This window comes from Buteo buteo, chromosome 4 (genome assembly GCF_964188355.1).
Source record: "Buteo buteo chromosome 4, bButBut1.hap1.1, whole genome shotgun sequence".
Taxonomy (NCBI): domain Eukaryota; kingdom Metazoa; phylum Chordata; class Aves; order Accipitriformes; family Accipitridae; genus Buteo; species Buteo buteo.
Window position 1 is genome coordinate 62,005,234 of NC_134174.1, and position 144,179 is coordinate 62,149,412.

At 40.5% G+C, this 144,179-nt stretch overlaps 2 protein-coding genes across 6 annotated transcripts; one reads left to right on the forward strand and one right to left on the reverse strand.

Moving 5' to 3' along the window:
- The first annotated feature begins 5,376 nt into the window (after positions 1–5,376).
- Positions 5,377–27,417, forward strand: ENO4 (enolase 4). Its single transcript, XM_075026990.1, has 14 exons — positions 5,377–5,550; positions 7,995–8,123; positions 9,344–9,534; positions 11,654–11,793; positions 13,882–14,051; positions 14,280–14,411; positions 15,881–15,946; positions 16,660–16,722; positions 18,813–18,980; positions 20,779–20,904; positions 23,200–23,395; positions 24,378–24,445; positions 25,009–25,126; positions 27,230–27,417. Exons 1-14 carry the CDS (start codon positions 5,392–5,394, stop codon positions 27,400–27,402), a joined length of 1,899 nt encoding a protein of 632 aa, XP_074883091.1. The 5' UTR covers positions 5,377–5,391; the 3' UTR covers positions 27,403–27,417.
- A 951-nt stretch (positions 27,418–28,368) lies between these two features.
- Positions 28,369–95,185, reverse strand: SHTN1 (shootin 1). 5 transcript variants are annotated; one of them, XR_012650173.1, is made up of 18 exons: positions 95,020–95,185; positions 85,127–85,179; positions 77,717–77,777; positions 73,097–73,191; positions 70,766–70,934; positions 67,377–67,474; positions 66,332–66,413; positions 64,406–64,500; positions 52,633–52,779; positions 51,152–51,305; positions 48,857–48,962; positions 47,039–47,121; positions 43,160–43,269; positions 42,464–42,517; positions 39,423–39,543; positions 39,151–39,344; positions 38,319–38,451; positions 29,855–29,939 (listed from the first exon to the last, which is right to left on the reverse strand). XR_012650173.1 is itself a non-coding variant. In XM_075026476.1 (17 exons), the coding sequence occupies exons 1-17, from the start codon at positions 95,075–95,077 to the stop codon at positions 29,729–29,731; spliced, it is 1,830 nt and encodes a 609-aa protein (XP_074882577.1). In that variant the 5' UTR covers positions 95,078–95,185; the 3' UTR covers positions 28,369–29,728. The 5 variants fall into 5 exon arrangements, 3 of the variants coding, with proteins under 3 accessions (XP_074882577.1, XP_074882576.1, XP_074882578.1); XM_075026476.1 differs by lacking the exon at positions 39,151–39,344 and having other exon boundaries at positions 28,369–29,939; XM_075026475.1 differs by lacking the exon at positions 39,151–39,344 and having other exon boundaries at positions 28,369–29,939; positions 38,319–38,502.
- Between the last annotated feature and the right edge of the window lie 48,994 nt (positions 95,186–144,179).

Below are 144,179 nucleotides of genomic sequence, written 5' to 3' on the forward strand. Positions count from 1 at the left end.
ACTTATAAAACCAGGATTTTGTGGATGAATACACCCCCAAGCAGTAATGCCAGTCAATAAATTCTTTTCCTTCAAAATAAGGTATGTTTCATTGCATCAGCTGCATGTTATTCAACAAATGTATGAATATCTTATATGGAACTGTGAATATTATGTATTCTTCAGAAGTCATACAATGGAAAGCTTTTCATCTTACAATCACATCTAGCTTCAAAAATATGTATTTTTTTTAAGAATATGTAGGGCCAATATTTCTTTTTTTTTTTTTAACTAAATGAGTCTTGAACTGAAGAAAACTATTAAAGATAACAATGGAAATAGGAGAAAATAGAGAATTTTATATCCACAATTCACACAGCATTTCCCTAGCCTCACGGGAACTATTTAAATCTTGTTTATAGCAAAAAGTAGGATCAAAATGGTTATAAATGTAATATAACTTTCATACAAGATCTGAAAATTCTGGGGGGTTCTGCAAAAAATACCAGCAACAGCAGGCAAGTCTTTTGAAAAATTACATATTTGTGATTTAAAGAAACCTAAATTAGCACAATGAAAAAAATGAAGTCAGTTATAAATTCATATGATCTTATGGGCTTATCCCAAAATGATAGTCAAGCTTTTGCTCCAGATGGTGCAATAGTGTTTGTGACATCCACTTTGAACTGCAATCTAGTTATGTGTCAAGCAGGAGAGTCCATTATTCACAGCATCAGTGCTGGGGAAAGAAGGTTAAAAGTTCAAGACATGCCCCAAGTGATTAAGGTTGTAAAAATCAGGAGATATACCATGGGGAAAAAAAATGCCATTCTTCCTTTTCTTCCATATTCAGTTTGTCCCCAAAAATGTGTTTAATCAAATCACAGGATGCAGAAAAGCCCAATTCTCAATAGTAATGTAAACCCTACCTTTTTATTTGAACTCCTTAAACACCTTTGCTACCAGCTTCACTTTTCCTGGAAAGAAACAGAAAAGCTTATCTTAAAATCTGTCAGCAAGTTACAGGACTTGAGAACTCAGTTAACGCTATTTCTCACTCATTGTAATATTCACTTCAACTATTACATACTTCTAAGTAACTCTGATTTCAAACTTCAGTTTTCATGTATCCCACAGATCACCAGTTCATCTGCACTAGGCAGGTTTCACTTCTTAGTCATGTAAGCCTTTGATCTGCTAACCAGTAACAGTTAACCTACAGATTGCTTCCAACCACCCCAAAAGTTGCTGTATTTGGAACTGCAATTACTGCTTCTTATATAGTTGAGCAAATTTAAGGGGTTTCTAATACAATATAAAAGGAAAGAAGAAAATGCTAAGCCTGAAGGATGCAGCTAAAAAAAATCAAATTAAAAAATTCTTCTGCAAAATTCTTTGTAGTGAGAGTAATGAATGGAAAGATTTACCAAAAAAAAAAAAGGTGCTTTAGTGCTCAGAACCTTTAAAAAGGTATCAAATAATTCTTTTCAGAAAGGTATCTCATTTCAAGAGGTCAGAAAAGTAGAAGAGTAATCCCTTCTAACAAATACATTACTTTTTCTGTTTGCTATTTGAACTGCAGATTCAAACTAGAACATCAAGAAAACCATTCTGACCATAAAAAAAAAAGAGATGATGAACAAGAATAAATTCTGCTGATGTAGGTAAAAATAAGTTTTTTTTTAGCAGTAATTACACAGCCTCAGAACTAGAAAACTTAAGTACATGGTCCCGCTTTTCAAACTCTGTTCATCTCTGAGTTTGATTGCTGGTTTGTATAAGTTGCAAATGTATTATGGCCACATTGCCACATCAACTTTGAAATTTTATCAATATCTTTTATGCAGTAACTGATGTATGAGCACACATTTTTATTTTCATACCATAGAAAATATTTAACATGAATTGCACAAAGCCTGACAATATTCAGACTCTGTATATATTTGTAAGTGTATTAACATTTCAGAGTATGATATTGACAATATACTGACAAAAATCCCTATAAGCCATCATGTCAGGGTCCCTGAACTAGATAGGCTTCAATAATGCCTTAAAGCTCATAAAGTTACTTCAAAATGCCCACACAAAGAAATCATGTAGTAAACTCCTGATATCCAGAATAAACCTAGCATTCATCAATAACCTGTGCATTACATTAAAAAAATCTACACACTACAAAAACCAGTTATATCACAGAAATTTGAGGACAATCTGCAAGCTCAAAAATCAGCTCAAAAACTTGTCTTTAAATACTGTGAGTTCCAAATCACCTTTAGAGTTAGAATGATAAATCAAAGCCTATCAGCTCTCACATTTTAGTTCAGCAGGCTCCTTTGGAGAAGGCTAGGCTCACCCTCGCACAGCAGGAGCTGAACAGACCCACAGGAAGAATCCTCAAACTTTAGAAAGAAATTAGTACTAAAACCCACTCAACTTGAAGTAACCATTGGAGCGAAGAATGATTACTCAAGGCAAATGAACTCTTATATGAGTACTCTGGAAATTAAAATAATAATGCTAGAGGCGGGGGGGGGGGGGGGGGGGGAGGACCTAAAAAATTATTAGAAATTTCCAACTATCCAGTACATATTACTCAAGTTCTTGGAAGTTTTTTATCTAGACTCAAAGCCCAGTCTAAACGTTATGTTCAGCCACATCCTAGGACCAAAGCTTTTGTTTACTCTTGTACATAAAGTTATATTTAGCTTTGTTACTGGAGTTTATCCTTTATAGAATACAGAATATTAAGAATTAAAAGAAACACTACAGAAGCATTTTAGGTGTAAAAGAAAACAATTGGAAAGCCTTTTTTATTTAAGAAATTAAAATGTCTCAAAAACAGTAACGTACTTGTACAAGAGTATTTGTATCGCCAAGCTAACTAAAAGGCAATCCTGATTTTATTGGAAATGTCATGCAGTTTTTATGTACTCAAGACTTGACTTCAAAGAAGACCCTGTCAGTGGAATGAGCGCACATTACTCTTCTGTGAAATCCTACAAGAACACAGATGGCAGTGAGACCATGATCTTAATTGATTTAAGGGTCTAGTTTATATCTTTAAAGCAACATTTTAGAACAGCAAAAAGCAAATTCTTTATGCAACACTTAAGCATGCCACATTATGCTTGGGTTTAGAGTGCCCCAGATTAGCACCACATATAAACAGTTAAGTGAGGTACAAAGTATCTTGCGAAAAAAGGAATGTACACAATACAATATCATAAATGAGGAATAGCTGGTCATAATTTATTTCCTGGCATAAGAGTTATAGTAAAGGCAAGAGGTGATAAAAAATTATGTATGGCTGCTCTCAAAAGAAATAAAAGACCCATTTCTCTATACACCCAAAATCCTATACAATCTAAAAGATTTTGGGAGAAAATCTGTTGAGAAGACATTAAAATACGGTGTTAGTGGACATCCTCAGGAAAGAAAAGGTTGCAAGCTTATACTGCTGGTTTTGTACATTTTAAATGCACATGTTGATATAAGTGAAGCATTTTCATTGTTTAAAAACAAAAAAGAACTACTACAGGGTATCATTTGTACCTGGTTATTTCTCAAAGGCTAGAGTCATGCCAATCATAGGCTTTTCTTCACTGGGTTTGTTTCTTGGGGCTTGCTACATATACTTTGATTAGAGAGTTTTTAATTACACTTTAGCCTGTTAGCACCATGGGGCCAATAAAACTAAGAGAAATAGAACTAAATTCTTTTCATTCAACACAACTGTTAACTAAACACCAATTAATTACACCCACACAAGCCTAATGAAGATAATGGGGTTGCAGAGAGTTCACCACCAGTATGAAGTGGCTTGCAGTATCCTAACCTTAATCAGTTAACTACTTCATAATAGGTAGGATCATAGGATAAGCCATCCTCTTTCTACACGCTTACAATTACTATTACTGTTAATGGAAATTACATGGCCATACAGATAATTCATGTAACATTCACTTGATCATGAACCAAAAATGATAAATACTTGAGGGGAATCCTTACTATTATTTCAAAGGGTTTATTTAAAAAAAAGAGTTCAAGGTTGTTAAATAAACTGAGTGTCAATCTGCTCCAGCTTATTGCTTTCCCAAAGGCAAAGCTGACAAGTTTCTTTTCCCAGATGGTTGATCAATATCCATACAGCAATACATGAAGCTGTTTCTCCACGATACATTTCATTTAGAGCCCTTTTAAAGGCAGAAGGTGGGAAACTGATATAGGAGCACTTGAAATGTATCAGAAGGTATAGCTCTCGTATTGGGTTCTATTATCTAGCATACGATGAAGCTCTTGGAGCACCACACCAGCACCGTTACCTCCAGAAGTCTGTTCTTCCAGGAATATTTAATTAAACCGGAGCTTTCTGGGCCAAGCACGCGCATGCGACGCAGATCTGGGACTACTCCTCTACTGCCACCCAGCCCACCAACCACACAAGCCCCTCCTGAGCAGTAACGTACCCAAGAAGCAGCTGCCCACCATGCTAACCTGCTCTGAACGAGGAAAATCTAATGAGGTATTCACTGCCCGCTCTCCTCAAGGAATGGGTAGTGTCAGTTTAGAAACTTCTTCTGAGGAAATGGCTTAAAAAAAGAGGGTTTAACTCTCTGGAGAGGTACCATACTATTTCTGAAGGACGTGAAAGGAAAAGAAAATGATTCAGTAGGGATTTTTCTTCATTATCACCCCACCTACAGAAGTGAACAGACAATGAGCAAAGGTCTACACTTATTGATTTTAGAGCTGAGGAAGTGTGCAGCTAACAGCTTTTTAAGTATCTCCATTTTCAGTTACTTCAACAAAATTACCAATGAACAGTGTAACAAAGTGAAAGTTTTTGTAGGAAATTGCAGACTAAAAACGATCATTTAGGTTGTGAAACGTTTCTTTTCATTGAAAGTAAAGGGCTTTTAAACGCAGAAGTGGAGTTACTGGGGCATTTTGCAGCGTTATCCTCACTAGACGTTTCACAAACCATAATCTGTCTCTCTTTCAGGACGATAATCTTACACAATTTTGTTGTTCAGAGACTCTTAAAACTAAAGAGTACCTGCTCGAGGCATTCTGACTCGGAAGACCATAACCAGCCTCCGAAGGAACCGCGAACACCGCACGGCGTTAAGAAAACCAAACCAACCCTAAACCACCACCCCCCGGGCTCTCCAACCACACCCGGCCCGGCCACGCAGCAGGAACAGGGTGTTCGTTAGCGGCTCCCTGGGAGCCGAGCGCCGTTTACCGAGGAGCCCGCGGGGACAGCGGGGCGCCCTGAGGGGACGGCGGCGCCCTGAGGGGACGGCTTTCCCGCCCAAGGGTGCCGCGGGGGGGGGGCAGGCGCGCGGCTCTCGCGAGAGCTCAGGCGGCCGCCGCCGTCGCCTAGCAGCCAGCCCGGCCCGCAGCCCCGCCATGGAGCCCGGCGGGCGGCGGCAGCAGTACCGGCGGAGGCTCCAGGGACTGCGGCGGGAGGCGGCGGAGTATTACCGAGGCCAGCGAGTGCCGCAGAGGATGGAGGAAGCGCTCAATTCCCTCTTCACCCTGCGCCCCGCGGATCTCTACGGGGAGCTGGTAGCGCGGGGAGGGGAAGCAGCAGGCGGGAAGCTGCCGCCGCCAGCCCCGGCTCCTCCTGAGGGGCCGCCGCCTCTCGGCGGGGTGAGCGGGGCCGGAGGGGGCTCTCCTCGGCGAGCAGGGGCCTTCCCGGCCCCGCTTCAGAGGGGGCGAGGAACGGCGTGGAGGGGGAGGCGGCCGTGTGGCGCTCCCCCAGGCACCCGTGGGTGCTCGCCGTACCGGGCCTTCCCGTAGCCCCCTCCCAGGTACCTGGCGTGGGCGCCGGGCTCCGTACTTGCCCTCGGGCAAGGGGGGGTGCTGGCTGCAGGCCTCAAGGGTTTGATAAACCAAGAGGTTGATGCGAGGAGCTCGACGCCTCTGTGATTGCAGTTAAGCTTAACTAATTCCCCGTCGTGGAAGGTCCGTGGCGGTTTTGTGTTTGTGGCCAGTGGCGCTTTGACGCTGGGCCGAATACGTTTCTGCAGCAGCGGGGCTTTTTGTCCTGGGCTGGCTGCTCATCTCGACACAAAACCGAAGTATGTTGCCTTAGGAGGGCACAGGTGGACGTCCCGAATAAAAGTGCTGCTCAGCACCGTGACGTCTTGGGCCAGTCACAACAAGAGTCTGGGTGCTATTCACACTGCAGCAGTTCCTGGAAAGCAAACGGGCCTTAGTGGAAGCATCAAGAATCGGACCAATTTTACCTGTTCCCAGCTGGCAAAGTGCGATAGATGGTAGTCCTACTGAAACATCTATTAGTGGTGATACAGGCATTGCCAACACTACAGTAGTGAGCAACTCTTGAAAAAAAATAAATTTCTAGCTTGTTCGTTGATGTGAAAGTGGCTGTGGAAATGAAACATTTCATTATGTCTTACACCGTTTCCCATCTCCCAGATGTTTTGCCATCACCAGTGGAAGGGACTAGAACTGGCAACACCTGTACTTGCTTTGCTTGGTGTTCGGTGTGTTCCTCTTCTATGTAGCTATAAGTGTTTCCTAGTTTTCCCATTTGGTAAGTCATGGTTTGGTGACCATCTCCAATACCAGACAAAAGAATGAAACCAGTAAGGAAGTATGCAATAAACCTCAGGTAGCAACTTAATCCCATTTTTTAAAGCAACATCAGTGTTCATTGAATATGGGCAGAGCCACAACCATATTCTCATAGTTGGATGATGACAGTCCAACAGGCCCATTAAAGACCATGTTGGAAGAAGTAAGAGAACTCTGCCTGCCAGAAGTCTAGGTTTTCACCTTTCTCGCAGGGCTCAAAGCTTGCTAGCCTAAAATCCCAGATTTCCTATGGGATAGTGATCCCTAGCTATGTCACTTGTCTTGTGTCCTGTTACTAGGTGTGGCATACCAACAACTCCTTAAAACTGTGCTAGCCTCGTTAGCTCAAGTTCTGTCCAACCAAAAAAACACTTCTAATTAGGAGAGTTTGGTCATTGTGTTAACCTTACACCAAGTATGTTCCGTAAGAGAGGAGTCTACAAAAGGAGTGGTTATTGTTATTGAGGAGCTTGCTGACAAGCCTCTCTTCCTTCCAGATTAAATGTTCTACTATGAAGATCTTTACTATTGCATCGATTGAGTGTTAAGACACATGAGCCACTGTACATATGTCTTTGATGAACCAACCTTGAAACATCATTAGGTTTCTAGGACATTAAGTACTTTATATAAGCAAGAAGTATATTCTGAAAATGCTCCCTGTCCGCAGCACATACAAAATTTTATGTGTAGCATTTCACATGAGAACTTTCCTGAGCAGGAGGATTTTGGTTAAAGATTGTTTCTAGTATTTTTGTTAGGAAAAAAAAAATTACAATATTATTTTAAAGCTTAATAACTCCTTGTTAATAGATCAATAAATGAAAGCATGCTACAGGAATTTTAGTATAACATTAGGATCTAGTAGAGTTTTTTATGGATTTCTAAGAGTTTCTCTTGTCTAGGATCTTTTTCTCTTATGAGAGAGGAGACATGTATTTTTTCAAGATCTTATCCACAGACAAAATTATTATTTTATAGCAGCTCACTGCACAGGGGAGGTGGAGGCTATGTGCATTCTAATGGAAATGAGTTTCATGAGTAGCACAATGACTATTTTTGGTTTTCGGTGTAAAGCCAAGTAAGCTTCGGACAAATGCCTGTTTTCTAGGAGGGTTAAGGAGATTCTGATACTTATCACTAACTTTCCCAAATAAAACACACTTTCATCTAACTTTGATGTGGCTTTGGACTTCCATGCTTAGATACGAGTTGGATCTGTTCCCTGGAATTTCATACTTAAGCAGATAATATAGAAGTAAATGCGTAGTGTAACAGGAGTATTTTGAATACTGGAATGTATAAATGGATTTGCTCAGTGGTGGATTTGGGTGAAATATATTTAATGGAATAAAAACCTCTTTGCATAGAAATTGACTTTTAATGAAGTTCTTTCTCTTTCATTTAAGGCTAACTACTTTTCTAAATTTTCGAGAGCTCCAGTAATATGCAAGGTAGTTGGAAGAAAAGTTCTTGATGGAGTTGGTCAGCCAACATTAGAAGTGGAAATATACTGTACAGTTAAAAACTATGAGAAGGTATGAGCTGCTGCTTCCTGTTTTATTTATTTTAATAAGACAGTATCAGGGAGAGGTACCATTCCACTCACATCCTAAGGAACATTTTATTTTCCATCTTTAATGAAAGGATATGAATCCCTGTGACTCAATAGTTGAGTGTTGTAACTTAGAAAAAAAACTGTCATGGAAAGTTAGACAGTTGCAGCAACTATAAAAAAATTATTTTCCATGAATTATACAATACTTATCTTTTATTTTATGAGTGGGATGTGACAGTGCATCTTTGTATTTTAAATTTTTGTCTGTCTTAATGATCATGTAGCTTTTCCTTACACCCCATTTCTAGCCCTGTAAGTTCATTTTCCTTTTACTTTTTTTTTTTTTTCCCCAGATCCTTATATTTGTATGACTGTTTCAGAAAAATATAGTACAGGTGAAAAACACAGTATAGGTAAACGTACTTTTTTAGACTGAGCTAATGGGTTGATGTGCATGATAGTTCAGTCAAACATATACATTTAGCACCTGCCATGCAAAATTGATGGTGCATTGTCATCTCTCCCCCAACCTGAAATGTTCAAGATACTGTCTTTGCAACTCTAGCTGTTGTGGAGTAATTATTTCTACTTTCCCTCAGTTAAACTATGGTTCACTTAATTCTTGAATTAAATATAATTTCATAGATATTCACAGTATGTAAAGTTAATACTATTAATGCAGGCAACTCTGTGATGTTTGTAAATGATGTCTTCATTAAGTGAATTTTCTTAAGTATTGTTTATTCTTCAGCAGCACAGAAAGGCAAGTTTAAATTACCTAAGTAAGACAAAATGTAACTGATCATGAGGGATGGCATTAAGCATGAATGCTGATGAGTCATGCTATGACAGGCTACCAACAGCTGCAATAAAAGATGTCCTAATGACTGTATGGTCCTTAAAATAGTTCCATTCTATTCTGATAACAAAATATATGTGTAAAGCAGATCTGTCAGGAGGTTTTTGCCTAAGTAGTTGTAATTTAGGTCAAGGAACTTGAATAACATCTGTGATTACCAAAGTATGAGAGACTAGGAAGAAGGTGCTGGATGAAAAAAGGTAAGTAAGTGGAGCAAACAGTAGATTTGGAGATAGGTACTTGTAGAGTTGGTAAGGACATAGACTTCTTAGTCTTTCAAATGACATTTCCAAGTTAGAAATTAAATAGTGTTTTAAGCCTTTTTACATTTTTTTTTCCAGAGGATTTGTTCCACTGTAATGTCTTCTCATGCTCAAATATCTGAAAATGCTTTACCTGACACCGCTAAAGCTGATGAGAGAGAAAGAAATGACTCTGTTAACACTGCTGTGGAATGGGTCAATGAATCACTGAACACAATGTTAAGAAACTTGAAGCCTACTGACCAGTGTAAAGTTGATAAGGTGCTTGGGTAGGTGTTGCATGTTATGCAAATCATTGCATTTGAAATATACACCATTAATTTATATTGTAAATTAAAAACATATAGAATATTCAGTGTTTTCTACTTTTTTATATATATTTTAAGAGGTGATTTCTATATCTGATACATTGCACTATATTATTTCCTGCTTTTTTCATAATTATGGTATGAAAACCATGCTCTTTTTTACAAGGTTTTATACATGGGATACAAAAATAAGGGTCTTTAAGAAAAAAAAGCCTAAATACATTCATGAGTCAAAGTCTTTAAGAAACTCATTCAGTGCCAGTTTAATTCAGTGAGGATGTTTTTTCAGACTGTGACTCCACTTCTTCTGTTCATTGCACTGCAGAGCGGAAATGGTATGAAAGGCCTGTGTGTGTGTCTTCTGCATTGAGCTAATCCACAGAAAACATGTATATACATACAGTTTTCAGGTTCTGGTGGAGTCTTCTTTCTGAGCAGGCTACTTCAAAAGGTTTCTTACTTGGGACAGTTAGTTTCTTTGGAAACATAGTTTCTTTAGTAAACATCCATGTTTATTTTTTCATACAAATATTTCTTCTTTGGAGCATCCCAAAGTAAAAAAGAATGGCTATATTTTTCCATTCAAAGTAATGTGTCTGCTTTTAATAAGAATAAAAGACGTAAGGTAAAAGTATAACAGATGTATCTGAATGCATTGTACCGTAACATTAGAGGAGCTACCTGGCTACATTATGGCTTTCTTTGCCCTGGAAGCAGCAGTATGGCCTGTCATCCTCTTGTGTAGTTGGAAGTATCTCTTTCAGCTGCGTCACTGAGGGGAATGACGCTTTGCTGTAGGGGTAGCGGTTGGGCTGCCGCACTTAACACAGGCTGTAGCAAACAGATCTAATTACCTTCCACGTGGATTAGCTTTTGGGGAAACCTTGATGAAGGGAATAAGGGCTCAATTGGAAAGAAATTCTTCCAAATGAGGTGAGTCTAAATAAGATTTTAATGTATTGTTTACACTACTTTATATATCTTACTAACTCAGGTTGCCTGAATTGGGTGACTGTGACCCATGTATGCAGTTTCCACTTCGTGCATGTAATTGAAATCCAGCCTGTCGTGGTTTAACCCCAGCCAGTGACTAAGCACCGTGCAGCCACTCGCTTCCCCCCCACCCAGTGGGATGGGGGAGAGAATCAGGAAAAAAAAAATTAAACTGGTAGGTTGAAATAAGAACAGTTTAATAGGACAGAAAGGAAGAAAATAATAAGGATAATAACAATAATAAAATTACAATAATAATAATAATAATAAAAGAATTGGAATATACAAAACAAATTATGCACAATGCAATTCCTTACCACTCACCAACTGATGCCCAGTTAGTTCCTGAGTGGCGATCCGCCCCCCAGGCCAACTCCCTGCAGTTTATGTACTTGGCATGACATCATATGGTATGGAATACTCCGTTGGCCAGTTTGGGTCAGCTGTCCTGGCTGTGTCCCCTCCCAACTTCTTGTGCCCCTCCAGCCTTCTTGCTGGCTGGGCATGAGAAGCTGAAAAATCCTTGACTTAGTATAAACACTACTTAGCAACAACTGAAAACATCCGGGTGTTACTAACATTCTTCTCATACTAAATCTGAAACATAACTCTATACCAGCTACTAGAAAGAAAATTAACTCTATCCCAGCCGAAACCAGGACAAGCCACTTATGATCCTGCAGCCACTTAGATAACCAGTGTGTGACTGACCTATTGGATTAGCAACTTAGGCCAAGCTGTTGTATGTCATGAAGTTATGACAGGATCCGTTACTACCCATGCAAAACAAATACAACCTTCACACTAAGATTGTCTGCCCAGAGCTGACTTTCAAACCAGTGTGATTTGAAAAGCACATGTTAAGGTTTATAATACCTGCTTGTGGTTCTTTTTGTTTAACCAACACTGCAGATGACTACCACAAAAATAATGTCATTTATTGACTTCTCCAGCTTCTATGGCAGAAGCTCAGATAGGTGCCCTTAATCTACCTCTTAGCATGTTCTTTAGTCTGTATACTCTGTCTACTTGTCACATGTCTAACAATAATTTGAGCCAGTAATCTTTATGCCTCTTCCCCTCTCAGTGAATACTTTAGAAAAAAGGTAGAAGAAAAAAAAGAAATTCAAAACCAAGAAGGAGAAGAAGCAGAAGCCACTCTTGCCCTTACTTCAAGCACTGCATCAGCAACAGCACTATCTGGCAAAAAAAAAGGAGCAAAACCAGGTTTTAGTTTATTTGATTTTAATATTTTCTGCAATACAGATATTGATAAAGGTTGCTAAAATACTTTCTGAAGCATTCTGTGGACACAGAATGCTTCAGAACACGACACAGTCATGTTCAAAGGGTTTGGCTACTCTCTCTCCTAAATCTTCTTTCTGATCACAGCAGTTTCTACTGCAGAAATAAGAGAGAGGAAAGTAGAGTTTTCTCATCATTCACATGCATTGGTTGAACAGAGTTTTTGCCTTTGTTTTACAGTTGGCTTAGACAGGAGGTTATTACTCTTCAGAGTGAGGAATAAGAATGGAGGAGGATGCAAATGAAGAACAAAAATGAAAATGATAAGGAAAGAAAAGGGAATCACAGAACTGATCAGGAAAATGGAAATAGAATTAAGATAGAAGTGGAAAAGAATGGAAAGAGGGAGGAAGGGAAGTTTCTTGCTAACACTGAGAGAAGGAGGAAATAAGGTGAAAAGCAAAAGAGAAAGAAGGGGATGAGGTGGGAATGATGGGCAGTATAGAGTAAAAAGAAGTAAGCAAACTATCCTACTAAAGGAAAAAATGGTGTGAGAGTAGAGAAATAGGGCAAGTATACAGGCCAAAAAAAAACCCAAAGGAAAAAAGCACCATATGTTGCCTCCATATATGTATTAGCCTCAGAAAAAAAAGGTTTATCATTTATTGGAAGGGCAGAAAATTTTGGCAAATTATTCTTGTCAGTTTAGTTTCAGCTGTCATATACTATCAGTAACCAGTTAATGTTAGATGTGTGCACAGTAAATTCACCTTTGACCTGAAATGTAACATCTGCAGTTGTCAGGTCTATCTAGATACCATCATGCTGTATATTATACTTTTAGTCAAGCTTCTGCTCATACATATATTACTTGTTTTCAATAATTGTGTTTTCTTTATACTTGTTTGTGACAGTGACTGTAATATTACTGTTAGAATCAATACCTGACTATTAGGAGCCAATGATTATAAAGCTACTGGTTGTTACAGGAGACCGCTAACAGATAGTGACTTCCAGTAGCAGGTGCTTTCAGAGGTAGTATCTATGTTCTAATTTATGCAGGTTACAAAGTAGTGTAGTGTAAAGGATCTGTGCAAAACACCGCAGTTTGTCACAGTTGCTGAGTACTTGATTACTAGTGTCTATGTGTGTAGCTCTTCATCCTCAATGTAAGAGGTGTGGGATCTGTGTATAGTATGTAACTTACGTATAATCTAATCTGCATATCCAATTAAGGTCCTATTAAGAACATTTTATCATAAAATAGCAGTTGTATCCTGTAGTATTTATATTTTATTGAAATCAAAACTTGTACGGCACTCCTATTAGGAACCGAAGTAGTTGGTCACCTTTATAAAGTCCCCAATGCATATGATTCTTGACAATCAGACTGCTTATTTCAGTTTCACTTAGGTGCTTACTGTACATGTTTATGTAAGCACTGTAGGCAATAAATATGATAGTGGGAACTGCTGGGTTTCAAGCATTTTGGCAAAAGTTACTCCACTGTATTTGAAAGGGAAATAAGTTATTTTGAAAATGTAACAAGACTAGGCATGTGGAACATTTAAAAGACCTGTTTTCTGATTGGAAAATCCAACTGTAATAGGCCTAAATTTTTTTCACAGTCATTATTAGAAGAAATTAGGTATGTGTACTCCCAGTCAGGTTATAATGTAATCTTCCAAGCTGTTTATGCAAAAGCTGAGCAGACAGGGAGGATGATAAAGAATACTGAAATCATGCTTATGAAAGGAACCTTAAAAAAGATGTAATGTTACTGGTTATAAACCGAGGTAAATAAAATACAGATTTCAGTTGCTGAAAGGTCTCCAAAAGAAATAGATTTGAAATACATTTGAAACCAGAGTGAAGACAGATATTTTGCTTACTTGTAAGGTCATTTCATATAAAACAACTGACAAGATTAAGTTTAAAATAAGAACTGATTGTTTTGTAATACATTGAGCACATACTGAAATGGCAATATACTATTTACTCATATAACTGTGATACATAAGCATATGTTTTAAACAAGAAAATACTTAGCTACTAGTCTCTGTCTTGTAGGAAAGAAGGTGGCAGTTGCAGAGAGAACGATCCCACCTGCAGAACCCGTTGAATCCGTGCTTTGTGGCAGCTTAGCCATTGGGGGAACATCACTTGCCATAGCTAAGGCTGGTGCCACCATTAGCCATATCCCCTTGTACTTACATATTGCACTGCTGAAACATGATCAGGTAGATACACATGACTTTTGTAATTTTAATTTATCCCAGTTATCACAATTATTCTAGAATTCTGAAGCCAGTAGTCCCTTGTGACAGTAGTATTTAATATACCTCATAGAATACACCCTTAAGACCGTTGCCTGTAGCAGTCTTTGAACCCTGTGCAATAATTAAAATATATAAGAAATTATTCTGATTTTTAACATTTTTATTTTCACACGGTACTCCCAATTACAGGATTCACCTAAAGAAATGACACTACCACTCCCAATGGTTACTCTGTTGAACTGTGAAAAAATTTCACCTGCAAAACTGAAATTAGTGAAAGAAGTTATGCTTATACCACCAGTTCAGTTATCACTCAAACAGGTACTGTTTCTTTTTCATTTTTATAAATGTATTCTATAGACTTAATATAAACTACATATGTATGTAAATATATAGATCTTTTTAATATAGTCCTTACAAACCGTGTTTTTCATTTCTTGTTTGCTTGCAAGGCCCAAGTTTTAACAAACGTTAGTGCAGAATTCTAACACAAGGAACATTAAAAGAAGTAAATAGATGAAGATTTAAAAGAAGATACATGAAGATTTCAAGTTAAAAATAATGTGTTAGTATAGAGGAAAAAATCAGTACATCGAAGAAGATGTAAGGGAATTGTGTTACACACCAGTAAGAGATTTTAGTTTTGTTTAGAATGTGATTTTACATTAGTAGATTAGAAATAGTAGCAGTTGATTTATAGAGCATACAAAACAATACTTGTAACATTCACAGGAAAGCATGAAATCTTTGGGAATAAACTGCTTTAAAAAATGAAACTGTGATGATAGAAGGGAATACAAAGCAGAAGAAAATCTATTCAAGGAGCAGGAAGGATGGATGAGACAGGCTGGATCAACCCTCTCTTTTTGTTTAGCCATGTGTTGCCTTAAAGAATATATCTGCACAAGATGCCTACAGTAGGGCTGCGATTTCTACTTTGTATGCTGGTGACCTGAACAAATAGCTAGGCTCGATTCTCTTTCTTTTTCCTTTTCCTTTAACTTTTTAGAATTGTCACCAAGAGCTCTTAATAAGGTTGCTAATTCCGTATCTTTCAAAGACATAATGCCTCCTAGTGCTCATGGGAGAGGAGCAAGCTGTTTGCTGCAGTGCAAAAAACCATTTGTCCTGTGTTGATGTGTTGTCAGCTGTGACTGACTTCTGCCCCCTTCAGTATTCCTTTACTGGCACAGTTTAAGAAAATCTGAGATGTAATTTACTAAGTTAGCGTTAAACTTTTACTAACTCAGCTGAAAAGGATAGAGTCTTGCGTTAAAAGCAATGGATTCATTTGATTGGAGTGTTCCTCCATTCCCCAATGTTTTAAAATGAAGACAGCAATTTTTTCCCTGCTTCCTCGAAATGTTCTGAAGGTAAATACATTCAATTTTGTCAGAGTATCCAGTTAGAAAGTTGTAGATAGAGTCACAATTGTGAACAGTGATTATCATCTTCCCACTTCTCAGATATTACACAGACCCAGATATTGCTTACTTGTTAGATTTGGGAAGGGTTCCTTTTGGGGAAGAAGAGACCACTTTCCTTGCCATCCCATTCAGCAGCATAATCAAATACTTCTGTTCATTCCACTGCTACTAACCCTTTATCACTGGACACTTGACTGCATTTGTGGGTGGGGGGACTGTGTTAAGGAAGTCTATTATAGTTATTTTTAAAATGACTTTATATTAAGATCTGCATTTAGAATAAGTGTTCTCTCTCTTCTGATTTAAGCTGCTAAAATGAAATAATTTATCTTTCTTTTGAAGATCACTGTTGTTTAATTTCAGGGCATAGAAAGAGTTCTGGTTATTCAGAAAGAAATTATGAGACTGTTGGACCCTCCAGGCAAAGTGGTACAGTAAAAATGTGTAATAATGTGATGTACTTCATTTGTTTTTTCTACTACTATTGTCTTTTTAACCTTAAATGTGGAACATTTAGCCTGTTATCAGGCTTAGTCTTATGGCATGGAATAGAAGATGCATTTCTCTGGCCATTTGGTGATGTTCAATTAACAAAGACAGAATAAAAAATTGTTCGAAGCATAGTAAGACTTTCTGTTTGCCTGAAGAAGTATGCTGGGAGTAAATGGTATCACAGTGAATATACAATATGTGGTTCTGATCTTGCCAAGTCTCACACACATGTGATGTATTACTCAAGGTACTAATACTGTAGTAGTATATCAATCTCAGTATGTGCACATGCTTTTTGCAAAGCAAGGTTGTTGGGTTTGTCCAAGGACAGAGTCTAGATTCTCATTTCTGAGATCCCCTGTATTTTTGATAGGCTAGGTGAGAGTCTTTTGAAAAACAAATGAATGATGGTTGGAGTGATGCCCACATAGAAATAAACATTTGAAATGAGTTACCACCACAAAATAAAATTGGATAGTTGCTGATAGTATTCAAGGTAAAACAGAAGCTATTTCCTAACTTAAATATTTGGAATCTCTTTAGAACAAAATTCAGTCAATTTTTTTTTTTTTTTTAATTATTCTAAGGTGTCTCTGTCATTTTTGGACTTTTCCATGAAATTGATTGATTTCTTCTTTCACTCCCAACAGCCCAGTCCTCAACCAGCAGACAGTAAGAAAGGCAAAGCACATAATATAGGGAAGAAAGCTCCGGTAAGAAAAGAGGTTTTCATTTTAAGCCTTCAGCAAGGTATTAACAACAGCAGGGAACCAAAATGTTTTTAAGACATGAAACATTAATCTACATTACCATTTTGGAAAGGTCAAGGGAAGACTTTTAAATATTCCAAATGCTTATATTTTACATAATAATTTGGATTCTTCTGACTATACCTTCCCTTCCTGTGGAACTATAACAGAAAGGGGAAATTCTTCTGGAATCTGGTCATTTTTCTCATATAGAAATCAGTCCTGGTAAATTATCCAAATAAGCATTTTGCAGGCCTGTAGCACCAGCAGAGAACATGCCCTTTTGATCATGCAGGCCATAAAACAATTACCTGTAATACTTGCATATTGTGCTGTTTCCTAACTCTGGGAGCATAACTCCCCTCTTAATCATGCTGCATTAAGCTCCCAGTTCCTGTTTGAGGTTATAGATAATGGCAGATACGATCCAGTAGGTAAAGGGCAGCAATCACAATAGTGCACAGGGCATTATTTTATATGACTCAAATGATCTTTTTTATCACTTCAAACCCTGTAGTTTATAGATGAGTTTTCCAAATAGTGGGAGGGAAATGCCATGCTGGTTTTGCTCTCCATTCTGAGATGACTAAAATATTATCAGGTGAGAATCTTTGCCGTTATGGAGTACACAAAAGAGAGGATGAATGAAAGTTTTCCTATGTTTTTTGTTGCTTTAACAAAACAAAATTCATCATCATTAAGCAGCTGGCCAACGTTTTCCTGGTGGGTAATTTCCATATTCTTATCAGAATATGTACTGCAGTTGCAAGTTAAAATAATTCTTAAGATATGCACAAGGAAACAATGCATTAGATTCTCTGAAAAAGTTCCATTTATTTCAATAGGAGAAAACTAAAGGAGATAGTAGTGAGACTGAATTTTAAACTGATAAAAGCACCATGTTAGTTTGAACTTTCTGGGGAAAAAAAAAAAAAGGAAAAATTACAAAGTAGGCAGTGAAGAAGAAGAACTTGTTTAGGTTATAGAAGTAAAGACTAGACAGAAAAAGATGTTTTTCTAAAGATAGACAATGCTTTTAATAAAATGTAACAAGGCACAACATGTGGATGCCTTGAAAATTACATGGAAATGCAGACTTAACCTCTATCTCACATTAAATGCAGGGAAACTGCAGCATTTCTTGCTGTCTATTGCTGCAGCTTAGTGCTCCAAAAGCAACAAGTCAAATAGATTGTCTCTCCTTGCAGATTGCTCAAAATAATCTCATAACAATTTGACCTGCATTTTATTCCTAACTTTTTATGTGAAGGAACATTCATGCATCCTCTGTAGCTAGGCCTCTGTTCTGTCTGCTGTAGTTAGTTCTCTAACTCTTGTCAATACCAATGCCTTCCAATTAACTTCTCCAGTCTAACTCAGGATTATATCCTGCTGCTTTCTGGGCAATTTAGGGTCATTCTTTATAATCCCAAATTCACAGACTTTAAAATTAAAAATCAGTGTTTGAAAAACCTACAAAAAACCTGATAACAGAAGGACACGTGAAATATTTGCTCAATGCACCTTTGCTTGTGGCTCATGTCCAGGAACATTGTTCCTGAGGCAGACAACCACATGCAGCTTTGCTGGAGGTATTTCCCCTGTATGAAATTTGTTCCTTCTAGACATCTTGGAAGATTCTAGTGTTTCTTAACACTCCATAGAGGCAACATCAAAGTTGTTGTTGAGGATGAATGAGTAAAAGCTGTTTAAAAGTGGAGAATATGTTTTTGTGGCAAAGGGATGGTCTTTTACATAGCATCCATGACAACTCGGTGGTTGTTAAAAGTGCTTTTAAAATCTTTTTGTAAAGCAATACTGGCCATATAAGAGAGAGAACTACATGACTAGACGTATTTGCAAGGACTATTCATTAGGACTTGATTACCCCTCATTCATAGAGAATTGTCCTTAAAGTTGCCAATGCAATTTCTGAGAACAGATTTATATTTTGATGACTGAATGCAGACTGAAATGATAGTGAAAAATATAAATATAAATATTATATATATACATGTGTGTAAATAAAGTGATTATTTTTCTTTTACTTTCAGCCACAAACCTTAAAAAGAATATCACACTTAGGTTGCCTAATAACAGGATGTGATAATCTAGAACAACCGCTACTCCTAATGCAAACAGCTTGCAACAATATGGGTCTGGAGCTAGGAACAGACATGCACTTAGCAATAAATTGTGCTGCTCATGAATCAATGGATTATGTAAGTTACTTTCTATAACTATTTTTTTTGTTTTTTTTTTAAAAGGAATGTAGCTATTTGTTAACTTCATTTATTATTACATTGCTTCTAACTCTGTTTTTTAAGGTAGCAATCAAGCAAACCAAAAGAATTGTCTCTGCATTTATAAATTATGGTTGAATCAGTCCTACAAATATAGCGGATATGTATTGGACTGTGAGTGCAAGGGGACAAGACATGCAGACACCATTCTGGTAGCTTGATGCAGTGGGACCAGAGAGAATGCATGTATTCCTCCTCCCCAGCTGTACCAGAATACTGGTGGTGCACCTTGTGTGGGATAAGGCTCACTGGACCAAGGCAGACCTCCATTACAGCTTGTGTCCTGCCTACAGCAACTCTGTTACTTTCATAATTTAACTATAATCATTCAAATGGTATAAGCCTGCCTGCATCAGCCAGGTTTATTCCTTTTCTCTATTTATTCAGTAAGGTTTTTCAGATCAGTCTGTGTCAAATACAGTGAACTGTTTTAATGGGCAAACATCTACTATATGTTCTATTTAACAAACCAGCTTCATTTCACATTACATCTCAGACAATTTTGAATTAAAGTATCAAGTGGCAAATCCTGTTTTGTTTTGGTTTTTTTGCTTTCACCACAAGGTATAAATGAAATAATTATCTTCTATCCACCTTGCTTTCAAGGATGAAGAACACGAAATTACTTACACAAGTATACTTCTGTAATTCCTTCACATTACTAGATGCTTATTTCTCCATTATATTATGGTACATGTGTTGTGTACTTCAAACTACCTTGACCTTTTTGTGTATTTTTACCATGGAATGTTTGTACATCCACTAACATTCATTTCATTGTGTATCAACATTAATTTTTTAATTCTTATTTTTCAATATTTTTATTTGACAAAGTTTATTTATCTCCAGCTGAAGTCTTAATGTTCTTGCCCCTTGTTCCAAGAGCAATCAGGTTTCTCTCTAAGCAGAAAGAGAAACTTCCTATTCCATTTAATATCTCATGAGATTTTGTGTATTTGGGTGTACTACAGTGACAAACCTTCCATTACTAATATCTTTTGTGAAAGCAGTTGCTTTCCTAACAGTCTATGATATCAGAATGAGGAAAACCTTAACCAATGAATTATCAGCAATTCTGTAACTTTCTGTTATCGAACTGCTAAAAGTCACTAAAGCAATGGGTATTCTGGCACAGTTTGACAGTGTGCCCTTAATAATCCTCATATGCTGCTGTTTGTGCTTCCCATAATGATGAGACTAGTTTTAAACTAGTCTTTTTTTTTTGAAAGGGGAAAGAAGCAAAGAAAGGCAGTGTCTTGTTTTTGAGCACAGAGGGTGCACTCTTTTCCTCTAGCAGTGTTTTCTTAATGAAAATGTGGACAAAAAATTAATTTTTTTTGAAAAGTGAGATTTTTCATGCAAGATTCAATAAAAATGACAAATATTGCTAACTTTGTGATAAAGTACTGTAAAACTGTCAGTGTTGCCTAGAAAATGCTGAAATAGATCTCCCTTGTTTTGGGAGTGGCATCTTTCAGAGACTTCGGCATGAGCCCACTGGAACCCACTGTTACTTTAGGCAGAGTTTTCTACAACAATGTGCTGACCACTTAGACATAGAGTAAAGTAGACAAGTGAATGTGTGCTTATTGAAGAACGCACAATTCACTGCCTTAATAGAGATACTAGTGTCACAAGATCTGTATACTTACGTTAGTACTCTGGGTTTTAAAGTATTACCTTCCTTATCTTTTATGCTTTTTACTTTACTTTCTAGGTTAAAGGAAAATATGAAGTACTCACTGGAACGTTCAAAAGTCCTGACGAAATGGTTGACATGTATGTGGAACTGATCAATAAATTTCCTTTTATTATTGCATTAATAGATCCCTTAAGAAAAGAGGTAAGATACCACAGCGCAGTCCTTGAAAAATTGATAATACTGTTAAGTGGCATATCACTGAACTTTTCATATTTTTACAAAACATATAAAATATGAAGCTTCTGTTTTCAGAGTCTTTAAGCACAAAAATATCACTATAAAAATGTATTTAACAATTCATTTGCATATCTGTAATTGACAGTAACTCTAATTTTTTCTATACTTTTGACATAATTCCTGACAGAAAATAATACTGGCATGAACAGAATATGGTCAGTACAAATATTTTAAAGAATTACAAGCATTGGGGTTTTTTTCTGACTCTACTTGCTAAACCACTGCCATTTTTATTACATTTTCCTTCATATGTAAACAAATAATTCAAATTATAAAACAAAACTATAAAATTCAAGTGATATATAAATTATATTATATTATATTATATGGGAGGAACTGAAAATTGGACATAATTGTATATGCCTTAGAATCACCTAAAAAATTATAGCTGCTATTCTTTATGATTGAGATTTATACTCAAAGCCAGAACAAACCTGTCACTGGCAGCAATGCTCGGCAGAATTTTTAACATGGTAGTAAGAGACTGTGTATTTACCACTGTGATCAAAGTTAGAGGAGTTAATTTAGTGTGGCCAATAGATTACAACAATAAAGGAGAATACTATTAAGCATGCTATCACGTTATAGATGGATGAAAGAAATAAATTGCATAACCTTAAATATTAGCATTTATACATAAAAGATTAAGTTTCCATCTATTACAAAAAAGATAAAAACTTAATTGTAGCAGAACCTACAATTGTAGACCTAGATTCTGCAGTTGCACAACTTAGTAAAAATTTGCTTTTGCTGTCAAATTGCACACTTTATCTTCTTTAAAATAAGTACATGGGGTTTGTTTTCATGAACAAAACATGAAGACTGTGATTGAAGGGGGATGCAAAATGATGTTGTCTTTGTGCATCTGCCCAGTGCCTGAATCAATAATTCGAAAATGGATGAACTGCAAAATCCATCTGATTTTGTTCTTAACTGGAACTTTAAAAGTTTATTTTTCTAATATCTGTGTTTACTGTTACCTCACTCTGGTTAGCCTTGCCTCCCTGCACTGTTTCAGTCTGACTCTCTCAATTACCCGTGTTCCAAAACATCAGACTATTCCCCACTCCTGCCAGGCCTGAGAATCCTTGAGAATTCTTATGAAGAAACATATTTGCAATATGAAAATCTGCAGGAGAATTACAACAGGTAGTGAAGTACAGTTTGAAATAGAATACTATTAAGGGAGATGCCTTTCCTCCTCCTCCCCCCTCGCAAATCTACAGTTTACCCATGCCACATCTTTGCCACAGGCAATTAGGTCCTTAAGGATTAGCCCTGGTACGAATTCAACAATTCATTGCCAGACAGCAGACCACTTTAGTGCTTAAGTTTTAACATTTGTTCAGGTGTCAAAAACTTCATTTTCACTTACACGTGGGCTTGAAATCCTTATAGGAATGGACCCTTAAACAGTTTGCAACTATATAGATACAAAAGTCTCTCTGATCTGCAGACCAAGAATTATTACTGGCAGAATTATTAACTAGAAAAGTGATTTTTTTTAATGTGAGAACTTTGCATTCTGTGGACACAAAGAAAGCAAATTAATTCATAAATTTCTTCTTTCAAATTATTTACATATCCTTGTCCTTTATTTATCCTTAAATCTCAGTACCATGTGGACAGTGCTTTAAAATCAAGAAACAAAGACCCTAAAAAAATGGAGCTTTGCTGGAAAGAGAGCATTGTAGTTTCCTGTTCCCTATGGGTCAGTCTTACAGCTCTGATCATCCTGTCTTGATAGGTGTCATTGAGTCTATGACTGCCTCCTGTTTCATTATTTTATATTCAAACAAATATTATGACACTTAAAATATTAACACAAGAATGACTACTCTGAATATTCCATTTAAATTAAATACATTTCAGGAAGGAAATCAAAATAGCAAACTCCTAGTTAATTTAATTTGAAATATTTTAAACTCTACTTGTATGCAACTAGCTTGGATTAATTCCAGATTAGAATTTATGTTTTCTAGCAAAATCTTAAAATCCAAGCAAAATTCCAGTGGTATGTTTTTCTTAGGTGGACAGATTTAAAATACAGTATAAAATATAATATATTTATATGAAGGGTACCTTTAGGATTAAATCCAAATATATATATTTTTTTATTATTTTTTTTTTACCTCCTCAGTTAGGCTTTTCATTCAGTTTAGTTTTTTAAACTCCAGTTATTATTGATTGTTTATGCAGGACAGACAGCAATGGAATAACATATGTTGTGCTCTTGGTTCCAAATGTTACCTGATTGCTGAAGATGCTGCCAAATATATTTCCCAACTTAAAATTGATGAAAACATAAACATACCAATGTGCAGTGGTGTTGTCCTAAAATATATTAACCAAACTAAGGTATCAGACCTCATAGAACTTACTGGACTTCTAGACGGTGAGTAGAGAGGGGAAAAGGCTGACTTTCAAACGCTGCAAGTCAATAAATAGTGTTGTTACACCTGTAAATATTACATCTTTTTATTTAATTATTGCTACTTCTAATTTAGAAAGCGCTTGCCAGAAGAAACTAGAATTCATGTTTTCATTCACAAATCTCTGTTCAGGAGCTTAAAACAGCATTCAAGGCTTCAACTATAGTAAATTAATACACTGTGGATGCTTTGAATGTGGGTGCCCTTTGACATTGCAGCTCAGTGTCATGCAGTTAGATATCAGAAGAAGACAAAATAAAAAAAGATGTAGTTGAGTAATCTGAATTTTGACTAACACTAGTATTAATAATTAAGAAATCCAACCAAGTCCAAAATGTTTAAAATTGCAGTTTATGTAGATTATTGACTACATATTATTGAGCCTTTGTGGTAACAGTACTAAGAACTTGTGCAGTTTCATATGTAAGATTTCTCTTTGTATCAATTTTTCTTTATTCATTTTTAAACCCAAGGAATAGATGGACAAATCTAATATATCCAAGTTCCTTCCTTATTCCTTCAAAAAGCCCAGAATCACTATATCAAAGCAAGTAAATAGCAATGTAAAGATTTAATTCAGTCAGGATGGTAAACTCTTTTTTGCAGTGAAGAAAAATCATTACTCTGGTAAGGAGGAGCACATTTAAAATAAACAGAACAGCTTCCCAGCCTGTAGAATACATTACCAGACAGATCAGTGAGAGACAGAAATTAGGATAGGTTGTTAGATATTCCCTTAGCCATGCTGAAAATAATATGTAATGTTAATGTAACAAACTAATAGAGTTTACATTGTTACGAGATGGGTTTTGTTGCTTTTACTCCTGTTCGTATTTAAGCTTAGATAGCCCAAGGGTAAAAAAAAAAATGAAAAGTCCAAACAATTTCTGTGCTGAATATATAAAATATACACTAATGAAGGTTTTACACTCCCGTTATATATAGGTCAAAGACATATTACCATATTAGGAAGTCCAGATGGAGAATCTTCTGATGATAGCCTTGTGGATCTGGTAAGTATTGAAAGCTGTTCAATTGCAGAATTGCCAAAACACTGCTTTTAACATGAACTATTTTTTAAGGAGAAAGCCTGTTTCTGCTTGAGAAAGAAATAATGCTTTACAAAATGGGCTTTTTCTAGAGAGTTGCCTTTTTTCCCCACAGAGAGTTAATCTTTGAGTTTAAAGAGAACACACAGGAAATTTGCCAAAGCTGGGAGTATATTCAAAAGTGTGTATGATCTATTTGGTTGCATTAGGTTATAAAAAAATCTGAGTTACTTAAAACATTTCTGAGTAGTAATAATATTTTAGGCAAAAATTCTGAACACTAATATATTTAGCCTTTTTGTATTAAAGCTACATTTGCAAATAAAATTTCACTTCATACGCCAGTGAAAATTACTGTTTGCATCCACAAATCTTTCATTAAGAGATTTTATTTCTACTTAGAGGAGGGTTTTTATCTGTAGAAACATAAGAGTGTTAAATTAGAAGTAGGATAGCATGCTTAATAATTAAGAATGACTTCACTTCCCAAACCGTGTAGTTTTAAAATATGCACTTTCTCGTTTAAGGCTGTTGGACTGGGTGCCAGGTTTATCAAGTTGGGAGGTCTTTCCCGCGGAGAAAGGGTGACCAAATACAACCGCCTTCTTGCTATAGAGGAAGAACTGGCCAAGAATAGAACGCTACGTATGAGCTTCTTTCTTACTTTGTTTTCAGCTTGCAATGAATACGAGAACAAAGATTGGAGGGAGAATGATTGAAACTGCACCACAGGAGGGAAGCGAAATCAAAAGACTATAAATAAGTGCTGACAAAAAAAACCTAGGATAGCACTTGCCACAATGTATATTGTTGTCCTAATGGATTATCTGTTTACTGAATGTTAAAATAGACCCCTTCTTGAGGAGTAGCCTACATTAAGCTTTTTTCCAGAATTAATTGGTTGGAGTCTTCAAGACCACAGTGCAAAAGGAACAAAACAAAAACCATGCATATAACATGCCGAAAAGCTGCCAAAACGGAATTTTAGGCCAAATACCCCACCTCCCTCGAGCCCCTAAACATATATTGCTAACAAAACTTCATTTCACAACCCTCCTTTGTGCGTTACCTTCCCAGCAAAATGTGTTTGGAAAGCTACAATTGCACGGGTAAGCACTAAATAAAACCGAAGTTGACGATGCACGTTCAGCCTTAGCCACTTGTATGCATCTGCCTGCATTTCAGGATCTGCATCTTCTTTTTACACTATATGCTACACTGTTAAATGCTTGACAGTTCATTAGAGCCACTTCTCACTTGCTCAGGTATCAATCAAGACAGAATAAAGGCATACAGTCTGAAGGGGAGGCAGAGAGACAAGGAGAGGAAGAAAGGAAGGAAAGGGTTTGCAAGAATTTATTATGCCTAAGAAAAAGAAACATGAAGGAGACCTAAGTCATTTTACCCTCTTGTTTCTAATAATTTTCAATCTTCTGTACATAGGATAGCAGCACTTGACATGCATACTGTAGAACAAATGTTTTATTTAAATTTTTTTTTTAGTGAAAATATTCTGAGTTTTCAGAATCTCCTTGCTCATATATAATCATTGTAAAAAACAGAAACATAGACAGAAATTCTTCTTTTGCTAAGAAAGTAGTTTCACAGAATGCACTTTTCAAAAACAAGACAGATAATTATAGAACTATGAATTTTAACTGCCTCAGCAGTATTAATATATTCCCTATTCAAATGGCATAGTCTAAACAAAAGAGCTCCAGTTTGACAAATATTTAGACCTGTATCTCATAAAGTGAAATAGCAACAATTCCCGAAGCCGTTAATCGTTTGGCAGAAGTAAAATCCAATAACTAAATCGACAGCAGGGAAATACTGAGATAGCATGTCTGAGCTGCATACCAAACTCTTCATTTGGCCGGGCCGCGAGCTACGGAATACACTGGAGAGCTGAGAAGTAGAGGGCTCTGTAAAGTGGCTCATCGACGGGAGGTGACACTGACCCATCAGGAGTGCCCCCCCAGGAGTGACTGAACGGGGCACGCAGCTGGGCCCAGCAGCACCGTAACAACAGGCGCCCTGGGCTCGCCTCCTGCCTTGCCCCCTCTCCCTACGAGTAATTTGGGTTGCGCAGGAGCCTCGGCCTAAGCGGCAGCCCCGATGCCGATGCTGTGTTTCAGCCACCGGATTCATCTGGAGGGTGCGTGTGAACTGCTGGCCAGCTGAAGCACAGACCCGCCACCCCTCTACTGAAAAGTAACGCGTATAGCTGAGACGTAGTCAGCGATGGGGTGGGCATTGTGTAGGTGGCAAAACGGGGAGTTAGGTGGTGAGCTTAGGGAGGAAAGAGTGTCACAGCATTGGGAAAAACAGCAGTGAGAAGAGAGCTGAAGTGGTAAGTTACAGGAGCAACATCCGAACGTGGGCTTACATAAAGTTGTTAAAGGCTGGGGTAGAGAGCACAGTCAGCTGATGGGAACTTTTGCAAGAGCACCAGTGCAGAGGAAGATGGGTGTTTGAAAAACGGGCAGCAAGGTGAGATGATTAGTGAAGAAGGGAATGCAATAAATATCCCAGCTCAGGCTGCTGTGCACCATGCCCTAATCATGTAATCAAAGTGCAGGACTGTCGCTCCTTTGTTTCTAAGGACCAGACTTTTAAATGTGTTTAGAGACTCTTGTAAGCATCACGTGGCATTTTAAAAAAATCCGAGTGTACCAGAGAAACATTACAAGAAACAGGATTACAAGCAAACATAAGAATGAGTTTCTTTTTTCTTTTCTATTTCAGGTGAGGCAAATCTTGAATTTATTGCTTTTGCTGAAGAACCACAGCCAGAAAAACAACTTTCCAATGTACTTCCTCCCCCAAAGCAGGACTCGTTGCCTTCACAGCGCTCTCAGCCAGCCCTGCAGGTTCACAGCCTGCCTGCTCAGCTCCCAGAGAACAGCACACTGACCTAGGTTGTCAACATTAACTTCTGGGTAAATTTCTAAAATAAAAATAAAAATAAATTCTAGTAAGAAACTCGTATGTTAACTATTCCTTAATCCATTTATTTTCAAGCACTTTAGCCAAACATTTTTAAAAGCGTTCAGATACAAGCTTCTCTTTTCCCAGGAGACCATTGCTTTCAGCTGAAACCAAGTTAACTGAGCAGTGGCTTTAGTTTGAAAACACCACAAAATTCTGTGCTGTATTTACAAATTGACAAAACAAATATCTCTGTGTTCAGTCCAAAACTAAATGTTTGTTTTGGGAAAGTTGAAATCTCTCTCCATACAAAGAGCAAGCTATTGACAAACAGTAAAAAAACCATTTTACAAAAAACAAAGGCCTTGACTGTTATGCTGCTCCATCCCCCCACACACCCTCAATGCTGCTCTTAGATCTAGCCTACGAGGGAAATTTTGCTCCAGTTCTAGCTAGCTATCAATACAAGCGCATCAGTGCAAACCCCAAATGTAGGGCACAAAGCTGTAATTGGCATCACTAGGAAGCTTGCTTCAGTCGGAGGCAGGGAATAACAAGTCAATTTCACAAGGTCTGGGAAACTTGTCAGGAGTCTTTTTAATAAGCAACAGTGAAAAGATAAATAATTTATGTCCTAGGTAACAAACAGTTTAAGTAAAAGAAATACTTCTTAAAAAACTTCTGGGTTTTGTATAATTTGGAAATTTGAACATATAATACAGCAGCAATAATTTGAGGAAAAATACATATATAAAATGTTGCATTTTAAATTCAGTGTAACAGATACCTAAGTGAAAAAACCACCAGAACCAACCACCCCCCAGAAATGAAGATATCAATGAGAGACAAATTTCCCCAAGTTTAGGAATTATAATGTAGTTCAGTAATTAGATCAAGTCCAAGATTTTCTTAGCAAACATGCAAAAAACACCAAAAAAGATGTGAAACTACCACACTCGTTACTATACTTTTATTTTTAGGAAAAGCACCAGACAGTTGCATGCAGAGCCAAATCAACAAACTCAGAACATTCATCCTTCAGTGCTATTACTGTTTCAAATCATTAAATAAAAAATATTCCAAGTGCATTCAAGTACTTTACCACCCAATTTCAGTTACACCAATCTTTAGGTAAATCCCTGATTACATTTGTTCATTCATTATAAAAGAACGAGATACTGTGTTGAATTTAAAAAGAGACTACAATGGAATGTGAATTGGCAGTGGAGCAAATCAATTACGTACCTATCTCACTGTCTTCATAGGCAATAAGGGCTGAGGGAAACTGGGATTTGTGTCATCAAATACAGACATCTAAAGTGTTACCTAGTAAAGAAATTAATGCCACCAGTGTGTACCAGGCTCAAAGCAAAGGCTTATTTGTTAGTGCTGCGAGCTTTCAGCTGGGAGTTCTCAAAATGTTGATTCCAGATAACTTGCAATCCTAGAATGACTGAATCCCAAATCTAATCCATACTCACGGGAGCCTAGGATAAGGTTTTTTTGCAGCAGCAGTAAACACAAACTCTGGTTGCAGCGGTTCCAAAATTCGCTATGTAACACTGAAATAAAATCCAGGAGATAAGTCCTCCTTTGAAAAGCTTTTCATCCAAATGAGAGCACCAATCTCAACCCTCGAACTTCTGACTTTGGCTATCATTACCAAAAGTCTTGGTACCAAATGACATGCTGCACTGCCTCTGCTTTTCAGTCTTTGGGCTAGCTGTCCACTGAGGAATCTGAAACAGAAATGTTATGCTTGTGCTTTTAATTTCCTCACAAAGGTGTGTGTGCAGACAGCAGTAAGGAGACCTACAAGATCTTGGTTTAAGTAGATATCAAAATATTTTTAAAGCAATGTGTCTAAACACTGATTTTTTAATAATTAATAATACCCCTCATACTAAAGCTGATGCGTGTGTAATCACCTTCATAGGGTCTAACCCAAATGTGTCCAATTCAAGAGGGATGCAAGGGGCTTCTGGCAAGCTTTAGAACGGACCTTTAACAAGGCAGCTTCTCAATAAAAGAATAATTTTAAAAGCCTTTTCAAATACAGTTTTAAAGTAAAGGTAACTGACTCTTATCTAAGAAAATAATAACCATACCTGCAAAATTAAAATGGGAAAGGGATTCTGAGTGATACATAGTTATTTACTACTTTAATGCATATAACAAAACTGCATACAAAAGACCATTTCAATCTATATTATTGAAAACTGTTTGGAATACAGACCATAGCCCCTAGTAACACACCTAAGCAATTTACATGTCCAGATAATGACTCCCAAAAGTTACAGCCTTTCAGAATAACAATTAACAGTTAGAACTGTCTGTTTCTTTTATTTTCTCAACATTAGTTTCTTTATGTGGCAGCTTCCTTTTTTCTTCTTTCATTTTATTCTGATTCAGCTTGTTTTCAGACATCTGATCCCCACTGGTGGAAACAGGATCTAAAACTACAACAGATTCTGTCTCTTTTTCACTGCTAGAAGCCTTTCTTGTCAATTCTGTATGACTAGTTGATCTAAAGGAAAAAGAATAAAGTATATGAATACAGATAACAGTTCACATATTTAGGAGAAAGAATATAAATATACAGAAAAACATTTCTATTATTAGTAGCAGGTATGACCAGGACAGGTCTACTACGCTAGTAAATAGATTCATACATTTAACAGCAGTTACATACAGGTAGTAGCACACAAAGTGCAACAGTCACATTACTCCTCCTGAATCATTTGCTAAGCTAGCCATGGAACATACTTAACAGGAAAAATGAACTCACAAAGCACTGAAAAAATCCTTAGACTATGAAAGAATCAGTTTAAAGCTAGTCTCAGGAATTTATTTTCTCTCTGCTCATCTCAGAGCTGGATTTAGGTTCCCCCATGTCCAACAGAGCAGTTGCACTCAGAGAAAATGCTACCAGTTCCTGTAGTCTGTAGGCTAACAGTCCTGCAGCCTGAAAGGAGAACGTGGCTTCTTCTCCACACCTCCGTCCCAGAGCAGCTTGCGCGGGGCTTTCCCTGTACTACACTCTACACTATGGCAGAGAGGTAGAGGCAGCGTAACCAGATTTTCCACTGTGGCTCGGCACCAACGGGCTGCTCATGGTCTCACTGGGAGCAAGTGCAAATGATTTCTGAAAATTCACTGACTGGATTTTCTGAAATACAGAGGGCGTTAGACCTACATTCTGTACTGCAGAAATGGGGTTACGTCTTGATTGCTTGCAGTGCAGGGATTCTTGCAGATAAAAAGCCCTCCGAGTGGGGAGAGAGGAAGGAAAGGTCAGAGACACCAGGGTTATTTGTAGAGGCTGGCATCGTGCTATAAACAGTAAAAGCACTCGTCTATATTCAAAAGCTTTGTACTACTGTTGAAAACACGCAGGCAAATCCTTAGATTAGCTAGAATGCACCAGCAGAAAACAAGGCAAACATGGGGAAAGCACGACCTGAACAAGTCGCAGATCGGGGTACTTCATCTGCCGTCGTAACGCTGCTGTACGGGCAGGCAGGCAGCTGGAAGCATGGGCTCACACCTCCTCCACCGCGCTCCCAGACCCCACCGTAACCAGGCGTGCTTCGAGAGGGCAGTCACACGCGAGCGCTGGGCCCATCTTTAGGCAGGGCCTTACACATCAGCATGACACCGTATAGATGTCCGCGCCGACACAGCTACGACCACCAAACCGGGCAAGCGCAAAAAACCCTAGTGCAGCAAGGTCCCACACGCACCCATGGGTGTGTGGCTCCGCTCTCCTGGGAAGGCTGAATGTAGAGCTGCTGAAGGCAACTGCATTTGCTAGTCCAGAGCCTTTTATTTTTTTATTTTTTTTTTTAATTTTTCATGCTTACTCATAAGGAACAGCCTTCCATACTACTAAGATAACACCCTTGAAATGAAAAAGTAGAATCAACTAGAGGCCAGCAAAAGAAATTGAGCTACTGGATCCATCTGCTATGAACTGCCCTTTATTGTGACAGTCTTTGTCCTGGAGAAAATGACAAAGAAAAAAGAGGTCACCCCACTCAACAATTAGAGCACAGGGCGGAGAATGTACTGGCTCCCACCTGACGGGGAGAGAGTAAATGTACAGGTTAAAAACAAATAATCACAGAAACAACAATTGTTGCACTTTCCATTTCAGGAAGAATGTACTCAGCTTGCTACTGAAGCACTGGATATAGCAAATGAAATGCCATGTTCAAGCTTTAATTACAGGAATTGTCTCTAACATTAGAACTTTGGTGTAAGTTAATTAATGCAGAAATTGGTGCTAATAGATACAGTTTCAGACTCATTTGATTATCATCAGAAGCCAGTGATTTCATACGGAAAATAATGCTTATTTTATGCAAAAGTTGCCAATCATTCCAGAAAATACAAGGTGGGGTATTTTGAATGTTACAGCAAATTAAACTTTTTAAAGCAGTGTAACCAGAAGAGGGTTATTTTAAAAAGTGCTACCTCTGAAAAGCTGATTGCCCAACACTATAAAAATGGTCACAGCCATAAATGCCAAGTTCATTTTTATTTCACTTTGGAGGTAACTATCTTTCAAATCCCAACAGCTGGACTATTTAATACAATCTGGTGAATCAAAGTATAATTCTTCACTGGGCTCACAGTGGGGAGTCTGCATTAGTGTATGGCAGCATTCCAACAACTGATGCACAGCCAAACGCTCTGAAGTCTGTTTCATTTATAACAAAAATGGATAAAATGGCAATCATATTTACCACCTTCAAAGGACAGAAAAATGAAAGATGTCGATATAAAGTAGTTTAATGGAGAAAACCAGTGATTAAATCAACGTTTCAAGCATAAAAATAAGAATTACTATTCAGACTTCGTTGTACTAGCATTCCCTTCTTCAAATCCTTTACACTGTTGCAGCACCAGCCTGACAGTGCTGCTGTTACAGCTGAGGCATTGTTAAAAATTATTAACCCTGTTTATCAGGTATTCATGGCTCATTTTCAATAGTTTGTCAAGAGCAGAATGCAGACATAATAAAGTTTCAGTGCAAGAATGAACATAATTTTGGTGCTCCCTTTCAAAAAACAGGTTTTACTGCTACAAATAAAGCTGGGAAAAGCAATTAGTACAGATACAGTTAGCCACAGTTTTGAACAATTACAAATTTGTCCAGCCAAAGTATTTGCATTTAGTTCTATGCAAAGCTCTTCCCTCATTAAGATTGTTAATGTTGTTATCAGTATTCTTGTTATTTGTCCAACTATATATTTAAGCCAGAAATTGAAAACCTAGTTCTGTTGTACTCATTCATACGTAATTGTTCATAAGTCTGCGTATATTTTTATGACTAAACACATAAAATTTGTAATGTGAAATCCAGATTTAGATAATAAATGCATTTTAGTTTAATTGTATGGGATGTGCAAAGTCCCATGCAGTACTGAGGGCTGCTTGTGATATAAGAGTATCAAAAGCGATATATTCTATTTATATAGTTACGGAAGCTACAGAAGGTGTAAAAATAAAGGGTTACGCCTGACGGGCCATCTGTGAACTAGTACTGCCATGCCCTTTGTAAATAATTTACAGTAGGAGTACAAAAGGACAAACTAAGGATTGGATTGTCCCCTGAGACTTGGATTTTCTTTGTTTCCTCTGGTTAATATTATAATCTTGGTATTATTTAACCTTGCTTGGTGCTCTATTCGTGAAATCATTGTAATATGTTTCCATTAGAAACCAGAATTTTATGTAAATATAATGGAAAATTTTATTGGATGAAGTCCCATCCAATTTTCTAACTATATGTAAAAGCAGAAGGCTAAAGGAAACCATTCAAGGAAGACACTGTAGGAAAATCTGTGGGGTTTGCAGCATATTTAGAAAATACTGTCAAAAATCTGTTCCAACAAAGACTGGTTTTGCAAGTACATAGTATAGGCATGGGAGACTCCATGTAGATATTCTGCCTGGAATGTGAGATGGTACGAATGAATTCATTTTTGCTACAAAAGCCAACACTAACACGGCATCAAATTAGTGTACTTTGTCTTTCAGTGAGCTCCCTAATCTAGTGCCATCATCCATCTTCAAAGCCAAATTGCTTTCAAAACCAAAATAAAACTCAACCGGTACTATTTCTTAATCGCCAAAAGATGAGATTTGAAGCATTAAGCTAATTTGACAGTTGCTCACCACCAGTTGCTTCTTTATATCATTTAAAAACCATGCCTCCATGTCAATTATAGCTTCCTCTTTGCCTAACTACCTCCCACCCTGACCCCAGCATTCCCATTTTCCTACAAGATCCCCATAACTGAGGACAAACATCCCTTGTGCAATAAAGCTCACACTCCAATCTGTATGGCCTTTCCAAACTACCACGCTAGGAGGGTTTGCCAAGTAAAAACAGCTCGGTTGTCCTGTGTCAGACCCAGACCAACCAGCCCCCGGTGTCAGGCTGTAGAGGAGAGTGGGTCTCAGCTCAGCAGAGTGCCGTCGTGGTCTGTCCGGGGCATGCCAGACCACAAGCGGCGAGTCAATTTTATCCTCAGTCAAAAACCTTTATTGAGAATAAAAGCTGAACTGCAGATGTGTTTATTAAATATTTCAGAATTCTTAACAAGGCAGGGGAATACAACTGACAGGACCAAAGGCTAATACTGAACAACAGTAAAAAATAACACCAATTTCAAGTCTTGAAAGTCTTCAATGAATAGAAAATTCCATCACACTACAGTATTTGTCAAAAATAAATTACAGGGAATACAAACAGTGACACTAGTGAACTAGTCTGTTGGTCCCCCCCTCCGATAGTACCAGTACTATCTATAACACCAGGCATCTGTGAAGAAAGTGCAAGAAACCTTCTCTGTTTCAGGAATGCCCCTGCTAAATCTAGCTGAGTAGAAAGGTGGTCAACATCGCAGCGAGTAGAACGGAACTGCAATCTTTAGTATGGAAATTGTTCCCATTTTTAGGTGTTTTTTTGAAAGTGCTCAAAAAGATTGGCAAATTCATTTAAATGAGGGATCTTGGAGAGCTTCTACCTGCACTGAGAGAGCACACAAAAAGTACACTCCAAGAAAAACGCGTGACAGTAGCTTTTAAAACAGTTAAAACTGAGAAGACCTCAAACTTCCAGAACATCCCATTGTTTTCTTCATTTGTTGTTTAAACTAAATTGCCCATGTTCAAGCTGCACTGGAAAACCTTTGCAGTTCTGTCTAGCTGAGGCTGAGCTGCTTCCCACAGAGCTGGTAGATGATTCAGAGGTACTAAGATTACAGCCAGGAGAAGGAGGACAAATCCTTTAATTGTATAAAATCATCAGATTAAGACTAACCCTCTCTGTGGTTCACTGTGTTAGCGGAGAACTCTGCTGCCCAGAAACAAAATGTTTACAAAGTGCTGGAAAAAAAAAACCAAACCCAAAACCCAGGGGCAGAGCCAGACACACCTTTCCCTTCTGTGTCTACACACCGCAGGGAGTCAGGGGAACTCTCTTTGCTCCTAAGGGAACTAAATTGTCACCTATTCTCTTCTAAGCAATTGTCACAGAATTACACTCATGCTGGGTTAAACATTTGGGAAGAGATTTGCAGAGGAAGTTACCTGAATACTGAGGTAAGGCCTCAATTTCCCTATAGGACACACATTATTTATGTCTTCCCCCTCAGCACCACCTCAGCAAAACCACACATTCCAAATCACCTGCTTAACGGCTTCAAACCCTTCTTCTAACAATCTCCTGCGCTGAAATAACACCTCACCTAGTGGTTTGAAATGCAAATTTTTCTTCTGAATTAAGTTCTCTGAGCTATCATCACTTAGTGTGGTTACAGGAGTTTCAGAATCAACTGGTATTTGTCGACGTTACAACCCTTTTCCACAACCCCTCCTTTGGCTACTGACACGAGTGGCCCAGCTGATTCAGCTGGAGTCCAGTGCTTTGGTAACGCTTAACCACAGGAGTAACCACGTTAGGTGCGGAGGCCTAGAGTGACTGAAATTCCTTACCCTGTGTGTATTTAGGTTGGATTGTCACTGACTCGGGGGTGGGGAGGATCCAGGAGTTTACTCAATGAGCTGGCTTCTGTCTACATGTTGTTCACAGGTATATTTTCAAGACTGGGTCTTTTTCAAAGGCGTCACCTTCTTTCTCCATGAGAACGGGCGTGCTGAACTGTTACTCAATGTGAATAAAGAATGATGAATAGGGCTGTTCGCATTTAAATGTCTGTATTACCTCCTCCTTCAGATTACAAGACTTAATAAATGGATGTTGCAGCAAAGAGAAATATCTCGTGCACAACTATTCCTAAGGTTTTCTATAGGAAGCTGTACATTAAAATCTAGGTGAAGAAAAAAGAATAAACACTGCACTGCAAGAGACATCTGGTAATTATTAGACATGTAATCCTCTACTGTGCTATACAAGGTTTGTTTAGCTGCTGCAAACAGTTGAAGCAGGTCACACCTTTGTCAGTTCTCAAGGAATTGCAAATGATGAGACAGCTGCATCCTTTTACCTCAAGGTGTGAATACGGAGAAGAGCCACAATAAATCTTTTGTATGCCTTTGTTATTTAGGGTATCTGGTCAAAGCAGCGTACTGTTTGTTTAGTTAACACAGCCTACTTTAGGAAATAGCGTGGTGCAACAGGAGCAGATGCGTAGAGGGAAACAGCCTGTGCTTCAGACTGATGTCCTCATAACACACGTTTCAGGGGGGTTATTCACTGAGCGAGCTCTCTTGTGGCCCCTGGGCCAGTCATTACAGGCTGTACCATGTCTTCTGGTTTAGTTTCACTCACCTAATGAATCCAGGGATCCAGTTTATGCACTAAGACCACTCCAGGATACAAATCAAAGCATAGCAAATGGGGACAATAGGGAGATTTGCTTCAGAAGTGCTCTGCTGATCCAAACTAAACTGCTAGTATAGCTGTACCCAGGGAAGCCCAGAAAACTGCCTAATTAGAGAGCCAAGTTGTCAGACATGTTAAGACAAATGAACTTCCTTCTGATATCTGCTTCAAATGAGCCCTGTTTCAAAACAGTGCTTGCAGGCTGCTTCTACTAACCTTTGCTGCAAACAGTACCCAGGAGAAAAAAGAAAAGTAACTGCACTCAACATGGTATGAAGCATCTAGGTTATTCCTGTTCCTCCCTGCCAGCCCAGCAGCAGAAGAGCATGAGAGCCCCAGCACCTTCTCTCTCGCTGGAAAACCATCCTCAACAATCAGCCTTTCCCATTAAGCAGGTTTACACCAGTGACTCATGCAAAGCAGCCCTGCAGCACTAAGGAATCTGGCCCAGCACATTTGTTTTAAGGCTTTAAACAGATAAATTAAAGTGAAATGTGTCTTTTAGGATGTCACTGTATAGGCAAGCTGAGAAATAAATTGAGCTTCACATATGCTTTTACAACACCTAACAACTGTGACTGTCAACACAAGATCCTTTTCACTGTCAATTCACCATGCATTCTGTGAGACCTTGGGGCCTGCAATTATTTCATTTCCTTTCTTGTAAATGCAATTTCCACTTAGTTTGGTGGAATAAAGGTAGGCAAAAGGTGGTAGGAGTTGCTGTATTTTCTGATTAAGGTTATCTGTTCAACATTGTAGAAATCCACAAACTACGAACACAGTATTTTTCAAGAAGAACCTCACCTTTCTGTCAGGGTAGCAGTTCAAGAAAATGCAATGGCATTATTCATGTCAAGTTAACTGTTTAAAAAATCTTCATCTTTCTGATTAAATTAAAATGAAGATCATCTTTCTTCTAAGGATACTTAAATGAAATAAAAGGGGAAAATACATATGATTGGAAAAGGCATTCTGCTTTTAAAACTTGGTGCAAATTAAAGAAAATTGTAGAGCATAACAGGAAATTGGGCTCTTTATCCATTCAAAAATAAATGATAAAAGTACCTGCGGAGAGTGAAGTAAATATCAGTTCATAAGAATAGATGTGAACTGAATTTCCAGTTCATTTGTTGTGACTTACTCTTTTGAACCAAGCAACGGACACTTGCTAGAATTGGTACTGGTGGTATGTTTTAACTGATAGAGCAGGAAATCAGCGGTTTAATTAGCCATGATTACAATATTCTGCTGATCTGATTTGTCTCATCTATTTCCTTTTCTTGAAGTGACAAACCAACAAACAACCTGGCAAGGCAACTGAAGCAAGTGCACAGCCTAAGTTCAAAAGGAGCTTGGTATGGTAAAACAAACCAATCCTCCGTGGATCTGTCAGAAATAAATACTTCTGAAGCAGGTTTAACTCTTTGATGCTTAACTGGCACCTTGGGTCTTCAATCTGTTGTGACGAAAGATTATTCTGCCACCTGTGCAAATGCAGCACTAACTGTATTTTTTGTTTTTGAAGAATCTTAATCTTGAGATTTCAAGGTAATTCAGAATTTTTATCAACAAACATTTAAAAGTAATAGTCAGGACTTGTTTTGGTCCAACAGATACTGCCCCACACACCTGCATAGAGACCAATATGACTTACATGATTCTATTTTGCACCATATTGTCCTAGAATGACCTTTTTTAAAAATCAAGACTTAACTGTATAATTATCATCCCTCTTCTCTTCAGGATATGGAAAAAAACCCTCAACCTTGCTATTCCTTAAAAACTGTCTGAGTTCTTTTTTTTGGCAGAGAAGATGAACTTTTTTTTTGAAGAATGTTCACAGATTTTATAGGAAAAGAACTTTATTACAGAGAGTTTGATTTCTACCTCCATGTGAGTCTGCAAATTATTTAAGGAGTCAGTGGTAAACAGCTGCAGACTGTACATTTATCCTGTTAACCAAATTTGCTATTAAATCACTTTCAAAATGCACCAGCTAAACAGATCTGGTACTCAAATATATCTAGAAATCCATATTCTACTTACTGTAATGTAGGCTTGAAGCCCGTGACACCCTTAAGCTGGTTAGAGACAGGACCTGAGTCAGGTACTTTGGAATTGAATTCCGTCTCCAGGTCTTTCTTGTTCAACGCTGTTTGTGCGGCACTGGCTCCCAAACCTAGCACAGGCAGAGATTTTGATTCTGATGTGGCCAAGGTTCCAGTGGGACCTAAAACCCAAAGAAAGTTTAATGCTTCTGTTATCCGGATTGACTGGTCTAGAAACAACAAATAAGCACAGCAGAATTCAAGCTAACTGCTTGGAATTTTAACGAACAGCATCCAGTGCATGCAGAGTATCAAAATACCATATTTGCAGCTTCTGCTCTCCCCACCAGGATTAACCCTTTCTTGTACCACAAGCGGGGCTTGCTATATTGACACAGTCATGCACTCAGTCCCCTTGCCTTCTGGGATGGTAAGTCCTGCTGCCCACACAGCGCTACCAAGTCACAACTTGCCAGTGCTCTCTCAGCCTGAAGTGCAACTGGAGCAAGAGCCAGCCCAATGACAAAAAAGCCTGTTCTCATACTAATGAGAAGTCAGTGAACTGTCTATCTACAAAGTCCAAGCTAAAACCATACGGTGACATTAAAACCAGCCACATCTGCATTGACTATGGCATGCACTTACACTTGCACAGACTGTGTTTCTAGCCAGGCAGAACATTAACGGGTTCTTACCGAAGATGATAGTAAAGCATAGCTTAAAAACTGCAGGCCCTTGCTCTGCAGAAGAGGTTAATTCAAAACATTAGTCCTAAATCCTCATTTCTCTGGTTACCATTACTTTCAAGAGTATTTTCACAGTAGGCTCACACTATTAGCTCCAATAACAATGTCTGAGCTCCAGGCAGGACAGAGGAACCTGTGTATATACGGCTGTGTGCGCAGAAAATCCTGACAGAGGCATCTCTTGGAGAAAATGGGGATGAAAAGCGACAGGTGTGATGGGGAAGTGAGTCACTGTAGAAGTAAGCAGGGTTCTCCATAATGGCTGAAATGGCAATGGTCTGGAAAAGAAAGTAAAGCTTCAAGAGTCACTTAATGCAGGGAGAGGAAGAGGACTACAAAGGAGTCCAGCCACTTACTGCCACTGTCCTGGTCAGTGGTTACTTTCCGGCGTCGCAGAACTCGTTCCAGCTCTGTTTCACTGCTGTCTGTTTCAAGGGACTTCAAGCTTCGGGAACTAGTGGATTTATTCAATGTTTCCTAAAGCAAGAAATAGGCATGAAAAGCTCTCTGAGGACCTATTATGCCTTGCCAAACTTCTCATGTGCACAACGCAAGAACCTTTTAAACTGCAGAAAAGCAACTGCAGTTCTAGACCAGTGTGCGAAGCTCTTCCATTAGTACAACAGCGAGCATCTGGGGATTGGCTCACCACTCTTCCCTCCCCTTACCTGGATTTCCCACTTTAGAGATTAACCATACTTACCTACACATTAGAGGGTTGATATCAGACTTGAGAAAGATGCTCTGGATCACTACTGAACAAATTCTGATGTTTGCAGGGAACTGCCAACTTCCTCCATCTTAATATTTAAAGGATCTTAAAAAACTGCTACAGCGTTATCATGCCCATAATTAACCTCTATTAGCAAAAAGCCAAAGATCCATATTTTACTGCTCCAGGATGTTTTATATTTTAGCGTGGTCCTTTGTTGCTGCATCCTGGTGCGCACACGTATCTGTAGAAGTCAGTATGTACTACCTGCAACTGCAGCATGTCATTATATCCTATAATCCAGCTGATCTGTCATAAACCTGACCCTATGTTGACATACTTCATGGTTTCTCTTATGCAGAGAGTTAGATCTCAAGTTGAAACAGTTTTTTTACACATACAAAATAGAAACGCATGCTACTGCTGCCTTATGCCAAGGTTAGTATTTTGTATCAGTGAAGCTGCAAGCCCAGCAGCACTTTTCTTAAAGGGGGGGAGGGAGCAAAGGCTTTAATCAAAGCCTGAAACCTCCCAAACTTGCCCACAGGAATTTTAACATGCACATAGTGCATACTGCATGCATTTCCCAACTGACAAGAGTCAGTTACTGGATCAGCACCCACTTGACTGTAAAATTTCCCCAAAACGTTTACAATGCAACCGAAAATTTGGGACCCATATGCTATTTCATTCTCCCTCTGAGTCTTGCCATCTTTAGCAATGCCCAGGAATCCTGTTTATTCAGCCTTCCAAAACGTGTCAGACTTGTATCGCATTTTTCCAGAGCTTAAATAACATATTCTTAACATCTTTTGTTGACAAGCACATAACTTCTGAGCAGAAATAGCAAATGACAAAAGGAAATGGCATCACAAGTTGCAAAAGCTGTGCCACTTTCAGGATCCGAGCAAAGTAACTCTAATTCTAATTCTTCACCCCTGCCTCAAAATTAAAATATTTTCTTTACCAACTATTTGAAATTTAACTGAGAAGGTACATTATTAATTAGTAGTATGCTCCGGATCTGTACAAATGTACGTGTACGAAAGCAACTTGAGCAACGAGTCACTCAAACTCTGCAATTTGCAGAACATAAATGTGTTTTGTTTGTAACAACTATATGGAGGTCTACATGAAATGCATAATTAGCATAGTAACAACAAACATTTACTCCATCACATCCCACCCCCATGTTTGTTGTCTGACTGTGCATAATGATTGGTCTCAAGAATAGACTGGAATTGGATTTTACACAGTTTGTCTTATACTGCAAATATCCTGAAGGGCTCAAAAGCAACAAGCTAGATACAGAAGTACAGTGACTGCAGGTTTCTCTCTGCTTCCCCTGAGTACATAATCAAGTCTCCCCTAATGGCAGTGATACAGTGTCAAAGAAATAAAACAGCTATTAGAAAACGAAAGGACCTTCGGCAGGATCACTCAGCCCAACCCTCACTGGTCCAAACAGCACACCATATCAAACTATTCCTATAATTAGAGTTCAATTTAAAACATAATCTCTGTGTTGCATTTTCTATTTATCTCCACATTTAATTATGTGTCCCTCTAATTAGAGCTCGGCATTAAGGTCTGGTGGCTCTCTAGATCATTTCCTCCCTTCTTCCCCTGCTTTCATGTGACTGGAGAACAGTAAGTTTAACACGTCATTGGTGCCACACTCGTGATTTTAAATCACAGCACAGGCTGTGGCTACCCCCTCTGCTGTACTGCCTTGCATCACCCAACACAATACTGAAGTTATTTTTATAAGGGCTGTTTAGGTGCTATCATGGATGATTAGAATAATTAGCCTTACCTTCTGTAGAGTGGATGTGAAGTTCATTGCTTCAATACGGGCAGAATTTCACCATATTTCACCTTACAAAGGCAAAATTTCACCTCGTGTGCCAAAGCTGCACTTCAACTTTAAAAGCTTCAGGGTCACAGAAGTCAGGGAGCAAGAACTACAGCTCCTTCTGACTGTTTGATACAATTTTAGCACTCATGCAAAAGAAGCAACCAGTTAAATAAGCAATGCAATGTATGAGTAAAGGACAGAACAAGAGCAAACTTAGCATGTTGCTCTGAGCAGGACCAAATACATGCCTGAAGTTTTTATTTAGTGATAAATGGGTATGTGGACAGCTATTCAGAATCAATTTTGTCTACATATAAATGCAGACAGACTAGAGAGCTCTTGCTCTATTTAGGCTACGTCTACACTAACAAGAAATTCGGTGCCTCAGGAGAGAGCAGGAGATCACAACAGTTGATGAGGAGAACCCTACATCTACTGTATGTGCAGTCCAGGGGCTTTACTTTGGACTAGATATATTCAGCTGCTTCTCCCTCCCTAAGCATCCTCACTGTGAGTACTTAGAAAGTTTCCAAAGGATCTATGGCAGATGCAGACCATAACATCCCCTCTAGTGGCAGGAACATACAAACCCAGAGCAGAGTTAACAGGCTCGTTTCCTCCAAAATACATTCTGTTAGCAAGACCAGAACCAATCTTTCAGTCAGACCAAAGTCAAAAGTGGAATCGGCGATTCACTCCAAAACTGCTCTACAGCTTCAAACCAAAACACTAATGCAGAAGTTTCAAATACTCAGCTATTTTGCACAGAAGGCCCCGTCAACTCAATGAGAAGAAAAAACTGAAATATAAACTATGAGTTTTCTTACCAGAATCCCTTTTAATTCTTTCATTGCACTTTCAGAGGGCTTTGGTGTTTCTGGCTGTAAACAAACACAACACATGCATGTTAAAAAACATGTGAAATGGACCGTGACAGACTTCGTACTTGAAGACGGACATTGCACAAGGGTCTGCTGCACAGGCATGCCGTTGTATTATGTTCCTCTGCTCTCTCCTCTCATGGGCACAGGTCTAACATTCAATCTATTTTCTTATACAGATGAAGGGAAAAGCCTTAGCTCTTAACACTGTGAATCACAGCCTATACATAAAGAAAGAGTATGCTTTTGTGAAGATGGTAAGCAATACCTCATAGAAGCCAAATTCAGGTAATAGTGCTAAGTGCTGCATAAAGGAAGAAATACTGCTAAATACAGTCTACTTCTTGATCACCCCTTTACCCAGTTCAGTTATTCTCTCTGTGCTTTTCGTTTCTCAGTAGCTGTTTACAAGATGTTTGCTTTAAGTTCCTTTCTGTGTCAAAGAAACTGGACTTCTATTTACTTACTGTTGGCTTCACTTCTGTTTCTGTTCTTCAGATATATGCTGCTCTAATTCTGAGCAAAGCAAATGAGGTAAGTGAAGCAAATGTATTCTTTTGAATGAATTTTACAGAAAGCCTGATTTATTTTCAGTGTAAATTACTGTACTTCACTAATATTGCTCTGCTATTTATTCCAAACCTTTGTTTTAGGCCTGCTTGACTGGTTGACTGGTCTCAGATGAACTCCCTTTTTAATTCTGTCCATCATTTCTTCAACAGCTTGTCTCTTCAGATCCGTAACTTCTTCACCTGTTCCAAAAATCAAAGAGTGTATCATATTCCAGATATGAACAACAGAGAAATAGTACAAAGAAAAAAACCATGTTAAACAGATGGCCTCCTAAACAGCTTGCTTGCCACATACAGCCAGTTACCATAATCATAAATTAATTTTAATGATGAAACAGCATTTACATATACAATGTACTTAGTTATACTCCATGCAGTAGGTCTTCCTGCCTTTACGTGTCATGCATATTGCTCATGTACTACCCAAATGCATGGGTTTTCTCAGTTTTATTAAAAATGAAAATGATAAGCATAAATATACAGGCTTATTTTTCTCCCCATAAGTGGGCTGTTCACAGGGTCTTTCTTACAGGACCACTGTCTTACTCTTAATTTTCCCCACCACAAAGAGGCACTTTACCTAAGACTGCATACAACTACATGGTTGCAGAAACCAGCAACCTCATGTCTAGTTAACAGGAATTCTGGTTTCTGGATACAGCGCTATTAGTGATCTTCGCTATCAGCTAAATTGTCACAAGCTCTTCAAGGATAAAATGCCAATCTACACAAACTGAGGATCCAGCTGTGGACTTCACAAACACCAAACCGCAGTGCCTGTAGAAGTTTGGACAGAAGAAGGGCCCAGATCCCAAAAAATGCAAAGCTCCTATAATTGGAACTTGGGAATTGCAAAAGCTCAGTGCTACAGGCTGAAGCACCAAGCACTGAATAATACAGCCCCAATTCCACTGTATCTCTTCACTGTGGCTCAGCAGAAATTTCCACAGCTTCATCAACACAGGCCAAGTTCATAATGCCCCATGGCGAGGCCTGTATGCAGCCCGTCACAAGACTACCAAACGCGTCTTATGTTTCACATGGGTTTAAGAACCTGGCTGGAACGACACACCAACATTCCAGACTGAACTAAAAACACACATCTGAAGAACACTGCATCTAGTTAAAGGGCAAAACTTAAATACCATGAAAGGAAATGGTTGCTTCTTCAAGAGATTCAGTATCAGGACTGCAAAGTGTTCATATGAAATGGGAAGCTGTGTGATGAACCTAAACAATACCTGTTAACTTATCAGTGTTCTGGATAACATTAACAAAAGACACTTAATGTGCCATACCAAAAGGGAAAAAAAAGAGTACTTAAAGCAAATACATGGAGAAATATGGTTGACACTATTCAAAGCTGCAATGTTGTACCTTATATAACAGTAATTTTAAATAGACTTTCACTCTCTCACTTGTCAGGGTACTATTGATGATTCATAGAAATGCAGTTTCTGTATTGTAAGCTGATTTAATGTCAGGCTTTAATTTCACAAACAGGCTGTTTCAAATATAAAGGCTTAATTGATGGTATGGGATAGAAACCATTCATTCTAAGTCCTTAACAAGGGTGAAAACAAGCCTCAAGTTGGATATAATAACTAGATCAAGAGAGAACTTTCCCCCTTTTTTTATTTTTATTTTAAGAACAGCACAACTATTAAGAGAAGAAGCAGTTTATATGTGATTGAAGAAAGGTCAGAACTGTTAAAGTTTGCTAATAAATAATGAAAGAATGGGGTGTAGAGAATTTATAGTGAATTTCATAGTATTTCCCGCAATCACTTTTTGTAACAGTCTCAACAAAAAGGTGTAATCAAAACATCTAGGACACTTCAAGGTAAGGAAACCTGATAAATGAAGGCAACATAATTGAACTTTTACTGAAAGATAAGATTGACTCTTCATCAGAGATCTTGGCACAAGGTCACTTCTCTAATTATTTTACCCAGACCAACAACCTTACTCCTCTCAGACTGGTAACCAGGTCCCAAAGATCCCCCCAGGGACCTGCCCAAGTCACCCCATTCCTCAGTTCCTCACCTGAAAAATGGGAGGGGTAATACTTCCTTCCCCCACTTTCTGCCTGTTGGTCCCATCCAACAAGCCAGCCATGCTTACATACCATTACAGTCTGCTAACAGCATTTTTTTTAACAGTTATATCCTATACCTAGAATTTCAGTCAGGTTCCCTTCTGCAGCCCCCTTCTTTGTTTACGTGGCAGCAAATAAGTTAAGCAATTCACTACAAACAAACTCCTGCTGTTTCAGAAGGAAGATAGGAACAGCGAGAAAAACCTTGGTTATTTAACTGGCAATGCTTGTCTAACTAGCTCTGACTTCTCAGGCACTCATGATCTGTACTTAAATCCTGTTCTCAACCTACTAAGCTTCCAGCTTCCATTAACAACAATAAAATGCAATTTCAGCTGTTACTTTGCATGCAGAGTCACCTTAGTGCAAGATTCTGTTTTGTTTTAGGTTTTCAGTATTGTTAAAGGATTAGCATTACAGTCAACTCTGAGTGGTAATTTCACAAGGTATGAATTGAGGGATGAAAACTGAAGCATTTAACAAACTAGCTCTGCGGAGAGGCTCTGGACAGAAGAAATCAGAAACAAGAAGCCATTTGGAAATTGGAAGCTTCCCTGTATTATGCTGTATATAATCTGCTCTCCGCTTAATGCTTGTTGGGTTTGTTCTTTTGCCTCTTCCAGATAACCTGTGGAAGTGCAAAGCCCTGCACACACTGTAGCTGCAGCTACATGCTGTGGTGTCTCCAGTTTGGAGGCACAGGCTGAGCCTCTCAACCCTGCTATAGTGCAATTTCTACAGGCAGTACCAAACTGCCAGGGTGGAACTCAACAAGCTGCACGGAGTCAGTGTAACAGCATGGGGCCTAAACTGAACCATCCTTCTTCCCATCCCTCTCATCAGCACATCACCATACCCAGCTAAGTACTTATCTTGTCAGGTCCTTCTGTGAGCCTCTAAGAAACATGACCACCCTCTTCCCAAAGGAAAAAAAAGGAGGATTACTTTTTCTGCCACATCAGTGAATGAAATCAGCTCAGTGACATCTCTGATAAGCATTAGAGCCAGAAATAGGAAGATTAGAACTTTTCTTCAGTTACAGCAAGTGCTAGGTCTTCCCTAAAGGTTTTTGATCTGCAGCCTCAAAGACCGTTCATACCAAAATCCACTGGAAAAAGTAAATTGGATGCTGATCATCAGCTCAGTTGTACAGGCATAGACGGCTACAAGGGCTACACAAATTTGCTTGGGATCTCGAGGAAGCTTGCAGTAGAACAGAACAGAATAGAGTATTTCTGTTGGAAAGGACCTACAACAATCATCTAGTCCAACTGCCTGACCACTTCAGGGCTGACCAAAAGTTAAAGCATGTTATGGGCATTGTCCAAGTGCCTTTTAAACACTGACAGGCTTGGGGCATCGACCACCTCTCTAGGAAGCATGTTCCTGTGTTTGACCAACCTCTCAGTAAAGAAACGCTTCCTAACGTCCAGTCTAAACCTCCCCTGACACAGCTTTGAACCATCCCCACGGGTCCTGTTGCTGGATACCAGGGAGAAGAGGTCAGCACCTCCTTCTCCACTTCCCCTCCTCAGGAAGCTATAGAGAGCAATGCCCCTCAGCCTCCTTTTCTCCAAACTAGACAAACCTGAAGTCCTTAGCTGCTCCTCATAGGAGTACCAAAGCTACAGTACCAAAGATACCACTTCCTATCTCAGAGCACATATACCTGAGCTGGAATCACATTTCTGGACTGCAAGGTAGATGAATACGCTGGGACATGGATAGCAACAGTTATGTTGACAATTATAAGCATTTGCATCACTATCTGTACCCACAGTTCATTTTCACTAGCTTTATCTGCAGTACCTAGTGAATAATCCGCAAGACTTGAGAAAGGATGAGCCATACCTGACTCCTGCTGAGGAGGTTTCTCCTTCTTGCTCACATTGGTGTTGGAGTGAGATCTCTTGCGAATCATTGACATGAGAGACCTTTGAGGAAAATGAAACTGCAGATTGTCATTCTGTCCTGTATTACACACTGTTAGAATGAACTTGAACATGACACACAAACAGCTTGCTTATACCTGATTATACAGCTACTTACAAAAGACTCATTTAACAGTTCTTGAATGCAGATGTATGTACTGAATTACCCCCCACAATGCCTCCCATCAAAATGCACCAGAGAAATTTATTTCTTTTTAACAGACATTAGGCACAAATCAAAACACTCCAGATTTGAATATTAAAAGACAGTGTCTCATTGTGACACATGACAAATTGAAGCTGCTCTGGCATAATAAAAGGAAAGAAGAGCTGTAGATATTGAAGTATTATTCTCCAGAGGACACTTAAATATGGTGATCAGTATCTCCTCACCAACTCCAAGTTTGTAATCTTCTTACAGTGTCAAATAATTATCCCTTCACTATAGTCAAAACGTAGAAGTCCAGACAAGGAAATTATTCATCTTAAAGCTCAAGTACAAGCTCCTATGCACATCTGATGTGTCAGTGGGGCCTATCACTCCCTACTGAACATTGCTCCTTACAGAGTAGAGTGACCCACCTGACATAAAGGGTCAAAACTCTGCTCCAGACAAGAGCAGCATCCAGTGCCTAGGCTCTGAAACAACCTCTATGCACATAAACATCACAGTGCATGAAGGAAATACACTGATTTAGCTACTACAGGGCTTAAAAGGAACAGCGTTATCTATTCCAAATAGTAAAGGGCACAAACTTAAACAAACCAAACAAAAAAAACCCACAACACCCACACACAGTTAATTCATGCTACACATTAGTGAGAAAGAAGTGAGCAAGCCAAATAAGTTAACGGACGTAAAAGGAGCAGAAGACCAAACGCAGTTTTTCAGAACATGTTTAGTATAGATCTCTAAAAACAAAGCAAGATGCACAAAGGGATGAATTCTCCCTACTAATCATCTCTATTCACATATTTAACACAGCAGTTAACAAGACTCCTGTATGTAGTATCTATTACAGAAGGCTAGAAAGTGTCATCAAAGTCCATTTATTTTTAAAACCAAGCAAACAACATGAAGATTAGCTGAGTTCCTAAAATTTACTAAGCACACTTTAGGGCTCAGTTAATTAATTTGGATCTAATGCCTGATACATAATATATTGGTCAGCCTCTTTCACAGTCCTTTGCAAAAATCAGGCTTAATTTTGATAATTTCGCCCAAAACTGCTTGATGATGGGGTGGTAATTTTCTGATTTTTTTTTTTTTTTTCTTTTTAACTTATGAAAGCAATTGTGGGAACTCAATGGAGTCTGCATTTTCATCACCAGTACCCGACAGGAAGGGACACACTGTAATCTAACATATCCTTTAGTTCAAAGGGGTTTTCTTAGCAGTAGATTCAGACAAGCATTTCACAAGTCTGTAATTACAGCTATCAGGTGAATAGAAAAAAATAATCTCCTAAATTTAGAGGAGACAGGTATCCCTCCTCCTCCAAAGTCACAATCTAGACAATTTGTTAGGCTTGGCAAGGCAGACACTGTTCAAAATTGGTCAGGGCGTTAGTCTGCTGGCAGGTAGGGCACAGAGCGCGTCCTGCTGGTAAAGAGCCCAAGACAGATGGAGAAAGCCTTTTTTTCTTTAAAGACACTCTTCCTGCTTGGATGCAAGCTCATGTAATGTATTCTGCTTCAGCAAAGCATTAATGCTGTGACCCTTGATTTAAGCACTTACCGTATAGGGTTAGGAGGAGGGGGAGGAGGAAGAGGAGGAGGGGGCGGCGGTGGAGGAGGTGGTGCAGGATTTTCAGACTGCTGTATTCGTTTTTGAAGTTCATCAACTGCACAAGAGCAATAAAACAAACTAGAGCGAGTTCTTGGTTTCTCACATCTGCTCTGAAAACCAACTCTGATGGTTTAAGCAAAACCAGCTACTAATTAACTAAAAAACAAACAACAAGACCAAAACACACAGCTGCTAGGAAGTCCTATTTTTGGCAACATTTTCTAGCAAGAACAATGTCCTAGATGCACAGGATTCTCATTAAACCAGTTTATCTCCAACCTAAGTTACTTTTGAAACTAAAACAACACTCTCCCTCCTACAGGATTCTTCATATAAAATGATAGAGTAGGGAAAAGTTTATCACATTCCTGCAATAGTCTATTTGAGGTTGCATTTGAGAATGAACTATCAAGAGATGAAAGAAATAGAACAATTTCAGCTTCCAGACTTATCTCTGTCTTGCTGATGGTGTGGGTTTTCCCCATAAAAATGGTCAAAACCAAGCAGTGGGCAGAATGGATTCTTTCTCTCCTGTTTTTGTGTCAGATCTAAAATGTCGAAATTACTTTCCTGCACCTGAAATGTTGTCAAAGGCAATTAACTGGGGAAGGGTAGAAACAGAGGAAAAAAAGTCTTAAATGTCTTTAGGTTACAAAAATTCTTAGCAATTGTTCTGAACACAGTGTGAATTATGGCAGAAGTACAGAATATGATTTCCAAAGTGGATCTGGTTCTTTGTTCTCGTAATGATGGATTCAAATTAAAATTACAATCTTTAACATTTATTTTTAAATTTAAAAAGGAAAAAAAAAATCAACTGAGTGAGTTTAAATTCCAGGTACAATCTTTATGCTGATAAATTCCTTATGAAGGACAAATAAGCCTGGAAGGAAAGAATCTGCTGTGAAGATTTTTTTCCAAGGCAGCTGAAGAGAACTCATGTGCTGCCTAGGCATATTTTTAAGGCTAGGTAATGGGAAACTCTAACACAAAGCAGTTCCAAGCAAGACTGCTAACAAGCTTAAAGATAATCCTGCTCTTAAGGACATGTTTTGGAAAAGCATGTCTATACGTGGAGTCTTAACTAAGGATAGGGACTTTGGTCTCCTTTGAGGCGGGCTCAGATGCTTCTCTGACCAGGTATCATACTTAAAACTAGCACCTGCTTAGGCCTTGAACTGAACAAGGACTGAAAGCAAAGGCACATGAAAATACTTAACCAACATTCTCTATAGCGAGGCCATACACACCAGTGGCCCTTTTTAAAGGCAATTTTAAATAAAGAGCATTAGGTCAGAAATTTCCTCGTTCAATAGATAGGATGCAGACAAGCCAGGCACCATCCTGACAGCAATAACTGTATGAACACCTGCACTGCAACAAAATCCCTCCTAAATACTCTGAATCTTTTCTGCCCAAATTCTTTGGGCATTAGTTTAAATCTTCGAGACAGACACACACAGTAGCTAGCAAGACTGTTTCTTTCTTTTCAGTCACTTGACGTGGAACAAAATATTTGACTACGAGTAAGAGATTTAGATTTGTAATTCTTATGGATCGGAGCCATAAAAGCTCACCGGATTTGTTTGGCTAACTCCTTTTGTAGGGCTCTGAAGGCAGTACTTACCCTTCTAAATATCTGTTTAAAAAAAACCAAAAAAACACTCCCCCAGACCCTCTCACATCAGCAGAAATTGTTTTCTCACATGTCAATATGAAGGGCTAAATCATGTCTTTATTTTCACTGGTGTCTTCTATTGCAAGACTATTAAATGGTTAGGTAGCTTGATAATTATGGGATGTTTTTGTAAAATTCATACAATGTAGTCTCCACAGTCTGACAAATCACTCTGCATCTTCACAAAAAAAAAAAAAAAAAAAGAAGAGCAGAGTTATCCCATTTTACTTATTTTTAAAACTCGGTAAGAATACATTTTGACTGAATACGAAGGATTGTGTCTTTCACATGGAAACCTACTCACATGTATCGATCCATCTCGGGGCAATCTAACAACATTATTTTTATACCTTATGAAGTTTTTACAAGGTTATTCTCTCACACACATTCTGGACATGACTGTTCTGTGGCTGTACTTTGTCTTGTGAAGCACAGGGCTGGATCTCAGCTACACAAAAGCTGTTGCTTCTGGGGTCTCAAACATAACATGTATAATTCGATTAGACGTGCACCACTCACATCCCCCCAACTGCACATCTAAAATGAAAGTTATTACATGATTTTACCTGAATGCTTTAGGTCTCTAGCTTTTTCTTCTGAGTTCTGACACTTGAGCTCTAGTTCTTTTTTATCTTCTTCCAAAAGTTCTAGTTGCTGTTTAAGACGACTAATCTCCTTATGCAGTGCTTGATTCTCTAGCTGCTCTTCCAATTCTTTGATCTGCAGTTGGCAAACAACAGCATTCATTACAATAAAATGTATTTTCTGTCCCTTCTTTTGACAAATAACCCATTAGGCACAGTTATTCCCAAAACCATGATGTTATACTATAGGAGTGAATTGCAAGTCCCAGAAAGAGGACAATTTTTGAATGAGAGCTGGACAGATTTTTCTGAGAGATGTCAGAATTTTCTGTTATGATCCTAACTTGTTTTATCTCTTCTTTAGAATACATCTTTAGCTCCAAAGTACTTAAGCTATAAGATGTTCCTTTTTTTCTTTTTATAGAGTTTTTATCACACAATTAGAATTTAAATTCAGAACGTTTCTTCATCTGAAGCACAAGAACATTGACATTTTTGTTCTCTTACTGACTGCTTCCACTGACAGGTTGGTTATTTAAACCCCCTTGACTCAACTCATGCAGATGCCAGTAGGTGAATTATGGAAGATCAGGTTTAGAGGCAGCATTGAGGTGCAGAGTGGCAATCACTTCCCAACTCCCTAAATATATACATTTTGCTCTAGACTTCAAGGAGCCAAAGATGCAGAGGTTTTCTATGAACCAGCAATTATTCTTCCAAAATACTCATTCAGAAGCATGTGAGATTACATATAGTCTTAGTATGGCTGCATTGATGAAAACACAGGAACTGTCTACTTATTCCTAGCATTATTCTATTACCAGAGTTTTAAGAACAGGCCTCACAGCTAAGGGAAAACTCATTTTCAAGCTTTCAAGTGAAGCAATGGTGTTTTCTCCTAGTTAGAGATTGACCTAGTCCAGTTTCAAGGAATGTATTTGTTTAGATCCTAGCACTTTAGATCCTATCACACCACTTTGCAGCATTCACCTAACATGTCCCTGCTCCAGTGTGTCTGGCTCTTCCTCATGCATTTCTTTAACAAGTGACCAGGCTACTAATGTGAACTGCCTACCTCTCACCTCCTGGTCTTCTTAGCTTATCCCCAAAAAATACCCTTTACAGTACTCAATGTCCAAAATATTCTCCTGTCATGTCTTCTTCACTTAATGGAACTTGACTTAATGCTTGTAATTGCACTTTACTGGCATCTGGAATAAAATACTTACCTAAACCAGAGCCTTCAGGCTGAAAACCTTCAGGTTTTGTACTCATGTCTTACCAGTGACCCAGAAGAAGGAAATCACAATCTTCACAATCTTCTCTGAAGTTTAGTTTTTAGATTGCGAACTCTTATGGGGGACAAGATATCAAATAATTCTGAACATAACAAATACATGATACTCCTTAATATCACGAGGCTTTCAGACTTCTGCATGAGATGAAAAGTAATCCTGTTTTACCTTTTGTTGGTGTTGAAGCCTCTCTTCTTCTAATGTGTGGGTTAGCTTAGCATTGTCATCCAAAGCCTTCAAAAGCTGTTGATCTGGAGCAGAATTTTGCAGAAGCAACTGACTTTGCCTTTTCATCTTGTTTTGTTCAATAAACATCTGCCAAAACAAAACCCACCCACAACAAAAACAATACTTAAGCACAGTCTAATGCTATCCCGGAAAAAATAGCACTTGGAAAGAAAATGAAGAAATTAACATCATGTTAATATGGTAGGGAAGTGAGGAAGAAGGTGAGAATGAAAGGGAAAGGAAGTTTGAGAGTAAAAATTACAAGAGCTAAGCTCACACTGAAAAGAACCAGGTGTTTGCCAAGAGAATTACCCACTGCTACACCTCAATTACCCACATGTTAGCGGCACTCAGAATTTGAATGCATCTCTGAATTTTGTTTCCTGTAAATGGGAACGATCTGATCTCTATTCCGGGAGCTCTGGAGAGATTAAAAGAACTCTAGGTGGAGGAAAAAATGCCTAGGAATTCACAGGCTACCTCCTCAAACACGTCTGCAAACCTTAGCTTAAAGCCCACTTATTTGAGGGTTACCTGGATATGTGAATGATGGAGAGTCTTCAGGAAATGAATTTCAGTTCATGTTTGTGTAATCAGTGTATGCACTTGCCCCAGGAAAAGGCATTTCAGGGCAATTTCAGCCTTTTAGTTCTGATCCTTGTGTTCTTTCCTCTTCCCCAGTTATATTTTTGATGTGGGGAAGGGATACATTAGGGGATAAAAAAAATTAATCAAAAATTCTAGAGACTTGACACTGATAAAAATATCACACATTTCTCTAGGCTTCACCTAAGAAGTGCAGAGGATGTCAGCACATGCAGTTTCCATGAGAGGTATGTTCCTTCCAGACTGTTTAAGAATGAAGAAAAAAAAGATTGCTTCCTGCCAAAAAAAATTCCTAGTGAATTTATTCTGCATCTTGACATCTCTTTCAGGTAGAGTGTTGCCCCCCAGGCAACAGGGGCTTCCACTCTTGACAAACTCAGCTGTGCCTATTCTTACAGCAGAAACAGGGATTGGGTCATGCTGAGGTTTCAGATGAGTATGCACAGGTCAGCAAAGCATGCCACTTATGGCAGGAGAACAGAGAACAGCCTGAGAATGCAGACACTCCCTCAGACTGTAAAAACACCGTTGTATAGAACAGCAAAAGCAAAAAGATATTTTAAGAATAAAGTATCAGAAATACAAAAGTTCCATGAGATCTTTTCAGGCTCCCACACTATTTATTCACAAACCAAAATTACAGATACAACATATGGTTTCTTCCTGTCTGGTGCTACTGCAATGCTATGCTATTTTTTTAATATTTTTTTTTAATACAATTGGATTATAAAGAAATATCAGCTGTTGCAGTTTCATGGCAAGCATTCCACCCAGTGCTTTGCATGGACACTTCAACTGAGTCTTCGAGCAAGCAACTCTCTCTCTAGCTGTACATACAGACCGAGAAGCCTGCTGACTGTGCTGAACTTTTAACTCACAACGCAGCCTGCTTGACCCTGCGTGCCAAGAAGAGTCAATTGATGCGGCCTTAAGCTAATAAAACCTACAATGAACACTTCATTGGGTAAAGCTGTGACGTGGGGGTAGGCAATAAAGGACTGGAAGTATTCGATGAAGAGGAAATGATGAATACAGGCTCTAGTACTATACTTCGTTATAAAACAAACAAAAACAAATTTATGACAATACACAGGCCACTGTGGTGTGGTGCAAATGTGTGCCGGCCATCAGCTCCCTGTCCCAAAATTTTGCCAGTCAAACCAATTATGCTTGTGTTACCTTACACTAGTAGGGTTGTGGCAAAAACAATTCAAAGGCAAGAGAAGTTCAGAATCAAAGCTACCCACCCCAACCCATAAAGATTTGCCTTTGTACTGCAAATCATCTACTTGTTTAACATTTTATCTTCTTAAAAGAAACAGCATCTTTGAAACATCATACTTCAGAAAGGCCTCTAAATCACTGCTAAAGAACTCAATACTGTCTTACAGCCTCCTGCTTTCCTGTTAAGTCAGTCAAAAGTTATTTAACCCTGACAGAAACAACATCTCCCTCAAAGCCACCTTTGGCAAACATCGCAGTTTACCGACTGTGAACCTTCAAAGCAAAGTGAGAACTTGGAAAATAGTTTGAGGTGATAATTCCAGATTTTTGCTCCCTGAGTTTTTCCCACTAAAACCAACAGAACTGAATTATTCCATCCTGAGTGAGCAGAAAGCTGCTGAAACAAGAAGAAATCAAGTAGAGGAACCTGATTTCTTCAACTTGAGCAGATACTTCACCAAATGTAGAAAATTCATATTCACTTTTTTTCATGCTCTTCTGCAACAAAATGAAAAAAAATCCTTTTGAAGATGGGTGAAAACTTTTTCATTCAGAAGTTTCCACATGAAGCCCTGCATTTTCAATTAGCTTTATAAATTGCTTTCATGATATTGTAAATATGTTCCTGCGTACAATATACGTTGAAGTGTCTTCTGCACCAAAAAAAAATCTTGTTGCTTATAACAATGCTGCAATAAGACACATGGGAATCAATTTATCATGGGGAGTCCCATCCATTTCAGAAGTTACTCACACATGTCCTTGAAGTACTAGCATATTCCAAATGGAAGGGACAAAACTAGACAAGATGGTAGTGGTAGATAAAGCAGAAAGCAAGCTGGTGATAAACTGATTGCAAGTTTTTGAGAGGTTGCTCTGTGTGTTTGACACGGTACAAAAAAGACCCTTGAAAATTAATTCTAATTTAAAATTTAAAAAACAATTCCTGCTTCAGCAGGGCAGAAACCTGGCTGCCTGCACAACCCTGAATATTAATTAAAGTGACTGCTGAAAGGGCAAAACAGCTACTAACAGGATTATTTGGACTAGGTGGAATTTAACCAATTGATGGATTAGTTCCGACTTTGCCACCTGCTAGACAATTATCTGCAGAGTATCCCAATCAATGCTAGAAACGTAAGGCAATGCTGTAGGAATCTACTGAAACTATGACTGAAACTAAAGGCAGATCACAAAGGACAATAGTTTGCTTACATATACCATTTTCATTTAGAAAATCTCCAAGTGTTGTGCAAACCAGCTACATCTATTTTCCTCTTGAGTTTACAAACAGAAGCTCCAAAGTGCAGGAAATCTGGGACTCGGCCACCTTCCATCAGCAGAGTTTGCACAAGAACTGGGGAGGGGGAAAGAGAAAGGGGTGAAATCCTGAAAATAACAGAAGTTTTTCCCTTGACCTTAATGGGGCCACACCTCATTCTCAGACCCTTGCTCTAACCATTACCCTACAGAGCATTCGCTGCAGCTGTTTTTTGTTTACACCAGAGCTGAAAAAGGAATTCTTCCTCATTAAAAAACTTAGAAAGCAACTCTGTTAGTGTGAAGTCCCTGGGAACTTCAATCGTCGTTCAAGTAGCGTTCAGGGTATAACTGGATGCTTTCCAACTAACTTCTCTCCCAGGAGCAAAATGAGGCCAAAGGAAATGCTTTGATGTCCATATCTTGCTACATTTCCATCTACACATCATTTGGGTACTCACTCTGTAGAATAACTTTTTTTTCTTAGCTACAGCTTGAAGGGGGAAGAATGTCTCAACACAGTAGCACTCTTATAATGAGGTAATCATTGGCTGCATAAAGTAAAATAAAAATCAGTGGCAAATGCTACCCACTATGAATAGAATAAGAAACGGTATGTAGCAAGGCAGAGTCAAACTTCGGAAGTCTCAAACAGAAAAGAGACGATCAGTCAACTGAGCAGTTGGTCCTGATTTCAATCCTTGGCAGCACTGGTCCATCCCCTCCACATCCTAGTGAGAAATCAGTAAGTCATCGTTATGGAGTGGTAACTTACTCATTTATATTTGTCATAGTTTATAGGACCTGATATCTATTGCATTATGTGTACCCTGAGGCATTATAGTCTTGTGTTCAGACCTGAAATAAGTCTCAACAGAGGTAGGGTCAAGGTACTTTTATCTCCCCAAAAGAACAGGCTGTTTCAAGGATTTTATGTGATGGGGGGGACAGAGTGATCTTGTCCGATTATGGCTTGAAAGGGCACTAAGTGGCTTCAAATTCAGGAGGTACTCAGTTTAAAATATAAATCCAGGTGTGGATTTTAGTTCAATGACTAATCAGGAAAATTATATATATAAACTCTAACTTGTAACTGTTTAACTGTACTGTACTATATTTTATTTATTTATATTAACTTAACTGTACTGTATTATTACTGTACACCTGGGCTTCTGAGCTTCACTGCATATAAATATTACAGCAGGAAACAATGGCTAGTGGGTTTTTTTTGATACAAGAGTTGAGAAACAGATGTATCTTATTAAAACACATTAAGAAACACACCCATAGTTTGGACATTGAACTAGAAATGCTCTCTCTACACTCAGGCTCAAAGCTGCACATCAAGCAGTGGTATCAGCCTCATATGAGTTACAAATCCCTTGCAGTTTAGTGGGTTCATAGGTGTCTGAAGCGCTACTCAGGAAAAAAAGCTACAACAAATAAATGGGTTCTGCAGTTAGGACACAATCCAGAAAACTTACTTCAGCACAACCTGAATTCTAAGTGCATGTGGCATTACTCTTGGTCTGAAAATTTTTTATCTGGTGCTTATATTCTTCCCTGCCTGGGAACTGCTTCTATGGAAAGTAACTGTCATGTGATGTCAGACAGAAAGAGAAGACTACCCAAACGGCTAATATCAAGGGTATGGAGGGCACAGGACAAGACTCTAACAAAGACCAAAAAAAACAACCCCGAAGTGAAGTATGGAAAACCAGAGCGATGCATTTCTGACAATGTGCTATGACCTTCATAGACTTTCTCCTTCAGAGAAGCCAAAGACTCAAAGACTAACCTTAGCTGGATTTTCAAACTGCCACAGAAAACTGAGCAACATGATCATGAAAAAAAGGACATATGCATAGTAATGGACAGCCAACACTCACTCCTCTCTCTCTAGGTGATTCATAGTATTTTACAGTTAATAGTTTTTCTTAAGACCTGCATCAATTTTAGACTAATAAAGATACAATAGTTGCTTTAGTTATTTTGCTAACTGCCAGACAACTTCTAAAGGGACTATTTCTAAAGAGCTACAGGACGTAGCATTCAGAAGTTCTGTGGCTCAAAAGAAGAGGTCTAGTTTACTCAGAATGGGGGAACTGGAGTAGATGAGTTAACCCTACTTCTTGTCCATCATTTGCTTCTCACCACAGAGGTGCTTGGACCATGTATTTTGAGTGTGAGAAAACTGAATCCCCATCAGCATTGTGCCCTCCTTAAAAACACAGTATTATTTATTTTACCAGCCTGTCCTGTACAAAAGGGTTTTTCAAACTATGGCACTCATTCTTCACTTATGAGGCATAACTGCCCAAGGCCCAGAATAAAGGGGGAAAAAAAAAAAATAATCTCTATTTTTACTTATTTCTTCGTTTCCTGCAGTTAACTGTTTTCTTGGTAGAAATATAGTGATACATTCTCTAACGCTCACAGCCTTACAGCATTTAGACACCATCTAATATATTCAGAAATAGATCATATACCACATGAAAAAGGAGGAAACCTGTTCACTTTTTTTCCCCAATAGATTAATTGCCTGAACAAAAAAGAGAAAGGAAAAAAAAGAGAGAGAGACCAAAGGGATAGTTTCCCAGAGCATACCTCTGTTACTATTTCAGAAGCCTGTTCTTGGGAAAAAGCTTGATGAAACATATTAGTGTTACATCATGCTTCAAAAGTGGTAACATTCAAGCTCAGGAGAATTCATGTACTAACCACTTATCATGTCTCTTTAATTATTATGTCCAGTTCAGTCAGCTGGACTGCAAATTAATTACCTGCAGATACCAGTTGCTGTTGAACTATCCTTGGTAATGCACAGAGTGTGGTACTTGCAAGCACAGAGTTGCTCCATGAGAGCTGGTTTTGCAGTATCCACTCACAGATGTAGAATGTTTATGCAAAAGTCCTCACAAATTAACCCAAAAGGTCACAAATGCACCTGAGGAAGAGTTCTTTGGGAGCTCATGTCATCGAGATAACCAAATCCATCGCACACAAACTCATGAGTAGTGCACACATCTGTTAAGAATGACAATAATTTTTCTTAAGTCTTATAAAATGTTAGACACCTTTTATCTTTCAATAAAGGAAGATTCAGTCCCAGATTAAGTAACATCAGCTGTGTGCTGGCCCAGGCACAGGATGCAGGCAATTTGAGGTAAACAAGTTACATGCAAAGATGATGTTGTGTAATAGTTACTTAGAAACACAGACATAGGCATGGTACGCTGTTTTAATGAATCTGTAAGTATTGAGAATTAGAGGGAAAGTCAAGGAAAAGGTGAACAATGCACTTTACAGATATCATAGATTTTTTTAATCCATCTGGATCACAGTTCCTTTGAACGCAGCCTTTCAAACTCTCAAACCGCAAACTATTGTACAGATAACCATAAACACTTGGGAAACCCTTCTGGGTTTTTTTCCAGTTGTGTGTTTTGAGAAAAAGCCTATGCTAGCCTCAAAAGTGAGAGGAACCCCAGCAAACCTGCTCAGCAGTTTGGCACTTCATTTCTATTTATCCTAGATACAGAGGAGAGAAAACAATAGCTCAGTACTAACTTTGAGAGCACACTGCCTCTTCTCCGGGAGGTTTCCAGAGTAACTTTAGGTGCAGGGGTTGTCTCCATGCCAGCGCACACGACAGTAATAAACTGTTCACTTTACAAAATATTGTTGCAAGGCAGGATGTATGCTTAATAAACCATTTATGCCAGATTATTTTGTTAAACTCCTGGGATTTTTACATTGCTAAGACTTTCAATTCACTTCTCTCACTGTGTTCCTCCCCTTTTGGCTTGCTTTGGCTGTATGTATTGTATTTTGCTCATCTTTGTGGAAGAGTGCTTTTCAGGGCTAGCCTCTATATTATTGCGATGGCCTTCAAGATACTCTCTGCCTTCCTTTGTTTTCTTATAAACTGCTCCACAAAGAGCTGAGAGATCTTAAAGTGTCTCTTAAAACATGACACTAGAATTCTGGTAAAGCTTGCCAAGATTCCTCTGTTAACAACCCTGTTTTATTCAGGTAGGTACAGATTTTTCCATGCCCCCACCCCTTATACACTCTATTTATTTTATGCAGATTCCTGTACCTTTCACAATGGATTGTGACTCACTTCAAACCCTCTTTCTTTTTCCTTCCCCCTCTCCACACCACGGCTGACAATATTTACTCAGTTTCTTTAGAACCTCTAAAGAGCACGAATTCTAATGTTTGAAGTTGGATCATTTTTGATTAATTAAATATATATTATGGTGGTGCCAGCAGCATGACTATAATTAAAGCTGTATTGGATTTTTTTTTTTTAAATCAAAAGCTCTGATTTTCAAGTGTTCGCTCACTCCTATATGTGCTTGCTCCCTCCCTCTCTTGCTCCTTGTCTTTACTCTCCCCCCCATCTGCGTTCGCTTCTGCACACACGCTCACCCGCCCATTATCCATATATCACACCTGCACTCCCAATTGCTCACGTTCTGTGGCAAATCCTCCTCACTTGTCAGAAGGGCAGGACGCCAAGGGCATCCCTTCAAAAAGCAGCCCGCACCGGCCGCTGATCCGATCTCCTCCCATCGCAACCGCGATGCAACCCTAGGAGGGCAAAGTTAAAAGATGAAGCCACGCTATGGAGAAAAGGGTTAATCTGAACACATGGGCCAACTCCCCCCATGAAGACAAGCTTCAGATACCGCAGTCCCTTAGAAAGGCAACATGCCCACCACCAAGCAAGCCCCTCCACAGGCAGTAAGCCCGTATTTCAGTGAGCTAAAGGACACGTCTAAGCTGTTTGAGATGTCACAAACAGTAATACGAAACACTAAGATGTGCCATTCTAAAGTCTATGCCATGGCGCTGCGGTGACACCCGCGCTACTTGGAGCCTATTTCCTTTCTCAAAGTACTCCAAACAAGTCGAGCACAAAGCGTTGAAGGTGCAGTGTTGCCCTTTACTCAAATCTATTCCTTCTCTCAACTTTGCACAGCTTATCACAACCAACTATTGCAGCTTCTGCAAAATCAAGCAAAAATCCAGCAGGATTTTTGGTTTTTTCAAGAAACATTTTATAGGGACAGAGAAAACATGTGGCTGATGAAAGCAAGCAGAAAATTCCTGCACATCTTTAGCATAATCCAAACAGCTCCTGTAAGCACATCATCGAAACCTCAGCTCTCAAAACACAGCTGTGACCTTGCGGCATGATCCATGCGAGAGGACGTTCATACAACTTCACCCGAGCATAAAGCTTTGCTGTTGTGGATGCAGTTGTGGGCCAGAGCCTGTCTCTCTAATGTCGCAGGTCACCAAAAGGACACCATCAAGTGTGAAACCAGGCCAATGATAATAGAACTTTAAAGTAATTTGAAATGCTACTCGTTCCCCAAACAGAATTGAGCAATGCCTTTGTTGTCACATGCTGTTGTATTTTAAAAAACTTTCCAAAAATCTTTCTGAATAGCATGATACAAAAGGAAAAGAGGTAGGTACACAAAAGGAAGACTAACACAGGCCTGAAGCTCACTGTTGTAATGGCTCCATTTTGGACTGGAGAACTTCATGGGATGAAGAGCCTCAACTGAAGAGCTACACTGTCAATCTGTAACAACAGGGGCCCATATTTTCAGAAAAGACAACAAGTAATGACAAAAACCAAGAAGTACTTGTTTGCAAATAATCGGCATTTCTTTGGCATTGTACTTAACAACTTGCCTATCAGTCAAATATAAAAAGTACTTTAAATATCATCTTTCAAGAAGTATAGGTGTCTAAATGTTACAGTTATGAATCTAAACAGAAGCAACATTCTGGTCCCAGAGTATCAGATTATACTCTTTTATGATCTGAAAACCAGCCTAACTATGCATTTATATATTACTCATTTCTGAGAGGTGCAAGACCTTTACATACAATCTTCTGTTGTCAGTTAATGAACAGAAGCACATAATTGTTCTTTACTTCAGATGATAAAGCAAAGCAACAGCAGGAGATGCAAGTTAGATACTGTAATAATGCATGCTAAATGAACATTCTTAGAAATTTGTTTTCTGAAAATAACAGTTCTGCAGATATTACAGTCAACAAACACCGTTAATAAAACAATAATGCCTGCACAACCTCAGGACGTTTTAAAAAAAAAAAAGCATTATAAAAATAGTTATCATAAAAGCATGGGTAATGAACAAATCCAGGTTTCCTAAAATTTAAAAATAGTTCCAATAAAGTAATATTTTATAACACAGACTGGTAACAATATTGAAAAAATTTCAAATGAATATTTAATAAACATAGGCAATATTTTGTTTAACAACTTCTGGTCACTAATAAATGCCTGTATCTTTAATAAATTTGAATGGAATTTGCAGATCTCATTTTTATTTCTGAAAAACCACAGTGAGCCTTTGATCAAAATGTGAATGGCCCAATGGCACTGAAGCCGTGGCAAAGGGAGGTATCCAGTTCTGCTCAGCAGAGGAATTTGGGCTTCATCCCACAAAGCTCTGTAAAAGTAGGGTTTGGAGGAGGCTGCATGTACGGTCTCTTTGATTTCTGAAATCAATCCTCTTGAGTGATTTCTCTCCCACATCTCTTGACTCTAAGAGCATCCTGAAAAGTCCATCTCTATACTTAAAATTTGGGAGTTAACAGGGCATTTTAATAATTAGTAAATAATTTTCATTTCTATCATTTCTTATTCCCTTGAGGGGAAAATGTGTCAGCTGCTTTAGCTTTGCCTGTTACATTTTCAACATGTGGCAGAAATACTGACAATAGGCAGGAGACTGCAGGCATATGTATACATACCAGTTACATAAATTTAAATTTACTTCAATTACAAGTTGACTCATTGAATGACTGACGCTTCAGTAGTGGAACTGATAAGCAGTAGTTTTTCTAAAGCTAGGTTATATCATACACCTATATGAATGAAAGAGAATCTGCCAAAGCTTAATACACGTGAATTTGCAAATACCTTTCTCCTCTAGGGTGAGCACCCAACCCTGTTACCCAAATGCAAATTTTCCTATTAACAGAAAGAGAAATTGATCTGTACCTAGAAATTATTCGGTTTCTGCCAAGTTAGCTCCTTCAGTGGGTTTCCCAGAGGGTCAACAGAGTGACCTTGCAAAGGAAAGAAGTGGGAAGAGTGGCAAAAGGTGGAATAAGGAGAAAAAGAACCAGTACCCTTGGCCCAGGTGCCCTGAAGTTCTCCAATGTTTGTACAAAGCACTGAGAGAGAGAGCTCTCAGGCACGAGTGAGTACAAGCAACATCAGGGTTGACTTCCTCACCCCATCTTCCAGATTTCCAAATGTACTTAACAGTTCATCTCAAATCCCCCAAAATGTGTTTTGTTTAAAATCTTGCTATATGATTCTGTTCATATCCAAACCACTCAAAATACCCAGCAAAAACCACAAGATTAACAGAACACAGTAAGTCTATTCACTGTTTTGTGTACGGGTTCAAAATGTATGCATGCCTTACAATCACTGACTGAATGCAGTTAGCTGTAGCGGAACTATCAAATACATTTTTTAATTTTTTTTGAGAGAAAAACAGCAGCAGCAAAGACAAAAAGCAAAAGAGCTCTCTACTCAAACAAAGCTGACTTCCTGAAGGCTAAATACCTGCTTCCTGGCAGCCATGGTTTCAAAATCTAAAATCTACTTCATATCAGATGTTAGATGTTTCCCTTATTTACAATATTTCAGTACTGATGACTCATGTAATTTTGATACATAATGGCTTTCTTTAAAGCCTGAGCTCCCTGAAAAATTATTACTTAGGACGGCCCAGCATTTATTAAAGAAAATATTGATGCATAGCTTGGGATAGAAAAGCTCGAAAATATAACTCAAGTGCAGAGCTTTCAAAATCTGGACTGCAAATAGAAAAAGCACACAAGAAAAAAAACAACAAAAACAAAAAGAAACCCCCCCAAAAAACAAACTCATGATTTTATAGGGCTTCAGTCTATCAAGAAAATGAAAGAGTTTGTCAGCATTTTCTAAGGCAAACATTGCCAGTCACAAGCCATCAGAGCAACAACCAGCCATTCTATAATACTGCCCAGTAACTCATTTTCCTCTTTGGGCATTTACACCTTTTCTAAAACACAGAAACAATTTTTTTCAGCTGGAATGCTCCCTGCAACAGGTTATTCAAAAGGAATATGTTAAATAGCAGCCAAACTTGCACAAACTCAACTAATACTGTATTTTGCAATGCTTTTTTTGTGAATTCACATATTTTTCAGGAAAAACACAGTGCTTCAAATTATATCACTAGAAAGGCAGCTAATCCTTCCCAGATCCAACCCCTACATATACCACGTTGAAATGTTGTGGCTGACTAAGCCCATTATCAATTTAAAGCCTCACTTTAAAAGGGGAAAGAGGTAAGACTGCATGGATAATTCTGAAGTGCTTTATAAATGCTGTTGAAACAGTAAACCCATTTTACGGATGAAGTACAGATGTTAGCTAAGTAGTACGTGGACATTCAAAGTCATCTTTTGTACGAGAGCTGGGAATTGAAATCAAGTCATCTAAGCTGGCAGGGTTTTGCCCAGTTACAATGTCTTCATTTTACAAGATCTCTTTTTCTTGACTACTCACCTCTTGTGCAAACGACTCTGCTTTCTTCCGCAGGTTCTTTTCCAGTTCAAAGTTTACGTGAAGCTCTTCATATTCCTCTACTGCCAGCACAGACACTGTTTATAAGAATAAAACAAGATCAGAAGTGGAATTAATCAAAATAAGAAGAAAGTACTTACTGCTTGATTTACCCAGATAAGCTGTTACTCCCTAGTACCATGAATCCTTAAATGAAGATGTAACCTAGTTTTACATTTCCATATACAGTCTGCTTTGCAGTATTTGTCCTGTTTGCTCTAAACATCACCATATATATGCACAATTACTGACCTTCTGAATAGAATAATACTCCTCCCATCCAGACTCAAGATCTCCAGCAACAGCCATCACGTAGCACAGATCATATTTTGCATCTTTGGGTGGAAGCAACCAAAGACTCAAAAGAGCCTTGCTGAATCAACCAAAGATTATTATGTTATTTTGGAGGCACCTGTATTTGCCTACCTCATTGGAGAGAGGCTTGATGTGTCCCCTTACAATAGAGATTTAAAGGAGTCTCAAGAAGCAAGCAGTGCAATTTTATGTTGCCTGTATTTAAACTGTGCTTACAAAAGTGAGGCTCATGCGGGTGGCTAAAGCTAACCATGGGGCACGCTCCCCCAAACCATTCTAAACAGGCCTCAGTCCAGGACAGCAAGAATCATCTGTTAGTACTCAAGCATCATTTACTCTTAACATGTCTCACCGACCACTTACATTATCTTGGTAAGCTTTAGCTCTTACTGGCTGAAGACTAGTTTGCAGGGTGATGACATTGGATTTCTAACACTGTTGTACACAAGTTTCTTGCTTTTTTGGAGATGAGCGTAACAGTTTTTAAAGCTACATACAGTAAGTGGTATTTTAGACAGTGGGATAGACACCCCAGCCCACCTGACTCTCAAAATGATGTTAACTTAAAAAAAAAAAAAAAAAAATGAAACCAAACCACGCAAAAAACCCCAACAGACAACCCACACACTTAGAAAGATTTAAGATAAATTCACCAACTCTGACTGAAATGTATTGGTTACACAGCTCCAAGACAGTGCCACATAGACACAGGTAGGTATAGTAGGTATTGAATAGATACTTTGGTAGCTCATTTCAAGCACACAAAAAAATCTTGTTTTATGTTGCCAGTGCATTAGGACCTAGCCTGTATAACTCCTAATTCCTAGAAAACAGGCAAATGTGAAACAAGGGATTGTTCTTTTGATCATGCTTAGAAAAAAGAAAACATTTCAGAAACTTTTCATCTGCCACACTATCCCATCAAAAGCTTCTTCAGGCTGATCTGTCTAATCAACCTGTCTGAAGTTTGGTGTTTTAAGAGTCTTCGAGTACTGCCTGTCATAGGCTTACGCAACGCGGACACATGGAAGAGGTAAGAGATGAACATTTGGTGGAAGCTTACACGATATGCCCTACTATATCTTGCCCAGACTCGTTGTCTTCCACTTCACTAAAATGCAGCACGGTTGCCTTTTCCTCATCACCCTCTGAACATTGAACAAGTTGCTCCCAGGTCTTTAGATACTCAAAATTGTTAGTTGTGTCCCAACTGAAAGGAAGGCTGATGTAACAGTTCAAGAAAACAGGAGATTAAAGCTCAAACTCCATCTGTGTGAAGGACTGCCTTCCTGCCCTAGTTTGCTGCTTGTGCCACAGAGCAAAAAGCTTTCCTGTTCTCACATATAACTTGCTATTTACGCTGTCACATTTTCCTGGAGGACAGACAGTCTAGAATAATCCATGTGTTTATGCAGTGCCTGCAGCAATAAGGCCTACTGTCAGATCTGGACTACAGTCACTGTTCTTTAACCTACTCTGTATTACAACATAAAAGCTCTAAAGCTTCTGCAAAGGATGTAGCAAACTGTTACAGAACCTGCTTAGACCACACACCTCTGTTACATTTCTCCAACAGTTTTTGCTGCTTATTAACTTCTGTTGTCAAAACAGCCTTTTCTTCTTTCACTTTATTCACCTAGAAAAGTATAAAGCACAAATAAAAAATAAGACTATTTTAGTTAGTGGCATAAGTGGCATAGTTAGTGGCACATACATAATGCAAGCAATATTCTGCTTTCAGTAATTCTGTTTCTTAGGTTTGGCCTGATGTTAGGGCTTCCAGTGGGATGGAAAGCATTTTTACCTCAACTTACAGACCTCATAACAGATGTCATAAAAGGGTTATGAACTAATCCTCCCATGGCCCAGTCACATGGCACGTACCAGTCACAGCTGCAAATATAACATTTTTGGAACCTTTCAGGATGAGGCGCCATAGCACCTTGTTGAAAAGTTACTAGCTTGCCCTTGACTGTTTGCGGTTTGATACAGTCAGGCTGCTGGTTTGGTTTTTTCTCCTGGGCTCTGTTTATTGTCCAAGAGCCGTGAGCTGTGTCTTTCTGAATGCAAGTGTTGCATAGACAGGAAGAGCCACTAAGTCCTGATTTGCATCAGTACATGGCTTATCCAGTTTTCAAGCAGGAATGAAACTCTGCTGGCTCAAAAAGCCAATTTGCTGGTCTAATTACCATGACAGGGCACTGCCAATGGCTAAACTCAAGGATACGCTCAATGAAGTAGCACCAGTGATTAAACTGGACATTCTCCAAAAGTGTTTCTTGCACATCTACAGGTTTAAGGAAATCCAAAAATCCCCTCAGGCTGTGATGGGTGAGGGGCTGTCAGGAAGGGGAGATGAGAGTTATAATATGGGCATTAGAACAGATCATGAAAAGTCATGCGCCAGCAATAGCAACAGACCAGACTCTGACACAGAAGGCCCCTTCTAGGCCTATGCCCTAAGTGGTCCATCATATGGGAAGGCTGCGATTAGACAGTATTCAATTAACTTCACAACTGAGCATTTTTAGCAAAATTAGATACAAAAAGTACCAACTACACGCTAACATGGTCTCGCCTTCCATGGTACAATACATACTTCTTCAATTACTTCTACAAGTTTGCACCTCAGGTTTTCCAGTTCAATGGCTAAGGTCTTCTTTTCCTCATGAACAGATATGATTTGATCTCGCAGCTCTACAGTTTGAGGAGGGAAATGAAAAATATATTTTATTCTTGGAAGAAAACAACAAAGGAAATGTCATAGCAATCCAATTACAATGGAGTATGAAGCACCTTGCCTGCATACAAAGCACCAGTTGTATTCAAGGTACATCCTCAATAATTTAGGAACTTTGCGTAAGTGTCAAGTAACAGATATATAACTAGACCACCGTTTCAGATTTACTCTATTGAGGTAAGCTGCCTTGCTCAGTACTACCGTCTTTATTTGCATTCTGAATGATTCATTTCCTGCTATAATGCGGCCAATCCTGCCACCACAGAGTGTCCTCAGTCCTACTCAGGAGACTGTCACATCACAGAGACTCTAGTACAGAGGTAGAAGAAAGCAATTTTTAATAGGTGTCCTTTAAAACAAATTAATGCACTTCAATTCTTTTTGGATCATGAGTTCTCGTCACAAGGGAAATAAACAAAACAACAGGCAGTTAATACTTGGGAGGTTTTCACTGAAGAAATTGTCCTGAACAGCTGCCAATTTATAGCCTTTGTAACATTATGTGAACAGAGTCAGAATATAACCTTTACTGATGGAAGAGCTAATACTTGTAATTTTCCCCTCAGAATTTTTGTTCCTTAATTATCAAAATATGAAATAAATTAAATTCACAATGGAATAAAACATTTGATTATAATCACTTCTTAACATGAGATCAGTTTGCATACATAATGTATCAAGGTTTAGGGTAACATAAAAACACCACAAAAATACAAATTTATTGATATATATTAGCTTTCAGTAAGTGCTCTCATTCCCCACCTGCTTCCAGTATTTCATAGCGCTGCTGTTCATTGAATACCAGCCACAAGTTGAGAAAATTGTTGCTAATCAATTGCAGATGATGATGACATGCTGGATGTCATTCTGTTTGGTCTCACCTCTTGGAAATGTTGATTCTACCCCAGCCCCTCCCTCCCATTCAGGAGCCTCAGTTTTATTTTCCTCCAAATTAAAGGCACACACATTCTCAAGTAAACAAAAAGACTCGCTTTCCCAGAATATTCTTGTACCAAATCATCTGTTTTATGGATTTATGCTTTCCAGTGAAATTAATGGAAAAAAATGTCTCACTGACATTTATGGTAACTGGACTAAGTAAGGTCTTACAATAAATATATCAAATCTCATACAGGGAAGAAAGCATATCCATATAACTAAATCTTTATAAATGTGTACAAAAAATGTTTCTTTTCAGATGCAGGGTATGCACTAAACTGCTTGACCCACACAGCTGAGTTTTCACTTGTTATATCCGAAAGGTCAGCTAAAAAGAAAAAGAAAATCCAAAACCTATAAATTAATTTCAGGTACTACTCTGAGACCACTCTACACTTCCATTAGGAACAACAGCTTTATTATCACCTTTCCCTAATGTATGAGATAGCAAAAATAGAGGCAGATATATGAGGGACAAAATTTTAACCCTTTAATAAATGAGAGGGTTTTAATCAAAGAGCCTCAGACTGTACTACCTTATTTGTATACCCTTACAGAAAAGTGGCGGGAAGAAAGGAATCATTCCAAGAAACATCCAATATTTTACTGAATGGTGAGAAGGCTAAAAGACTTCCAAGATTACCAACAGAAAACACAACTGCTTGGAATAATAAACATACGTAAACCAGCAGATTTCACCTTGGGCAACACCACAAAGCATTGAGGGGAGTCTTGAAAACACATCTTTCATTGCATAAGGTCTTTCACTTAGCAGGTAATCCAAGATGTAACTTCCGATTTTTCCCTGAAGAAAAATGCCATGTAGCTTGGCTTAGGCTAGGGACACAGCCCTAACACTGCCTTTTGGTGCATGTTGTCAGATCACTCCGCTACCATACACACAAACACTTCTCTCCAGGCACAGGGATGAAATACCTTCCTCTAGCAAATGGGATGCCAATGCTTTTAAAATACACAGCACTTGTTAAAAGTAAGGTCATTAAGATTTAGTAATAAGGCCAGAGAGAGGAGCAGAAGCCAGAAGTTCTAAATCCTCCACAACACGCCACATTTTGTTCTTTAGTGAATTCGTCAGCAAGACAGAAAGCATATACTTCAGAATCTTTCTTGAAATTATCTATTTGACCCTGCTACCCTCCTCCTAACCACGTTCTCTGATCTGCAGCCAGAGACTTTGCTGTCTTTAAATGTATCCTTGACATCTTTCTCCGATAAAAGATAGGAGGAACTCCAGTCTTATTTCTGATTCAGATGGGTTGCATGGTGTGGATCATACTGTTCTCTGCCTCTTTGCCTATATTTATAGGATGGAAAACTGCTTATTATAGAAGTGTACTGTGATATCTGATTTCTTTGGTGGGTCTTTATCGTGGGCTGGCAATATTTTTAAGCATTTTTAAAACAATCATTCTTTTTTCTCAGTGATACTTTGTACCACTTCATTGAGGCTGCTGCATTCAAACAGAAAAGAATTAACAAGGTCAGGCTGAAAGTTCAGGACAGCTGTACTTAGACATTATTTGCTATTGTAACTTATTATCAGAAAAAAAAAAAGAAAGCTTTTTTTTAAAAAAATGAACCACTTAATTTCTTTCTCTGTCACCAAATGCAGAACGTGGGCATTCCCCTTTTTGGGATACTATGATATAACAATATACAGCATCACAATTACTTCATCACAGAGTTAGATGAGAAAGGAAGGCAGATTTTGGATTATAGAAATATGAATTTCCTTTCAAAAGGGAACTAGAAATTTCTTAATAAAGCACAGATTTCTTTTATCAATGTATTTCCATGTTCCCAAGCCTTGCTGTTTTACCTGGTCCCTTTGCTTGTTTGGTAATAGCTCTGGAATATGAAGTTAGTGCATACAAAGGTACACAATGGAAATAGAAATGGAGAGTCCTGTCTTACAAGCTTTGAAATAGTAACAATGCAGTTGACCTTGCATTGCAAGGTGACCTTGTCCTTCTGCTTAATTTTTACTTCGTTAAGGATCTGAGGAAATATTTCTTTTACCAACTCAGTAACATTGAACTCTCTTAGCTGCGTAGATCCCATTTTTTTATTGCATTGTAACTTACTGTGCAGGCTGTATAGGCACCGTATACCTTACACAGTATCACTACAAGCCTACCATGTTCTTACAGTATTTCCTGGAAATCCTTTGATGACCACTCTCAGAAGCATGACTCAGAGCCAGTCAGATCTCTGGTCCAAACCACTACAGCCATTCTTCAGACAACTTTTGCCTTGTATGGTAGTGTAGGCTCAGCAACAATGCTCACCTTTTATTTGCTGCTGACAATGCACAGAATTGCATGATCCAGAGTTAGCTTCTGTATCTGTGGATGAATCGTCCTCATCAATGTTAATCTCTTCAGTGATAATTTCTGGGCCCAGTTTTGCCATATAAAGCATACTAATTCTTTTCAAGGTCTTATTTTCTTTGTTCAGCTGAAAATTGAGAAGCACAAACAGTAAGAAGCTAGTTAGTCTGTCTTTAAGCTGCTGTACAAGAAAAAAAAAGTCAACTGTATTTTTTTCTCCCTTATCATTAAAAGATCTATCAAACAAAGAAGAAAAAGTAACATTCGATTAAATGCTCCATTCAATATTAAAATGGTCTGAAGATGGGAAGCTTGCCCACTTTCTCCTCTGAGGAGGCTTGAATTCAACATGATCCTTCATCCATGCCTTTCTTTCCTCTCTGGTACTTCTGATTAATAAATACCCTGTGTAGATTCAAATCAAACCAAATCAACTATCAAGCTTACTTAATGCTACACATTCTTTGTGATAGCTGCTTCAGCTCCTTACCCTTTAGCATGTACCAGCATCAACAGGAGCCCTAACTGAATGACCTGAAGAAGGGCTTGTGTTCCTGAAAGCTCATCTGATTTTGCCAGCTATATCAATCAGTCAATTAAAAACTCTTACCTCCTCCTATGCCCCTATTTAGCTTATAAACTACAAACACCACAACTACTATACTCCCAGTCACGACAGAATTACCTCAAAACTTAATTATTTTCAATTCTCAGAAATTATTACTGTAAAGTCAATGTATGTAAGGTGAAAGCCATATCATAAACCAACTCTTTATGGGTCAAACCACAAATCAGAAACCACTCTGGGTTGGATGCTTAAACACATGACTGGTTGGTGGATGATACAGAAGAGGTTCTGTAAGGCATCTCCATCTTGATCAAGGTGCCAGGAAAAATTGCACAACAGGGATTGCTGCAAATGTTTCACTCTCACCATTTCTTTCACTGTCTTGCATCTAGACACCCCATGCCAGCAGCTTTCAGCAAGCTTAGCACAGTCTCAAGGGTGTTCAGGCGTATGTTGGGGCGACTGCCCACCCACCAGCCAAGCATTCCTTGTATTCAGGTCTAAGAATGAGACTTGATTTTCTACTAATGATGTACAACATGTCTAAGTCAACGTGCACTTCAGAAGTGTGATATTTACTTTCAAATAGAACATATACTGTACAGTTAGGCTGACCCTGAATTTTTACCTGAACAATCATCTTTGATCCCCCTTTTCCTCAGCCCCCAACTACAGGAGATTTACTAGAGAACTTCCTCATCTCATTCCCAAAGAATGAAACTGAGCAAGTGGGAAGGGTGGTATGAGGAATCTTACAGGGTTTAGTCAGCTCACAGCAACAAACAAAGCAGCTTTGGCAAAGCAGCCCCAAGGGGTAAAGCTAGTCTTTGGACTGCCTCTGTACGTGCGTTACAGGAAAAGTGCAGAGAAGAATAAAAGTTGCATAAATATGTTCATTTTCTTACTTATATGCTGATTGTCTATCTTATGAATTCTAATATAGTGTCATTATGCAAACAATTAAGTAAATACCTCCAGAAAGTACATTGCTAATGCATCTAAATTAAAGTGATTTCTTGCTGGTGTGATTTTTACCATGTCTAAGGATGTACTTTGGGCAGGGGATGGGGGGGGCGGGGGGGGAAAGGCCGTCAGCATTGCTAATGAAATTTGGTTCAAAATTGCTGTAATCCATTTTCTGATGAAGTGGCTCAGATGCATTTTACACAACCAAAAATATATAAGAGAGATAAAAACATTCTTTAATAATAATGCACTTCTGATGAGATGGAATATAGAAAATTACACACTTGCTAAATTCATCAGACTAGATGCAATCAACAGAGCAGTGGAGGTCACCTTTCCCCTGCCCTCGCTTTGCTTTCATAAACAATCACCTGAAATGTAATGCAGTGGTTGACTTTTTCCATTTGATTTAGACACTGAAATGCTCATTATTGTTTTATATCTCACACAGGACAGTTCTAAAATTTGTTTTCCATTTAACCTAAATGCATAAAAAACCCTAGATATCAAGATGCTGGTCCATGACTTACTGTTCCAAAATAGAAACTAAATTAATTTTATTTTTTTTTCTTTAAAGGCAGGAATTGTATTTTGCATCTTGCATATGGCTTACAGTTTTTGCCACTTCAAAACAATTTCACAGATCCGCAAGGTTATAAGAAAACACATATGGGACATGCATATAATCTCAAGTTAAAAAAAAAAAAAAAGAAAAAAGAAATTGGATGAAAGAGAATCACCATAATTCTTCTCACCTTAGAAGCCAAAGCCTCAGCACTTTCACGGCACGTCTTCTCAATTTCAAGATGGTTCTGAATACAGTTTACTTCCTCAATAACCATGTGAGAAACTAGGGGAAGAGTTTAAAAATTAGTCAGTATTTTCCTGCATTTGACACATGCATTTGACACATGCATCCCACGATCAGAAATACTACATCTTTTTCTGTTAACTTTCTATGTAAGCATTTCAAATACAGGGAAGTACATACTTAGATAATCTCCATGGATAGGAACTCTTTTGAACATTGACTATTTGGTTCATTGCTTTAAGCAACTCTTTCAAGCCATGTCCACAGCATTAGAGGGGGAACTGGAGAACTGAGCATAAACTTATGGAAGTAGAAGGCCAGCAGGAGCCTCCCTGACCATCGTCATTCATCATCTTTATTTCATTAACACTTGAAGAATCAGAGTGAGACCATTAGATTGTCCCTTAAGATTGCCATCATAATCCTCTTGAAAATTTGGTATGGATGCCATTTTCAGAAGATTGGAACCCTGATATTTTTAAACAGCAAGATTAACTCAGGTGTGTTACAAAGATTACTTTCACCTCCCAGTCTTTGGGTTTATATGGTATTCTAAGTATCATCACACTTGCTAAACACACTGTACAAGAAGAGCTGCAGGATGGACATACAGCCCAGGCCTGGGGCAAGTTTACTAGGAAATGGAGAAAGGGGTTAAGTGACTGAAGCCTCCATATTCACAGTGCCTCCTACAGCACATGCTCCAATGAAGTCGAACCATTACTACAGCACAGTTCCTTCATCTCGTTCTGCCCCATCAGCTCCGAAGCTTCCTGCAGCAGCTGGACTACACCCCGATGGATGCAATCCTGACGGAAACTCAACATTGCGTGCACTGACCGATTTTTGACAGCCTCAGCTGAACAACCCAAGTTCTGTATTACTATCTGGCTGTAGTGTCTGAACTCGTTCTTATTTGAAGTCTCTCTGTGCTTGCCCTAAAATAAGCACCGTGGTCTTACAACCTAACCTTCACAGTCCACAGCAAAGATTCAGACACCAGCATGCCACACACAATCTTCCGTGAGACCAGGGCCGACAGCAAGCTGTCTGACTGCATCTGAAATACATGGCTATGCTACTACATTTGATGTCACAGCTGAAGGAGCAAGAGACACATCTGTCCTTTGCACTTACAGGATTCCTATTACAGCAGTGGGTACACATCACTATATCGAAGATATGCAATACTCTTAGAGTGACCAAAAAGTTATGGAACAAATCTTATATTGTAACGTAGAATGCCAATGTGAATTAGAGGAAATATAAAAGCACAGATACATTTTGGTTTGCAATTCCCCTCAACTTCCAGCAGTACATAGCTACTTTACTAGTGTTGAAAGTCATCTTCTAGTGGCAAGCTTCAAGTCGCACAGGAAATCTGGAGCAAAGCAGAAAACCCAACAATAGTTTCCCATTTCTCAGGCTAGCACCTTGCTCATCAATGCAACTCCTCCTGGCACCCTTATCCATCCTAAGCAGCAGACTGGACCCTAATTCTGCAAGTCATTTCATGGTGCAGATTCCTCTTCAGCCCGATGCCAGATTTTCAATGTGCAAAAAGGACTGTTCACAGCTGAACAATACTTCGGAGCGGGAACAAGGCTGGAAGAATATCGTGTAAATATGGAGGACTTTTTCTAGTATGTCCTTTCATTTTCATGAAGATAGGCTTTAAAAACTAGTGATTTCATCCCACTGGGTAGAAGATCCTGCCTGCCCTCTTCCAAGACTTTTGCCTAAAAACTGAGGAGATATACTTAAGTTCTCTTTGATATCCAGAGGTCATCTTAATGACTACAAAACAGGACTTTAGAATAGGAAAAAGCAGGCTGTTAACAAGTGTTATTTATGCAGCTTTATTGATACTTAGTTAATATTAACTAACATTTTTGTTGACAGCATAGGAAACCAGCAATACATTGGAGTTTGCTGTCAAATCAGTAGCTGCATGCAAGAATCAAGTTCTACAAAATATGAGCAGCTAAAAAAAAGAGCAGGGCAGAATATTGGGAAATCTTGGTCCAAAAACTGTATTCACAAGGAGTCTTCTAACAGCAGAGCAACCACACCTCTTTCTTTGGTTGTCCTTTTATTTCCATTTTTTCTAGCTTTGGAGAAATTATCTGCTCCAAGTGTGCCGTACCTGCTACATTTAATTTGAGAGAGGAAAAGCTTCAGGTAGTACATGTCCGTATCTCTTCTGTTTTTATTCTACCTAGCTCTGGGAATTTGGAGTAATGAAATGCTTTGGGCAGGATGAGGGAACAGTGGAGATACGGAGCTGCTCCCATTTTACAGACAGGATTCTAATAGCCTCAAGCAAGGCTAAAGTTAGGAAACAAGGGTTGGGCTCACATGGCAGAACTAGGGATTACTCTTGGTTCATTTAAACTTAATTAACCTGCAATTATGATTAACTCAGGGGAAAAAAATCTTTCCAAATTAAATACAAAATTTATATTATTTCCTAAGTCTGTCCAAAGTTCTTATTATGTCAATATTAAAATTCATAAAGCAGCACTAAGTGGCCTGAAACATCTCTAACCTTGACAGTTTTTTTCAGGGGTAATAATAATCCGCAGCAAATGCAGGCCAACCAAAAACCACTTAACTAATTAGTAGTTGCAGTCACCGAGAAAACATGAATCAACACTGTTATTACAAGTGGCACATTTGAGTGGCATCTAATTATGACTTGATGAGCACGATACTTGCATTACCAACATTACTACTGCATCCCATCAGGGACTAAAAGCCGCTGATGGCATTGACTGCGAGAAACTCCCACTCAATGGTACTGCAGCACCCAACAATCTCCTTGGCAGGGGCACCCTCACTAAATGACATGTTAAGCGTAATTACTGGTAGACATTGTAAATAAACAGGATTGGAAGTGAAAATTGTACCAAGTGCATAAGACACAATCTGACACATTGGAAGTGGCAGCCTTAATTGAGAGTTTCTTTGACTGCTCAAGATCATTTCAACTGCATTTCTCGGAGGACAGTGATTATAACTGTGGAGACAGACGGCATAATGGTATCAGCACTGCTGACAGAGCAGTGAATTAAATTGTATCTGCTGTTGTGTGAAAGCCTTGATGAGAGGTACAGATCCTTAGTGGTCTTATCATTATAACACAATGGTCATGTTGTCATCAACCTTGCTGGCTCCAATTGAAAAGGAATGATTGTGTGTTGAAGCTTTCCCCCCCACCACCACCTTCTATCTCTTGTGCTCAATAGAACCAATTTTCAGAGAGCTATGAAATCACGCAATAGGGCCTAAAATGCAGCTGCTTGGCATACAAACGGGGCCCCATTAAACTGGAATCACACACAATATGTGTTTATGCCAGGAGAACAAATAGAAGCTGAGTACAGGCCAAGTTTATTCACAGACACAAAGCCAATGTAGCTCTTCATCAATATAATTGCCTTTTATATTGTCGTTTAAATAATGGGCTCTATTATTGCCTTAAAATCCTAATATTCCTGGCATTTTATCACTATGTTTACAAGGTATGTCCTTTAAAAATGTGAAAGGAAGATAAAAGAAACCTATAAAATTTTACAACATCAAATATTACTTCAAATTTTAAGTCTTAACTACTTGACATTTTCTGCCACACTCTGGTATTCCTCATATCATAACAAAAACAAAACAGGCTGCAGTTTTTTCGAGAGGAATTAGACTTCTTGGAAAACATTCTTGCCTCACACAACAGTTATCTAACATCATTTAAGGCAGTAGATGATTCCTGTTGATTTTAGATTATTTTCCATAATTGTATCATATGAACAATTATAAAATAGAAGTGAGCAAACGCCTCTATTAACACAGTCACACAAAAGTATAGACCATGTGATTTCCTTCTCCTGCATTAACTTCATCCACATTTCTGATGCTTCGCCGTGCAGTTCACCGTACTGGCACAAACCAGACATAACAGACCACAATCCTATTGTAATTGTCGCTTCTAAAGAGCTATTCCACTAGGATACTTCCACTCCCATTAGATGTGCTTTGTTGCTTCCAGACACCAAACAGTTTCAATAGAACCGTTACCATAAAAGTGTAAAACTGAATATTGACATTCTCACAGCCCAGGCAAGACATAACTTGCTCTAAAAATTATCAAGAGACAGCAGTTCATCCTAAAAACCTTTATTGGTGTGTCTGTGCTTAAAGTAATTTTACTCCTCCTTCATAAAAAAATTACCATTACTATTATTATTAGCAGCAATCTCAGCAATAGGGCCAAATCCCACTCATCCAAGCATATATCATTCCAAAAGTCACTTGCAGAATCCACGTGAGAGAGTGGTACATTTGAATTAAGCCATTAAGAATGGCTACCTGTGTCAGAGCATATAAATGCTGTGACAGCAGTTAGCCTGACAATGGTCAAAGTCTCACCGAATTACCTCTTTAAAACAAGGCTTTGAAGGAGAAACAGCAAGTGGACCTAAATCTCAGCATTCTTAACACTGCTATAGAGTATGCAGAGCGATGTTCATAACTCTGTACCAAAAAAACCCCACTAACATTATCAGCTTACTTTTCTGAAACTCCTCCAGTTTTTTGACAGCCTCATCTCGTTCTTGCTTGATTTTGTCACACTGTAGGAGAAGAGAAAATTGAAATGAAACACTGATCCCAGTTATTTAATTAGCAGTCAGTCACAACATGCAAAATGAAAGATCAATTGCCAGCAAAATAACATACAGAAGCCTACCAAAGCATCGTTTCTTTTTGCTCTCAGTCATGTAAGATCGATGGAAACTATGCCAAAAAAATCATTACCCAGAGTATTTCCTAACCAAACTGGCAAGTTATACTTGATTTTAGGTTCCAATTCAGAGCTACTCTGAAAATATTGTAGAAAAGCCATATTATCCAAAACTGATATAAACAGTCATCCATGTTCCATACAACAGTAAAAGCAATATTTTACATGTCAAGAATAGGCTTTAAGTCTAGTTTCTTTAACACAAATAGACTTGGAAAAGAGGCCTACATTTCTATACCTACCATGTGCAAGAAAAACCTCAAAGCCAATAAACAGCAACATGCTGTTCAGTTTTGTAATACCATGAGCAAAGCTACAGCCTTGAAGAGGGGAGGACACTCATTTTCATACTTTTAGGATTTCCCATCACTCCAATTTTATTAGTTCTGGGGCTAATGCTAATACTACACAGGGCTGCAATCACTGATCTTATGATGGAAAGGTTTCTTCAAATAGAAAGAATAAAACAGACGTTAAATAGACTTCTCTAAGAAAACACCTTCTATAAGCAAATGAAAGAACTCAAAGAAATGAGTAAACTTCACAAGAGACACAGTCAGTGATTAAACACACTGTGAAAAACACATGACCCGGGGGGAACTATGACTGGCACACAACGTGTCTTACACACACAGCATACCAGACATCCTTCCTCACATGCAGCTGTGTATGTTCACAGTAATAAATCAACCTAAGACCATGAGTTAACTTCTGGAAGAGATCTGTGTGACTGAGCTCCTTACCGTGTAACTTCAATTACAAGGATACTGGTCATTGGAACAGAACTGGCAAAAAAAACCCCTGAAATTATTTTGCTCGATTTTCAGTTTTTCCACATGAGGACCCACTTTGAGTTAGCTGGAAAAGGAGCCTGCTGTTAAGTAACAAGAAGGGGGAGAGCCTGATTCAAAGGCAGCCAAATTCAAGAGAGCCCTTCTATCAGCTCTGGAGGACATTGGATGGGACCCAAAGAAGGATCTGCTCTTGGGCCAGGAGAGGATGCCACTGGTGTCACCTCAGGGGCAGCCTCCATGCAGGCTTTGGAAGCTGCTGCCGATGGCTATCTGTGGGAGCAAAAGGAGCTGCACTCAACAAGCAATCTCTCTTCTCACGGCACTGGGGTGATGAGGCAAGGGACAGCGGCTGAGCAGGGGGACAGGTCAGTCACCAGCTGCTGTAAAGGTCTGTGAAACACGGCAGAGCTGCAGAAGGAGCAAGACGTGCTGAGCAAGCGGCACGGATCGAGGACTCACCGTTTCATCTGGCCCTGTTAACAAAGCAGCTGTTGAGAGAATCTTGTGCAGGAGAGGTGGGGAAGGGAAATCTGTGCATGTGTCTTGCTGCTTGCTGCCCTCCCTCTCAGTTTCCTCAGCAAAAATTTGCCTTACCTTACCGGCAGAAGTGCAGTCTGAGAACAGAAGGCAGTAAGAGATGCAGAAAGAAAGAATTTCTGATTGCTCCTGCAGAGCACAGCTCCTCTGCAAAAGGGGGATCAGTGTGAGCTGCTGCCTCTTTGTATTTTACAAGAGAGACACTGTAACCACACTGGCATACTTCACCCACGGATTTTTTTGCAGGCTGCAAGCTTTCAGCTCGCTGCACATTAAGTGAGCACGCGCTTTTAATGCTCAGTTTAAAAACTAGGAAGATTAGCGTTTTAAGGATCTGATCTGTTGCCTGTGGAAGTCAACAAGACACTTTCCTACTGATGGAAACCTTGATGTAGAGGATGCGGTATACTCCCTATCCCAATGATAGGAAAAACTCCTTTTGAAATCCTCCCGCAACAAGCTGTAAGACATAACTTCTTTCCCTGTGCAACCAAAGGGGAAGTTAAATGACCTATTCCACTTCACCTTGAGTGCTATTTGCAGGGAGAGCTCCATTTGGACCACGGCAAGCTGACAATTCTGATAGCCACACGTTTCTCTACACAATCGGAGTCTGTAGGTTTGGGTCTCTGCAGAGCAATTCCTGCTCTCCGTTGCAGCTTTCTGAATATTTTCCTTTCGCTGCTACTGTGCTTCAGAATGAAAGAGCAGGAAGAAAAGGAGAGCAGGAGATTTGCCCTTGCTGAAACGATCAATGGAAAGCACTTTGGCTTTTGTCTTGCAATCAGACCCGTGCAAGCAGAGCTGTTACAAGTCCTACCAAAAAAACCTAGTTTATCTCCAATTTAGCTAAGAATTAGAAAAAGTTGAGTTTGTCTTTAACTACTTGTACTGTTTCAAACTGGAAAGTTATGCAAACAAAATATTCCTATAAAAGTAATTAAATTTCATAATAAAAAATATTGTCACCCCTTAAAATAAATTGACCTTAGCTTTAAACCAGTAAACATCAAAATTTAGAAGTCTTAGCTGCTCTCAAAAAGCTGCACAGAAGCCTTCAAAATTCACAACCACCTCATTTTTCAAAAAAGCAGTTTGAGGCATATAGAGTAGAATTGTTAATTGACAAGAATATCACTAATCCTAAATGTTAAAAGGCAAATAGCATAACACTACTATAAAATCTACTGTTCACTTTTCACATTCAAGCACATGCAACTGTTGAGGAGAAACAGCTTTCCAGTATTTACTAAGGCTCCCCTTGTCAGTATTAAGAGATAGCTCCATACTCAAAAGTACCCTCAAATAAAAAAAAAAGTCAAGAACTTCTGGATTATTAGTCAATCTTCTGTTTTTAACTTTATTTTATTAAGAGTTCCAGCTTCTCTGCAAAGGAAAATAAGCATTTATACCACTTTATTTACTACATTTTTAATCTAATATTTATAGCACCATTATCCCAATAATAATAACAAAGGTAATACACAATATTCCCATTCCAGTCCTGAACTAGGTATAGGAGTCAACAATAGTTTCTTGGCAATAAAAAGCCATCGCATGTCTATTTTTAGAAATAAATTAACAGTTCAGTTTCCAAAATTAATTTTGTGAATAACTCCTTACAATTCTTCATCTTTGCAGGAACAAGTTCAGGAGCTGTGCCAATCCCACTCAATTTCAGATTTTTGCCTTCGAGGTACACAAGATACGAGGCAATACTTTCATTTCTAGCATGGAGAACTGATATGCTGACTACTTACAAGTAAATCATGGACATGTCAAAGATCGGTGTCCAAACCAAATATTGCACTTGGCCTGTACTTGGAGCTAGCACAATACCAGGATAGTACCATGCCATCACGGGAACTTGACACTACAACGTCATGTTGAGAAGTCGAAGAACACAACCACCTGGAAGCCTACGGATACACAGTCTCCACACTCCCACTCCCACCAGCCTAATGACTCTTTGCCAATAATTCCAAGGAGGCCTGGGTTTCTTGTCTATTCTCTTCTAACAGGCTTCTTCGCCAACTATTTTGCACATAAGCTCCTACTGACTTCAGTAAAAGGCCTTCAAAGGGCAAAAACAAGAAGGAGATTGTTCAGTCCAGATATTAAGATGCAAGAAGTTCACGTAGTAGCCATATAGTCAATTAAGCCATCTAAGCAACACAAGATACATTCTTTCCCATTTATACAGATTGTGAAATTTATGCAGATTTAATGCTTGTTCTAAAATTATGAGTTTGGTACAGTGCTCAAATGTATCCTATGACATTTGCTATACTCTACTTTCAGAAAGAATGAGCATGTCATCAAAGCAGAATCCCTTCTCCGTTCCCATTTGGTGACAAAACATATAATCCACTCTATACATGTGCTTTAACAGAGCAAACACCATGAATGATGTATCAGAGATCCAGTATTACACCTACTGTTTTGGAAAGCTGTCTTGCCTTTTTTTTTTTTTCCCCTACTGGCAGCATGACAAAACACTGTCAAAACCAGTGCTCAGAGTCATTTCTGTCTGATTAGCAAGTAGTCAAATATTTATTCATGATCTGACTCTGAATACGTCAGAACTGCATATTAAGTTATCTACATTTATGTGCAACTGAACGTTAGTTATCTATTTTTGAGTGACTGGTATGCATGTTTAGTCGGCTATTTAATTAAAAGGATGACCTAAAAGAAGTAGTCTGCCAATGTCATTTTTGCTCCAAATTTTGAAAGTATTTAAAAATACTAATAAAATAAAAAAAACTGCCTGCACCAATTTTGTCAGAGACCCCACCAGAGGTCTCTAAATTGGCAGTTTAGCAAGGCAATGAGGAACAGACACTGTGGATCAAAGTTCTTATACTTTGCTCCTGAATTTTCATGATTATTAGCATCCTTTTAAGCAGCAGTGCTTTGAACAAAGTAACCTACGTACAAGTCAACTTACTTTCTAACCTTAAGAAAAAATAAAGAACAAAGAGAATAAATTTTCAAAATTTAAAATTACATCTTAAGTTAGCTGCCCATTATCCACCAAGTTCCATGTTTCTAATATAAACTAGGATCATTTCTCCATGACACAGCTCATCTTTCAGAGCCATAGAAGTGTAGTGGTGACTTAGAAAAAAATTCCACCAAGCGCATCAAAAGCACATACATACAGACTGCTAAGTCTTGTGTGGTTACTTTCCACAAATAATCTGAAAGTCTTCTTCTAAAAAAATTAATTTTCTCTTCTCTTCCTCCTTTTGATGCAATTATGTGACCACAATTGATACAGAGGAAGCCATTTGCTTCCACTCATACTGACAGTGGCAGAAACTGGAACAGAAGTCACCCACAACTTCCCAGACCCACAGGCAGAGATAGCCTGTGCTATATATACTTCCTCCAGTATAGGGTTTGATCCTGCAAAGCATAAACTAAGATACAAAGTTAGAGAGACGCTAACGAGCTTTCAGGATTACCCAGCCCTGCAATAACATGAGGAATAGTTTCTTCCAGTATTGGCACTGTAAGCAAACATAACCATGAACTCTGTATCAGTAGATTCTTTTTTTTGTAGAAGAAATGCACTTAGGGCCTCACACTTAACCACTTGAGTCCAAGCACTTAAACAATTAAGCAGGACTGCTTACACAAGCACACCAATTTGCAGGATGGAGGTTCTCAGATGGAGAATACTTGCGTAACAACTGAAAATCCTCCAGCCCTGAGCACGTGCTTAACTAATTTGGCGACTGGGGATGTAATCCCCATGTGCTCAGGGTTGGAGGATTTTCAGTTGTTTTTCAGAATACTTATGTAACATCATACCAACCTTCAGAAGTAACACATAGGAGTGGCTAGAGATACGCAGTTATAGGAAAAAAGCCTTGTGAGAGACAGAAGCAAGGAAGAAAGATGAGCATAATGCAAGAAACAACCTCAGAGCATCTCATTTCATCTCAATTTTGGTGACAAAATTTTTCATTGGACTTTGAAGAAAAAAAAATTCTAAATAAAAATGGAGCTCAGGAAAAGCCTCCTCACCGCCCCCCAAGAAAGCTTTGTTGAAGAAACACCAAAGCTAGCAGGACTTGGGTTCAGGGAGAAGCTGGGGAGCCCATTTTTCCTGCAGTGGGCAGTCCTGGTGTGGAACTCCTCACATGTGATGGAAGACAACAATCAGCACAGGCTTGGGGGTAATGGTTACAAATACAAGGAAGAGAGCTGTGGAGGGCAGAACACACTGAAACCACATGCAGCTGAGGACATCCCCAGGCTGCAAGTGGTTTGGAGACTAGAAGAGTACTCCCTGTAGGTGTTATATGTGCTCTCACACTCTTCCCTCTCTCTTGCTGTCAGAGACAGGATACTGGGCTAGACAGACTCTTGGTCTAACTCAGTTTCATTCTCCTTTTCTTCTGAACACTAGGAGATGAACTGCCACAGTCTTCCAAACAGCGAAAATAGAGGACAGATTTCCCAGTATATCTGAGGCTCTGGTGTAGGACAGCAGAATGGGAATGCAGCAACAAGCACAGTAAAAAAGACAAGGAGGTCAGTGGGTAGGAGCAAGTGAAGCACGATATGCTGAGCTCAGTGAAAATACATATAATCATTGCTGAAGTGTAATGTGAAGATAAGCTTCAAGTTTTCTTTAATAATGAGAAAGTAGTTAAGGACACGGTCTTCCCAATACAGCCTTGAATTACAACGTTTGTAACAACTGGACTAAAAGTGACCCTTCAGAAATGACTTGACAAAAAGCTAAATTAAACCTACATGCCTTGGCAGCTAACAGGGATTTGAAAACAAACATGTTTCTTGCATCTTCAGCTCACTAATAATGGAGAAAGGAGAATTTTCTGTTTACAATACAGTGTAGCATTGACTCCTCTGCCTTCCTCACTATCTAGAACTGATAAGAGGCTTTTAGTGGCCACACTTTCTTTTGGCAGATATCTGCTAAAAACCTTTTGCACATTGACATGGATTTATGCAACACAACACTGCCATCAAATCTCTCCAAGTTCTCTGTTCCCATTGGCTTCCTTGCAGAAAGCAAGTGTGTTGAATGAACAAGAATCCTAGGTGGGAAGGGATACCTTACCGAATGTGCTTAATTTTACTACTAGAAAGACACTTCATCAATGAACAAGCTTGAAAGCGGTCATTACTCCTTACTCCAGTATCTATGAACATTAAAAAATGAAGCCTGCAGTAACGTATGAAGTTCAGCCCATACATTCAAAGCTTCTTTTCAAGTTGGACAGGCACACAGATTTCACAGAAGGATGTGTGATATGCTGCAACTCTGTTTTATGCTGCACTACCATTCTGCAAGTTGAGATAACACATCTTGCTCTCCTATTAAAAATTGGGTTGGGTTTTTTTCGGGGCGGTGGGGACTTCGTATTCCTTCAGAAATCATATTCCTACATTCTGAATTTTCAGAAAGGCTGGGTGAGGGGATTTGTTCTATTTTCTTTTCAGTAAGTTCCACTGTACAAATAAAGTTGTAATAAAACAAGGCTTAGATCCAAGAAAAACAAGTTTTCCTAAGAATATCTGAACACTTGAGTTGGTCTATGCTCACATCGTAATCATAGGCAAACTGGCTACAGCAGCAACCATTTTAAAAATTTACACATATTTATAGCAACTTTTCTGGAGTGGGACAGCTAGAATAGCTTCTGGCAGTTGCATTCATTGCTCCTTAATACATACAGGCACAACTAATACTTATTACTTGTAAGTAATCAGCTGAGCTCACAACAGCAGACAACAAACCTGATATAGCCAATAAGGTATTCTGACATTTAGCATTTTAGCATTAAAGAAGTAATCAACAGATACAAACCTCTTCTTTCGTTTTCTTATTTTCTGCTCTAAGCTCTTCATATTCGCCAATAGCTATACAAGAAAAAAAATAAAAGAAAAAAGTTAATATTGCAACACTTCCTTTACCCAAATTAGTTCTCCATTTCATTCATTTTAAAGCTCTTCTGGCTATCTACACAGACTTCTTAAATAACATGGGTCATAAACTTCATTAATAGCCTACGGATGTACTGGATATCCTTCTAGAATTCAAGTAATTGGAAAGTGTCTGAAAAAGCTGGTGGCTCCCAAAACAATCAATTTTTGATCAATGGAGAGTTAAACAATCTTATTGATTGAGTTCAAAAATTACAAGGTGAATGTACTGGCTTGCAGTCACCATTTTAAACCCACACTGGCTCACGTTACAGATCAATGCTAGAAAGCATGGTTAATACAATACTGTTACCTCCAGAGTAGCTGAGCACCCTTATTTATTTATTTATTAACATTTTCTTCCAACAAGACTCCTATGAGAGATTTTTTTCTTTGAACTCCACAGTGGAGACATGAAAAGATTGTATGATTTAGCCAAGATCACAGAAGAACTCAGCTGCAGGGATCAGCAGGGAAGGGATAAACCTCCAGGATGCTAGAGGTCCACTGTTTCAAACCAGTAAATAATATGCAGAAACAATCAATCAGCTACCAATTAAACTTCTAGTTTACTGTGTATTTTTCTGTGCCCTTCTTAAACCTTTTATTTTACTACCTTAGGGATGTGCCATCACTGCCACAACTTCCCAATTCTATTGTTCTTTCAGTTTGTCCCATGTGGGCTGTTTGGCTGTTGAGACCATAGAAATTTTATTGTCACTAGAAAGAAGCTGAATACACCTGCAAAGCTTAGAGAAACAAACAGTGCTAGAAAGGAACACTCTTCAGTCTTCAAGATGCATACTGCAAGAATAAAATGAGGGCTGTTGTCATCACTGTGCATCTCATTCCAGTCCCTTAGCATCTTCCTAAGAGAAGCTACACCAGCATACAGGTTTCATTTCAAGCCAACTTAATTAAAACTGGATAAAGGGTATGAATATATAGTTTTCAGCTGATGATAGCAGAGATGTTGGAATTTCATCTTACACTTAACATGTCTTACCCTATGTCTGAAGACATGAACATGTAGTCTGGTAGATTAGCCACCTGAAAACCTACTAGCCCTTTCTAGCTCTAGATAGTTAAACTTTTTCAAACAAGCAGCTCTTACAAATAAAGTTACACTTTACACTGTTGCGACATCCCTCTTCTCTCCCGCTCCCCAGCATTTCAAAATCTGTTGAAATAAAACTAATTCAACTCACTCCTGAAAGCTAGGTCCACAGCATCACTGTTCTACTTGCCTTCAGCATGGCTATTACTCTCAGCAGCAGCACAGAAGTACCTCAGATGTAAAAAACCTCAAATTATCCTAATTCCTCTTTTCTCCAAGGTCACTTCATTTTAGAGATGCATGACTGAGGTACATGAAGTCTGGGGTACAGACAGCAGTATTAGCTCCTGGGCTAGTAACTCAAAACACAGGGCTCTGCTCCTTGTGCGCCCTGACCAGCAATGGGGAAATGGCAAGACTGTGCTGCCTAGAAAGGGAAATGAAGGAACGCTAGAAATCTCTTAGCCAGAATCTCAGCTCTGCTGTGACCAGCAAGTGTTGAAAAAGTTCCAGGGCTCTCAAAGAAAAAAAGTTAAATAAAACCACTGAAAACAAAGTCACAGTCCACATGCAAACTCACAGGAAATCTGATAATTTAAACAGATGGAAAAAATCCTCACTCCTGCTCATCCAAGTAAAAAGGTGTATCTAAAGAGTGGAATGAACAAAACCAGGTTTCTTAAAAATGTGCTCTGCATTCCCACACCAGTAAAATCAAGGTCTCCCATCCACCCATTTACTTTGTCCCCACTTCTCCTTACCCACCCTGAGACCCCTACCCACCTTCCATACTCAAGAAGCAGAAAAAAAACAACAGGTAGATGAACAGGGAAGAAACCACGCTGATGCAGTTGCTCTAAGAAAGAGCACCTAGAGTGAAACAACATATTTCCTACACCACGAACACAAAAGCTATGCTTCTTGATCACTGTTCCACTTCTAAGCCACCTCCCTGTTCCCTTTAGGAAAATTCCCTTTAGGAAGTCAAAGGAAGAGATTTCTAGTATCCTATATGCGAGAAAAGAAATGAAGACTATATCATCAGACACAATTCAAGCCTCTTCATACTTGAAAACTGTTAGTGTTTGCTCACCTTTAATGCAAACTCATACTTGTTATTCAGTATTTTATAAATGACTGAAAAATGTAAATACAGATTTGCCCCACCCTTGCAGCTCTCCTCACATGCTCTGTAAACCTAGAACTCTGAATCACCAGCCCTTAAGGCAGGGATACAAGAACAAGTTAACAAAAAACAAGGATACGAACTTACACAACGCTCCAGCAATCCCCAGTAAGGGCTCACCTGTGTGAGACTGGGAATTAAACTGCCTGTTCAGGGTAGTCCTTTCCTCTTTTACTGTGTATGGTAATCCACAGCACGTTTGTCATGGAATGCAAACACAAAATCATCAGGTACTTCACGCTGCACTCACGCAGCAACTTTCTTCAGTGCCTTTTTACCGTGCCCACCCCCTTACTGTCGTTGCAAAACTGTTACTTCTTCCTTGAATACAGCTAATGCATTGTAAAGATCCAATATCTTAAAATAAGATTGTTCTTTGTGGATGGCAACCTCTAGATGATGCTCCCATACAGATCCCATCATTCGGATTTTTGGGTATGGATTTACTAAACGCTAAAACTAATGAAGAAACTGATGGTTTTGTCAGACCTGGAAACAGAAATAATAATTTAAAAATTACTACACGCATTTTCTGCTGTACATCTGCTTCTCTGCAACAGCAGAAAATGAAAGTTGGTGGATTTTTTTCTTTTTTTTAACATTGGGAGTGTTATTGGGAAGTTTTTATATCAAGTTTTTCAAGTGTTTTATGTATGATAAAGTTTTGAACCCATCTAAAAATAAAAGTCAAGAGTCTACATAACCTTCACTGAAGCGCTAAATGGCATAAAGGTGACAATGAACTCTTTGCTCTAAAACTACCCTAGAACAATTACTATCAGCAGCACTAGACAACACTTAACATGTTCCAAACCACAAGTAGATTATTTAGCCTTAAAACCCTCTTTGGTACATTAGGAGAAATCATCATCACTCATTTATAGGTTGACAAGCAATAAATCCTGTTGTATGAGGACTTTCCTAAACCTTCTCTGAGGAACAGGACTATTTTTTCACCTTAGCCTATTAAGGTGCTCACACAATATACATGACAACAGCACCTGAGCATCTCAAAACTTCTTACATCTCACCTTGACTCATTCAGATTATGCTATATATAATTTACTGTGGAATAAAGATATTTCTTTCCAATAAATTAGTGGTGAATGAAACAAACAAGTAAAGATGCTTTACTAAAGGTGCAACTAAAATTCCAGAACTATACGTCATTTTCTCAATGAATGAATATTGTAGCATATATCCATAGTAAAATGCCTAGGTTGTACTCATTAGCCTCCGGTGAATCCTGAAGAATTACAATAAATACATACCAGAGACCTCTTGAGATACTGTCATTGTCTGACACTAACTTAAGTTTATCCTTAATGGAATTATTCCTAATATACAGCAGTATTATATAAACAATTTATCAGGATCCAAATCATGTTGCTTTGCTTCGGGCTACCTTCATATAGCCTGAAAGCAATACTACAACCTAATTTCAAGGCTACGGAAAGAAAAAAGCTGGGAAAAGGAGAAAAGAACAGAAAATTTTGGGCTATAGCTCTTAACCCACCTAAAACATATTTCCAGCCCACCTGTTCTTACTGTAAAACACTCAAACCACAAAATAGCCAACATGAGTGAATGCAGCATGCTCCTTCATAACATGACCATGATCATTCACCAACTACTCACCCCTCAGCTCAGCTGGCCAGAAGAGACTGTTCTGTCAACATGTATCAATGCACTTTATCTGTATTAAATTAAGCAGGTTATTTTGTATACAGAAGCTCCTTTAATTATATCTTAGTCTTTTGATTTTTAGTCAAGAACCTGAATTTGCTAACAGAAGATATGTATTATCTAAATCGGATGGTTTATATATTAGGTACTTATTATGGCTAAAAAGCACTTATTAGTAAAACAAGGTCAAAAGGGTAAAAGTATATAACAACTATAATTCATAGTGACCAACAGAAAAGACACCTTCATTTACACAGTGAGGTGGTGAGACTCTTCCTACTCTTTTTATTAAAAAAATCACCAGTCCCTTTTCTAAAGCTGTGTATTAAAAAAATACAAATTAAAAAAAAACAACCTTAAAAATGCTACATGCATATACTTTAGCATTTATATTGTAAACCAGGGTGGCCTTCAAGTACACTGAGAGCCCTTCCATGACAAATCAACGAGTAATGCCACTTCAGCATTTCAAACCTACTTATTTAATCAAAAAGTAAGTAGAGCCGTCAAAGGAAGCAAGTGTCATTCCACTATTTATTCTTCTAGACTACAGACCAGGCATGTCTTTGCTGGTACAGGCAAGAGAAAGAGCTTACAGTGCAAGAAGTCCTTCGCTCCAGATGAAACAAGCTATCCCAATGAAGTCATTTCTTGTTGGTAGAAGTAAACTAACACCTGGCTTTTTGCAGGTTCAGATATATTTACTAGAGAGAGAATTACCCCTGACAGCAACACTGCAGCAGAAGCTGCTGCCACCACCCTCCTCATCCCAGCGTACCTGGAATAAGAAGTCAGGCCAAGTCTGTTGTACAAACCATCTCTCAAACAGCAATGGTCTCCCTACAAGCACAGCATGCACAAGACCTGTGAATTGCTGTCAAGAGTATAAAGAAGGGTCAAAAGGGCTCAATTTTTCTCTTGTTCCCAGTTTTAGGCTCAAAGATCCCTCCTGCTCAACCCAGGTGATCTCTATTTCAATAGGACACGGTGTGGCATCGGCAGCACCAGCCACGTGCAAACTACTTCTAACTGATGCCTGGGCAGCATTTTTAATATCTCCTGGGCCTCCATGAAAGAGAGATGGAGCTGAGGAACAAGCACTTATGGGCTTGTGTAAAGGTGAATGTATGTGATGGCATTATACCTGTCACTTTACAATGACTCCAAATCTTGAGTCGGAATATATAAACCTATTATGAGGCCTAAAGCTTACATGGCCAAACCAAGCTTTTGGTCACATATCAGTTGCACTAGCTGATACCTACAAGATTCAATTACCAAATAGTTCTTAAAAAAATAAACAAATAAAAATCATGCATGTAAGTATACAAAGGTAAGCATTAAGTACAAATACCATAAGTCGGATCCTGCATCTGTGTTCCCACATGCTTTGATTTTACTCAAATCTGTAAAAGCGTGTAAAAAGAATTTTTTTAATGAGACCTCAAATTTGCATCCTGTAATCTTACAGCTTTCTGGAAACTGGACAGGGAAATTAAACATACCACTGCCTGATAAAGCCCAACCATTAAGCTCACACCAAAAGATTTGCTTTCACAAGTTTCTGAAAAACAGATATGGTTCAACACAAGAAATTGAAGTGGGAAACACTTTTAAACTCTAATGAATGAAGAAAACGCTCAAGCAGGATGGGTTCTGCTGGGGAATGACAATTCCTGTGTACGAAAACCCACATACACACATACATGGGGGGGAGGAAATAACCTATAGAGCAGATGACTACAGAAGGGAATGCAGCAGCCAACAAGATATCCTACCCTAAACAAAGGAATTCCTCTGGCCATAAAAATTACTCCTCTGCCACAAAGAAGAATAAATTTGTCAAATCACATTAAAAGCTTGTCAATATACTTTAAAAGTACTATTATGAGATATTTATGCCAGATTGGCAGTCTGTTGTTTAGAAGATACACAGTATTCCCTTATTCAAAGTTTCTGGCACTTTCAAATAGACCTTTATTGAAAAATAAAATAATCATAGAGAGCCACAGTGCTTGGGTCTAGAGCCTGGAAATCATCACACTTCATTAAATCCAGCCAACAAACACAGAGCAAGATAAGACCTTTAAAACAGATAAAGAAAATCCAAGCAATATAAACATGTTTAGTATATATGTAGTTAACAGTAGTTGTTAACCACCGTAATTTAACAAAGTAACCAGAAATGTGACTATGACAGTGGCAGATGAAGTGTAATTTTACCTAGTTTGTAACTCCAGACATTTTGGTTGCTGACTCCTGTTTTCAACTGAACAAAGAAGTGACCACAGCAGAAGATGACTCTGTCTTTAAGGGCAAAGTACCAGCAGTGCCAATAAAACCAAACAAGGCAGTCTTCCAGGCAGGTACTGGAATCAACTACTGTTATGATGTAGCTGTTAGTTTGCTCCAGTTCCTCAGGTTCTACAACCAACCATTAATAAAGCAAGGTTTTGTCCACTTGCTTTGGTTTCATTTCAATTTTAAGACTTACCCACGGGAATTATAAGGGCCAGTTGAATTGAAATGCATACTGCTGGAAATACCACTTAGGGTACAGTTCGGTAATACTAATATTTATAGTGGATCTGCTTTATCAAACCAAGCCATCTCAGAAAGCTAGTCACAGTATTAAATAATACTTTTAAGTCCTAAATATCGTCAGTATAGAGATCATGTTTCTTCATGATGCTCACCTTAAACTTGGTAATGGAGCAAGCCAAAGAATGATCAGTATCAGGTATCTGAGTCTAACACACAGGACTTGGAAAATTCAGCACTGGTGAAAGATAAGCATATCTTGCACACAGACAGCTTCAGTGTCCTTGTCGCCGTTCAGAGCTCTGCCAAACAGCCAAGTGAATTTGCCCAGACACCAGTCAGTGTCACGGCTGCCACTGAGAATTGAGTGGGCAGCCTCAAAACGCCTGCCTCAGGTACAATCTACTGACCTTGTTTAGGAAAGGTATAAGCAGTAGTTGAAACATGACAGCAACCAACCACGTATGCTGCTATTTGCCTTCCCCTCTACCTTTCATATCACTTCTCAGCCAGTTCAGTTACCTGCTGTCAGGCAAGTTTCTCAAGCCTAGAAAAACACATCCTGAAAGAGAAACCAAACAAGGGCTACTGAACGAATGTTCCCTGGAACCCCTCCAAACCAATGGGGTTTTTTTCAGAAATCTGACTACAGACCACAATGTTATGGTAATCTGAAGCAATATGCCACTTTGAATGCAATAAAGATAAGACAAGATAAGTATGTACAACCATTACCCCAAATATCCAGAGACAGCAGATCCTTCTACCAACTGCATTTACTTCCAGAGTAATACTGCTATTTACACCTGGAAGCAGTAAAGAGGAAAGATTAAGAGACTTTTTTTTCCTCCTCTTTCTATCCTGTCTCTGTTTAACAGAGCATCCTAAAATTACTTGAGGAAAGTTGTTAGTATCTAAACCAGTCTTTTTTTGTTATCAATAAGAATGGAGAGGAAACTATATATTCAAACTTAGAGTATATAAAGAGGAAGCAAACAAACTTACCTACAATAACAATATTTAGGTCATTACTGTTAGGATAATTTTATGTACCTCATTACCTTTTCATCACTTGGACTCTTTACTTTGGGCACCTCAGATTTGCCAGTTAACATAATTTAAATACAGTGTGCTACCATATTTTTGCATTGTTTGAGAGGCAAAACAGCATATAGAAGAGTATTTTCAGAAGTTTTCCACTGGACAACTTTTTGCCCATATAAAACAACTTTCTCACCAGCCATACAGTTACAAAAACCATTTGTTAGCCTCACAGCAACATATTACAACTCCTACGTTTGGGGACAAACATCCACCAAGAACAGTGCCTTACAGGACAGGTTCTGCCAAGTACAGTTTCTGTTTCAACAGCTTAAGGAGATCTGGGACAGCCAGTCCTCAAGTTACAGTAACTTTCCCTTGAACTAATTCCTGCAGTCCCGTAAAGTTTCATTAGACATTAAAGGATACTCAGCCTACTAGAGCAGGAGACTTTCAGACATCGGAACTGAAGCCCCAATCTAACCAATTTCAAGAGGCTACAATTTTTCTAAAGAATAACCCAAACTTGCCTTTTTTTGAAACTGATTATTGTCATTTTAGCAACTGTCCTTTTGGCACAGACAACTCCTCTAGAGCCAACAGTACTGGAGGGAAACAGTCAGCAAAAAACCTCAGAATTTTAGCCTTATTTTTTGGTCCTGTATTATCAAAACACACAGCTATAAGATTATCACGAACTTTACACCCATTGAAATCCTTGTAAGTGAGAATCTAGCCAGTGCAGCTGATAATCATGAATTTACAATGCTGAGCGTACAGGAACAACCAAAAAAAGAAGTGCCAAAGCAGGTCATAAGTAGTTCCTACATATCCAGCTGAAATTAGGTTAAGAAAAGCTTCTGCTATCCAGCAAAGGTGACGGAGCGCATGCATGGCCAGAATGAATGACAGAAAAAGAGGTGCTGATCACACCCCCATAATTTCACTCTTTTACACAACTTTATGCCACAGTACCTATCCACACAGCTCCTCCCAGGCTTGCAGGAGACGAGGAGAATGCAGCTGCGGGAATTACCAGCTGCAAATTAGAGTGTTGGTACTCTGCACCTACTGCTCATGAAGCTGTGAGACAGGAGGCATGCCCATCACTTGATGCATGCTCGCAAGCAGATGTCCACAGTTCAAATGGTAATGGTGGTTCTTCAGATGTTGCCTACCTACTTAAACAAGGTAGACACTTTGCTGGACCAACCTGGTTCAGGGATAGACTGACCAGGGAAGTTAAAAAATGGGCTGCCTTTTGAGCACCCAAGCCCTTTTCCATATCCCTTCTTGCAGAAGATGTAATATTACAATGTTTTAGTTTCCTAGGCAAACTACGCACCCACGAAGCTGAACGCCTACAAAGCTGAAGCACTGAACTTTTCTGCAAAAGCACCGGGAGTGACTCACACAGGGAACCAAACCCGCACAGGACAAGGGCTTCCTTTTATTTACACTGGAACTACAAAGGCTCTACAGAAACTTGTATCAGGGTGAGCCCCGAGCTATCAGCGGGAAGTTTGCACGCTGACGGAGAGCGGGACGGAGCGTGTTTGATGGGTTGGGTTAGTATCAGATCCTGCAATACAGAGCGGGAGATGGGACGCGACAGCCAGGCACTCCACGTGAAGCTCAGCTCCAGAGGGAGACAGCAAAGCAGATGGAGTTTCACTGGAGACGGCCAGACATCGGGGCTCACCGGTACCGCTGGCGGGGGCATCAACGCCAGCCGTTAGCCGCCCACCCGTCCCCAGCACGCAGGCGGGACTGGACGCCGGGCGGGAAGTTCCAGGTTGGGAGCAGCGACAGCCCATGTGCTACGGCCCCTCAGCCTCCCGCCCTCACCCCCACCCGCCATCGGCCACCGCGACGCCCCGCTCCAGCCCAGAGCGCCTGCGGGGAGCCGAGGCGGCTGGGAGGGGGAACCCGCAAGGGCAACAGCCAAAACGTTTCACTCCCCTGGTTTATTTATTTTATTTTTTTTTTTAAGGCTCTTTCGTCTCCGCGTGGACAGAGAAAAGGGGCCTGCGAAGGAGAGGGGGGCCCGATGGCCGGGCCGGGGGACGCCCAGGCCGCGGCAGCCCGCCCACCCGCCGCCGGCGCAGGCCCCGTCCGCCGGGCGCCGAGCCCTCGCCTCACGCCGCCTCACACCGCCCCGCGGCGGCCTCGCTCCCGCCGGCCGAGCCCGAAAGCCCGGGCCCGCGGAAGGGGAGCCGCTCTCTCCAACGCCGGAGGCGGCGGCCACGGCGCCGCCCGCCCCTACCTTGGTCCTTCAGGCTGGCGAGGAGCTCCAGCTGCTTCTCCTCGTCGGAGCTGTTCATCCTGCCCCGCCACCGGCCAGCGGCTGCCCCCGCTCCGCCCTCACCTAGCGCGGCTTCACCTGGCAGCGGGCGGGCGGCGGCCGGAGCCCCGGGGCGCGGCGGGCTCGGCGAGCGGCCCGGCCCGCTCTGCACATGCCCAGACTCCCGCGGCGCCCCAGTGAGCATGTGCGAGGGTGCGGGCACGGCGGCACCCCGGACCGCCGCCGGGCGCCGGCTGACGGGGATCAGGCGCAGCCGCGGGCTCGGGGCTCCGGCGCTGCCGCCTGCCCGCTCCTCAGGGCCGGGCAGGGCTTCGAGGGGGTCGGGGGGGGGAAAGCCGCCGCCGGTCTGAGGAGACGGGGGTCCTCGTAGCCCCCCTCGGCGGGGCCGGGGCGCCAGCCGCCCTCAGGCAGGCAGAGAGGGGCCGTGGACGCCTTTCCCTCCAGACCCCGGGCGGGGGTCTCCCGTGAGCCGGGAGGAAGCCCTCCCGCACCGCTCCCCGCAGGGCTGGGGGTGCGTGAGTTTTTAATGAGCCCTTGCTCGCGATTTGCGCAGGGGGGGGGGGGTTCCACCTGGGATCCGTGCGCTGCCCAGAGGAGCGGCGGGAGGACGTAAACCTGTTTTGAGTACCACGGTACGAAGAAAGGGGTTTTTTTTAAAAAAAAAGAATTGGACGGTCGCGTTACTGTTTGTGAGGATCCACGGGAAACAACCACATGCCAGTCCCAGTGTCCGGCACTTCATCACAGCCTTGGAGCACCATGAGGGTTTGGCGGGGACCCCGCCGCGTTCATCTCAGAAAAACACAGTTCTTCTCCCTGCTGTTCCCTGATGATCCCTGTGTGGAAAAGGAGGGGATGCAGCGATGATCTCTATTAAAATGGTTTCCTTACCTGGCTTACCCCAAGGCCAACACTGAGTGCACTGCAGAATTTGTTTCTGCCTCTGTTTTTTGCTGAGCTTCGGCAGCAGTCAACTGAGTGGCAACTACCTTTACATTTGCACGGGCAAAGGTACAATTCATACACCTCCCTCCCTCCTTCTTTGGCAAACACCCATCATTTCACTGTGGCAGGTCAGAAAACACAGCATTGCCACAGGTGTGGCAACATTACTTAGAAATATCTGGGAAGGAAAGGAAAAAAAACCTCACTACGAAGAGTTGCTCAGTCCTCCTGCCTCCCTTCCTCCCAGACTGCATCCTCTAGTCCTCTCGTCCTGACCTGGTAAACCTTTAAAACATGAAGAGACCCCATATTGATGCTTTACAGCATTATCAGTCCTAGAGGTAGTTAATAACACGTGTAGCATCCTGGAAAGAAGCCAAGAGATCCATGTGAGCTATACTGGTGTCTCATAAGCATGGTATGCTCACGTAAGGCAGAGGAGGCCACGCGGGGAAGTTCATAAGCTAGTCGCCTTGTTTTAAACTAGTCAGCGCAAAACACATTTAACTGTACCGAATGCAAAGTTATAAATTCATGCTCCTAGAGGTGGAGTCATATGCAAAGAATGGGAAATTATCTTGGAAAACAAAGGCTCTGTAGAGGAAGTGGGAGGCAAAGTGCAAGTAATTACATACGTGCTGCCAGTAAGGTACTGACTGCAGCAAAAGAATGAGATGCGCGCTGACAGCAGGGGAAGAATTTCTTCTATGACATTGACAAGACCAAAATAAAGTTACTGTATCCAGTTCTTCAAAAGATGGTACAGAGACATTTACAGAGAAAGCACAAGAAAAAAAAAAATTACCTAAGTTTTGAGGAGAGTGCTTTGCAATGGGAGACTTCAAACCCTTGATCTTTTTAACTGAGCAAAAAGGAAACAAGCTATTTGATTATGTTAATTTCACAAGAGAAAATCCTCAATACTTGAGGGCTTTTCAGCCTAGTGGAAAAGAGTCAACTAGAATCTGTGTCTGTAACCAGAAGCTGAACGTAAAAACTACAAATAAAGTCACACACATCAATAAATGCCTCCATTTGCAGGAACACAGAGGTCCTATTTAAGTCCTTAGAGTTCTGGGCTGACCTCTGTTTTGAATAGCCCCCACTTTAAGTCAGAGCAGTTTTGCCAGTGTTTTACTTTTTAGCATCCTTTCTTGGGCTGCCTGTTGGCTTCCCTTCAGCCACAGGTCTCATTCCAAGCCCTTCTTCCCACTGGTGATATCACCCCCCTCCATTTCCAAACCAATTTCTTTCAGGCAGCCCAATAGCAGGATTTGCAAAAGAGTCATTGTAAGGTTGCTTACCCCTGCACCGTGCCAAGACGCCGGGCATCTTCATCTTGCAACAATGTTCTGTCTGTTATACACAGCCAGAACAGGGCATAAAATCTCTTTGATATCTGCAGAGACAGTAAGCCAATTCTTCCATTATTTTATTTATTTATTAAAATTAAAGTGTTACGGCTCTGTCAAAATAATTCCCTTCCGTAATTTCTATATTGTGGCTTCATCATTGTTCTTATTCACTTAGACCTACATCAAGTTACAATACCTTGAAAAGTAAGCATTTAAAATAAGTACATCCTCGTTGCAGACCCTTTTGGTTGCAATGGTAGGATGGGTGCCACTACAATATTGTTCCTCAAAGATATAAAGCAATTGTTAATCAAGTGTTGCTTTTCTTTTTCTAAGTTAGCAGACAACAGAGAAATTAACTCCGTTACTGAATTTGCTTACAGATCCCCCTATGCTCTAAGGATTTGACATCCCCAGAAATGCTTCCCTGGATCATGAATTCAGTTCATTGTTTCAGGGTTATTTTAAATAAGAGTTAGTCTGTAATGCCTATTTCTATGTAATATAATGTCTACTTAGTGATTTGATAACTGATGCCATAAACCACTAAGATAATAAAAGGCCTGAGGAGGCAACACAAGCATCCGACATGGGATTTCACAATATTTAAATAAGGACTGGGTAGCAGTTGCTTCCTCTGTCAAAGAAAAGCAACATTGTACTTTGAACATACATAACCAGTTTCTAGTGATAGCATTTCAAGAATACTATTTCTTCTTTGTTAAATGGGAAAGCTAAGACTAAAGGTGTCTGAAAACTTGTCCAGTAGAGAGTCAGTACCAGTGTTAGGAAAAAAAATCAAGGATTGGGTCACCTTCTACCAGACATGACATGTGATGGATAATCCATGTCCTTCTGGAGACGAAAATTCAGATGGATTGACTGCATCTTTAGGTTCCGGCCATATGTGCCTGTTCTTCCAAGACCAGGAATAGCTTTGTCACAGACTGTGCAAAGTTTTGAGAATCACGCGTTATACTTGGTAGGAAGATGGAAGAAAGACGTGATGGGGAAGGCTAGAAGCACTGTAGAAAGTGGCATTGGAATTCAGCTCTTGCCCAAGTGGAGCAGTGATTTACACTGGACATCATTCTACACAATGCTCTGTTATGCTACATAGAAACAGTGATAATCAAATGCATCAGTAAAATAACTGCATCATTGCTGGAAGTTTGAGTAAATTAAGGTAATACGTGGCTGTGAAAAAAGACAAAATCTGGAATATAAATAAGTACGTAAGATACACTGTTGTTTCTTCCTGCTGTGCTTGACTCTGATGAGACACCAGGCAGAATAGCATGCCCACTCCTACTACCACGTGCCACATAGAAACACAGACCTGTCAGAGAGTCTGCAGGGAGACTGCGATGAGAGCGATCAGTTCTAAATGTAACCTGGGCCCGCAAGAAGAAAAAAGGGTGTGTTTGGGGGGATCGTTTCCTGTAGGGAAAAAATAATGAAGGTCTTGGTATCAGTTAAGGACTATCACAAAGTTGTTAATAAGCTGTCCTCAGTAACCATTGGGTTGGAGAATTGGTGCAGGGTTTAAACTGTAAGAGGGGAGGCAGATTAGGTATTAACAAAGGTTTTATTAGTGGAAGCACTGGAACAGGCTACAGAGAAGAGTGAAATCTTCAGAAGTTTCTGACAGGTCTAGGTGACCTGTGAGGGTCTGCCCTTCTGATAAGCTGTGTAGGTGACAGGACGGAGAGCAAATGCACCACTCCCAGTGTTCCGGTTCCCATCACCCACAGCAAAGCTAACTTCACAAGAGGTCTGCCCTGCCACCTTTGCGACTCTTCGTGGGCGATTTCATATCTCCAGGCAGGTCCACATATACCAGGAGCTGGTGATGGACTCTGACTAACCTCTGAGAAGGTTGGGAGAGAAAACTAGAGCTGAATGGCAATACCTCTTCCCTGCCGAATCTCTCAACACAGTACTGCAAACCAGATAGATACTTGGAAGGGTTTGCGGAGCCCTGTGTTTTGAGGGATGATTCAGTCTTCCCATATCTCTGCTCCCACCCCCTGTTGTTTACAGATGATTACATTTATAAGCTTTATTGGAAATAACACTCGGGCACATTTGTTCAAGCCCCTTTGTTGTTGTTACTCTCCTCGCAGCAGGACAGATTTATTCTTTGCATCTGCTGCTCCTGACCTGTGGACAGGCCAGTGTAGGGTCACCGGTGGAAATGGGGTATGGCCGCGGCTGCACAGCTCCTGGAGTGGAGAGGGACACTGATAAATGAAGGGTCACAACCTAGGCACAGCATCCCCGAGCAACAGTAGTGGAGGGCAGCGTCTCCAGGTGTTCTCTTTGAAACAAAAAGTGGCTGCTGTCCTTCCATTCACCTCTCTGGCTCAGCTACGCTGCACTTGTACGGTCAGTTCTTCCGTAGGATTTCCAGAAGGAGAGTTGGTGCCAATATGCAAGTAAAAGAGCAGGTGTTAAGCAAGAGAGCCGCAAACTCTTGCGAAAAGACTAGTCACAAGCCTGTCCCTGACCCTGCTGATCTAAGAACAGACCAGGTCCTATGTTCATATCCAGAGAGAATAGGAGGGGCAGTGCCAAAGAGCTGGGTACTTCTGAAACGATGATGCCATTCCTGGAGAGGCAATTTCTTTTGTGCCCATACGTGAACTCTCCTAATCACAAGGTAGCTTGGGATTTATCATTTCTTTCTACTATTAGGTTTTGGGGGCATTTTTTCAGGAGGCATTTGCTCACCATCCTTTGGAATTTCTCCAAATATCCGTTTTGCCAACTGCAGCTTTTTACCAACGTGTTCCTACTGATGATGTATTTAATATATATGTATGCATATCTTTTCACTAGGGCTGCCCCCAGCCTGCTTAAGCTGTGTGCAGACAAACAATACAAATACTTGTTTACTTGTTGAAAATTACATTGCTTGTCAAAACTTACGTAGCATTCCCGCACTTTTTATGACCAGAGGTTTCTGGTATACTCACAAACATAATAAAGATGAACAAAAGCCAAAGGGGAAAAAAAGCACACAAAGCATTCAGAATTTGCCTAAGATTAATATTTAGTATTAGAGTGGCTTCAGCCATGTGAGAGATCTTTATAAAATCACATCCATCCACATTAAACATATCTGCAGTTGAATAACCAGTGCACAGGGTACAATGTTCATAGTTTTAAGGAGCTACTAAAACAGCCAAAAATTGAAGGAATCATTGTTTTCACTATATGCTCTGCTCCGGAGACATTCCTTTTTAATACCTACAGGAATAGATGCTGAGGTGAGTAAGAAAAGATACTCATAGCAGGCAGCATGAAGGGAACCATGCAGTTGGGGCCGTATCAAACCATAAGAGAAAAACAAGTAACAGGGAACTCACAGCTGCAATGGATGGGAATCTGGCTAGTATTCTTAACTTCACAGTAGCCAGCAACCATATAAAATACGATAATTATAGAGAAGATGGAAGATAAAGAAAAATGCTGAGAGGTTTAACTTTCTTTGTCTTCCCTTGGGATAGATTGTAGTGAGATGTTGGACACCTCCTGTTTTCACTAATGCTTGAAGCTGGTGAAAATTAACAGTTCCTAACACGTATGTGTTCCTAACACAACTGAGACTGTTGTGCCTGTGCAGAATCTTACTAATTATTAGCTTGCATATCATTTTTGCAATTCTTTTTCATGGTTAAAAACATGCTTTATGCCTGTTTTCCTCTTGGATCGGACTTTGATGAGTGTTCACACAGATGGACTTTGCAAGTTGAAAATATCACAGAATGACAAACTGAAGCAAATGCTAGTGGTTATTCCCATAACTCCTAAATTCATAGACTCTAGAGTGGAGGGCTAGGAATTGGAATCAATTATAGTGTGAATGAATTATTTTGGCCTGGAATCATCTAGAGACAGTAGATTGTGAACCTTTTCTATTCATCCTTATAGAATATAAATTGTTTTCTCATAAATTAGCTATTTAACAGAACACCGCACATAACTATATGCAGAAGCGAAGAGTGTGGTACCTTATCAAATAGGTACTACAATCAGAAATTCGCTGCAGTTGTTTCCCATGGTAGAATGTGCAGATTCCTATTCCTCATTTGGGCTAAAAGTCATTCGGACCTTTTAATGGACACAGAGACAATCTTACCTCTCATATGTAAATAAAACCCCAACATCTCCAACAACAAACGACAAAGGAGGGAGTAGTGGACCTCCTCTGCCTGGGAGAGGAGGGTGTTCTCTTCTGAAGCAGTGGCATCCATCAGTCCCTGGAAAGCCTAAATTAACTCTGGAGGATTCATCATCCTCCTGTTGAGGAGAGCTACCTCGTGGAAACAACTGTGACTACAGGCTGAAGTTACCCTCAGGGCATGACTACAGCCATATGTTTGCCACTTTCAGAACAGACGTTTGGGCGGGGGACGGGACAAGGAAGAATAAACTACATAATCACTGCACAGATAAACAACTATTAATAAACTAAAAAAAAAATGAAATGGCAATAGCTGTTTGAGTATATAATTAACACGATGAATAAGACTAAGCAGCTTATCTGCTGAGGTAATGTATATTTTTCCATCAAACCAATCAGTGCTGAATAATGACTAGCATAATATATCTGGGTAAATATAAGCACTTCTTGTTTCCCTAAGATGACAACTAACTAATCAACACACATTCAAACTGAAGTATAAGTATGATTAAAAATAAAAAAATCAGATAATATGGATTCATTTGAAAAACGTAACCATTTGATTGGAGACACTGGCATGATCTTTGCTAGTTTTCCCCATCTAGAATGGCAAACATCTCTATCTGCACAACAAAAAGGCACAAACTGATTGGAGGATAGATCAGAAGAAGATTAAGTATTTAGCATGGCAATTTAAAATGCTCTAATTATACCATAATTAACAACCCTGCATATTAAATTTGCAACTATAAAATATAACTAGGCAAATTATATCTACCCATCCTTCATAGCAGTACATCGTACTTTATGGATGCTCACCTCATATAATTTGGTTGAAATAGGTGCTTTCTCTGTGTGCAAGCACAGACAGGTGGTGGGTTTCACTCGCTGAGATGTGAATACCTGCCAACACGTGCATGGACACAGACTTAGAGATAACAAATAGCTCAGAAGTGATTCACTATGTTCCTCCCAGCAAAATAGGAGACCTCCTTTGCTTCCAGCCTGGCAGGACCAAATATCATGCTCTTGGAAAACTAGAAACTGAGTCACTTTCCAGACCTCTATCCTGAGGTGGGGGACCCCATTTCACCAGTATCACACTGGAGAGGCTGTGCTTCACCAGTTGTTGCAGTGGCTCATATGTGCTCCTCTGGGGTTCTGCTCTGGTTTGTTCTGTAGCTCTTTGAATAAAATGAGCTGCCAGAGCAGAGCAGATGGTTTGTACCGGAATGTCCTAGCAAGAAACATTTTCAAGCGTCCTGTTTCTCCTTAGAAAGTACATTACTCTGTTCACTCAGAACATCTGAGACTTGTTTTGTCCAGTATGAGGGAAGGAAGGAGGGAACAGGCCACTGGCTGAGGCACCACATCACTTCTTTAAAGCAGTTGCAATGTGTTTTTTTGCTACGGATGCTACACCAGTGACCCGAGTCATTAAAAACACAAACTCATCAGTAGCTCTGCCAGTAACAGCTCTGCAGCCCAAGAGCTGGTAGTCCCTCTTACAGTTCCCAAATCAATTCCCTTGGTTTCAGATGGAAAATTTTGCAACAAATATCGATTGTTAAATTTTAATAGGTTTTTTTTACATATAAAAGAGAGAGTTCACCAAAGGGCCTCTGTCCTAGTTTCAGCTGGGATAGAGTTAACTGTCTTCCTAGTAGCTGGTACAGTGCTATGTTTTGAGTTCAGTATGCGAAGAATGTTGATAACACACTGATGTTTTCAGTTGTTGCTAAGTAGTGTTTAGACTAAAGTCAAGGATTTTTCAGCTTCTCATGCCCAGCCAGTGAGAAAGCTGGAGGGGTACAAGAAGTTGGGAGGGGATGCAGCCAGGGTACCTGACCCAAAGTGGCCAACGGTGTATTCCATACCATGGGACGTCCCATCCAGTATAGGAACTGGGAAGTGAGGGCGGGGAATCGCCGCTCAGGGGCTAGCTGGGTGTCAGTCGCCGGGTGGTGAGCAATTGCCCTGCGCATCATTTGTACATTCCAATCCTTTTATTACTACTGTTGTTATTTTATTAGTGTTATCATTATTAGTTTCTTCTTTTCTGTTCTATTAAACCGTTCTTATCATAACCCATGAGTTTTACTTCTTTTCCCGATTTTCTCCCCCATCCCACTGGGTGGGGGGGAGTGGGCGAGCGGCTGCATGGTGCTTAGTTGCTGGCTGGAGTTAAACCACGACAGCCTCTAAGACGATTAAGGGACTGGAGCACCTCACACATGAGGGAATGCTGAGAGAGCTGGGACTGTTCAGCCTGGAGAAGAGTCAGTTCAGGGATATCTTAATGTGTATAAATACCTGATGGGAGGGTGCAAAGAGGATAGAGCCAGGGACTTTCCAGTGGTGCCCAGTGACAGGACGAAGCACAAACTGGAACACAAGAGATTTCCTCTGAACACCAGGAAACACTTTTTCACTGTGAGGGTGACCAAGCACTGGCACAGGTTGCCCAGAGAGGTTGTGGAGTCTCCATCCTTGGAGGTACTGAAAAGCCATGGTCATCGGCAACTGGCTCTAGGTGGCCCTGCTTGAGCAGGGAGGTTGGACAAGATGACCCCCAGATGTTCCTTCCAACCTCAGTCATTCTGCGAAAGAAACTCTCCCTCCACTGATACCTCTGGTCAGATGCTCTCTCTTCCGTGGTATTCTGCAAAGAGGAGGGATAGCGTGGTAAGACTGCATGTGAACATATCTGCTTGAAAGAGAATCTGAGGTTCCGACTACAAAAGAAGTTACTCCACACAGACTTACCAGCACTCTGGAAATTTCATGAATTGCCTATTAACACATATCTGGGCTGCGTATTGGTCATCTGCAAATACTTTAACAGCATTTACTCCTCATAGTCCCTATTCTGATATCTTCAAATAGTTACAATGTGTTACCTGATGATGAATGACAATAACAAAGAAGCCTTTTTTTTCCTAGGAAGAAGGGATGATCTATCAGATTGGGTGAAAAAAATAATTCTTAGCCATGTAGGATCACACATCTTTGTGTTCATAATTTCATTATGAAACATGGACATAATCAGATTTTGGTGTGGACAGATGTTTATCATGAGAGAAGTCTTAGGGAAAGAGCACACTGAAATCTAATGAAGTGTCACCAGATATAAAAAGTTAATCCTTGGTAAGTTATTCCTGGAGCTCACAGTGATACTTTAGACCTTGTTCTTTGATAAACAACTAATATCATGTCAAACTAAATAATAAAATCAGTTAGTTAGAAACTTAAGTATGTTACTATACAACAGTCAAGGTCTCTTGGTACTGATCATAGGCATGGTAGCAGACCATTCGTTATGCATAACTTTTTAATTCAATGCCACTGTTATTTTGCTTACATCTTTATTACACTGCTCTGTAAAGTTGCCTTCATAATTAATTTCTAAAGGAAGGGCAATTAGTTTCACTTATATTAAGCAATTTTGCAGCTTATGAGAAATAACCCATTGCCCTGCTTCATCAACACACTTTCCATCAAGTATTTATGTGCAACTAGAGCCACTTTGTCTCTCTCTCTCTCTCAGCTGAACTTTGCATACAGCTCAACAGCAGTTGATGCTTTTGTTCCTGTTGCAGACTTGTCCATTTTCTGGTGCTTGCACTACCTCCATTTTCACTACATAATTAGGGTCAGATGCTAGTTCCTTGTATTAAAGGGCATTTGGGCTCTCCTTCCAGCAAGGCCTTCTACTCCCTTCTTGCAAAACAAAGCTGTCACATGCATTCTTTAGATGGTGTTGGATTACATTACACCACTTGACCACACTTGCTACACTAAGATAAATATGCCAGGTGTTTTACTGATAAAAATCACCATAGCATTATTGTATGCTGTGCGGCTCTATCAATTCATGCCAGCAGAAAATTGGGCTCTTTGTAAGAATTTAGGGACAGAGACAAAGCTCAAAGTTGCCGTAAGGATTCTTACCAGGTTAACCAGCATTTCTGGAAGTCCTTCAACAAGGCAGAAGTAAAGGGACCAAGGAGTAAGCAAATTTACTTGTGTAAAAATATCAGATAAACTTTCTCCCACTTGCCCAACTCTTCATCATCAGGTACCAAAAAATATATCCTTTGCAACGCTCTTCACTTTTGCTGATCTTCCATACCACAGGGCAGCTCCCACAGCTCACTCAAGTGCTGTTACTGGCCATACTATAAACAGAGATAAAGAAATTGTGTAATGAATCTTGCGTTAGAAATTCCAAAAAGTTCATAAAGGGCTGTTCAGGAGAGAGAAAAAAAAAAACTGTTCGCAGTGGAGTTTTACTGGGACTAAACTTGGCCCAAAGTGTTTGTTAACATTTAAGATGACTCCCTGCTCTTGGATCCTACGGAGAGCAACTCATTTCTGTGAGCCCTCGGCCACCCGAATGAGCTCACGGCATGGGTTGGCTGGAGATGGGGTTTGGCCTGTAGCTTCTCAGTGTTACGTGGCCTTTTAAAATGTTACAGGTTCCCACTAGGGTCTGAAACCGAGAATCACAGAAAGTGAAAACGGAGAAGGACCTCACGGGGCAGCGCACCCACCAGTGATTGCCCCCACAGAGCATTTTGGCCAAAGGCACACTCCACTGTGTCTTCCGTGTCCAAACAGGTCATACAAGAACGCCTTAGAGCAAACATTGGGGGTAAAAGTCCTGCTTGCCACACTAAAATTAGTTTTCAGTAACTATCTTGACTTTAAAATTATTCTTGGTTCACCCCATTTTAACAAAATGAAGTTTGCTCTATTCCTTGGATGAGAATATATACTATTTCTATCACCAGAAGTAGTATATATCATCTCTCACTATTTCTATCACCAGAAGTAGTATGTATCATATTCTCACTCTGCCAGTGCTTTTTATTTGTATACTGATTCTACACTAAGGCTTGTTAGTTAAAGTAGATGATAAATCATGCATTAACCACATCTCTGGATCTGATCAGAAGATTATTTTGGGGCTTAATTGCATTCTTTTTAACTAACTTCCTTCACATTCCAAATATCAAGCATATCATTACTCATATATAATAAAATACCATAAAACTGTGTGAAAATACTGCTTTAATGCAAAAAATGAAGAAAAAGAAAAAAATTATTCCCCACATTGTACAAAACCAGTGCAATGCAACAATCTAATAAATCAGGGTGTTCTCACAAGGTGAGTTGTTTTGTCAGTTGAGTGCTTGAAATACTATCTAATGTCTCTGTGGAAAAGGCTGAAAGAAACAACAGATGTCTCAGATTTTTGCCTTTCATGTCTTATTAAAATCAAGAGAAGATGGAAAAGCAAACAAAGGGTTACTCATCATTTTTCTCTCCCTGGAAGAAGTTCCTATGAACACCGCCTACAAGGAGAGGCAGCGATAACTGAAAGACAAAAAGCGATTTAGATAATGATGAGCATTAATAAACCAAAAGATTCATCAAGAACACTATTCCCAAGGATAAAAGGTAGAAAGGAGATGAGAAATTCTGCAGGCCGCTCATCTGAATAACGTAGCAGTGCCACTGCAGCCTTCAGCATAGCCATCTTGTATTATTCCTCGCCAAATGCATTCAGCTGCGAAGCTCCGAACGAGATGCTTGTGATCAGATTTGTGCCAGATACTTTTGACTTCACTCTCATTCAGACTTGCAGCTCTGGCCTCTGAGCCACATCCCTGCTCTGCAGGGACTGAAAAGCTGTTACCTAAGTAAGGCTCAAGTGACTTTGAGCTTCTAGCACAACGTTTACGGCAGAGCTTTCCACTGCCGTCGTCCAAGATGTCTCCATCTCCTACTTTCATCAGATCCCCACACTGCCTTGTATCGGAAACAGCGTTTGCCAGTGTTAATTATCTGCTAAACAACAAGAAATACTAAATTCTGCTTCACATTGCTATGGTAGCCACTTACACTTTGCACTAGAACCCAAAGCAAATGCCCAATCCCTTATTCTATTATTTTCTCCTTCTGTTCCTGGAGGAAAATGGATATGTAATTTGCATTGGCTATACAAAGCATCTCTTGATAAGATGAAAATGCATAGAGAAAATGCATATGCAAAGTGTGACCCAAGCAGTATTTCCGAGGCCGTATTTCAGCTCTGGAAAGAGCGAGTGAGCATGTTCTGGGAACCAGACGTTCAACCACCGTCCCTCGTGCATCTCACAGCCCACCGGCACGGCTGGCGGTCGCGGGCAGCACACCACGATGCTGCCTGCGCTGCCCACTGCACCGGTCACGCCGGGGCTCCCTGGGGCTGCCTTTTCCATCACTTCTGCACCTCTGTAGGCACCGGGCCGGCTATTCTACTCTGAATCGTGCCAGGCTGCGTACGGCAGCACTTGACAAAACGTTAGAGAAAAGGCGCCGGAGCAGGAGATCAGACTGTTCTGCAGTATAAGCCACTTAAAGAAGATGCGCAGAAACCCAGCGGAGACACTTAAAAAAATAAAATAATAATCCTGCTTTTGCATTCCTGAGCTGAAATTCTGTAGAGGAGTTCACACAGAATAAGTTAACTTTGATCTTAAAAACGTTACACTTCAAATAAAGAAACTGTGCTGTGCTGATGCTAAGTGCTGCTGAAAATAGACAAAAACCAGTCTTTAAACCATTCTGTGAATAATCTCATATGCAATGCCAAAGGCTACAGGCACTGAAAAAAGATTTGGATGGTGGGTGGTGGATGTGAACATGTCTTGAAAGAAGGCTGTCCTCTATTAGAGGGCCATAGGACAATTAAAAAAAAAAGCTGTAATTGACTAATTTTTGGATATTCCCTACAAAGGTACAGCACTATGTATTTTATATACAAATGCATGGGAATCAAAACACTTCTGTACCTAATGTAAAAGCTTTCAGACTAACTGTAAAGCAGGTTTACTGTCACATACATGTCATTATAAGGACTGGTTTGCTTTTGTTTATAGCATTGCCAAAAATATAATGATATGGACTACAGAATTCAGTGGCAAGTTTCTGGCTAAAGCCAGATTTGGGGATTGTTTCAGCAGTTACACTGCCACTGATTTGGTGTACCTTAAGGAAAAAAAAACAAAGAAAGAAACAAACAAAAATAAAAGAACTGATTGCCACTTGGTTGGGAAGCTGTAGCACTTCACCACCTTGTGGCAGCTCCAAAAACCCAACCAGAGATCCCTGTGGTGGCCAGGAGACCTCTTGGCCCCACAGTTTGCTTTTGCCAAAGCAGAAAGCTGGAAGAGATGGGGCAGGGGCATCCTGGAGAGGGCGAACTCTGCGCCGCCTGAGCTGGAGCAACCTGGAGATGGGCAGCGACAGCCTTTTTACTAATGATGGAGCCCACTGGCAAGCATCTCCATCACCTCTGGTGGGGTGTCCACACTGCAGTGAGCCTCCTCCTCTGGTTACCAACCCCTCCAGACAGCAGCTTTGAAAAACTCATCCTCAGTGATCTCTCATGTCGGGGGGAAGCTACCAAGACTATTCTTACCTGCCTCCTGTCCCTCCTCCCCCTAGGTTTTAATATGCTAAAAGTTCAGAGATAACATCCAGAAATATAACATGAAGCATTACCCAACTGTGAAGCACATGCAGGTCAGTTCCTTCAGCAAGCCTGGCTTGTCTTACCTTATCTGTATGCTTGAGGATGCAGTCTTTGGTATGTGATCACATAATTGTTTTCCCCATGGGACCCATCTTATTCCTTCCACTGCCATTATTAATAGTAACCCTGCCCACCTTGTTGCAAGAGCTGGAAGATGTACAACTGAACACCAGAGCCTGTTAGAGGCAGTTAAGGCAACATTCTGTTAAAGACAGTATTTTTTTTTTAAAGTTAGGATTACCATTTTTATTATTTAAGACCCTCTATATTGTTTGTTAACAATTTAGTTCTATTTTCTACACTGAATGTATTTTTTTTTCTGGGGGTTATGGCACAAGGTAAAAAACTTTTTTCTTCTTGGTGGTAAGCAGTTGTGTGTGTTGATTAAAAACAAGACCTTTGAGTAAATTAGGTGTTACAGTTATTCTCACACTTTTCAAAACAAAGCAATGCCAGCTCAAGAAATCACAGGTAGAATAAGAGAGCACCATTCCTCACTGCTTACAGAAAATCTGTCCTTCTTCCTAACACATTAAGAAGAAATACCAGAAGGGAGCTCATCTTGCTCCACTGCTTCAGCACGTTTTCATTCTCCATTTAGGTTTTCCAATACTTACATGAGATACCCTCAAACTTAATACTCGGGTAGATTGCCTTCCCAAAGTCTTTGACTGAAGCATACAGGAAGGGTAGCCAGAGCAGTGCAATGGCCACGTTCCTCTTATTTTTGAAGTAACTCGCATCTGGACCCCAACATTAGCAAAGTTGCCGCTGCAGGAAAAGCAATCCCTGCAGAAAAAGCAATCCCTGTTCTGAGAAGTTTGCACAGCTCAGTAATACTGGTGAAACTGCTCTGATGTCTGCTGGGAAGAAAACACCGTGACTCCTGCGTGACTGGTCTTCCTGGGGCTTTCATTTCTGGAGCATCCATTTAAAGAAAAGCCTTAAAGACTGCTGTTTTCAGAAAAAGCTGAGCATTTATCAACCCAAAGTCAGCTAAGGCCTCTAGGTGGTATCGTAAGACAAACACAAAATAACTGCCCTTTTGAGAATGGTAAGTTAGGCGCTCAACTTTGCAAAGAAAAGATTTGGGTGCGAGCGCTCTAAACAAAGGCTCTAATCTTGACAATTCTTTGCTGGAGCAGGAATTTACAGCGGCAGGTGAGAAGGAAGGGAAGAGGGAAGGCGGCGAAGGGGGCATTCACCCCGCTATTAGCCCAGGCTGCTCTAACACGCATTCCTGCCTCACGACAGGATTACAGCTACAAGTCTGAGCAGCTCCAGCCCCTCGGGAGAGGGGAAGATACAGAGCTGCTTCATTCTCTGCTGTCACTGAAATCAGGTCGCCCATGCCTGTGGCACTGCTCGTGGGAGACTACCGAGGCAGGAGAGTCACCCTACAGTTTGTGCAATACTACCACCTCCAAGGCAGTTACAGACTAGCCGTTAAAATAAGTATAGCATGGCTTTGTAGCAAAAATGTCACACCAACACTTCCATCCCGGTTCTGGGTCCCCACACCGAACGAACTGACCCACGGCCACACCAGCTTTTGAAGAAGCCACTCTCCCCTCTGCCAAACACATACACACACCTCTGAGCTGCGCCGGAGGCAGCCGAAGAGCCAAGAACAGGCAGTCTTTATTGAACAGCAGATTTCTTTGGAACAAATGCTTGGCAAACAAATACTTTTACATTTTCACTTCCTACAGTGCCTCAAGAATTATGTCTGTTTAACAAGCATGTGCTTATTAAACTGGTAAAGAAGGCGTTCTGGTGCAGTTAGTAAAAAGCACAGGCAATTGTGTATTGCATGGGACATGGTCCAGCTTGCCTAGCTCATCTGAGCAGCCTGTTCTGCCCTGTTATAAATGACATTTGACTTCTATAAAGGAACCAGCTACATTTTATGGGAGTAAGGGCAGATCCTTTGACCAAATCCATTGGCAGGAAGAGTCTGGAAATGAAGGCGGCTTGTGGAGGTGAGAATCGCTGCCTGTCTGGAGGGAGCTGGCACCACAGGTCTATGAGATCTCCTCCAGTTCTGGCTCTGGCATAAGCATCAGTTAGTAATGAGTCTCAAGCCCATCCAGCTCTGATAAAGTCCTTGGCATGCGCCGATGGTGATTTAGTCTCTATTCTTACTCTTTCTGCTGAAGAACAACAGACTGCAGTCAAAACCCACTATAAATTGTTCCACCCACGACTCATTTATACAATTTACCTGTGCTGACAGATGCTAATACCTTTCTGTCTCTTTCTAGAAGCTATTTACATCAGCAAATAAATCTTCACCCGGTCTGAGCTGGCAACCTGAAGATGAACAGTTTGAATTTCAATCTCCTCTCTTATGCCATCTCACTAGAACACATTCCTGCGCATTCAGAGCTACTAAAAGCCAACCACACTTCCAGTAAATATCAATTTTCTAGCTCTGCTGCTTCTAATGCTCTACTGCCTTTGTCTCTGGTCTGGACAGTTAGTATCTCAGTAATGCTTTTGAAACATGTCTTAACCTTGAGTTCCAGGTTAAGAACCAACTAGCTTTTGTCAAACAGCAGAAAATCATCCTCCCATCAAGAACACAGGAGGAAAATGTCTTCAAAATACCCAGCGCTTTCCAGTTTTCCAATATCTAGGATGAAGCCGACTGCCTCAGTGGGACTACCTCAAATTCAAGGTGTCTACAAAATGGTCAAGTAGTACAGGTTGGACAGAAGTGTATGAAGAAGGGAAGGGGTGGGGGTGGAATATCAAACAAACAAAAGACCAGATCAGATCGCAGTAAGAATTAGAGTACAACTAGGTGGGCAATATTTAGCATAGGAAGAATCAGCCTTCTAGTGTGTACTTTGTCTCCCCCTGCCTTTCTGCCCTCTTCATTTCTTTCACCTGCTCAGCAGATTGAAACCATTGCACTGATCAGGTATTTTCCAAGTCCCTTCAGGTTCCAGGCTCCCTCTGCTCACGAGGCCCACCACCCACTCTTTGGAGCTGGGACAGGGATCCCCCCACCCTGGAACTGCTCGGGGCTACAGTCAGTTTGTTTGCATTGCAGTGGCACCTAACCAGCTCTAGCTGAACCCTATGCTCATCATCCTAGCTGCCGTAAAAACTCCTGGAGATGACAGTATACCAGTTAAACCTCTCCACCCACAACCCCCCCACAAAAAAAAGAATCAGCTTCAATACATAATGCAAACAGAAACTGGTAGAAAGGAAGCATTACCAGTGCTGCTGTTAGACAGCCTCTCTTGGTGTTTTTCCGTCTCCTTTTGCTTACTAGCAGCCCTTGGGCTCAAGGCTCCGGGCCTTTCGTCCTTGCTTTAGCACATCCAACATGTGGGATTCATCACCCTCATAAGGGTAGCATCTGCTTTTAACTATGCAGAAATTCTATAAAGCATTGTTATCATTGCTCCAAGAGAGGAGAGCTATCAGCACAAATCATCCAGATGAACTGAAAGAAGATTTTCAGGATTAATAGGTCTGAAATATTTCTGACAGATCAGTTAAAAGATGCATTAAGGCAGAAAGTAACCCCCATCAAGCTCAAGAATTGCTTTTCTTTCCTTGACTTCTACCCATTGGAGCAAATCCTGAGCCACTAAGTCAGCTTGTTGACATACTAGGGTAGGAATAACTGAAAAACACTAGTAAAAATACATTGCAAAAGCTCTATAATAGCACTGTATCTTACGTCAACATTACTGATATTTACAACAGGCATTCTTTATGGGGTTGCTCAGTATTCTGGGCAGCCAGAAACCATATTCATTTTAGATTAGTTTTACTTAAGGTACAAGTGCATCTCTATTGACATAAACTCAGAGAACTATAGCCAGGGAACAAAAGTCAGCTCTACCTTCCACGAGATTAAATCAAGACAGATGACTGCAATAGGAGACGGTGACAGAGAGCCTGCTGTTGAAATATTAGTTTTATAAGCAGGAGGACTGCCTTCCTGCTTTGTTTTGGTATAGATCAGGAGAGACTCTAATGCTGTATTTTCAAGTGAGGAGAGGGGTAGCAGACACATTGGAGAAGCCACCAAGAAGTCGTCAAACATCTCCTTGCCAAGTCAACAACAGTGGTGGAGGAGTTGTTCCCGTCTCCCGGCCTTTGTGTGGATCAGGGAGGTTTCGGCTCTCAGCCCCCACCCCACGAGCTGCAGGGCTGCCTAAAAAGCCTAGAGCAAAGCAGCCCCAGGAAGGGCTTTTGGGTTGGTGGAGTCTTGCTATGGTTAGTCTATGGTCTGATTCATTAAATAAAGGGCAGTTTCTGTACCGAGGCCTCCAGACTGGCAGGGAGGTCTGAATGTGAGACCTTCCCACCTGGGGAGAAGGAGTGACCCCAAACTGCCTTAACTAAGACAACTGCATCTTAGCAGCTGCTTTAACCATCAGCAGCTGCTCCCAACAGGAGCCACCTCTTAGCACGTGTCTCTCCGTGGGCAGGGACACGGCAGCACTTCATCCTCCCGTTCCTCCTAGACAGACTACTCAGTCATGCTTGAGATGGTCAAGCTGTCAATACTTCGTCTCACCTAAATAACACCACTTATCCTATGCAGCCAAGTTTACTTTTATGGCATTACGAAATCCCTGGACACTTACAAATATAAAGACTGCATTGACTAATGCTTCAGCCAATATTAGGTGTATATAGTTCAAAGTTAACTGCGTGACTGATTCGTACTGAAGGAGGATGGCCTATTATCCATCCTGGGAGGAAATGTAGGTGCTGCATAAATGCACTTAGCTGCCAAATACAAACTGGATTATGGCTTTATTCTTATATAAATAAAGCACCGATTCTCTCCCATAATGGTAAACAGGAACAATATTTAAAGGACCTAAAGTACATGATGAGCAGTCTCAACCATTTTACAAAAGCAAATGTAATAATAGAGGAAGAGAGGGGTCTTATAAAAATATTATAATGAAAATGGCATTCAGAAATCCATTAGCAAGTGACTGTGCTTCATCACAGCACTGGGAAAGTATTTTAAATGTAAGCAAAGATCTTTGCTTTTAAAATCCTTAATGAAGATGTAAAGTACTAAAAGCCACTGGGAAGTCTTAAAAAATGAAAACAAGACCATGCAACAAAGCTAACACCTTGGTTCATAATGGATTACAGGTTGATACTGTTGTTCTTGCCTACATTACTGCAGACTACCATTATATGAGTGAATGATACTACAAAACTCACCTACATTTTTTTGCCTTGGCCTCCTTATTTCTGGTAAGATTTTCTTCATTTATTGATTTCCCTGATGGGTACCATAGCAATGGATGAAACAGGGCCAATTATTTAAACTTTCTTTTATTAAGATAAACAAAATGCACTCAGGTGAAAACTCAGAACACTAAGAAAAGATAAAATAGGCACTGAAAAAAGGTAAGGAGAGTACTTGCAGAGGACTGGCTTTTGAAAGCTAGCTTGAAGTTTGTACTTATGGCAGGAAATGTAATGCAATCTGTACATTGCAAAACTCCCAACTGTTTTTAAGGAGAAATTTAGGATTTGCTAGGTGCAGAAGCTCCTAGTTGAGCAAAGGGGTCCTGTATCCTGTAGCAACATCTGGAGTTCAGAGCCTCCTAATGCAGATAGTGAAGACACTGCTACTTAAAGACTTCTTCAAAATGTCTTGCACAAAAGGAAGCTTTGTCCCAGAGATATATACTTCAGACAAAACCTGTGATTTTTTTATATGACCACTTTTTTTTTTTTTTCACAAGTGCTCACCTTCTGTCCTTTTGTTGTCAGGTATGGCTATAACAGGGTGTGTTGTGCAGCCACTGAATGTCTCTGAGGAATGCAAGGGCAGTTTATGAGGGCAGAACTTCACTTCAAATAACTCATTCAGTAGCACATTGCTTACTCTGCCACATCAAGGAAGAGAAAATGCCCTGGAAATTGCAAAGCCCTCTGGTTTACCCTTTGCCAAGAAATGAAGTGTGGAAAAATCAAGCTGCTACCTCATATTTGTTAATGCAAACCACAATTAAAGGAAGAATGGCTTCTGAGATAGATGGTATCCGAGAAAAGGATATTTTTAAGTCTAAATCCTTTGCTTTCATATTTGAAGTGTCTTCTGCAGCAAGAACAAATATCATGCCTGGGCTAGTAATGCTGCACAGCTCTCCTCAATAAGCCATCTCCCACTGGCGTGCTTGAACCAGTGCATTTGCGCTGCAGGTCCTGCTTAATCCACATTTCGTACGCAGGGAGGTGTGCTGACAAGCACCAGGGAGGCTGGGGATGTCCCATGGCTGTTCAGCAAGGCGCATCCCTCCACATGGGCAAGTATTTCTGGCACATGGCAAGTTCCATCTCTCATCACTGGCCCGTACAAGAAACATATCTATTTGGTGGGAGTCTTGTATCATCATTTACTTACTGATGCAAGGGCAGTGTCTCAGCTCCTCTGGATATTGTATTTCTGTTTGCTGGCATGCTCAGCCTGCAATACATTACACTGTTGGACATGTAGAGAAAAGCAGTCATACAACCAGTAACCAAAAATTAACTGCTTGACTAGGACTGAACTCCAGCACCTTATAATGGGAAATAAAATCCCTGAAAATATTCAACTGTAAGACAGTCTCCAAGGTCTCACCTTTGGCCATCATTCCATCAGAAATCCAACATACACCTGGACTCCTGGATCACTTTGTGCTACAGGCAGCACCTGCTCCTGTTTTGCACTTTCTGGGTAGGTATGCGAGCAGCACAGCCTCCTTGCATCTGCTTTGCAGTGCAGAAAAGGTTAATGTTCGACCCCAGATTGAAGCAACCTAGCTTTGAGCTCTCAATTGTCTTAGATACAATGAAGTACACTTTTCTAAAGTGAGAGAAGGTGATGTAAGAGCACACAGCTGCGTAAGGGATGAGTGATTCACTTCCTTATGCCTGATGGAAAAGTCAATGCCTTAAGTGTAACAAAGTTGATGAATTATGGGATTAAAGAGATGGATCTTGCATTTGAATAAAAGAGACTGCAGCAGGCATTCAGGGTTGTGAAACTACTGTTTACGCACACCACAGCCTAATGAATAGCATAACAATATATAGACATTGATTTTATAAGTTAACAATGATTTCATACACAGTAGCTGTTATAAAGCAATGTATTGTTTTTTCTGTCAATGCCCAGCAGTAACAGGTTATTTGCTGTCTCCCTGCACAAGAGGGGAGTTCGCAGGAGTACCTTGAAGTCAGTCATAAGACTCATTTTTAAATGGTTGGTAAGAGGCCCTCAAATGTGCTACTTCAGCCTTGTGAATGTCAGTACACATTTCTTCAGAGATCTGAATTAGTGCAGTTAGTTTTTATCTCTCCGAGCCTCAGTTTACCTTTACAATCCAGATTCTGAAGGCAGGATGGGAGGACGACTCCTTTTTCTCATGCCCCAAAGCTTTTTGTACACAGCCACCTCTGGCATGATCTTTTGCTGCTCGGGGAACTTGAGCCAACAGAGAACATCCAGGACATGCTGTTGTTCAGCCCCATACATCATCTCACACAATACCTCTCATACACTTACTAAGCTCCCTTTTAGGACCAGGTAGACACTAGTCACACTTACTCTGATTGCAAGGCTACTCAGTCGCTAAACTAGAGGTTAGACAACATCTATCTACCTATTCATAGCATCAACCTTACCTTATAGCTTTTCTCCCTCAGGATTCTTCCCTACACACTTGTAAAGAGTAAGAATTTCCCCTTTTTCATGCTCATTTTGATAGGATGAGCAAGCAAAGCTCTGCTAGTCTCTCTGAATCAAAGGCTCTCCATTTCCCAAACTTCTAGCCCTTTGCTCACTTGCCCTGCTCCCCAACTCCTCCACACTACACAATTAGTTGCTTTCTTAGCAGCCAAACATAACTCAAGTGCAACTTGTTCCATTAACTTTACACAGGCATGGTGACTGCCATGGCTAGTAAGCTTTGAGCAGAAGGTGCTCAAAGCTTGACTTAAATGCTCCAGCTTAATGCCTGCGTTTTATTAGGATCACTGTGGCATGAAGTACAGTCTCCACCTTTTGTCTTTACACTTGGTTTCCAGAAAGGCACTGCCTGCTTAGGACCTCTGCTCAGATGAGAGTCCATCCAATTCTCCAAACTCAGGACCAAGGGGAACCTCGATTTAAGAGATCCTTTCCAGTGCTCACTTTCCAGGTACCCTACAGTTTACTTCTACAAGGATTCACAGAAGCCAATAGCAAAAACATCCTAAAGGTTTTTTAGACAAAACCTGCTTATTTGAAATAACATAGAGTATAAAAGACTAAGGTGCAACAAGCCAGCCTAATAGTTAATATCAAAACTTAGATCAAGGCACATATACCAGCAACGCAAGATTAGGCAGATCAGCCAAGCATGCAGGGTACAAACCCGAGAAACGTTCAATCCAAACTGAGATGAACTGCACAAAAGCACTCCCCCTTTGTGGGGCTTCTTTAAATAGAGTTTCGGCTCTCAGCAGGGTTACCGCAGGTGTAGTTAGGAGCCTGTCGTTACTCAGTGGCCTCAGCTGGGACAACTTAGGTCCCAGCCCAGGAGCCTGATGCTCCTCAGTTGAGGAACACAACCATAAGAGAACAGCGTGGCTCTGCCCTTCCAGATCTCCCTCTTTGCCTTTTCCCTCAGCTTCTCTGTCTCACACTACTCACTCCTTTTCTTTTTCTCCCCTTTTTCAGAATTTTTCCATTCTTTTCACAAAGTGGACAGGGATGAGATTATTTGGGATACAGTGACCTGCTTTTCTAAGCCAGGTTAGTCACTTGATGGTTTCTAATGGCTGCCCGTTCAGAAGGTGTTACAAAGGCTATATCTATGTTGATAAACAAAGGAACTCCAGAGAGAAATTACTGTCCCCAAGGTCAACAGGCTCAGCCTGGCTTGTATCCTTGCTGCTCAGGGCTAGTTGCTCTTGACGGGCCATGTTTACACTCCGCTGGAGGTGGCCCTCTGTATTTCCTAGGTACACTGTGGCCTTAGACAGAAATAATTGTATTTTTAGGATTTCTTTTTAACTTTCAAAGTATCTGAGATAACACAAGGGCTGTGTTGCAGCTCACTAGATTATTTTTTTTAATTAGCATAAACCAAGACTATGTGTTGTGCAGGGGGGGTTGAGACGTGGGGGTCTGTGAGAATATTTGGGACTGCAGAGCCTGTTGGGATAATGCCAGAGGAGCCAAACTGCATGGTATCTGGGAGCAATCCCTGCAACAACCTGTCCTTAATTTTACATTGGAGACTTAGCTAAAGCCTTGAGAGATGTGAAGAGATCTAAGCAATACAGTCAATGAAAGGCCCAGGCGTCCAGCCGCCTCCTTCCCTTCTCTTATTTAACCATGTAGATGTACCCAAAAATGCCAGCTCCCCTCTCCCCAGCAAACAAGGAGCACCTCCCCTGCTTTCTGTTGCCAATCACCTGGTGAGGCTGCCCAAGTCCACACAGCAGCAGCAAATTCAGCTGGAAGCCCACGAGCTCCTTTTCCATACCCGGGTTAGACAGGTTAGACACCTTGACCTCCCAGTGACTGGGACAAACACGCACGTAACGGAGGATCTGGCATTGTGCTTTTATCATGGATAATTTTTAATAATTATATTGCTATATGATTAGGAGGGGGGAGAAAGTCTTCCTTGTTAGAAATAGGAGGGAAGGAGCTGCACACCCCTGCTGGTCTTTCTTTTTTATCAGTTTTAGGAGACCTCTCCATTGAGGAGATTCCCACAACGAGCCATGCGATGGGGTAGGTGAGACACCTTAGAATATATAGAGAAGAAAGATGGTCCACCATCACCCAGCCCCTCTGCATCTCTCCTGCACTGCGAGTTTAGGCACTCACTGTCACTTTGCTGACATAGGTTTTCCAGGTGGCTGTGCCTGATGATTTGGGGCCAGGAGTGAGCGAAAAAGCAGCATTGCCCTGCAAAGCCAAGAAAGGCGCTGGGGGGGTGAAGGGTTGGGAAGGGAAAGCAAAGCTGATGCTGAACGTGCGAGTCTGAACATGCAGGTTTTGAATCCCGGCGTCATGGGGACTTACCAAATTGCCACGTGTTGAGGTCTAATGAGATAGTTGGTTATTTCTCATAGGTCACAGGCATATCAGACCTAATTCTTTCCTGAACTGGGTTATGCAAAGTCCCATTATTTAGTGGAAGTTGTGCATCTCTCTGAGGACACTGGTCTTGTGGTGGGACAAAGACTTGCCATGCTCTGAATGGGAGAGATGTTAAGAAAATGAACATTCAAAGAGCGAACTGATTTGTGCAGACTAATTCAGTGAGCGTGTGTGTGCAGATGTATGCAGCGTCTGTGGGCATATGCGCCGGTTGGTTCTCTCTGATGCATTTGATGGTTTAAGTTATACCTGCCAAACCCCGGACCTGATCCTTCTTCCTTCTTTGAACAGCCCGTGTGCTTTTTCTTTTCATTTGCAATGAACCTGCTGCTCTTGGATGGTGGCAGAGAGGATTCACCATTCCGAAGCATCTTTATTTGTATGATTTACTGTATTTCACATCAAGCTGCCTGCTCTGTGGGCACTGGTAGAATCAGAGCCGCGTCTGTTCTCCCTCCGTAGTACCAGGGAATTAGGATTTCTACATAAGATGTCGCTGCCAAAAGACTTTTAGCCATGCTGGTATCAGTGGAGATATTCTGGCTTGTAGCGACTGAAGCTCTGGTCTGGTATTACTGGGTCAGCAAGGAGTTCGATGTTGCACCCTCAATGGACCCTTTTTATTCTTATTATTTTTTCTGCGAGAAAATAAAGCTTTGAAACTGCTCAAATATTGTCGGACTTGTCTTATCGTGTGTAATTTTGAAGCATTTGTTCCAGGCACACTACAATTTTTGCCATTTAGCGATTACCTTTAAATTCTGCGAAGCCTTTTCTCATGTGCCCTTGTGCAGCGCTTTGGGAGATTGTCTGATGTGAAAGGCACTATTACACATTGAACTGATTATTGTTGTTTGTTGCTGTTAACACAGACAAGAAACCCTCCTGGCAGGGAAACAACTTCTTTGCTAATAAGTATTCATAATTTGTATCTCAGCAAAAGATGTAAACATATATTATCATTAAATAGGCTGTAATTTTAATTGCCTATAAATGTTATTAATTCTGATTGTGATTATTCAATAGGTAATAAAGATAAAGGCTGTCAAAATTAATTAAGTACATATTCATTAAATTCAAGGTAGCTTCAGTTTCTTTATTGCACAAATACAATTAACACTTAATCTGAATCTCAGTAAGTTACATAATCATGTGACTCAAAATAAAGGGAGGATACAACCTTGGCCTTTTACTTTTTACATGGGAAAACATTAATGATGCTGACATTGGAGACAATTAGACAGTGTCGGCCAATTGTTTTTAGTCAGCTTTCTCTCACATCTGTGGTGTCTACAAGCAAGAAGGGCCATTGTTTCTGCAGGCCTCCGTCGCGCTTTGGCTCTTTGTGCGAACCGTCAATCTCTTGCTGAATATCAAAGCTGTGAGGAAATTAGAACAGACCAGCTCTACTGCACCACACTAAAGCTTAGCAGGGTGCATCCACTATGCTACTAATTAGGCAGTGGCCAACAAAATAACCTGTCAATGTGTGCTTGCCATTTCCCACACACCTGCATTTCATACACTAATAAGCGTACAGCCAGGGAGAGAAAGGGATAACTGCTGAAGTGTGAAAAATGAACAAAATATAACAATGTTTCTCTCCCCACCTATACTACTGCCAATTACCATTTAACATTAGGTAGAATCAACATGTCGGAAGAAATACAATACAGTATCTGAAACTAAAGAGGGGGTAGGAAGGGGCAAAGCCACACATAGCGAGTCTATTAATGTTTGCTGCAGAACGTCGCGCTAAGTGGAATCTCCCCTTATTTGTATAAACCAGGAGGTTGAAAATGATCATGATTAGGGTTTTTCTATTCACGCCAACCCGGAAAGAAATCCATATTTTTGTTGGTTACCAAAAATACATGAATAAACACCATAGGAAATGACATCCAGTGCTTTTCTAGCAGACCACATCCTTCACATGTACTGGTGCGGCTAAGCTGATGCAGACTGAGCGAGCTTCTGATCTCCCTCTTAAGTACTTTCAGCCAGTCAGTCGCAGGCCTCTCAGAAACTTTTGTGCACCATCCTTCCACCTCATAATTCCTTCGTTTAAAATCTTATCAGTCAGGATGTCAGTATCAGTTTGCCTGGTGGACTTACTACATTTGTGCTATTATTTCCTATCGTGAATCTTTTCCCTATCAAACACATGGTTAGAAAACTTCTAGAAATGACTTTTCAGTCCAAGTGATAAAAATATACAAATCTGCCCTGTTATTACCATTATGAAAGGGGGAGGAGGAATGCTTATGCAGTGATTACAAATACTGTGTTTGAAATCGACTCATCCTCAAAATACAGAAATCAGTTTCATTACAATCATTATAACATAGCATCGCTGCGAATTCATACAACTCCCACTTACAAGCCCTTGTAAATTGCTAGGTTTCGTACAATAGTAATTCGCACACCATATATTTCTTTCCCTTTCCCTTTGCTTTAATGCCTGATCAGATTGCAAGAGTGATGATTTAGAAGTGATATGCGCTGAAAACAAAGCAGAGCAGAAGCAAAGATATTAAGTCAGGTGCAAAATACCCGGAGCCAAGCTGCTAAGGCCATTGCCTCTGCTGAGGATCTGGCTCAGCTGAATTCAACACTTCGGACTTGGAGCTCTTTAGTTTTTTCCCTCTGTGCACAAACCCAAGGGGTATAAATGCAAATTTACTCATATGAAACACAGCGATTCCCTTGTAGGACTCCCTCCCCCTCCAGCCTGATGCATATACTTAAATTCTCTCTTTTTTTTTTTTTTTTCCGTAAGCTTTGGTGGATCAGGTAGATGAATGGTAGAATTCCCTTCAAAAAGAGATTTATGGATGTGTATCACTCCTGAGCAGCTGTCCTACTGGGCGTCTTTAATGTATAGCTGAATTTAAAACAAGAAATGAAAACCAGAAGGGCCGATGCAATGTGTGGATGAAGCTGTTTTCCTCTACAAGAAAAATCACTTCATCTCAATATGTAGGAGAAATGACTATATTGTTATGTTATCCTTGATGGAAATCATACAATAAAGGCCAATATTCAAATGGTATTTGTTAGATACTTTTGAACACCACTCTGCCTTTCATTAGACTTTATCCAGGAGCAGCATTTTCAATTATAAATAAAAACTTTCTCCGCCTCTTCCCACTTGAGCTCAAGTACAGAAGGCCCCTATTTAAAATGCAGCTCCCGAGCAGGCCACCAGGCCGCCTGTTCAGCTGCCAGTGGCTTTTGTGTACAAAGATGTTAATTGGTCCTAATCCCCTCCTAGAAGCTGTTTTGGTAGCCTGACCTGGCACCCCAAAGGACACCTTGGTGTGAAAAACTAAAGGGCCCATTGAAAAGAGAGTGAAAAGCAGCACTGAGCATTCCAACACATTTTAATTTCAGGAATTAAAAAAAAAAAAGAAGAAGGGAGGGTGTAGCCAGAGGGGTTACGGCGGAGGGGGGGACGGCACACATCATCTTGCTGATTCTGAATCGGTCGTACAAAGCTTTAGTAACGGCGAAGTAAGCTCTACAAACACCCTTTCCACAAAAACTAAAGCCGAGGGCTGCTTATATTTCAGCTTCAGGTTTGGATCCTTCTTCCATTTTGTTGTTTCTAACACACCAACTGTGTTTCGGAGGGCTGGAGAAACCCAAATGCAACCCAAGGGTCCGACACCCCTTCTCCCGCCCTTCTCGGGAGGAGGTGGGTAAGTCCGGGCCAAAGTCCATTTCCCTGCGTATTCTGCTGGTCCATTATGTGGCACAAATAAACATGCAGGATCTGAAGTAGAGAAGACATTTTTATTAGGCACTTCCAGAGCAGCTGGGGAGGGGGGGGAGGACGCAAAAAGGGAAAAAAGGCAGCTATTATGGCAAACTTATAATCAAATGTGCACAAGAAATGTTAGATATAAACACTCCCCCTTAGGAAGTTGTAAAATGCTATCTGTTCAGCATGCCATTGTACAAAGTGTACATTTACAGCTTGGGTGGTAAATTATGCTAATAGAATGCACAAACCTCAACCGTGAGGTTTTGAATTTTTTGACACAGTTCACAGATCAACTTCATAGGTCAAAGGAGTTTGCCTCCCACAGCCTGATAAAGTAGAAAGATATAAAGTGTGTGTATTATTATAATCTTGCTGAATGCAAGTTTTTAGATAGAATACATATGGTATATTTTCATCCCCATGTTTGCTCATGATTAATATTTTTCATTAGACACTGCTCTAGGCAAGGGCAAAACACTTAGGAGACTCTTTTCATGGAAGCATTTCAAGGTGTTGAATGTAAAAACCCAGTAATAAAAGCTTCCATAGCCCATCAATGTACACAGAGAGGGAACTACAGTAGCAATTCTTTCACCAAAGAATAACTACTCAGATGTACTTTTTCATGAATGTTTGCAATATAAGAAAAAAAAAAAAAAAGGCATATACAATGATAGATTCCTTAACAAGTAGAGACTTGCTGCTCAAAGAACAAGGACCCATCATTAGAGGTAGAAGGTAAGACAAAGATACAACGCTTGCACAATTACCGTAAAACAAACCAACCAACCCTCGGAATACAAAGTGCCGAAGAAATGTGGAAAATCCATTTGGAGAGAACAGGAAAAAGTGGTGCATTCTCTTATCGATCTCCTAAAGCATTTTTGGTGATGGAAGGGTTGCAAATGAGATTTGTCAGCATTTTCCAGACTCATATTAAAAAAATGAGTATTTTTTTTTATGTCAGATAAAGAAAGGGTAGCTACCAGAAGTTAATATTGTTCAGTTATCTCAGGGTGTGGTTTTGATATGACTGACTGATTCACTGCTCTCATCATGACAAAAATAACTCTTTCTCTGGTTTGGCACTTTCTGGGTCAGCTGCTTAAAAATGTTAAAGTAAGGTATAGCTCAGAATCAAGGCAGGACCACAAAAGCACCTTAAGAGATGGATGGAACAGCAGAAGATCAAGCTGGGAAAAAAATTCCCTCAGAAGCTGAAAAATTAAATGAATGGAAATGTCAAAACTTCAATGAATGGGTAGAAAGGCTGATAACATTACTTTTCCCACAATTTATTTGTCATTTTAAAGCATATAGATGGATTTTAATCATTTTGGGTGTTTTGCAGGTTTATTTCTGTTTCAATTTAATTCTTAGCAATAAAAGCAAAGGCAAGAAGAAAGAATGCAAAGTGACTCAAGAAGCCAGGGTTTGGGCAAGTGGCAGGGTGTTTCCAAGTGCCCCCCCTGTGATGTGCTGGAGGAGCTGCTCAGTAAGTGCAGAGCTTCTGCCGGTGGAAAAGGTGGCATATTTGAGGAGTTTCAACCAAAAAAACCCAGAGAAATTTCTGCAGACCTAGACCTCAGTCTCTGAGTCATCTGCAGGTGAATCGTGCTCTGTCTCCTGAACTGAACTGATTATTCACAAGTAAGGTGAGCAGGGCTTGTTCCAGGGTCATCCACGTACATTACTCATTGTAAAATAGGCCTGAAGTCACACACGGTGAGGCAGCAGAAGAGACTGAACGAACTAACCCAAGAAATCCTGCTGCAACCCCCCCCCCCCGTGTCTCCCCCAAACTCTGCAAGCTCCTCTGGAGCTGCACAGGATCAGAGCAGAAGACAAAATTTACCTCAAAGCGAGGGCTTTCCCTGAGAACGACAGCAGATCATTAAGAAAAGAAAATACAGTATTTATTTTCATGGTGATTGAAAAGTAACTGCTCCAGAGCACCACATGGTTCTTGTTTTTCACTGGACTGCTCAGAGAAAGAGCTTTCAGATGAAGCCATGCTTATGAACTGCTGCTGGTGTGTGTGAATCTATGCTTTCCACTCAGTATTACTGTGCTAAAAAAAAAAAACAAAAAAAAAAAAAACAAAAACCCAACAAAAAAAACAGGGAGAGAAGTAGCCTCTGAACACCACTCCAGCCTCTCTGGGGAGGTGAGTGTATAGTGAATATGTCGAACTTTTTTTCTCCCCATTCCAATCATTTCCCTCCACTCCCCCTCACATTTACAGCTCTAGTGGTATTTCAATCCAGTTAATGTATGTGTGTTGTAAATGTCACAGGGGTTAATCTCTACCAAGCTTTTAAGAAAATAAATCAGCATTTTGACTGATTTGATACTTTAAAAAGTTTCCACCCACTCTTCCTTTCTTCTCTTGATGTGGCAGGAGGGGTATTAAACTCTGGGTGAGCCCATAAGAAACTGTTGGGTATTTTCTGTTATCCCTGCCAGGTGGCAAAGAACCACAAGAGTATACAACTCCTTTTTGCAGGAGATTAGTAAAATAGAAGGATTCCTAAATGAAGGCCTGATTCTGCTGGGTACTGTCTGTCCCCCTTGATTTCTGTAGCAACTGCAAAAAAAAAAAAAAGATGAAGTGAAGAATTTAAATGAAAGAGGAAAAAAAGGAGGCAGAGCGAGCAGCGCGATTCCTCGCCCCCGTTGTTGCACCCACGAAACTTTGAGCTGTGTGCTGCATAGCCTCCGGGAATTTCTAAAGTTGTATTTTTTGCCTTTGAATTTACATTTGTGGCTTTTCAGGGACATTGCTGAAAACCACAACCACCCTCACACCTGCTTGAATCAGCTCTAGACGAGTGCTACTCTCTCTAAATGTAGCTATGGCAGCGGGGCCGGCTGAAGGCACGGACAGAATAGAGTTGCAGAGGGCAGCACATTTCCAGGGTGCAAAAAATGTCCTCGTTCCCGTTTTTTGTGAATGTCAGCAACCGGCAAAACCAGGCGACGGGGAAGGAGGGATTGTGGTGCGCGCAATGCCAGCGGCCGTGGTGGAGGGAAGAAAGACACGCCACGACCAGCAGCTACGGGAGCAGCAAGCGCAGCTCCCCGAGGGTCCTCCTCCGTCCCCAGCGAGGGACGCGGGGACCCCCCCTGCACCCCATCCCTCGTGAGGGGCCTTGGGTCAGGCCTGGAGAGCAACGGCAGGGATCGAAACGGAGTCGGCAGAACTGCAAAACTAACCCGATCTCTTCAGAAGGATGCAGAATATTACTCCCATGGTTTTATTGACAGAAATGCCTAGAATGGTCAAACAGGTAAATAATACAGGTGTTCTCTGCACACCCCATGTACATCAACGGGATAGACTTCCCATCAACCTACTCTAAAAGGAAAATATTAGTACCCGAGTTTTAGAAATGAGCAGGTTTAATAAAAGACCCTGCACATGACTTTCAGAGATAATCTGTCACAAAATCAGGAACAGAATACAAACGTAGTGTTTAAAACTTGGGGGCTTGATGCTAAGTACAGCATCCCCTCCAAAACCTGCTGGCATTGAACCCGGGGCTAAGAAACCCCGTTAAAGGAGTTGTTACAAAACTCCAGCATGTATAACCTCTCACGTAGGGTACACTATCTCCCAGCTCAGACTCAGTTAATAACAATGGTTTCCGTGAATCACTTAATTCCTTCTCTAAAATCTCCATTCATTTTACCTTTTTCTGCAAACATCTGGCAGTATCAAAACGTGTGTTTTTTCCAAAACGGATTAAGAATGAAGTGCCAAAAAATCCCCTTGTTCTCTCTAAGTAACCTACATGCCCAGAAAACGGTGAATACCCAGTGAATACACAATTTAAGGAAAATGAATCTACATCTGTCCCCAAAAGCACAGCAAAGGTAGCGGATGTAGATTGGCTTCCTGTATTTGCATTTCCTTCACACAATGAGTGGATCTAGTTACATTTGTTTCACCTTTCAGCTATTTCTCCAATTTTCCTTTCTGAATGGAGGAATTTATCCCTTTTTTTTCTCCCAGAGTCAATGCTGGGGAGGGAAGCAAAGAAGTTATCAAAGGGGGGAGGGTGGGGAGAACAGCCTAGCCAGAGCTAAGGCTGTAATTACTTTAGAAACATAAAGGTCTATTCTCTCATTGCTGAAAAAGGGGAATTACACACATAACTTCCATTAACATTAATGGGACTCACCTACATAAATCCCTGGTACATCAATGGGAGAATAGATCCTGTGTAACTATAGGTACTGTTTACTCAAAGGAAGTGTGTACCAAAGCATACTGCCTAAATCAGGATAGAGTGGGTGAAAGCTCTACCTTACTCATTTCATTGTCATTTGCTCTTGAAGGGCAATTACCAAGAAATTATTAGGTAGTGGCATCTTAATATCATGCTCTCCTGCCTTTTTACTTCTTGTCTGACAAAGGCAAAAACTGACAGAATGTAAAATATTTTCGTAATGGATTTTTTCCTAGTTGTTTTTCTGGTACTCCCCCAGGTTACTTTTCTGCAAACAGAGACATACATCGTTTGTGTTTATCCCCCTCTGCTCTGTCTCTGTGCGTGATTACGAAGGCTGGGCCGGTTCATGGCCAGTAATGTATTTGAGGACTTTCTCTCTTTTTCTTTTCATGGATAGAGGACAGAAAGAATTTGCTGCTTTTTTTTTTTTTTTTTTTTCCAAATTGGTCTGCTATTCATAATGGTTAGGTGAATGTCTTGCATGAATGTCACTCCAGAGACTGCACGTAGCAAGGGATTTAGCGTTCACTGTTACTGTTACACACGGTGCAACAACATCTCATTGGGTCAGGGCAATCGTAAGGAAGAAAACTGGGAGAACCAGCTACCCGCAATGTTTTGGATTGCTCCAGATTTTGGAGCGGTAGGACAAGAATAAAGAATATTTAGAGCAGTTCTGGAACTACAAATCACTGCCTTAAACTTTGTGGTTATAAAAGTTAAGCTCCAGTAATTTTACAGGCTTACCTTGGCAGGCTGTCTCAATGCACTGCCAGCACCAGCACGCTGACGGGGGTTAAACGCAGAGCCCAGGCAGCTGTCTTGCTACCAAACAGAATGTCCCATTTCCTATATTCCTAAAATACAGGTCTGAAAGTACCGAGTGGTTAGTCCGTATTTAAATCTCACATAACTTTTTTTTTTTTTTTTTTCCTGGGGACTGTAAAATTCATCCACAGAAGTGCATTCATCTTTGGAGGAGGCAGGTATCACCCTCACCCAGGAATTCAGTGAAGGGGAAATACCATTCAGTGCATGCAAAGCAGGACCCCAGACGTGCCCTACCAGCAAGCCACCTGCTCTGCTCCACACCTCTCCTTCCTTGATTGCTCTTCCCTAGTTTGTAGGGAGCTCGCCGGTGGCTCAGCTGGCTCTATGGGTTTGGGAGGGAATGCCTTTATCTGCTGTTCCAAGGAGACTTTCTCTCTGTAAGGGACTCTCTAGCCAGCTTGCGGTGCTATGCATCCCATCCATTGCCAACACGAAACCTAAAATTAAAGCAAAATGTTATGTGGAAGAACATAGCTGAGAAAAATGTCGATGATGCTTCATCAGAGCCATCAACTTTAAGCCTGGAAGCACTGCAGCAAAGTCATCCTTTGCGCTAGAAGTTATCAGTTTCTGTTGCTAAATGGAAAGATAAAAGGAGGAGGAACAGCAAATAAAATCCAGACCCATTCAGGTCTGATACACATGCCAGGGACTAGACTAGATGGAAAGGCTGGATTTATAAAGCAACACAGCTAATGTGAGTGGCATGAGTCAGCTCAATACATCATATTTGGAGGGGAAATCATTTGTGATGGTCTTGCAGCTCTTCCAGGCATCTGCAGAGATCATATCTAATCTATTTAAAATGTGAAATTTCTGGTTCTGTAAGTCAAAGTCAATTATGTCCCTGACTTTGATGAGGGCAGGGTTTCGCTCACTATAAAGACAGAGGGTGCAGGGATGGAAGTTCTCACTGCTGGCTTGTTTTGTTCTTTGGAGCTGCTCCTTCAATGATTCCCCTTTTAATCAGACGTGTCGCTCTGGCTGTGAGAGAAGGCCAGGTTCTGCAGTCCTTATTTCTATAAAAGTGTGGTTGAGTCAATATGAGTTTTGCTTAAGGACTGCAGATGTGATACCGCATTTTGATAAGCCAGCCTCCAGAGAGGCGATTCATTTTGTAAGCAGCAAAGATGGGGAGAGCAGGACCAGCTGGCTGAGATTTTGAAACCAAAAAGCTAATTTAGTTAGAAACAAGTGTCCTGTAAAGCTGTTGTTACAATTTACCTGTTCAGCACAGTATGCAGCCAGTTGAAGCATAATGTATTGACTTTTTTGGAAAGATTAACTTCCCTTTTGTACTTAGCCACCTATTTTTATGCTGAATTCTGTCTCTCCTGGAAGCTCCTTATATGAGCACTTGTAGCCAGATTTTATCTACGTATGTAGTGATCAGGCAGGAAGAATACCCTAGGTATGCTATTTTCTTCTTTTCATGTCTTAAGCATAGAAGACTGCTATATCAATCAAGCCTGATAATAGGCCCTGGATACAAAGTAAACTAAGGTTAATAGAAAGCAGTGCTTTAGCTAGTTCAGCATCATATAAATGCATTTCCTCATAAAAAGCGGCTAACCAACCTCCTCTCCTCAAAAAAAAAAATCTTGGCATTCACAATTTCGTCCACAAATGATGTAATCCTATCAGAGTGTGTCAGGTCTCGGAAACCTCCCAGGAACAGGTTATTCAAGTTGGTTTTGCTGGTGAGTTGGTGAGTGTACATGCAACATCTGGGCACAACTGTCGTAGAGGCTTATTGAACAAGTAATCCTTGTCTCTGAGAGGGTATATATATAGAATCATAGAATCATTTAGGTTGGAAAAGACCTTTAAGATCATCGAGTCCAACCATTAACCTAACACTGCCAAGTCTGCCACTAAACCATGTCCCTAAGCGCCACATCTACGTATCTTTTACATACCTCCAGGGATGGTGACTCCACCACTTTCCTGGGTAGCCTGTTCCAAGGCTTGATAACCCTTTTGGTGAAGAAATTTTTCCTAATATCCAATCTAAACCTCCCCTGGTGCAACTTGAGGCCATTTCCTCTCGTCCCATCACTAGTTACTTGATAGAAGAGACCAGCACCCACCTCACCACAACCTCCTCTCAGGTAGTTGTAGAGAGCGATAAGGTCTCCCCTCAGCCTCCTTTTCTCCAGGCTAAAGAGCCCCAGTTCCCTCAGCTGCTCCTTGTAAGACTTGTGCTCCAGGCCCCTCACCAGCTCCATTGCCCTCCTCTGGACACGCTCCAGCACCTCCATGTCTTTCCTGCAGTGAGGGGCCCAAAACTGAACACAGGACTCGAGGTGCTGCCTCACCAGTGCCCAGTACAGGGAGACGGTCACCTCCCTGCTCCTGCTGGCCACACTATTTCTGATACAGGCCAGGATGCCGTTGGCCTTCTTGGCCACCTGGGCACACGGCCGGCTCATATTCAGCCGGCTGTCGACCAACACCCCCAGGTCCTTTTCCACCAGGCAGCTTTCCGGCCACTCTTCCCCAGGCCTGTAGCGCTGCGTGGGGTTGTTGTGACCCAGGTGCAGGACCCAGCACTCAGCCTTGTTGAACCTCATACAACTGGCCTCGGCCCATCGACCCAGCCTGTCCAGATCCCTCTGCAGACCCTTCCTACCCTCCAGCAGATCAACACTCCCACCCAACTTGGTGTCATCTGAAAACTTACTGCGGGTGCACTCGATCCCCTCGTCCAGAAAGGGAGCTGTCAGAAGTGGGATTCACACCCACACCTCCAGCGGAGACTGCCACCTGAAGGCAGTGCCTCAGACCGCTCGGCCATCCAGACCCACCGCCATCTATCAAATCCTATTGATAGAAATAAATTGTGAATGTAACTGCTAATAAATCTCTTCTCTTGTGAGAATAGCTCCTGCTACCAGAATTCTCACTGTTGCCAGCTTGGGGCTTTTGATTCCCCCTCAAAATGCATGTTTGTGCCCTGTGCACGCTACTAACACTTCTTATTGTTTCTTCCAAGAAAGCAGAACCACCTCAGTTTGGGGGTTTAACTTATACAGGCAAAGAAAAGCTGCCCTACTTTAGCAATATTCCGCAGTCAACAAAGACTGTGATGCCAGTTGCTGATCTCAGCCATAATTATTGAACCATTTTTTCCTTTAGAAACACACAATTATCGAATTCATTGTAGACATACTGTATGTACTAACTTAATTTTAGCCGTATAATCTCATAATGGACATCAATGAATAGAGGATTAGTCAAAACCTATTAATAAAGAGATATAACAGGCCCTCCAATACTTTCTTTCAAAAGGCACAGTAAGCCTCAAGTTCTGCTTCTAGAGCCAAGCCTAAGTACCCAGCCTGCCTAGTGGGCATTGCAGTAGGGGCAAGAGGGAGAAATCACTCCCTTTAAATTGTGGATTAGAAGCAAATCTACCTGGCAGGTCTGACTGTAGTTTTCATTTTGCAGCAACTGCCTTGTCTTAACATCTGCCTCCTTTGAGGGCCCTGAAATCCCCTTAGGGGATGGTGTCTGAATCATGTCCCAAGCCCACAAGAGTGCCTGTTTGCTTTTGCACGGAAATCTGGGCTCTGTAAGGTTGCAAGGACTGCGATGGTGTGGGGCTGAGCTGGGGCTAGTACGGCACGCCACCAGCAAAGGAGCAGCAGGGCAACCTCCATCCTGCACATCAGCTGTGTATTTGCATCGCTAGTTGCAGCAGAGCAAGGATACTCAAATGTGCAAAATATCCAAATGTGATCTCTTTTAAGGTGGAGCAGACAGAGAAAAGGATACTACCTTTATGCACGTGTGAACACACATTCATGTGTTTGCACCTTAGGAGGAATAAAAGCTTCAAGTAGTTCACATGGTAACTTCTTCCTGATGGCCTGATTCAGAAACTTTCTCCTGCCAACAGTGGAGGCTGGATTGGAGTTTAGGTGAGCTGTATTTAAAAATTTATTTCAATACACATTGGAAAATTGTTTGGAAAATGTGGGCTAAGAGCAGAGAAGTAGCTAGAAGGAGAGGTTAGCTGAACATCATCTCTGTGCCACTGGGAGTAATTTAGCTGCCTGGCTTTTAAAAGTTAGCTAAGAAGAGAGTGACACATCCTGAGAACTATCCAGCAGCTTTTTCTAAATATATTGCTATTAAAAAACCCAAACCCACCCAAAACTATTTCATACAGTTTTCATTCACCTTCCTTCCCAACACTGAATGAATGACTTCTGACGTCCTCAGGGTCCCTCACAACCCCTACACCTATAAAGTCATTCCAAACATAGACTAGGGAATTCTTTGGGAAGGTCACATAACACTGCTGAAGAAACTATCTGCCCTATCCAGCCAGCACTGAAAGTATCCAGCAGGTTCCTCCCAGCCTCGAAGAGACAGTCCAGCACCTGCAGACAGCAGACCCTAACCCATAACCTGCAGCTCAGTGACGTTCTGCCATACAACTGAGGCCCCAGCTGGCACAGAGGCACCCACTGCAGAGCTGCCCAGGGCAGCTCCAGCCATCCCTTGCCCTTGCGTCCATAGAAGAGTGGGGACAAGACATTGATAAAGGGACAGTGAGAAGGAAGGTGACTCCTCCAACAGTCTGTGCCTGTTTGCTTCACAGGATGTTCAGTGGATCACTAGTAATTTCCTTTACTGTCTAGAGAGCAGACTATCCCAAGGCAGTTCCTGCAGGGTTTGTCATTCCCTTCTCAGAACCCAGAGGGGTAATGGACAATGTCACCAAGAAGAAAAAAAAAAATATCAATCCCGCTCCAAAAAAACAAAAGCATGAGATGGGTGGGACATAGGACTACTATGGTAGTCCTGTGCCATATATTGTCTGTGGTTTTCTTAGCTGAACAATTTCAAGGCCATTTTCTGGGACACCCAAATCCAATTTTTAGCACCATTTTCAATTTCAAAGTTATGCCAAAGAATCACTATCCTGACAAAGGCATGAGAACACCAAGATTTTATTATTATTATTGTTATTGTTATTGTTATTGCTTATTATTGTTGTTGTTGTTGTTACTATTATTGCTTTCATGTTACAATAGGTCATAGTGAGACTGGAGACAGGAACCTGAACAAACACCCTACATAAGGTCAGAACAGTTGCAGCATGGTGTTTCCTGGGGTCCGGTGGTAGCTTTTGCTGTGATTGAGGCAGCACTGTGTAGCACGAAGTGCTGGTTGGACCACAGCAGTACTTAAGAACTGCTGGCAGAGCTGAGGGGCAATAGCTGTCACTTTATTCTGCACACTTAACTCCTATTAGTATTAATAGAGCTGCACATAAACAGTGAGAGCAGATCATGGCCTGCAGCTATTTATATATTTCTGTCTCATGTCTTGTATTTTATGGCACTGTTCAGTGGTGTCACCCACAAGCTTGCAATCATTGTGTTTCTATTTTGACATATATAGGAGCATGCATGCAAAATTTATAAAGGCAAAAAGGAGGCACATATTTGAATTGAAGTGTATTCTTCAATAAGGGAAGCGCATTTCCTTAAGTAAATGCTCCTGCTGCAACCCACCCCCCTCCAAGTCTTCGTGTGGCCCCAAGAGCTGCTTTTTGTAGGCTTCTGGTGCCCTCACCATCTTGTGCAGAACTTGTTTATTTGTATTGCAGTGGCACTTAGAGCTTCCCAAGGAGTGAGGTCCATTGTGTTATGTGCTGGGCACACAGCTGAATTGGAACGAGCACGGCTTTCTGTGTGAGTGCTCTAGAGAGAGAATAGATCATTAAGGTCACTTGTTTTCCTTACAGAGGCCAAGGCGGGATTGATTCCTACATTATATTCTATCTGTGTATGTATTTTTCCTTCACAGTTTCAAATAGCCAAGGTGCCAAGATATTACTCACTCCCCTTAGGTGAGTCTTCTGTTACCCAGACGTCTCATTCAGGCAAAGTTATGCTTGATTTTTTTAAGCCCACATTTTAAAAATTTCATTCCTTTATTTCCAGACAGGGAATATTCATGCAGAGAAGGAAGCTTGCTGCAGAGGGAAAGGGGAAGGAAACCTCGGCCCCTGCCGGAGCAAAGAAAGGATTGGAGGAGGCAGCCTAAGTCAACCATAAGAAGGGTCCCACCAGCTCTTTCTACCTCCACCCACTTCTAGACACTCCTGGCCGTGTTTGAGACAGCACCATTGAATCCATTCAGCACTACAGCATTGTATCTATTCAGAGAAATGCACTTCAACAGGGCAACCACCCTTAAAAACAGCCCCATTATTTCTCCTAAAAGCCTCATTGAAATCTGCATATATAACTGGCTGCTGTTTTGTGAGTTAGCTATACTTGTGTGTTACTGATTTGAAAGTGAATGCTCCGTGGAGGATTATTTTACTTGAAATACAGCTTCTTGACAAAATGTTCCTCCTTTCTTCAACAATATCGTCGTGGAGATTCCTCCCTTAAGAAAGATGATCAATATTGCTTTGTGAGCTAGGATCTGATAGGAATTTGTGTTGTTAAGGGCATCGGATCAGTGGTTTAACGAATCACATGGTTCTGTCATTGTGTTTGCACGTTTGCTGAGAAGCAGTTTTACCTGGCTTGCCCACCAGAGAGAGACACAATCACTCACACAAGCATGCATACACACACTCACCTCAGAATGCTCCTCTCGCCTGCTGTCAATAAAACAGTAAAGGCAGTTGGACTAGAAAGAGTTGCTTCTCAGGGATGAGGAGGATTTATTCTACATACTGCGGGTTTTGCTACCAAGGTGTCTTGCCGTAGCACATTTGTCTGAAGTCTTAACAATGCAAGCACAGACCGAGAGTGCTGGCAGAGCCAACAACCGGACCCAGTGACACCTATTCCTCCAGGTGATGGTGCAAAACAGGGCAGGTTGAAAAGGCACGGTAGATCTGTGAAGCATAGTTCATGTCAGGATTTGCCAAAGTTCTAGTTTGTTTCATTAATTATACCTAGAAATTCCCCAAACTATAAGAAGACATTATTAGATGTTGTAAATGAAACCCAGCAAGTACATCTGATGTCTAAATATCTAAAGCAGTGTGCCAGCCTTCACCCCTTTTGCAAGCCCCATATTGATGATCAGCAACTTATAGTTAGCTGGTTTGGTCCTTTGTCGATGTAGGTGCCTCTTTCAAGATATAGCTGTACTCTGAGGGTTTACTCATCCCCTGCCCACTGATACATCCACTGCCCGGCAATCATGGAACCATAGAATAGTTTGGGTTGGAAAGGACCTTTAAAGGTCATCTAGTCCAACCCCCCTGCAATGAGCAGGAACATCTTCAATGAGATCAGGTTGCTCAAAGCCCCGTTCAACCAGACCTTGAATCTTTCCAGGGATGGGGCATCTACCACCTCTCTGGAGAACCTGTGCCAATGTTTTACCACTCTTGTCATAAAAAATGTCTTCCTTTTATCTAGCCTGAATCGACCCTCCTTTAGTTTAAAACAATTACCCCTTGTTCTGTCGCTACAGGCCCTGTTAAAAAGTCTGTCCCCATCGTTCTTATAGTCCCCCTCTAAGATCAGGTACATCTGCATCCCCACTTCATACAGCTCCTGGCTGTATGAGTTTTTTCTGCAGAGTTATCTGTGTGTAGCACGGAGGTACATGCTAAGACTGGCTTCCCAGGTGCGTTAGGAAAGGCACATTCAGCCCTCAGTGAGGGAAAAAAATTTCCATCTCCACTTTCAAATGAGGGGTTAAACAAACCTGTGGCAAATTTGACTGCTTCACAGAATGTGGTAATGGAGTTGATGCCATGCGAATGGCGGAAAGTGTACATGATATTGGCCAGTTGTTTGATACTGCCACTCTAAAGGCCCCAAGAATTAGACCAATTTCACACTAGAAGAGGTGCCTGTTTCTCACATTTTCTTTCACAGTTGGAGTCCCGGTCACTTGTTGATCTTCTGTCCTCATAAAATCTTTCCAGTTCATTTAAAAGTTGGCTCTCTTGTGCATTTCTTAGATTCTTTTTGAAGCTCAAGGTTTGAAATGTTTCCTTACTTCTGAGACCGAAAGGGCAAAACTGTAAACTGAGCACCCTGACCCCAAAAGCCTTATGCTGCCAAATACGGTGAGCAAGAATTTGTGGTAAATGGGGCTGCGGTATCATGCTCCAGTATTAAGTACTAGCTAAGTGGTAATTTGTACTCAAAGGCTTCGAAAGCTTATGCTTTCCCTTCAGCTTTCTCCAACGCACCTCTACAATACAGGCCAGAAGTTGTCCACGGAGAGATTTCCAAACTTCTCTTCATAAAATTTTACTCTCCTCATAAAAAAGGGTTGGCCATATAAGGCTGGTAATTTATTTCCTTCCAGTTAAGGATATCTCTTCTCTCTACATCATTTTAGAAAATACTACTGTTGACTCTTTTTAATATGTTTGTTTCCAAGCTAACCCATGAAAAAATGGTGGTGCCTGTGCTATTGCCTCTTTCCCTCCCAAAGCACGCTGTGCACAGACATCCATAGAGCTGAATATTTATTACATAGCAGCACAGACCAAGTACTATTATATTAACTAGTGATTGACTAGTGAGCATTCTGGTTTAGACAGTGTCCAGTGTTTCAGCTGACCTTTAATTAGTCAGTTATAGAATAATTTGCTCTAGAAGCAATGTTTCTTCTGCATCTTTTAAAATTATTGATCATGTGTGAACTAAAGCACAACACCTCAGCTGAATCCCATTGAGTTCTGGGCCTGAAATAATCCTGAATACAGAGGAAAATTGGTCCCTACTTAATACACAGTTCTAGCTTTGGAAAGAGCTGAATTCAAGTCCTACGCTGTTTTGTGGTGCAGAACTCAACAGTTCTAGAAAGTTACTTTAGGAGTTCACCAGCAGATTAACTCTTACATTAATCAAGACTAAAAATGTTGCGTACTAGCATTGTAGCAAGATATATTAAAAGGCAAGTAACTCATTTGGTTGGTGTCCCAGACCAGGCTGCCAGGAGTTGATAGACTCGATATTAACCCACACACAGTTGGGTAATGCCCACGCTGTGCTGCCTACCACCGCCTGCCAAATCATATCCTGCAAGTACAGGAGTCCTTCACCCTGTTAATCTGATAGATAGGAAACAGATCATATGTAAGAATTTTATTTTACATAAGTTGAATTGTGTTGTCTCTTTCTTCTGGTACTTGTGACCTCTTAGTCTTTACACATCAAGAACTTACAATGGGGCATGTAACAGTTCTTTATGAAAATGTCAGAAAAATCCTAGCCAAAGGTTTTGTTTACTCTCTGCCCTTAAATGTTAAGCAATAAAATTCAGAGTAACCAAGATAAAAAAGACTCTGCTTTCCACCAAAGTTTACTGCACAAAAGCCACCTCAGGATCCTGATCTGAAAGAGCCAATACTTCCCATCTTCCAATCTTCCACTTTAGGAAGCCATGTAATGAGGCAGAAATATTTCCTCAGGGACTCCTCTGTACTGATGCAGTTTTCAGAAGAGAGGTCACTTTATGCATTTGTTCCTTGCTTGTTACCAAAATGTCTGCCCTGCATTTGCTCTGCTGTTGGGATCCTTACTGCTTTGGCCAGCACAAATGGACATTGCAAAATCTTCTTTATCACTGCAATTTTTTCTGTTTCCTGCATATCCACACCAATTAGCTATGGAGTATGGGCAGTTTCAAGGATTCTTCTTAACAGGAGCATGCACATGTATAAATATAGCCAGATATTAAACTCCTTGGAAGCTCTCAAACAGGTGAACTCTGTAAGTCTTTTTTTCATTACTATAGTCCCATGGGAATTAGCAAGAGTATTTTATAGTGGTGGTGTATCCACATGCCTCTAGAAAGGGGTGTATCTGCTCTCTAGGCTGTGAAACCGAATGAACAGGTAGAAAATTATCATTTATCTTGGTTTTAATATAAACTAGCATTACAGTTCATTAAAGGGCTTGAACTTCTGGCTGTAGAGTTTTCAGCATTTACTATATGCTCAAGGATTGAAAAGCTGTTTATTATTGTTATTCATATTAAAGCAATGCTTACTGACTGGCCTAACTATGCAAACGCTTAGCAGGAGAGAGTTTCTACCTGCAAATCTTACAATATAAACTAAACAAGAGTGGGAGCGGAATGGAAAGGGAAAGCAAATGGACAAAGTGCTAGAACTGGAGCTCTCTGGTTGCCAATCAAGATCTGCGTGTTCTAGCCCCACTGAATCTGTTATAATGTGATACTTCCTAGCAGAAGTTTCGCTAACACACAACAGTAGATCTGGAAAGAGCAGCGAATGCTTCTAAATGAGGACCCTGATCGCCTATAGGTCTTAGAAGTCTCTTTTAAGTGACACCAAGGAGATGAGCTTGCTCCTGTTGAGTGTGGTAGGACAAAACTGTGCTGCATGTACATTCGGATTACCTAGGGGTCAGGAAACATGGTAATTATATTTAGGGTAGTGGGGCTGAATTAAGCTGGCTAAGCTGCCCGATGAAGGTGTGCAGTGCGGTAACAGAAGGGTGTGGCAGCAACAGAGCCTTCCAGCCGAAATAATTCTGTCTTTGCTAAATCCTCTTCCCCGATTAAAGACGCTCACGACACGCTATCTCACCCCCGCCCTCCGATTTCGCTTTTATCAAGAGCCACTTTACCACTACAGATGCGTTTTGAGATGCCTTCGAATCATTTCAGTCCAACTCCTCTTTACGCCGACGTCGACCCCCGGCGAGGGACACGAGCGCGCTCCGCCAACGCGCCCACAGCCCCCGGCCGGCGGAGGGATGGCGGATTCCTTACCCTTCCCGCAGCCCGGCGTTAAACCCTTCACGGCGGGTTTGCTGGTCCCGGTCCCCCCGGGGGTCCCCTCTCCGCTCCCCGCGGAGGAGCCGCCGCTGCCCGCGGAGGGACCGGCAGCCCCCGGCGGGCGGGCGGGCGCTGTCCGCGGTGCTGAGCGCTCCCCGGCCCCGCCGCTCGCCTCCTGCTGCCGGGCGGGGGAAGCCGCCGGGTCTCCCGTGGCTTCGGGGAGGGAACCTGCCCAGGGTGCCTTGGGTCCGCAGCGACCCGGAGGAGAGGTTTCTCGCCGTGAGAAAATGGGAGGGTTTGGGCCAGCGCCGGCGTCCGGCCGAGAGGGCAGGCGGCGGGTGCGTTGTTGGGTGTGGGTCGTGGATGAAGAAGAAGAGGCTCGGCCTTCATCGGCGTCCGGCCGAGCGGGCAGGCGGCGGGTGCGTTGTCGGGTGTGGGTCGTGGATGAAGAAGAAAAGGCTCGGCCTTCATCAGGCACATGGCGGAGAAAGACGACGTGAGGTCCCACAGCAGCCCACCTGGCATGGCTGGGATTGCATTGGGAGCAGGCTTCTCTCTGAACATTAGCAGTTGTACATAAAGGTATCCTAGGCATCTGTTGGTATTTGGTTTTGCAGCATCACCGGTGCTCAGGGCACTCTTGCAGAAAGAGACGATAGCCCTTGTCTGAAAACGTCGTGCCTTGAGGCCTCATTGACCAAGCTGGTGCTCTGGAGGGTTGCATTGTGTCTTTCCGCTCGGATTCATGTGTCTGACTGTTCAACAGTAACATACAGAAATTTAGATAGAACATTAGAAAATTTGTCTCTAGTGATAGGTAACAAGATGGAGATAAAGCTCAAACCGTAGGTTTCACACTAATTATATCCAGATGGAGGTGAGGTTTGGCTCATGAAGAAGTTTCGAGACAGTAACACCATCCCATCACAGAAACAGTACTCACTGTCCCCCAGAGCCCACAAAAGCTAGATACATACTCAAAACTCCTATTCACAGGAAGAGATTTCTGGAGATGTATTCTGAGCAGCAGGATTTCGGCATCTTCCATCAGAATGAAAATATTTCTTCTTTACTTGCGGTTTTGTTTTGGGTTTTTTTTTTGAAACAGATTTATGGTGAATACTGTATTCATTGAGTTTCGTTAATCCAGCCTCCTCAAATAACTTTCACATAGTTGTTCTCAGCAGTGAACACACATCTTAGAATTTCAAGATGTGCCATAGAAAAGTTTCTACTGCCTGATTAGATGGCTGTTTCTTTTTTTATGTATACATCTTAGACCTTGCTTCTGTGAAAGTCCGTGCATACAGTACAAGGCATTTCCCTGGAAGAGCTTTGCCACTAAGTCAGACTACCACAATCCTGGATAGAAACTTCAGGAGCAAAAACTGGAAATGAAATACAAACTAATGTATGAACTGGAAATATGGCTTATACAATGAGCACTTTCCTTTTGCAATAGATAAATTTCATGCTTAAAAGTTTAAATCGATTCCTCTGGATTTTTCCCCACTCGGCTATTCTAATGAAAAAGAAAAGTTATTCTGAACACAAATGGCCTATACTAAGACTGAAGGCAGTGTCAGTATCATCTATGGAGATCATCTTCTCACAAAACACCATTTAAACTGTATGTGACAAGGGATCTGATTACATCAAGTAAAGGCAATAAGAGAATTGGCAAGTGGGAGAGAAGCAAACACACCAAGTTTCTGAAGATCTTAGACTTAATAAAGGGCAACTAATTCATCTATCTCACACTACTTTCCCTATGACCATATTAGAACTATGCCAATGGAAGAAAGTATTACAGATGCATGTGAACATGTTTAAGTGGGAGTAAATATCAGTTCTCTTGGTAAATAATAATAATGACAGTAAGAATATCTAAGAAGACACAATGCACTAAAAAATAATAAGCATAATCCCTTTCATTAAAAATGTTTCACTCCATGGGGCCAGTAATCCAAGCCTGTTTCCATAAGGCTCTGTTGTTTTAACAGCTGTGGCCATGGTGTAAAGTTTCCCATTTGGAGCCTGAGCACAATTACAGTCCCCCTCAACACCTGATGAAATGGGTTCTTATTTACTAATTCATCTTGGTAATCAGCTGATCTTGAGGATGTTTGCAATGCTGTGTCCAGAGAAGTATAGAGATTATCTTGGAGCAGGCACTCAGGATGCCTTGGATTGCCTATTTATCCCTCGTTAGCTCTTTATGGAAACAGACACTTTATGCTCCTGCCTACTTCTGATTTCCATTTAGGATTTGGTTCATGAAGTTGTTTAGAGGCCTCAAAGAGATTAGGACCATCTAGTGGTAGGCACATTTTAGAGGTTTAAATTATAGAGACTAGGCAGGAAAAGAGGGAAAGGAAGAAAGATCAGGGCTAGTGAGAGGGAATGACTGCAAACAGTGAATTGGAGTTCACCGTGGTGGCTGTTAAATTTTTGGTCACAATTTTGCCTCACCTTCATTGTAGCAAGAGTATATACTGATACTCCCTTCTATGTAGGTTTAGATGAGTATTAGTATTCCCATTTCAGAGGAAGAACAGCAAGAAACTCACTGACCCATGACTAACAATGCTCTTAGGATCAGGCAGAAATTCTGGTAGAGACAAGAACTGGTCTCCTGTTCTTAACTTCAGGCTAAGCCATAAGGACATCCTTCCATGCTTCTGTACACACACCATTTTGTCCTTCAATTGCTCCTCCCTCTGACAGCATTTCTGCAGCCAGGGTGAGGACTTCTTTCATTTGATCTTTCATATGGTTATCTTCAACTTTTTCCCAGGTATGGTCTCAGTAACCTTCCTCGTCTCCCTCTGTGTTCTGGCTGGCTTCCTTCCCAATGTCCAGTCTGAACCCCTGAAACCACAGCTCCCGACTTGCCAACTTGAAGCCTACCAGCATGAGTTTCTTTCTAACCCCCTGTCTTTTCTGTGCACTAAAAGAAGACAAACAAAATTGTGGAAGGGAATTGAAAAGGATAAGAACTCCATGAGGTTTCCTTTGCAAAATTTTCTCTGGATTGATCCCTGGGCAGCCAGGCTAATAGAAAGAGAATCACTGAATACATAAGGGATACCCACCTTAGAAATGATTCAAATTCATGTTAGCATTTGTTTTCTTTTCTTTTGTGGACAGAATTGAAATATCATTTTCCCTTTGGTTTTCCATCAATCTCACAGTCTGTTTTTCATGTGCTGCTGGCTTGTAAGAAGAGGTTTCTACCAGGCAGATATACCCTGTTCTCTGACAAACTTTGTGCACCAGGCTCATGTGGATTAGGCTGTTTTATTTGTCCTCTGCTACATCTGGTTCCTTGGCTGGCTGCTTCAGCTGAAAGACAGAAAAAACATTTCATTCACCCAGGCTGTGGCAACTCAGCAGATGAGGCCTGTGATCCAGTCGTCTTGCATTGGCCATAACACCACATGTCAGGTAAAGGCTTGTATTCTGGGTGAATCCTTACCGGTGTGATGTTTTCATCATTGCTTACAGCAGGGGGATCAAACAGAAGAATGGGCTGCAGATAGCTGAAGAGAAAAAGGCTCCGGGAATTTATTACTTTGTTTTTTTACAGGGAGAATAAGAAAGAAAAGGCAGCACCTCTTGGCAAACAGTTATATTAAGTGTAGTTTGCAAGAACTGCATATGAAAAGAAGTTGAAAGGATTTTGATTGTTATTGTAGAAAGGAGACGAAGAAGAGCTAACGTGGTAAAAGAGAATTAAAAAGGATGTGGTTGCAGAAGGTAGCTTGGGAATGTCTGTTCTGCTGCTTCTAACGACAGGACTTGGGACTATTCATGTTAATAAAAAGTAGAAAATGAATACGCAAAATGCAATCATTTTTGTTCTATATATGACTGTGGAACTCACTCCGCTAGAAATGTTTAAGACTTAACATTCGAATTAGAACCAGTCACTCACACATATATGAAGAATAACATTAACAGTAACAACTACATAGAGAAGGATAATAAACACTGCACTTAAGTTTCTCAGCAATTATTAGAAGCAGCAAGGTGGGGAATAAACTGCTTATTAGAGAGTAATTACATCTAAGGCAGAAACCTTTCATGTTGGCTTCTGCCAGCCAGCACTGTGGACCACAGCTATGGTCCGGCGTCACAATTTACATTACAGCTGCTACACAGACAGCATCACATCGATGGATTTCAGTTTAGCTTCCCTGGCAATTTTGTTAAACACTTGCCAGTGACTGTGACTTGATTCTGTTCAAGAGTTACTCTTTTGAAGTGTTTTTATTTTCTCTAAAGAAATAAAATACTCCGAAGTTAATCAGGGACCTTGTGTGCTTTTTTACATGTCACAAGGTCATGTATCTTGGGCTGATGACAGGGTTGCAAATGGAGACAAAGTGGTCAGAGGCTGCACTAATCCCTGGTACGAGGGATATGGAGGAGCAGCAAATAAAGCAGGGCCTATGTTAAGTGGGTGGGCAAATGCTTTTGAAAAAATCCTCTAAATAGACTAATTCCTCTTTTTCCTACATGGACCTGGCTAACACGGTTTTGTGTTCACCCTGGGTGCTTTGGAGCTGATCCTGGGAGTTTTGCCTTCCTGAGAGCCACAGGACCAGACACTCTGCCCATGTACCTGTGAAAATATTCCTTGGGTTCAGCCGAACAAAGTGAAATAACCCGTGCTGCCCTCTGTCTTTGTTATTGCTTGCTCACCCTAAGTCCTATGTGTAGCTGCTGCTAAAGGAAAGTTTGAGGAAGTCTGCCTGCCACAGAAATACTTTCAGGATTGCCTTTAAAAAATCGTTCTGGAGATAGATTTATATTTTGTTTATTTGCTTTCCTACTAAATATTCCTGCCTCTCACACTCACACATGCTCTCTCTGCATAAGCCCAGCATTCTTCAGTCTGAGCTCAGATGCTGCAGCGACGGGCACAAACAACCACACTGCATGAAACGCTGCAAAACCTTTCGGCAGCAAGTAACTTCAGGAGGGTGGTTTGTGTTCATTGCTCCAGTAGAATGAAATTCAGCATTTCAATGAAAACAAGCAAGCAGTGTCTCTGGGCAGCACACAGCTTCAGAACAGCTTTGGTGTAGTTGGCAAAAAAAAAAAAAAAAAAAAAAAAGGGGCTATTGCTTATAAGCAGTTTTTGATTCAGGCTCACTGTATATATGGATGTGCGTACACGTGATTTTCAACTTGTCCTACTTAGTGACACAGCTACAGGTGGTATTCCCAACCCCTCCACCTTTTACAGAAATCAAATGAATGTGTCTTAGTTTGTTCCCCTGCAGAAAGGAGGGAGTTTAGGCACACAGGAACCCC

Bases quoted from the DNA above. Each gene is read 5' to 3' on its own strand.
- ENO4 (XM_075026990.1), top strand. From the start codon at position 5,392: ATGGAGCCCGGCGGGCGGCGGCAGCAGTACCGGCGGAGGCTCCAGGGA. The intron at 20,905-23,199 runs GTAAGATACCAC...TTGTTTATGCAG, and splicing joins TAGATCCCTTAAGAAAAGAG to GACAGACAGCAATGGAATAA. The intron at 23,396-24,377 runs GTGAGTAGAGAG...CGTTATATATAG, and splicing joins ACTTACTGGACTTCTAGACG to GTCAAAGACATATTACCATA.
- SHTN1 (XM_075026475.1), bottom strand. From the start codon at position 95,077: ATGAACAGCTCCGACGAGGAGAAGCAGCTGGAGCTCCTCGCCAGCCTG. The intron at 85,180-95,019 runs GTAGGGGCGGGC...TTTCTTGTATAG, and splicing joins CGCCAGCCTGAAGGACCAAG to CTATTGGCGAATATGAAGAG. The intron at 51,306-52,632 runs GTAAAACAGGAT...TGCCAACTGCAG, and splicing joins GGCTTCAACACCAACAAAAG to ATCAAAGAATTGGAAGAGCA.